General features: G+C 35.8%; 2 protein-coding genes across 2 annotated transcripts; one reads left to right on the top strand and one right to left on the bottom strand.

Moving 5' to 3' along the window:
* Positions 1–70,847: 70,847 nt before the first annotated feature.
* Positions 70,848–106,746, top strand: DNAJC24 (DnaJ heat shock protein family (Hsp40) member C24). The gene is made up of 4 exons (XM_082000682.1): positions 70,848–71,147; positions 95,465–95,603; positions 105,476–105,544; positions 106,511–106,746. Exons 1-4 carry the CDS (start codon positions 71,040–71,042, stop codon positions 106,633–106,635), a joined length of 441 nt encoding a protein of 146 aa, XP_081856808.1. The 5' UTR covers positions 70,848–71,039; the 3' UTR covers positions 106,636–106,746.
* A 1,083-nt stretch (positions 106,747–107,829) lies between these two features.
* On the bottom strand, positions 107,830–127,913 carry IMMP1L (inner mitochondrial membrane peptidase subunit 1; the record flags this gene model as incomplete). Its single annotated transcript, XM_081999983.1, has 5 exons — positions 107,830–107,895; positions 112,697–112,807; positions 125,886–126,012; positions 126,938–127,026; positions 127,809–127,913. 5 exons carry the CDS (start codon positions 127,911–127,913, stop codon positions 107,830–107,832), a joined length of 498 nt encoding a protein of 165 aa, XP_081856109.1.
* Between the last annotated feature and the right edge of the window lie 16,266 nt (positions 127,914–144,179).

The raw sequence follows: 144,179 nt of genomic DNA, 5'->3' as shown, positions 1-144,179 counted from the left end.
CATAAATAAGAAAATGTATTATACTTTGAACCTTGTACTCTCGTATTACACCCAAAAAAGCAATGGAATTTAATTAAAGAAAATATTGAGCCTTTTGCAGTACTATACTTCTGGATTATATAACTTCTATAGGTACAAACATATTATCTCATTTTGCTTTTCTCTGAAAATTAATTAAAATAGCCACTGTGTTATACTAGATTTCATAATCTTAAACCATTATACACTCCATTCTGTTGTATCTCAAAATGTTTCCATTTTTATTTACCTTTCTTCAGACTACACAAGGTAAACACCCTATTATTCTCATTTAGCAGGAAGAGACTAATGACTTGCCCAAGGTCAAAAAGGAAGTTCGTGACATAAGAAATCAACTAATTCCACTCAATTTTCCCAAATCATAAGCTGAAGGCCTTAACGTTAAATATATACTGGGACACTTTCATGTAAAATTCTGTAAATACTATCACCATTGTGACATCTTAATTTTTACTGACCCTTTGCTCCAGTCATCCTCTTTTTTTCCTCCCTATACCTTCTTCACCTTGCCTTGCATGTAGGATCCTTTCACAAGTCAACACTGTCCTTAGCAGCCAGCAAAAGGTGTTCAAGAACTGTCACGATCAGAAGTGCAAGAATTTATGTACTCTAGCCATTGCTCTTTCCTCCCCATTCACAGAAAAGTAACAGGCAAAGTGCTGTTTTCTGTAGGGCTTAGTTCTCCACCTTGCAACTGTCTGGCCTGCGAAGGGCTGGAGGATCTGCTGTATTCTAGCTGATTGGTGCACAAATAGGTTATTTTTACAGGTGCAATTTACAGACCAGCTATGTCTTAGTCTACAAAATTACACGGTAAAGGGTGTTATGTAGCCTCTTTCTTAAGATGTCAGGCAATAAAACCAGCAAGGAATGTCAGTACTTAGCTAAAAGAAGTTATATATTTTTAAAAGATATCAAAACTAAATGAAAATTTTTGACTGATAAATGAAGAACATATTTTGATAAGTTTTTTCAAAGGTTAATTATCTGTGCAGTTAAAAATGTGCTCTTATTTTCCATTTGACTTTAGCTGGCTTCATCATGCATTTTTATGCCTTTGCCTGCTACATTACAGTATATTCCACAGTGACATACTTTATCTTTGAAATTATTCAAGTGTTCATTTTTTTTAAATGGTGTACTAATTGAAACTCTCCTGGCATTTTTTGGGGAAAAAAAAAAGAAACTGAAGGCAGATCTAGAGAACAGAGCCTTAGAAACGCTTAATAAAAATAAGCAATGAACTTTGAAGACTTTCAACTCATCTACAAATCAAGCCTATTTAAAAAATGGAGATAGTTGACACCATAAAGTATATTTGAAACATCTAGAAATGCCGTAGCCAAAGATACTGCAGGGCTCTTACCTGAGAAGCAGTAGCTATAAGACACAGTCGCTATTGATAGAGCAAACATTCAGGTCCATGAGCCTCACATTAACTGAAAACTGGGAAATTCCTGCATCTGGGTCAGACAGCAAAATAGTGGAAGTATCAGCTGTAATCACAGTAATCAAAATAACAGTTTTTGTTTCAAGTCCAGCTTTACAATGCCTTGAGATTTTAGTATATTTTCTGGAGTCATTGTACAGGATCCTTTCAAAGGAAAAAGTTAGATCTACAATATAAATGGCTGGGATGCCTATGACGGGCCAGCTCTTGTCCAAGTCCCTTTGGTAAAAACATCTGACAAAGCAATTGGTTTCCTTTAACTGCAAGAGGCTGGAGTATGTTAGGATACCTTTATTACTAAAGTGCAAGGGTGCTCCTACCTGATCTTTGACCAATACTAATTCCTTCTTCAGCCTACTGTAGAGCGACCGTCCAAGAAGCACACCGAGGATATGCTCCAAAAATGAGAGATTGTGATCATTGCCGTTTCTTGAGTTGTTCACTCAGCATGGCAGGACCAAAAATATAAATGCTCTTTCACGTATTTCTTCTTTCTGATCTGGTATCTCCAACATTATATCTACATGACCCAGAGAAACAAGGTCTTACTGTAACTACCTGGTAAGGGTGTGCTGTAGCTAGGTCATTTACTGTCCACTGTGTGTGCAGCCTTCTGTGCTTTAAGTAGGGAAGACGAATAGATAAAGTGCAGGGAGTTCCAAAACCCATGTTGCAACGGTCCTTAGGGATCCACTGCCAGCTGGCATAGGTTAAAGCAACACTGAGGCCTGGGGCTACGTGGAAAATCAAAGAGCTATAACAATGTCCCTGACAGCCCCGAAGTGTAAACTAGATACACAGAAGAATCCAGGTCTTTGTGTACATGAGGGAGAAGATCAGTGTTTATTCGTCTCATTTTCTGAAAGATTTTAGCTGTCAGTACACTGAATAAGGTAAAAGCCATACCAAAAGTTGAAAATGGTATAATATTTTGATATTTGACCAAGATCTATGAGATGATCTGATGCTTGCAAAAAAAGAAGCTCGGATAGGCTCTCAAAACCTTGTTTCTCAGAAGATTTGTATGATGCAGAGAATCTAGTGGATTGAATGATTCCTAGCCAGGCACATATTAAGGATTTACTTTGCCTGGAGACAGAATGGAGTAGAACTTTTCGAACTTCACCACCATTTGTTATCCAGCATTTATTGCCTTCACAGAGCGCGCAAATGCACAGCACTTTACAATTAATACTACTTGGCCTTGAATTAACAAGATGAGGATCTGAACTTCCCACAGCATCCTATAAAAACAATGCATATGATTAGATCTGGAAACTTGCAGAAGATATTAAGTGTCTTCTCCCAGGCATTCAGAGAAGAAGCCAAATAAAGATTGTAAAGTTAAGCCAGGACAAGAAACATATAGACCAGCATTCACTGGGTATGATTATTCAGCTGATGGATCAGCTGTTACCATGCCATGTTCCTGAATAACAGAAGTGCTACTACCTTTCAATGCGTCTCCTTGTCAGATGTTTACTGCTTCAATAAAAAAAACCCTCATTCTCCCCATCTCTTCTACTCAGTAATGTTTATGGGACTGTCATCTATAAACATATTTGATTCCTCTATACTGTTCCATCATTCTATTGCTGTGGCAAGACTGAGCGCATGCGAGACGTGTCATGTTCAGATGTGCCCTTCGCCTTTTTTAGTTCTTGTTGGTTTATCATGAGTGATACAGAACATGAGTACCTGTATTCTTAGCCGTGGCAGAGGAGCTTTTAGCAGAGCTTTGAGGAATACACAAGGCACGTGCAATGTGTCTGCTCTTGAGGCAGCTAATTCTGCCGGTCTGCTCAGTTACATTAGTGCAATGTGATGGCAGTTCTTTACTTTTCCGTCTATAGACTGCTGCAGTGTCCTCATGACTACCAAACTACCAGACATGCTGTCTGCCTCCCATAGCTACCTCTGGTTACTCTGAGTTTTACAAGTAGCACCTAAGTACAACCAGAATTTAAAGTCCAGGGGCAAAATAGTTTGCATATTAAGAAACCAAATTAATACATTTAAATTATTTTCAGAACTGAGAAGAAAAAGACTAAAGCTTCTTTATAAAAACTGCTGTCAAAAGTAATTAGAATGTATTTAAGAATAAATGCATACATGAATAAAACATTATGATTATTATAAAAATCCACTGACATCCTTATTAATATCAAAATATAATCATTTGGAATTAAATTTAAGATTTACATTACTTTAGTTGCCCTAATGAATAACGTAATACCTACTAACAAGATTATTGGAATGACCATGTCATTGAAGGGTTAATGGCTCTAGTTATGGTAGAAATTTAAATATCATGGGGAGGCACCTCCTGACCCAGCCATCACTGAGAATTATGCAGATTCAAATGGGAGCCACACAGGCTTTGATTTCCCCCAAGGATTGATGAACAAGTACAAAATAATAGAAAGTGACAGGAAGCAGATGACTGAGGTCTAATTTAATGTCATTCTAAAAGACAATATACCTTAAATTGGCCTTAGGAAAATTATGGGTTACAAACAAGAGAACAGAAACATGCACTTTTTCATTTTAGTTCACTAATTTAAAAAGTAATCCTTTGAACAAATGAACAGTGAAACAATTGTCATTCGGCAATGAAAAATTGCCAAACTTAAGTAGGCGTACTTTGTTTGCATAATTTGCAATTTATTGGAAAAGGCTGTAATCTTGAGCGGGAAACCCTATTAAACAAAATAATGAAATGATCTGAAGGATTTTATGCAAATATTAATTTGAGACTGTTATGAAGATAAAGAATTAATAGTTCTTGAATAGTATGACAAAACACAGTAAGGATATGCTCAGGAAAAGTTTGCCATTTTAGTAAAGGAATAGCTACACATGCAGTTATCTAGAAATAAAAGAATCTATGCTGAAAAGTTTTTTCTAAGAATAAAGCTAAAACATTTTACTATTTTTAATTAGTAAGGATCAGAAATGGCCTTCTATATGCCAAAGTTAAGCATAAGTCCTACTTTAATCCAAATCTCCCATATTTCAGTAGATGCTGTATGTAAAATGCACTTACATCATTTCACATTACAGAAGTTATAAATATCACTATTAGGATAATTTCAAACAATTCCATTTTATAGCATAAATATTTGAGACATATTTGGATAGAAACATCACTTGATATTTTTTTACTTCAGCTATTTACCCTGCATAATTTTTTTCAGTTCTTTATCAATGAATAGAGGTATCCCAAATCAGTTACTTTCAATAAACAATCATTCAAAATAGATTTATATGCCATCAAATTAAAAATCTACCAGTCAGATACAAGGCTTTAGAAAGGCTTACTGTAATACATTACAGTATTGTCAGAAAAGAGATGAAGATTTTCTCTTAAAATTAGAGGCATCTTAATTCATTTTTTAAAAGGGGCAAAGAGCTGCTTTTAAAGCAGGTACAAATACCCAATCTCAGAAAGAAGGATGACAGACTTCCTGTTATGATTAACACAGGAGAAAGAAAAGTGCATTGCGCAAGTACTCCATCTGCAACTCAATCACATGGTAGAGCTGGAGGCATCTCAACAGTACTAACAGAACCGCCTCAGGAATCCACAGAGCAGCCAGATGCCAGCCCTGAAAAAATGTAATATTGCATGATATCTGCATCCTGCGACTGGCATTCAAAGGGAAGCCATAAGACTGGTCCAATGTTTAGGGTTGAACAGAAGCCTGATATTTGCGTATATTTTCATTATGTGTAGTGTGATTTTTCCTTTAAGGATAAATTAAACAATGTTGATAAAAAGTGTGTACCCCCAAAAGTTCTCTGAGAAAGAGTTATATATAACACTATCCAGGCATAAAATATATATTGCAAAATTCAACTATATTAACAGTAAACAAAATGTGGCAAATAAACGAGTGACCATACCAAAGAATTTGCATTTTTTACATTGTTTGTGAAAAGAAGAAGTTTTAAGCAAATTTCTCCCTTCAGAAGTATACTGCATATATTTTACAAATAAACCACAGCAATAATACATTTCTGTAAGATCAACAGAAGTAATTCTTTCCTAAAAATCTATGTCTTATAAAGTGGTGAATATGCTTTTTAAAAATTAATTGAGGCTGGAATCATCTTTATTTACACCTTTCCTTAAAAGATGGCAGGTTTCCTACAAACAAAAAGTTACGTAATTTAGAAACTATGTAAGTGCTATTGCCATCAGAAAATAGTCCTTTGATTGTTATATTTCCTGACATCAGGTTGTTTTCCTGCACGTAATGTCCATTGTTCAGTGACATTTGCAGCAATCTTCAAAATGAACTTTTAGTTTATATGACATAAGAAACGAATTTTATTTAAAGAAAACACAGAGAAAGAGGGGGAAGGGAGAGAAAATACGATACTAAATATAGTGACATATGTTGGGCAAATGGTCTAACAAATCTGAAAGAGTTAAAACTTCAACATACAGCTTTTACAGACCTCAGTCACTGAAGGTTTTCAGGGCATCTAATTTATTGTACGTTGTCCAAGCCCTTACCTGATGAAGTGTTGACTACAACCCAGGAAAACCACTCTGCCCAAGGGACTGGTGGTAACCAAGCAACAGAATACCTGATGGAGACTTTGTGATATGACACAATTTCTCACAAAGGAGTCCCCTAAGAGAAGGGAGTTGGAAGCTTTTTTAAATGGCATCTTCCTAACCAGTGCATTAGGCCTGACAGTCTCCCTTGCCAGTTGTGGTAGAACTTCATAGTTGGAGTCTGTTTCCATTCATAGCCAAGACCCAGAAGAATCTCTTCTTGATTTGAAAGTTTCCTGTCTTTAACCGTGTGCCCAGTTCTGCATACCAGATTTGTCAGGAAAATAGTACTTATTTGCATTACAAACATTTTTATGCCTAACATCTATTTTAGATAAGACTACAACTGCAAAATTAACTTCAATGATCACAGAGTCCATAGAAAGAGCACCTGTACTGTAATTTTGAAGAAAGAACCTATCTGTTTTAAGGTTTGGTGCAAAGTGATATCAACACTACAACTACTGCTTTCTGTGTTTTAAATAAAGCTGCAAGGATTGTCTATCGGTCCAAGATGAAAAAAGATGTGGGCACTAGTTTCATTTCCTTGTTTTGCTCACAAAAGCAGAGAAGGTTTCACATACTCAATATAAGTCTTGTCAGATGTATACAGGAATTTCTCTGCTATGCAATTTTCTGTTTCTCAGAGAACAGTATTCGTAAACACCCATGTTCAATGCTAGTAAGATATACAACATACCTTCACTTGGGCGAATGAATGAATTATAAGCTAAGACATTACAATCCAGAATCAATTCAGTTGGTATGACCAAGATACACAATCAGAAGACTATCCAAATTAATCAAGGCTTTTTACATTGTTAAAAACTGTCTGTCTGTTTGTAGACAAAACAGCACCCTATGAAGAAGGAAAACTGTTTAGGTGCTCAGTGCTAAAAAAGGGACAAATATTGGGAGAGCAGATATTTGCAACTACCAACACCATGAGTACAGAAGCAATCTATGAAAATAACTTTGCCCTCTAAACAAGCAGTTAACTAGATATACCTTTCCAATTTTTCAGTCTTCTGCTGAGCACGACTACTTGCATCCTTAATTTCCTATCAGTTGGAATTTCAACAAAACAGATTATCATTTCCTTAATTATAACTTGAGTACCATATGTACAACACATACATATGTTCATATTGTACATATTAACTTTGTCAAGTTAAACTGAACAAAAACATGCCACAAAGTAAAACAAACCTATTCTAAAAAGTAAAGAGATAAAATTTTTTTGTAAGTAAATTCAGGAGAAAACATAGATTTGACAAAGCTGACAAGGAATCAAACACAAAGAATGAAGGACAACTAAACGTACTTTTATTTTGAGCTTTTGAAGGATCTAGACATGAAAGCCTGACTATATTATCACACAGACTCTTCCAAATATTTCCATAGTCATTGAGGGATATTTGTTAATATATTTATGATATTTAATAAATATAACCCATTGATAATATTTATTATATTAATAAATAGCTTATGCAGAATTTCAAAAGAGAGTCCCCTCATCTTCAGTCTTCCACAACTCATTCATTCAAAAAATTAATATACTCTAATATCAGCTCACATTTTACCAGCTAACATGACTACTAAGAATTGGAAAATAAGTAAAGAGGTTTTTATTTTTTTCCTATTTTGTTTTAATGGACAGAGAAATAGATAACATTGTAGAAGACATTCACTGGAAAGAATAAATACTTATTGAAAGAACTACTGAAGCCTTATGTGACTAGAAAAATGGGTGTGATCTGTAAAAATCTCGAAACGGTTGATACTAGTGGAACAAGCCTAGCAACAAAAACCTGATGTAGTAACACAGTATGTGGAACCCTATATTACAGAAGTAGCAAACACAGTGGAAAATTATGACTGGAATACAAGTATTGAAAGGCATGAGTTTTTTAGGAAATACAGAAGAATAAATGTAGTAAGGTAGCACTGTACATTAATGATAAAACATAACATGGTCTGACCTCAAGTAAAACTCCAGATACTTAATACATTGAGGACAATAAAATAATCTTCATTTCAGAATTTTGAATCAACTGCCATGTGTACTCAAATATCCAATAATATTTTCAACAGATTTTTTATGGCAGGGAGACCATCTGATGAATAGAGAATAGTGAACATAAATTATGTTTAAAAAGGGAGAAAAAAATCCATGAAACTAGAAAGCACTCTAACAAGCCAGGTAATAGTTTGAAATAATGTGCACCTTTTTTTTATATTCTAGTAAGAACCAAGACAGATGCAGATAAGGAATACTGTCGTGGTTAGAGCGATGAATAGCATCTCACACAAGAAGCAGCAAGAAGGATTTCGTTTAGTCTAGCAAAAAAAAAGCCTGAAAAGAGATAGGAGTGCTGTTTAAAAATACATGGAGAAGAGGTAAAGAGCAAAGAGGGTGCAGAGTTTTTTTCAGATAAATTCTCTTAAAACACAAAGAAATGGATATTAAAGAGACACGAAAACTTTCAGAATGGAACTTAGAAGAAAGCATCTAATCATCGGAGCAGTGAAGCTCTCAGACAGCCTTATTGTAGCAAAACTGAGAGTAAACCCCAATTATTTTTTTTTAGGTGGAATTTGATCTAATAAGTGTTGCATGATATGGCTCCTGGTTGAACCAACAAGACTGACTCTGACATTATGGTCCTCTTCAGTTCTGCTTGTATAAAGCCTCAATTCAATCCGGACTTTTAATAAGGACCTCTGGCAGATCCTAGGTTTTATTTCCTTGCAGTTATTTGGAAGACTTAAAGTCACATTTCTCAATTATCAAAAAAGATTTCTGTCAATTATCTCAGCTAGCAGCAACACTGACAGCCTGTTTCCTTGTTTTACAGACTTTGTAACTGTATTTTCTGGATCTTGGGAAGTATGTGATTAACCATAAAGCACTTGGGTTGTCTACACAAAACTCATTTCCAGAAATGTCCATGCTGTATTCAATCTTGGTGGGGCAAAACCAAGTTAATGCAGACTTTAACATGTTTATTGTGAATTATACAAACTCCTAAAGTTTTTTAGTGATATAAGTTTGTCTCCTTTCACAGAATTTGAAAAATTAGTCCTTAGACCAAGTTCTATATCTTTTAAAGAGTGAATCAGGTCTTCAAGAATATTTTCCTTCCATATGTCATTAAAAACTGGGAGAAGCAGCTCATGAAATACCTTTTTTTTTTTTCCTAATTGATCACTTTAACGTATTATAACTTAACCTTTAAACATTAAATCACTATTCAAGTAATAAAAATATGTAAATATTAAATAAATATTAATCCAAAGAGCAAGAATTAAATGTCATACTTTCCGGTGTTATACATATAAACATAATTTAGCAAACTAGTGATGTATATGCTTAACCAGAATGACTAATTACACTACTAAATTTAAAGCATTTAGTCTTACCGGTAGAATTCCATTGACAACATTTAAAAAAATTCTTCTGTAATTCACAATTGACTGTCATCTTGTCAGTAACTTATTTGTCTTTTGATAAGCACATTTTGGCAAATTTTCCAAAAAATCTGCTGCTGTCAAGCAGCTGGTCAGTACAAGGCTTACTTGACTTTCTAACTAAACTGAGAAGGAGTTGGAAACAGTGGGAAAAGAATGAGAAGAAACATTATCTTTTTCTGCTCCAGCTTTAGTAGATAGAATTAATGTACTATTTTTGTATTTGCCAGCATATTGACTTATACTGATGATTCTGTAAGTAGGTAAAGTTAATTCTTATATATCTGAACAACTGTTCCCATATAGTAATATATAGATTACAGTATATTTTCACCTGTGATTTTCCATATTAGAACAAAGAACACAATGCTAAACACAGTTCCATTTATAATCCAAACTACAGATTAAACCAGACTTCAAAAATGAACTAACTTCAACCAATCTCTAAAATTTAATTTCCATCTAAGCGTTCCGACTGCACTTCTTAGATGAGTAATCACATGCATTAAAGCAGAGGTCAAGTATGTGTTTTCATTGATCTAGTGTAGCTGAATGCATAAAGAATTTACATCCTAAACATAGTTGTCTGAGTTGTACATTAATTAAATGTTGAAACAGTCAATGTGAATGTCCATTGTTGTTAGCTTCCCCTGTATTTTTTCCCCCATTCCCCACCCCGAGGAAGTATCCATTCAATTTATATATTGAAACTAAAATTTTTACACAATATAAAAGGTTATACACTTTGAGGACATTTTTTCCTTCTTCACTGCTTCTACATAGTCTTCTCCCTTCTGACACCAGAGATGTTCAGGATCAGTAGTGATAATGGACTGTAAGTAAGCTTTAATGCAAAAATGTGGAGTCACATAAATTTTAGGACATAGATGCCCTGGTCAACTATTGTTAACAGCTCAGTCTGGGAAGCAGGGTAAAACATGGCATGCTTTTGATCTTACTCAATACATCCATATCACTTCTTCCAGAACACCTATATTTTGGGCTATCTGGACAAACAAGGACTGCCAGAATTCTGGTAACTGACAAAATTCACCTTTCCTTCTGGCAGGCAACACCAGGACTCTGCTAAAAATGACCCTGTGGAGATGTGACATAGTCATAACAGAGAAACGGTACACAGTCAACGATTCTGCCCTAGGAGGATGTGTATATTTTGGTCTCTCCCAATAGGCACAGCAAGCTGAAGTTTTTTCACTTCTCCTCTGAAGTGCTTTGATGATCACATCAGGCTGTGCTAAGAAAAAAGCTTGCTTCTGCACCAGTGAATAGTTGCCAACTTTGACCAAGAGTCAGTCTTGCAATCAATATATAGAATTACAGATATATGATACTCATACACTCTGCTAGTTAGCCCAATGGAACCTCACTTTGAACGGTTGCTGTCTTTAAGACTCTGGGACATAAACTGGGAAGAAATCCCACTTCCTTAGAAATTATGTGAAATAACCTTTTGTATACAAGACACTAGAGTGCGACAACTTGATAGATGGCACAGAACTCAGATGACTCAGCTATATGAAACAGAGCTGTGATGGCTCAAGGTAAAATTTCACAATGAGGAATATCAGAAAGCCGTTTCTTTGCTACAATGGTAGAAAAAGATTAAAATAATAGTGAATAAACACTTTAGCTCATGGTACAGTCTGCAACACATTCTTGTCTCACATAGTTGCCTTCCTGTTTTCTGAACTGTAAGATGTCTTCAGAAGTCCAATAAGGTAGAACTTACTTTGATTGCTGAAAGAAGAACATATGAAAAAAACAGGACTGACAACCTGTTAGCTGCCACGCAGTAAAGTGAAGCTTACAGAAACAGTCGGATAATGAACCTCTCGAGCTATTGAAATAGATAGGAATACTGAAATTTTAAGAGGGCAGTGTGTCTGTGCAGAAGATAATCCACAGAGAAGGTCAAGCTGGAAAAGAAATGCAGGTTGGTGACTACACCTGAATGGTACCAGGATAGAGACGTTTATCACTAATTCTGGACAAAAGGCTGCAGCTCATAAATCAGATCTGAACACAGGGCTGCAGCACTCTGAGTTGGGACAACAGAACTCTCTAATGTTCTGGTTGCTCTTAAGAAAACACTTGGTTAAGTCAGCACAGTCTGGCAGTGTGGCACTTAAATATATCCAGATGTACAAAGTTAAATAAGGTGTTGCTCTGTTTCTTAGTGTAAGGGTTATGACAAAAATTGTTCAGCAAGACAAAGGGAAAGATGGATTTAGCATCATTTGCTACAGAAGAAAGTTTAGAAATAATTTATTTTAATGTCCTTGAAACTTGCAAGTCACTGTAAATTGAGAAGACAGTTTTGATTTACATCCCTGGTTTATTAAAAAAACCTCTGAATTAGTTTAATTTTTAAATGGTAATATTATTTTGTTAACACTGAATTTAAGTAACTCATCAAGATTTAAAATGATAAATGCAGCAGATTATTAAAAAAGAAAAAGAATGGAAACAAGTTTAAAAATATCTGCAAAAATGGGAAAATTTCAAAGTATAAAATAGTAGGCTTTTCAACTTTAGTAAAATTACAATATAAGGTACAGGAAACTACATTTGTGTGACATACAATAAACTGGTCTTTTTGGATCTTTTAGTCATTACAGGAATAAATTAAAATTAATTTATGGAACTAAAACCATAACATGAAACAAGCATCTTTGAGAAATGCACAACTTCATAATGTTTCATCTTTACAGACTTAAGGTACTCATGTTAAAACTTAAACAGGTAAAGTTTATGCAATGTGTTTGAAGAACCACGCTGAATATTTCAGGACTCAATTTTTAGGATAATTGAAAAGACAATCCAGAGTGGTATATGTAAATCAAATGAAAAAGAGAGAAATAAAGCAAATAAAATCTTCAGTTTTGTCTTTTGGGTCTTTTTTCTTATACTCAGCTTTTAAGCCAGTAAATAATTACCTTTGAGAGGTTCTAACAATTAAAGAAACACATTGAAAGAAAGTGAAGAATACTAATCAATCGTAAAGACAGTTTTTCTTCTCCCACCTCAAACCTTTTCGTCACCCACAAACAATGTGTTTTCTATACTGTTCAGATTCTTTTAAAAAACATTCATATTCTTGTCCATTCACACAAAACTCTCTTGGTGAGCATTGTTTTGGGAGGAGTGGGTGGTAGGCAGGGGGCACAGGATGTTGAGAGAACAGATAGGATGTCAGGTGAAGATGGAATGCTGTGCCCTCTCTAACCAGCTGAAGACTCTGCATGATTGTTTTCTTACAAATAATACCTGTGGGTGTTGAAACAGTTCAGGGAATCTATCAAACATACCCTTTCACTTTCCTGTTGTAACTCTATAAAATTTATTCTCATTTCAAAAGAATCTCAGCAATAATACCTGTAGGTGGTTGAGTAATTTAGAGAAAATCTGTCAAACCTACTTCCACTGACTTTCGCAATAGAATTCTGTAATTACTTTCAAAGTTGTAAAACGCAATGATTTATTTTCAGTATATTCAGAAAGTTCTAAACTGAGCTTTTTTTTTATTTTAATGACTTTTCATAAGCTTAGTGGAAGAACTAACTCAAAGAGTAGATCTAATAATTGTGCAACATTTCATTTAACTCACAATAAGGAAAAAATGTCAGTGCTGCATTTAGGTAACATAGGACACTGCTGCAAGTATAGTCCCATCTTTATGCAGGGAGGTCGTCCACATTCAGCTGTCTCCTTACATAACTCTAAAACGATACATCTGAAACTAAACTTGATTCATTCTTAAAACTACATGGGTTTACAGAATATTTATGAACTGAAGACCTCTTATAACTATTATAACTGAAGACCTCTTTCTCCTGCGCAACAGATATATTTAATATTTCTTAATTCAGCATAATAAAACAAAATTGAAAACTCAGAAATTTACTGTAAGCCTAGTTATACTAAAGAATCTCTTAGTGCCCCTAGATGCAGGCACACATTCAAATTACTTTGTTTAACAACCTACCCTTTGTCAACTGAACTAAATGAGTAGACATTTATTCACTTTTAGGCCATGGCAAATGCAATGCAATTTGACTTTTCACAATCCCTAAAGAATGAAAGGTAGTCCAAGATGAACTGAAATAATCTCAGTGTGCATAAAGACCGATAAAATATAGGAATTTAATCATTTGTCTAACAAATCCTTAGAACCAGCATCCAGCTGATCAAGATTATTTTATATGCCATCAAAGTCCAAGACAGTATACCTCAAGACTTTTCAGTCTATGAATTCTAAATGCTCAATAAAGTCAAATTCACAGTTCTGAGCAGAGGTGCATTTCCTTCAAATACGTACAGGCATCATTTTGTGGTAATCCAATTACAAGACTGGCAATAAAACTGAAAGTAACAAATTCCTTTTCCCTTTCCCTCCGTGTCATCACCAAAGAACCCATGTCCCATTTGGATTCACCTGATTGTGCAGGAGGCACCTCAGCACATCACATCTTCAAAAGGTGAACTGGTTTGTGGTGAGTGAGACTTAATCAAATATGAGTGGCAAATGCATTGGACAAAGATGTTGGACCCTGCTATAATTAAAACTTCATTAGTCCCAACTGGTTGCTTAATTTCTAATTTGCAAAAGAATATCATCCCCCACCTGTGGTCTACATTTTTACTAATCTTTTAGTGTGAATCGTGTCTCTAGTAAACAGTCATGTTGAAACAGGGAGAAGAAAAAAATAACGGGAGTTCAAAGTGAAAAACAATCCGGAAATGACATTTTTAAAGTATTCGTTTAATTCCTTCCCTCAGTTTCAGACAGATTTCCATCATTTACTCTCACCCATATATTCCCTGCAGAAGAAATTCACAATTAAATTATGGTGAAAAAGTACAGGACAGTATTAGCAAACTACCTCATCGGAGCAAGAGTGCCTCATCAGAAACATGAAACATGAGTACCATAGCCAGCCTCGTTACAATAATCACTGATACACAAAAGAGAAACTGTTTATAAATCACACCCAAAGCTGAAGGAAAACCAGAAGCAATATCATTCTTGCTGCTTATAAAAAGGAAAAGATTTAATCAGTCATCCTCTTAATAAACATGCTATATCCTATGCACCTAGTCATATTAGCCTTTTCTACACAAAGAAGCTTTTAATTACCCAGTTCTCAATAATCGCAACCACTTGTTCTTTTTAACTACGTAAAACACTGCTAGATTGCTGAACTCGACAAGCCCATCCTTCATGCTTGCTAGACAGAACTGTTGGTCCCACATCTTGTGAAAATACATTTCAGAAGAATTGAGGATTCCCAATAATTTCCCTGGGAAGCAAAACTCTCTGTAGATCTAAATTAAGTTTTATTTATTTGAAATGCAATATGGCATATAGCGGAAACTCTTTATATGTTGTATCAATCAGGTGCCATCCATTTTAAAAGGAGAAAAAAACTATTTAACATATCAAAATCATTTTCTTACAAGATAAATAGCTCAGAGACAATTCCCCTGCAATGTATGTTTACGAAAAATCAGCAGGAGCCATTTATGGTCTCATAATACATAAATCAACTGAAAGAACACTTGGTCAGAATCTGAAACATCACAACATTAACTCACTGTGATTACAAAGCTTCCATTATCCCCCTTACAGGTGTCAAATCATTGCAATGTTATAATTTTTGTTAGTAGCTGGTAACAACTAAATTTATTTAGATGAGAATTGTTTCTTAGATGCATTTAAATGCTGGTTTAGGGAGAAAAAAAACCATGGTTTTACACATTACCAAATGAAAAAGCAGAAAAATACTAAAAATCGTCTTACTTTTCCTGATGTAAACAATTTTGTGACAAGGCAAATGAACTATTCCATATAGACAGACATACATGCCGCTAATTGATGGAAATAAACAGGGCTTTGAAAGATCAATGTTTATTTTTTCACTGCAGCTTTTGCTTTCTGAATAATTACCTATGCACAAACTCTAGATGGCAACATTGCACTTACTGTATTACTAAAACAAAATGTCACACTAAGTCCCTACATATCCTCTTTATCAACATTTTATGTGCCACAGATCTATAGCCTCTTATTATAAGTGTAATGAAGCAGAAGTTATTGAAGCATTTTATTGATTGCTCAGATCACAAGTTTACTGTCATACTGAATTGGCACCTTACTTGCTGAAGCAAACTGCTGACACCTTTTTAAAAAAGTGACAACTACATCTATTTCATGACCAGAAATCCATTTTCATCTCTATCAAGACAAGAATGCAATTTTCACTTCATTTAACTGATGTTAGGCCTGCTCAAGGCACGACACTTAGAAAAAGACACAAGTTTAAGGTTCTTAAAATACTTCTGGTAACTAGAATGCAGCTCAGTTGTGGGAAAAATTTCAACCATCACACAAATCTATAAACAATACAACATTCGAAGAATCACTTATCCGAGCTATCAAAAGGGCACCTTTCTCTTTCAATTTCAAAATTACTGAAACACTATTTTTATATTCTTTTAATAAGAAGTTATGCTGAAATATTATAGTTTTCATATGGAATCTTGCTCTGCACAAAGTTCACTTTAACATGGGATTATTTCTTGAGTGGTCCCTACACAGGTCAAACAGACAAAAAAATCTATTTTTCTGTGACCTATAAAGAAGGAAATAAAGATACTTAACACTTTTTCAAGAGCGTGAGTCAATGTCATGTAAAATTAGAAAAGCAGAAGCTGTAAGGCAGAGGAAACAAATATTTAAGTCTAAAAAAAGGGGGGTTACTGAACAGAGGCTGTGATAAGTTATTTTAAGAATACACTTTCAAAAAACATAAAAACACAAATACAAGATTGGGTTGAACTGCAAATTAAGTTAAGCATTTTGGTGATTTTCTTGCTTTTCTTTAAATAATGTCTAATAATTATTATGCCAACTTTACCACAATATAATCTAATTTTCTGACAACAGCATTATAAACAGGCTAAGTATTCTTTGGTACAATTTTCTGATAACTGTATGAACTAGGACTGATATAAAAATGATAGGAAAATCATATGGATCAAAAAATACTTGATAACAGTTTATCATTTTGTTCGTTTATGCCAGCCAAAACCCCTGCAAAATGATGTTATGCCTAACAACTAGTTTATCTTTTATTTGTAAGGGGAAAAAAAGCCCCAAAGAGGCATTAGAAATATTACTAAACAATGTAATTACTGAAATCTGTGAAAACCAATTGAATAGTAGTGACAGATATGTTTCTTATAAAGTACGAAAAAGAAAAGTTATGGAGAAAAGCTTTCGTTTGCGTATCGCAGATGTATTCAACCTGCAGTACTTGAGTCAGCAGTTTCAAGAGAACAACAACACAAAGAAATAGAAGAAATATAGTCTGGTTTTCTTCTTTGTTCTGGTTTTTGCAATACTTCAATTTTTAAAAATTCAGTAATATTTTTATGGATTTGCATAGCAAAATGAGGAAAACCTTATGAATTACAATGTTTATGGATGCAGCTTAGAATAACAACAGCACAGCAAAGCTCTTGGATATACAGTTTTGAAATAGTACATTTAAGCTAGTGTTGCCATAGCCAAAATGGCGAATAGTAGAATCAGTCAATAATATTATTCTCTCTTGTTTTCTTGCGGGTCTTTTGCATACTAGCTCCATTACTTTAATGTAATGTAATTTGCTGTGTTTCAAATGATTAATTAGTATTACTGTAAGTTCTGCTAGATCAAGCTAATGAACATTCAGCACAATTCCCTGTCACTTCTCATCCCAGCTCAGTCCCCTCATCCCTGTGTATAACACACTTCAAGTAAAAATAAAAGCGCACAGAATAGAACCTTAGGACTGGCTATGTTTGTTAACTATCACATTAAAATTTTGCTAAACTCTTGTAAGTAACACATGCTCAAAACCATTGAAATACACTTAAAGGAACTTGTGATTCTCAAATATTTATACATATACACTTTCCATAATAAATCCTTACTGTGGCAATAATGAGATAATTCTTCTATTTACCTGTTCATGTACAATTTATATTACTTAGTAATATACAGATCAGCAGCTTGAATAAAGTGTAATTCTAAATGAAGAAAATGTTTAAAAATCATTAATATCATTTTAAAACGTATTTGAGTCTTCTCTTTTGGCCTCCGTTTAGCTGTGCTAGGCTTGTGAATGACAGCTTCCCTGCTTGAGGCATACAGAAAGCACAGCCTTCCTCATTCACTGTCAGTACTATGGCCTTTTCACACGTTCCCTCCACAGCAGTGTTTGTCCCCAAACACTGGAACCCAGCACAATGGCATTCCTACTTCAACACCCCCACCAACAGCACCACTACATATGAAGAATGCTAATGAGATGGACATCCCCCATCTCTGAAAGTGTTAACTATATTCCATACTATCAGATATAATGTTATTTCTATTGTTATGTATTACATCTCATTTAAAAGCAATTTCATTTTGGCAATGCTTTTTTTCCAAAACTTTTTTTAATAGAAACTATAGTAGCTTGACAAAAAGATATTTTAAAATGTCTTGCATGCATTCACCCAACTGCTACACGATGTATATGATAAACTGATTTTAATCTTCAGATATACTTGGGAATCTCAGAAATTCCAACAGACACCAAACCAGCATGTTTAAAATAGCAAGGCAAAAGTTTAACATCTTAAATATCCATAGCAGTATAATTCTAACAGTACTGTTGTTCAAATTTTACTTTTTTGTTAGAAAAGTGTATTTTATAGTCACAGAATTCATGGCATTAAAATGTCAATATAAGCTTTGTCAAGATTTTAGTGAAGCTTATAGCTCATTACATAGATATGCAATTGCAGTTAGAAAGAGTTTAAAGGAAAAAAAAAATGTTTTTGAAGCATAGTGTTTATATGTATATATTTTCTTCCTTTCTCCTTTATTTAAAGAAAAGCACAAACCATTTCCCAAAGGTCAAGTACTCTCTCAGTTTTACCTGTTTTACTTCACCTATATTAAACTGAAGGAATACTATTTGAAGAATACGGATTATCCTCTTTAAAAGGATACAAAGACTAGAGCAAAGAGATAGTAGGTCCTCACCATTTTCTTTCACTGGGGCAAGAAGCAACAGAGTGATTATAAAGACGACACTGTGCAACCAGTGCACAGTGTGGACCAGAAATTATGCATTGTTTTGATTCAATACATGCATTTTAAACTGAAGTCCAGATGCATTTTAATAGAAGAACATATATTAGCATATTATTATTTGTATACGCTATTTGATTTCAATGGACAAACTATAGTGTCTTAGCAGAGTAATACTGAATCAAAGAATTCCCCCCCCTTTTTTTTACTTCCATTCCCTTTTTATTTAAGCAAAAAGACAAAGTAAATACACATAATTGAAATGCCAAAAATAGCACTGAGATAAATAGAAATCAAGAAAATATATGTAATGTTGTCAAGTAATGGCTAGATGTTATATCGGTATAAATACTGTAAGCAGTCATCATAGAATTATGTTCTCAGGCCTTAACACAACAGGACAAAGTGACAGTATTTTGATTTCATGTCTTGGTTCTTATTAACGTACATCCTAATCTTGTATCTGTATCATATCACAATGTGCTCTTTACAAAACAAACTCGGTTTAGTTATTTAGAAAAAAAGGTCAACATAAGAAAAATATAGTAAGATTATAGTAAAGAAGTATTGTTATACCTACAGTATAGAATAACCTACAGTTATAACAATTTCATCTATGATCAGTACTAACAAAACTTCAGTTAGCAAACGGTTGGAAAAATTAACAGAGACACACTTTAAGCTGAATTGTATGTCGTATCTTATCTTTGAGGTAATACAATTCAAAATAACACAAGCTTTCGGCACATTAACTGCACAAAACATTTAACATCCTTGTGCTGTAAAATTTGCATTTAAGCACTTAAACCAGTTTGAAATGTTTATTAAAATATTTTAATTGTACTTTTTTGTAGACAATTAACTGTCATAGCTGTACTGACATTTATCTTTGTAATCTGGACTCTTAAAAGTTGAAAATGTCCAACATGGTTATAATGAACATATGTCTGTATGCAAGCCTTTCATTATAAAGAACCATTTGTCTTCAGACGAGATTTCAAATCTACTAAAATTATTATATTTTTCTTGTCATTTACAATTTCCAGCTGAACACTGCTGGATAATCACCAGAGGAATGATTAACATAAGTTAATTTACTGAAATGTCTTTATATGTTCTTTACAGAGAAGAGCAAAAAGTAGTCAATAAATGACTTGCAGATGAATTTTTATTTAGAAACTCCATTATCTGTTTTGTTCTGCTAATTACCATTACACTTGCTAAATACTTGTTGTTTTTTTTTTTTTAAAGAGTAAATACTATATGCTAAAGCACTGGACAGTAATAGGTTTCATTTCTGTAGCTTTTGTGACAGCCAGCATTGTCTTAAAATTGAAGAATTACCAGCAAAAAGTGTAAAGATATTTCTCACTTTTTAATATATCACTATACTGAAACATTTTGAAACAAGCTTCTCTTTTTTCCTTTTGTGCTTCTCTCTCACACATGCTCTCTCGTTTTTGTTTTTGTTTTTGTTTGATTTCTTCTTGCTGACCACTATTAGCTCTAGACAGGAATAGCCTCTTCCAAAGTCAATTCTCATTTCTCTTTATGGATCTGACAGCAGGAGGTGCTGTATAAACAGTGTGACTGACACTTTGTTTGCACCTCTCCTCCCCCTTCCCACATAGGCTTATCTATCTGATGCAGTCATTCTTAACTCTGGGGCCTGAGGTCATTTTTGAGTTTGACGTTCCTAGCTAGTTGTTTAATTTCCATATAATACTTTTGCTAGAAAATCTATATGTCTACTGTTTTTATAAAGTACTCACCTAATCCTTAAAAATGTGTATATTCTTACACATATAAATGAACTTAAGTAACTATGCTGAACAAGATTGGTGTTTTTCTACTTACATTTCCTAAAATAAAACACCTGATTAAATCATCTTATTGCTCCCAAACTATCAAACAATATATACAGTATCAGTTTTCTACTATTTTTTCAAATTAAAATGCATGTCTGGCATATTTATGTAATGGCACATGTATAGTAATTAAAATATTGACATTTTAAAACATTATACATTTATTTAATTTTTCATAATGCAACATCAGTTATCATTAGAAGTGTTTATTTATTCAAAAATATTTCACCTAAATAAATATTTAAATTGGTTTTATGGGAAGATCTATGAGACCATTAAAAACTGCATGTGCAGAACAAGCAATGAAAAATGATTGCTTTAGAGAATTTCCACATAAGGAACTACAGCTAGGCACAGTACGCAGCAAGAAAAGATGAGACATATGATAGCCCATACCAAAAGAGAGACACAATTAACTCCTTCATTGTTGGTTTTGCAATTATAGGAAAAGCATTTCATTTTCCTAACAGGCACTGCAGCTTATGCAATATATGTCATGCTGCTTTATGACACAGTGCCAATCATTGGTTTTATACAATTAGTACATTTGAAAATGAAAACAAAAAAGCAGACTATTAAAGAGTGGGACAACTCACCTGTTTGCAACAGTTTGCAGACTTTAGTCATTGGTGCAGGGCCAATAGAACTCCTTGGATATAAATCTTTGCTCCTTAGAGGCTGAAACCTTCTCTCTTAAAGACCCAAACAGGTCCACACAAAGGTGTGATGGAATTTTGCAGGCATCTGTCAAGCAGAGGAACTATGCAAAGAAAAGAAGAAAAAGGAAAAAAAAGAAAATGCATTCTTTTGACCCAACTGAAATATACAGCCTCTAACGCAGCCTCAGCATCAGAACTAACTCTTAATATCTATTATTTATATCTGACCTGGGTTAAGTCTTGGAAAAGCAACTCCTGCATTTCTAGTGGCCACCATGAAGGACGTATTTATATTGAGACACCCCCCATGAAAGACTCATAAGCTTCGTGAGCACACCTGAATAGTTCTGAAGTGTGCCTAACTAGCTGCACAGAGTGTCATGGTGTGCACTGATTGCCTTATCTTCTCATTTATCACAGATGAGTTGGAACCAACCTTGCTGAAATCTGCTTGCATTGTCCTGATAAAATTGCAAGATCTTGTTTCTGTATACAGTTTCCTCTTGAGCTTAGACATTACAAATCGTAACATTCATAAAATATAATCAACACTCTCATAAGCCATTTTATGATAAAGTTCTCATTGCCACTACTCAAAAAACAACTTCTAACAAATAAAAATGCTCAATGTAGCTGTTTAATAATGAGGAAAGGACAAATGAAAAGATAGATAAAATTGATTCATGGCAATGGTCTCAACAAGATCTTTTTCTTGCTGTTCTTAGATTTCAAATCACTGTAAAGGTTGAACACATTCTCTCGAAGAGACCTAATGTCAATATGTGTGACAAATAAGGAATTATTATTTTGGCTTCAGGCATTACTGAGATGCACGTACTTTGCAGATATTTTTGTGTAATGCATACATGGGCCTTTCTTATATGACAAAATAAAATAGTAGTCAGTAGCATTTCAGGCTTTTACCTGATATTGCGGAAGGGAAGGGAACAGAAGGGAAGGGAAAGGAAAAGAGAAAAAACAAAAACCCATCAAAATCTCTTTTTACTAGTAATATACAAGAAAATACAAAAAATAATTAACTGTATAAAGCACATTTGTGAACAATGCATATAAAAACATATACATCATTTTCCCATCTAGTCAATCTATGGTCATAAAGATTCATAATTGCCATATAGATATAAATGGTGGATCTCCTAGGTACATAAATAGTAACAAAGAACTACAGGCCTTGTCAGAGAAAATACCAGTAGGTGAATTACACTTTACATATTTTATTGAGAATAGGAGACAAACATTCCATTCAGACATCATAAATATTTAGCCTCAATAGCTGTTCACTCAGCTGTGAGAAGAGTCTGAACTAAGTTAAGAAACTTTCATAAGTCAGTTCTTTTATAACTGGAGAGTTTTGGAGACATACAGAAGGAACATATCATACAATTAAATCCACCTTCAAAGATAAAGAAACAGACTTTGCCTCTGTATTGTCAGTGTAATTTATGAATTATTTAAGCACGTGGTTAAGCAAAACCATGTGCTTAACTTTGTGAAAGGCATTACTTTTAAAAAAATCATGTTAAAATCCGAATCTTCTGATTGAAAATTTCATTATATTATTTTACCATTTAGTCAGTAATTTTATTCATTCTTACATAAACGATACTGAGAGCTTCCATATAACATGTTTGCTTCTCCAGCAGATATCCTTGCACCTACTTCCATCCTGCATACTTAGCATGAAATGCCTTTTCTGAATAGTAGGCAAAGCCATTAAAATTTAGTTACTTAAATCCCATTGAAGTTCCAACATTGCTGTGACATTCACAAGACTGTATAATCTCAGTTCAGCAAAACACACAAATAGAAGTATAAATAAAAGCACTACAAAAGGTTCTGTTTAGATGTAAAAGACTATCTACATGACTAACAAAACCCATTTAAGTAATCTCTTGAATGAAAGCCTGTCACATGATTCTTCCAAAGTAATTTAGAATTGTCTGTGAGTCTCACATGTACTTTCTCTTTGTGGCAGAACTGGAAAATGGTCTGTAGAAGCTTGTATCAACGACAAACGGGAATAGAGAGGAACAACATAAGAAGACATATGGGTAGATACATACACGGGTTCAATGCTCTGCAGGGACCTAAGAAAAGAAAACAAGCTCAAACCCTGTCTATACTTAAATTAATGATAAAAATCCCATTTATCTAAAGGGAGACCAGACTTCACAAAAGAAGGCTGACAGGGATTGACTGAACAAGGTTAATATGCATATTAACCTACTCTTACTGATGATCCTAAAAAGTAATATTGCAAAACTTTTTCAAAATATACTATCAAAGTAAAGATTCCGAACCAGAATATGTACTATATAGCATTAAAAATTTGCTTTTCAAAACCCGTTTGTCAGGATATGGCCATGCAAATGAACATGAGCAAAAATGATTTCAAGATGACAATCAGTGAATGAATATTTTTCCAGACTATTCTGATAAGGCACTTACTCCTTAACATCGGAATCAGTCATAAAATTAAGAAGATTAGATGAGGTAATGAATGAGGTCGGATCATGAACACTGGCAGGAGTGAATTTACTTCAGGTCTAAGTGAGCAATATCAGAATGAAATCCATATTTCATGTTTTATTTCGTGTTTTTAACTTAGTTACCATTAGAAAATAATCATGAACAGAAATGAAGATAAACACAAGCAGTGCTGCTTTTGTGAGTGTGCAAGCAGATTGAAATGCAGCTGCGAGAAAATGTGTGTATACTGGAATTGGATGCTACATTTGAACACTAATTATAATACTATTAATTATATTACTACAAATAATTTTAACAGCAGTATAATGAGGCCATGCTGATTCACCTTCTCTGAAGGTAGTGACCTTCAGGCCCAGAGAGAGGGCAGCTCCAGAACCTGCTGGGATAGCTTGGAAGTAAAAAGATCCAAAGTATCACCTCTTTCAGACATGACTAACACCCAAATTAGCCTGTCACACTGAGTATCAGAACCAAATAAATTTCTATAAGCAATAATCATTTCCATAAACATCGGGTGATTCTATCCATAACGGTATTTGCTTCATTCCAGACTTAACCTGTTTGTTTCCAGATTTATAGTCTAAAAGAGCTTGTATTCTTTGTTTTTTTTCCCCTTTTTCTTGACCTCATTTTTAGAATTCCAGAAATCAATGGTATTTAAGTTATCAAGCATTCAGTGAACTATGAAACCATGTGTCCCTAGAAAGGGAAAGGAATAAAGGTAGAACAGCGAGACAATCATTACAGTAGATTATACCTTTACTGAAATATTCCATAAGTTTATAATTCTTAGTATGTGGTTGGCGATTCCAGAAGATATCCTCAGCACTCTAGATAAAAAATTCATTGTTGCTCAAAAATTATTCCTAGTTTAGGAATGTTTATGTTGTTTTCATTTGGAACTGACGTAGGTATGCAAGAATAATAATTTTCAATGAACAGCTAGCTACTTCCAGACTGCTGGCTATTTTGCTGACTTACTTAAAACAAAGAAGGTATTAGTCTGAACTAATACCCTTTTGAAAACTAAAGGAGTATCAAGAATGAGTACATAAAATATTTCCCAACTCCGCTAGAGTGCTTTGGTATTATGGCTTTATACAGACCACAGCCTATAAAGCAAGGTGGAAAGAATCTACAGGCAAAATTTCCTAAAGATTTGCAAGTCTGTTGTCAAGTGTTGCATGCAAGATTATAGCTGATCAAACGTTACAAACATGGAATTGTGAAGCAGGACTCTGAAGGTCAACAACAGTGTGTTAACCACAGCACAAGAAGGCAAAGGCTAACTCTTAGAAAGAAAGTGCATGAGCTAACTAGTAAGGTTTAGGAACAACTCATCATGATGTATGGCTCTCAGGAGGTTAGAGATTTTATAGTGAGGTACTCATGGAATTCCTGAGAGGGAGTGATGACAAATGACTCCTTGATCAGAAAGTGAAATAAATTTTAAAGGAAGGAAACTTCCCATCAAGTGAAGCTGTGCAAAGGAAGGTAGTCAGAAGTTATCAAAAATATTTTAAATTATAGACAAAATCCCTTTTCTTTACAATTTTTAGGCAGAGTTTAAAATACTACATTAGAACCCATCTGCTTTTTTTTTTTTTAATTGAATAAATATTGCCATTGCAGCAGTCTTAGCTGTTAGATTTTCAGCCATGGATAAAAGGAGGATCCAAGGATCCAAGGATCTTTGCTCCTCAGCTAAGATGAACAATGTAAATATACCTATATTGCTTTTATTCTCTCCCTCATTGATTTTTTTACATTATGTCACATGAGAAACATTGAATTTCCTTGAAGAAAATAATTGTTTTACAGTGTAATTTTACACTCCTCTGAAGAACAGAGATGAGAAATTTTCCCTAAAACAAAACCTAGAGATTTTAAATTGATGGAGATAACGGCATGAGGCCACTAGAGCAAACAGGAGAGAAAAATCTGCTTTTTTCTTTGTCTTGTCTTTAAACTTGCTGAAAATTATAAGACTGCAGTGTTGATCAAATGGAGTGACAGAAAGTGTGAAATCCAAAGCCCCAAAAAGTAAGCAGGGTGTTTGTAAAAGAATGGGAAAATCACCCTCTGGCAATTTGCAATCATCACAAGTGGACTGCAAAAAAATAAAAACAAATCCCTCAAAATTCAGTGTGTTAACTTTCTTCTTACTTAAACTCATTACATTATTGGAGCATAAACATTATTATGCCAAGTTCTTTTCTACATCAATTTCTCTTAATAACCTACAGAACAGTAAAAGTATTTTTTTTAATAAACAACAGCATCAGAATAACAGGAAAGAAATAACTAACATTTTTACTGCTATGGGAAAAAAGTATCTTTCACTATGATCAAAATACTAGAAGTTCTTTTTACACTTCCTCAGGACAAGGCTTTTCCTGAGGGTACTTTCAATATGTACTGTACGCTGTATATGTACAGAGAGAGTATGAGATTGTGCTAGCATACACTGTACTTCACTGTTTCTTATTTTTAGCAAACACCACGCAACTCTTCATCCGGGACAACTGGCATGTACTATCTAAAATTATGGTTTATATAGGGATGGAGAACATGTATTTCCTATGTTGTTTAAATTACGCCAGTGTGTTTTTACTCAAACAAAAAACTAATCTAACAGCTGCTGTGTACTTTTGTTTACATGCTATATGTCAAATCGTATTGTCCCCAAGGTACTTATGAGAGATGTTTTAGCAGTCATTTTCTTAAATACTGATGCCTATCTGAATTTGGACTTTTCCACCATTGAACAGAATGACAAGCACACGATTGCTGTACTTAAAGCAATCTTTCACAGCTGCTTTGCTTTTTCAGTGATCCCATTAAATTGACGGCATATGCCTGTGGGGTCTACAATGTTACAATACTGCTGAACAAGATGTTGATTGTACAATACAAATTTGTACAATACAACTTGGCTTTATTGTGGGAACCACTTCCAGGTCATCCTTCCATTTATTTTTAACCTGAGCAAAATTTAATTTAAAAACTTATCTATCTCTGTGACCTTTACTGAACACCTGGTTATATTAATTGTTTAGAAGTGCAAACTCTAACACTCGGTGGTTAGTAGGCATGAAAACCTATAAAGTCTCCTCAGTTCCTAAAATGAGCATGAGTCATGTCTTTTCTTGAACTGAACGAAGTAGCTGTGCATTAAATATGCTGGCACATCTTCTGCTTGAGCAAGTGGACCGAAATGGTGTGAATTGTTAATGCCTTGCTGCTTTGGTTCACGGCTTGTGATTGATCATTTGTAACTATATCTACTCCTTGTTCCATGAAATCAAGTATGGAGTAATGGGTTCATCAGATTTTTAGGTTAAATTGAGAGTGAAGAGGTACTGTGTGTGGAAATAAGAGTTGCCATGTTCGGGGCTGGCCTTGTAACAGCATGGAATCTAAAGGCGATATTCAAAACCACTTCACTCATCATACGCTTACTGATTCTGAATAGGGTCCATTTGCAGGGGACATTTGGTAGTTTTCCAATACACTTTATGCCTCTTTCTCCACTTCTACCACCCTGCACATCTTTTTTTTTTTTCTTTTTAAGCCAGAATAGTTTATAACAGGTCAGCATAGAAAATTAATAGATTTAAATAACTTGCTATGTAAAAGTAAAAATAGCTTCAGGCTGAAATGACTATCCCCCTACTAATTAATGATACTACCTAAATATTATGTCACTTGCATGACTTAGGCTATAAAGAACTCAGCAAACTTCTACTCATTATTCAGAATTATAATCTCATATTTTGTAGAAAATTAGTTATCCAGGCAGAAGGAAAGAGTTACAACCACCTTAATTTTACTCCTCAGTCCACTCATGTGCGGAAATGACACATATTTCCAGACACTACGCCATGGCTTGTGACTTTGCAAACAGCAGTGTGTGGGACCACAGCAAATACAAGCCAACAGCAACCAGAAGTGACAACTTGTGATGGCCTGCAGGAGAGTAATCATATTATAGTATCTCCACAGAACAAGAAAGGTAATGTATGTCAGCATCAAACCTGCTGCCATGCTCACAATGTTCTGTTTGTGCAACGGAAGCCTCACTATATTTACTGTGCTATCTCATCTCCTCTGGTTAAGTTTCACCAATTCAGAATAAAATAAACCAACTTGTTTCCATTGTTTTACAACAATTTACAGGAGCTATTTAATTACATGTGAATGTTTAACTTGGAATGAAGGAGTCACTCTAGTCATATGAAACTTATAACCAGGTTTTCCATCTGCTCTTGTGCTGAAGTTCTGAGACAAAACTAAAAGCTGGACAAATTTAAGACCAAAAGAGAAATACAGAGTAATAATTGACTACTGTTGCTCCTCATTGAATAGTAAAGAATGAAACGGAAGGGAATTAATGGAAGGGAAGTGAAAGGAGTGTACTGCATGTATACATCTGTTTATGTGTGTGATGATTATAGCCATATTAAGACAAAAAGAGAGATAAGAGCAGCTTAGTTCAATTTAATCCAATCTATATTATTAGAATATAATATTTCTAATCTTTATTCTTTGTTTAATATATATGCTGATGAATGTGAGTATAGTGCCAGTCTACAGCAATCTAGTCGATGCACAAGTTGTGTCATTAAGAGTTTTGGGAGACTTCAATCCATCCAACATTGGAGGAATGCAGGAAGCAATTGTGGATGAAGCAGCTGCTTTTTTCAGAACTCATTTTGAAAGTTCCTATCTTTTTCCCTCTTTTCTCTTCCTGTCTTTATGTTAGCACTAGAGAAACCTGCTGAGGTCAAGTTTCTACATTTAAGTATTTAATCGGGCTCTTTTTTAACTAGTCAGACTCATGATAGATTTGTTGGCTTTTAATTGTTGTTGGGAAGATTTCCCACACTTATGCAAGGAGCTGTGCCCCCATTTGGAGGAGGTTTATCAAGCCTATAGAAGCCTTTTTTAAAACCTAGTAATTTTTCCTGGGTATTTCCTTTTTTAAATTGTGACTAACTTGCAGATGCTCATCTCTATTTTCAAAATATTCAGTGCTGAAGCAGTTACAGAAACCTGTCCAGATGAAATTGCAGCAACCAGCCAATGAGAGGCCAAGAAAACTCCCTCGGCCACAGTATGCTTAGAATTCTTCAAAACAGCTGGTTCTGATGCATCACTGCAGTCCACCTGGTAAGTTCACAGGATCACAGGATGGTTGAGGTTGGAAAGGACCTCCAGAGTTTGTCTAGCTCAGCTCTCTGCTCAGAGGGTCAAGCCAGAGGTTTCTACAGCGGCATTTTGAATGTCTCCAAGCATGAGACTCCGTAAGACCTCTGGGCAAACTGTTCAGTGTTTGACCACACTCACAGTAAATTTTTTTGTCTTATGTTTGGGTGGAATCTCCTGCACTTCAGTTTGTGCCAACTGCTTCTTATCCATTCATTGAATACGACTGAGAAGAATCATGATCCATCTCCTTTACTCCCCCAACCCCAGCCTATACTGGTGGATTGGATTATACCTCGCCAGCTGCAGGATTTAGCATTTCCCTTGAACTTTATGGGATTCCTGTCTGTCTATTTATACATTCTTTCTCCAGCAGTTCTCCTAATGTGCAATAGTTCTTTAAGACTTATAAGAACAAGGAAAGGAACAACACATATTGCTTAATTCAATAAGCATCTAATTTATGTAGAAGGTAGAGAAAGGTCCTGGAAAAAATGAGGGTTAACCTTCATAACTATGACCTCATAGATACTAATTTCATTCAGGCAAAAGGCTCACTCCTAATTCACTACAGTTTAAAAAAATACTGCCTATGAAGGGATATATTCGTACTTCATAGCAAGCAGCTCCAGATATTAATCTAAAAAAATATTACTTAAAACCCAAAGGCACTGTTCTCCATTCAGCCAGATATACTACTGACAGAGAGAAGAAGGAGGGAAAATTGATCTCATGTCATTTTTTTGCACTCTAATTTACTAAGTCAAGTAAAGACAATTTATAATGGAACTTAATGCTGTCTCAGTGCTATGTTGGTTACAACCCATGGTGTCAGCAGCTACACATTTGCCAGACCAATTCAAATATCTTTTTTATTTTCCCTGCTCATATTGTGATTTCTACACTAAACAGAATAAGGTATGTATAAGGGGCTACATTCTGTATGTCCAAAAAATTCAATAGATTCAGTTGTGCTTTCCAATTAAGTTTTAGAACTTCACACAGGTGAGTGGAACTGAGGACTGAGCATTTAGTTTTGTTTAAGTACCAAATTTTCATGTAAAATGTATAATCCTTCTATTATTATATATACTATATAGACTACTACATTGTACATACAACATATTAGTAGGCATTTACAATAATAATAATATGTCTAGAATAATATATAGTTTATACTATATTCTATTACATTACATGACATATATTATTATTACAAATTTGGCTGAATAGACCAATTAATTAGCCACACCTGTTGATGTCAATCCTTACTGGTCTGACAAATCAGTGAATATATTCCCTTAAGAACAGGCAATAGAGGTATAAAAGGAGAAAAACACTACAGAGTGCACAGTACCTGATAGTAGTCATTGAGCCAATTTTTATAACTCTACGGGAAAAGTAACGATACACATTCCACAGAGATATGCTGCTAAATTCAGAATTATGATCCTAGCTAGGTTAAGAATAAAACACTTCTTCACCTATGGGATCAATGCCAGTTTACTTTTCCTGGATCTGTCAAACAGGATGTGTCTGCTAAATTCCACGTCTGAGGATAGAAATGCTAGGCTGAACCTGAAGTTAAATGTTAGGATGAGGTGCGGGTTTATTCTTAGACAGGTCATGTAACAGGCATCAAAGATACTTTTGTTGCAGTACAGGATTTCACAATGAAGGCAGGGTTGGGTGTTTCATTGTGACTGAGTTACATTTAAATGCTGGTTTTGAAGGAAATATTTTAGTAGTAACTTATGCTTATATACAAACGCTGCAAATATGGTTACATAGTCTGTGATTAAAGAAAACGAGGCACACAAAGGTTTAATCCATATCTTATTACCCAATGTGTCACTGATGTCATTGGCACCGTAAATTGAAAGTGCCACCAAAGAGATAAATACTTCCGTCACATGGAGTAGGAAGGCTCTGAATATATCAGTGGGTTCTTTTTTCAACAGTACTGACAGGGTATATATCCAGTTTCTCCTCAGGCAGTTTTGGTAAATATTTAGCTGAGGCTATCATGCACTTCCTATTACAACTATTTTCATGAGCATCATCTATATTTTTTTAATAATCAAGAATATGTTTTTTTAATATCTTTGATCTGAAAGTAGCTGTAAGCTTTGAAATAACAAGAAAATGCTCATAATGAAGAGAGCCTCCTATCTTCCTAAAATGTGGCCAGGGAATGCTATCTGGCTTGTGAGGAGAGTCAAAAAACCCTGAAAACTCTACTCCTTGCTGGGATGAAATCTGATTTGCTTCTCTGAGACTAGACGAGAAGCAAGCAGACTACTTACACAAACATCTGTTGAGGTGCACAACCCAAAGAATTTAAGACTCCTTTTAATGATTTACAACTGCTATGTCTTCCTCAGATACTTCTCGACCATAGGAGGATTATTTCTAGATACAGGCACCTCTTGAACTGATTTATTTAAAACCTTGTACTAATAATCTTTGATCTGAATAACAGAGAGATACATACAGGAATAAGGAAAAAACTGTCATATGAATATACACTTAGATGCCTAATTAAAGTCATAGTACAAAGACATAGCTCTTTGTTAGAAAACAGCCCTAAAGGAAAGCTCAGAGAAATAATTCTTAACCTTCTTAAAAACAGAGCTGGAACGATGTCTTATTTATAGACCATATACAAGGTAGAAGAGATAAACTGTGTGTGTGTTATCCCATTGAAACTGTAAGAAAAAGCTCTCAGACTAAAGAATTACCTACAGAAAAGGCAAGACAGGCAGTCACTGAAAAAAGGATGAAAAATTATGTAAATACTAAACTGCTAGAATTACATAAAACAACAGATTTTTTCACGAGCGTATTTACTATTTGCCATTCTTAGTTCAATTTAAGGGCACCAACCTACACAAAGGATTAAAAAAAGAAGTCCAGATTTCCTTTTCAGTTCTAAGCCCTCGATGTAGTAAACAGAAAGCCTGTCCTACAAATGCTACTTACCACCTAAGATACTGCCAATTTTTCCTCCACATACGTTGTATTAGTAGCTCACTGGAGAAGTAAGACTCATCCTCGGTGTGCAAGCATCTGAAAACTTTAAAAAAAGGTGTTACTGCAAATAATTAAGACCTAACTCTTTAGCAAATATACTAAGAAAACAAAAAAAGCCCAGCCATAGTATAAGTATGCTCTAAATAGCTACAAATTAACTATTTACCACTTAGAGAACAAATGCCTTTGCAATGTAGCCTATACCCCACATAAAATGCAGAATGTACAGCTGTCGATCCTTTGATTTCCAGTTATAACTATACACATGGGCAAGTACAGCATTCTACATATGCAAATTTATTACAAGTGCAAGAAATAAAATATTCCAAGTTATCCTTGGGAAAAAAAGTAATTGCAGTTAGAACACAACGTTATGTGTTTTCACCAACTGAAATAAAATTAAATGAAAAAGAAAAATGTAGATGCCTGTGAAAAATGCATCTATTTCTATCAGATGCTGTACACATACATGTAACAGGATGCTCTACTTCATCAACGACCTTACAGACAAAGTAATATAGAGAATGAAAACTTATTAATTCTGATTAGTTTAGCCACACAAAAAGATGAATATGCTGTGTAAATTTTTTAATGTGTATTCATAGACCATATATGGTCACGGTAGAAAAACAATATAATGCAGCAATGTCTTAAAAGTTACTCAGGGACTTCAGCAAAAGACTCTTTAGCAGTGGAAGGTGTACAGTCTACTAGCACGCACCTGAGTTACACTGGGTGCTGCAGAAGAGATAGAGGGGCTTGATTTTTCCCTACTACACTTTTATCCTAACTGCATATTTTGACTAGAGCACATGCTTTGAATAAAAAGATATGCTACCCTTTAGAAATGTCACAATTGCTTAATTTAACCTCTGATTCCCATTAGACATACAAATACATATTTTTGTATTAGTTTAAATGTTTCATTCGAAATAACTTTTTATTCCGCTAGCAAAGAGAGAAACTCTCCTTTAGAAACATTTAGAACAACACACCCAAACATAATAAAGTTTTAGTTTGTTGTATACCCATCACAACATGCGATATCACAGGCCATTTCTTGTGCCCACAAATTCTAAATTATGCTTATTGTCCATGTCCACATTGTTCTGATTTTTCCTAGTCATGCATTACAGTTATTGTTTTAGAGAGAATCCTCCCACTGTTAGGATATAATGCTGAACCAGGTTTTCTCATTGAATAACATAAAGTCATATACTGAAGTCAATTTTAAACATGTATTTCTTGATAGCATCCTTTTAAATACTATTTCCTTGCTACACATACTTCAAAGTAATTGATTATTGAATATTTAGCTTACCTTTCTCCAGTTAAAACAGAAATCATAATACTTGAGAATACATATAATAGCTGGTTTTATATTGTGCAATACTATTCAGTGAATGCAAATTTTATGAAAGAAGTGAATCATCACTATAGGAGTTGTGTGATTAAAGCAGCAACTGTCAGCGAAATGATGCTACTGAAATTACCTGTCATTCTCTGGAAGAAAGTCTAAGATAGATAGCACACAAGTTACTTTTTGATGACAGAAATGGCAATACTTTGACCAGGAGAAATTCATTGTTCATGGAACTGTTGAAAAGAAAAGGCAGAAGAAAATACTAATGACATTATTCACCCATCATGCCTATTTCAGGTGAGTCAGGTGAACATCCTAAGCTGCCTTTTTCAAGGTGATTATACAGAAAAAAGAGCCAAAGTATGAAGAAAAATTTTATCAGTCTTGTAAATTTTAAGAGGAAAGTGTCCCATTTTAAACATTCCACATTCAGCTACAATAGCACATGTTCAAGTGTGAAAAACACATCTCCTACCTCAACAGAATCCACATTCCACAACTGACACTGCACGCAAAGCTTAGGAGAGATGCTGCCTCTCCAAAGGAATACAATTTAAAATAAGACAAAGAGAATATACCATCAATAAAGTTTTGCGTTTCCTTGGGTTGGGGTTTTTTTTTTCCTTTTTTTCCTTTTTTTCACTTTCAACTGTAATTACAATAGCTTTGATGCTGTTCTAACACACACAAACATGGAACTCTTTTGAAGGTGTTGCATACCATTTAGGATTGCTAAAATACAACATATTTCCTTCCCCCTTGCCCACTTTTGCACACATTTGCCATATTTGGGTCCAAATGCCATGTATCTGACCCAGTTCTAACCTAACTCAGAACACTTTTTCTGGCAAGGAAGAAGATGGGAAAACATGCAAATATATTACAACTTGTTACAATGCAGTCAAGGTCCTCCTATAGCTATACATTCTGATTCTTTACAACTAAAGGTTCCTTAGCTTTCCAGGCAAGTTGCCTAACTGCAAATACCCATCTCAAATAGATTTGGGAGAACCAGATTCAAGTCTAATCAGAACCAAACTCAGGTCTCCCCTATCAAATTCTAGTCTCATATCTCTGTCTAAAAATATTTCGAAAGATCTTATCTTCGTAAGAGTGCTTTAGATTTTCTAAAGGTCGGCAGGACAGAAAAACTGTTTCATACTAGTTCAAATACAAAACAAACAGAAAAAAAAAATCACTATTTATCTTGTCTCTTCCTTCAAATTTCTAAACATATTTATCATTCTTTCCAATCTTAATTGTATAAGAATAGGCATTTTCAGCATGAAAAAAATACTTTCCTTCAATGAATTATGAATCCTATTTGATATACATCAGTATATTGATTGCTGTATAGTAGATGTGCAGTTCTTCCATCAGAAGCCTGTACTGTGACTAAATGGAGATGGGAGGAAGACTGTGAAGATTGTACAGTCTGGTAAATCTGCCTTTCTGAGAATTGAAACAGAGACAGCAATTGTTCAGTGTGTCCTTTTTTCTCATCCATTCAGTGATATGGATCTAGCATAACTGAAGTGAGAATGTTATCACTTTTGTCAGGGTTTCAGGACAAAAAGAATCAAACATCCTTTGGTTGTGCTTCAGACCTTCCTGCCAAGATACCACCAGTATTTGGTGAATTCACGTCACTCTTTTTCATAGCTGGTCTGCTTTTTCATTAATAGGCAAACGTCTGAAAAGAAAGTGTTACTGACTACAGAGAAACAAACACACTTTTCACGCAGTAGCAATAATCTGTTGAGCATTTTGCTTATTATCCATACAAAAAAAACCACATTTCAATTGTTTTTTTTAAATCATGCTAAGTGAATGGCTAAGGGAAGGAACAACGTCCCATTCAAATAACAAATATTTGTATTCATTGAAAAGAAAAATGCTCTGCTTCTGATATAGTCCTTGTGATTTGACTACACCATGACTGGGGTTGTCCCACATAAGGGCAGTATGCTAGGAAATTATCAACATACGCATCGTGTGTACCATATGCTGCCTTTATTCTTCACTTTTCATTAGACATCCGCTCAAAGACAGGATATCAGACTAGAGGAAAGTTCAGTCTGACACAGTACTGCAATTTTTATGGTAATTTGTTTTTGTTTTCAATTATAATATGTTTCCTTTTTAAAATATTAGACTGGATGAAATACCATTTTAAGGATTTTAAAATATTCTTATACTTACTGTTGCATTAATACCTGAGACACTGATTTTCAATCTATTTTAAATGTGTTGACCTTTATACATTCATATTTCAGTAGAGGATCAGACACTTGCATAGAATTCAAACATGAATTGCATATAAACATGTAACTTTTCCTTTAGTCGTAGTTCTCTTTCCCCTGCACCAAGCAGGACATACATGCTAGAATTTTCCCAACAGTTTTTCAGATTCATTTGTTCCTTTCCACTCCCATGCAACCTTTTTCCTTGTGCTGGCAAAAGTATTTATGTGGGCGTGCCCTGAATCAGATTCCAGAAACTATTCCAGATTAAAATTGGCTATTTAAACTGGTTTATTTTGGGTGCATGTCATCTTCCCTGTGTGGTTCTCTGAATGATGGAACAAAACCCTTGTGCTGTCAAGGGAGCTGCAGAAGTCCTACAATGACAGGGCACAAGTGGTGGATGCTTCTTTTAACAACAGTGCTGGAACTTACTGACTTGAAATGTACTCAAAACCGTGGCCTCAGTCACTTTTGGATACCCCTTACAAGCAGTCCACACATCTATAAGGCCCCATGGATATCAGTTTAATAATTAATGTTCTAGGTCAAGAGACCCCTGTCGAAAAAAAAACAAAGATTGATTAATACTGTATCAAACTACTGATTTGGTGTGATGTTCAAAAATTATTGCTGAACTTTTTTGCTCTGCTGTACAGACAAGTTTGATCTATGTGTTTTGATTATCTTCATCACATTGCAAGTATCCTGAATGTTCTAGTTAGACAACAGGTTCTAAGAACATTTATTGCAGAAGTGTTGTTATTCATATTTGCATTAAATTTCTTGATATATATTAGCACCAATGCTGACAGTAATAAAACTCTTTTATATTACAAAATATGGGATACCTATCACAGGCAACATTAGAAAACTGACAGACATATGACCTTTCATTAACTGAGCCAGATACAGTTCTCCTGGGTATTATTTTAATGTATGAAACTTATAATTGTCCTGCAAACTTAAAAAACACTAGATTACACAATTCAGAGAGGGCTGAATGTTAATATTCCAGGCATTAAAAATTCCTTACATGTAGTGGAAATGTTTGCAAAGTATTTTGCAATAGTAATATTGCACAAAATAATAATAGAAATGAGGTGATATAAAGTATATATGCCATACTTGCCATTTGGGACAAATACCTATACTCTTCTAGAATTACCTGAAAACAAAGGCAGCATATCAATTCTTCTAAAACCTACTGAATTGCCAAGAAAGTATTAAAATGCCTTAAATAGGAAAAAAGCTTCTTGTATATACTGTAGCTATAAAATATGTTGTTGTATGGTTACAATGTTGTACCTTCTAAGAAAAATATTCTAACTATTGAATATTTATAATTAAATATCTAACGGAATCAAAATTGACCTTATTTTCAAACATATAACCCATGTCTCAGATACTCTTAGAAATAATGTTCCTTGGTAATTAATCCTCAGATAATGTACTCAGCATACACAAAACAAAGAGAAGAAATAGGCATAATCAGAAGCAAGTTAGCTACTAGGCAAAGACAAGCAGATTAAAGAGCAGGGGAGACTTCAGGAAAGAGGGAGCACAGAAGTAAAATTCCCCTTATCTAACCTGGCCGTACATATAACCCCAGTTTTGCTGAATTCCAAGACTGTAATTTAAGGTATTTTGGGGGTTTTTTTTAAGAATAATCTATACTTACCTGAAAGCAGTAAAACCATGGTAACAATGAAGGTACTTTGGAGATGCTTTCATTCTAACATGCTAATAAGCAAAGGTTATCTTTTCAATTTGATTTGGTGATGCAACAGTCTTATAGTTATCCTGCCCTGTGCAGTTGTTAAAACACTAAAATTCTGTCAGAGGTGTCCTCAATAATTTTCTACGTGCAGTTGGAAATGACAGGCTTGGTTTTCTTATGCTGTCCATTCACTGTCCAAGACACTTTCTTCATTAATAGCAGATGGTCTGAAAGAAAAATGAGGAAAAAAGTAAAGTAAATATTTGGCTTCAAAATTAAAAATGGACACATCATGCTCCCCTTTCCCTCTTACCTTAAAAATACACACTGGCCAGTCTCCACTTAGATACTGGTATTTTCTGAAATACTACCACCAGCTTCCTACTAACCGTGACATAAGCTGTAGCAAGCTGTCTGCAGTGATAGCCTGCATAAATCATCATTCCTGAAGGGAACAGATGTTCAGGGTATGAAAGAGTAATACCACAATTTAGTCATAATTAAAATTCACCTTAGCGTGCCTCTATCAGTGAGCAGAGAGGAACATTTCACTTCTCACCTACAAAAATGAAATGCCTCTCATTTCTTCTGCTTCACAAAAATTAAGCCTGAACCTTTTGTACATTGTTTGAGTTCCACATCTGACACTGCATCATATAAATGACATTTTCACTTCACTTCAACTGTTGGTTTTTTTCTTTTTCCAAACACTAGAAAATGACCTCTAAATGGTGTGCTGCCTCTGCACAAAATGCCAATACAATTAAATCTTCAAAGAGGAATGTTGTACATTGCATACAGAAATATAGTCGGTAGCTATCTAGCTACAGGTCAAAACTGTACCAATAAACATACTTATTGTAGTGATAACAATTCAGCCTGAGATGGATATATGTAAAAACTTAGGGGTTGAAGGCCTTTAAAAATTATTTAGTAATCTAAGATCACTAAAATCAGCGGGATTTAGAGGATTAACTCAGTTAAAAATTTGAACCTTAGCCTTGTAACTGTCATTAATGTTAATGGCAAGCGTCTATACCCATAATTTCAAAAATGTAAGCCTCATACTGCTATTATTACAGCTGGATTATGTTAGATGCATGACAGTTCTTCTGAAAAATTGGTTTCAATTCACAAATTGTTTATATCATAAGGCTACTTTATTATGAAATATAATGCAAGTGTTAATAATGTTAATAAGTATGTCTCTAAACCCACTAAGGTGTACATGACTGAGCTTTTTATAGCAGTATAAAGTTCTACAACAAAAGATAATTTATCTTCTCATCAACATTGATATTGCCAATCAATTTGAAAAAAACCTTTTAGGAAACTATAGTTTAGTTTCCCCACTAAATATCTTTAGTGACTGTCTACCTGTGAAACTTCACATTGGTTTCTGAAGTCCACGGATTAGATCCTCTGTGAATGTAAATTAGCTAAGCTTATTGAATTCAGTACAGCTACAGTAATTTACCAGGACTGAGAATGTGACTTTATAAATCTATTAATCTAGTAGGGGTCATTTTGTAACCAAAGTTACTTCTCAACAAGTAAGGGAATTTCATATTTACATTTGAAAAATTGTGGCTTGTTTTATTCCACAAGGATGCATCTATACTAGCGTTCTAGTTCAAAGACTGCAATTTTTAAACTATAGCTTCCACTTAATGTACTTTGATTCATATCACAGAGCGGTTTCACAGCATGCAAACTGATATCATTTGGATAAAACTAAACCAATGGATGCACTCCAGAGGTGTACCTAAAGCCTTTCCATAAATCCACTGCACAGACTAGAGCTCGCCCAGAGTAAGATCTCTTAAAGTGCATATAAGGGGGGACATTAAGTTTCTTTGTACTAAATGTTTCATTCCACAGATCTGTTTCTCTGGTGATGTACAACTTGTTAAGACAGATATATCTTCATTTTCCTGCTCCCTTCTCCAGAGCTCTTTCCATTACTTGTAGAATTTATGAATTTTGCCTTATCTTTACTTTTGAAACAGCACAAATGTGTACTTGCAGTTGTCAGGAAGGTATTCGGTGGTTGCTGTGAAAACCAATTGGCATGTGCACTTGGGATGAACTTGTTAGAAATCTGCTGCTAAAACTCTAAACATTCTTATTGCCACTGATCTGGTTCCAGCATCAAAGGGCTTTGCTAACACCAGCTGTACTGAGTAGACTCTTAGGCTCAAAATAGCCTTTTACATAGCGTATTTAAAACTAGAATGCCAGGCAGGATACAGATAGGCAAACAGCATCAGTTCTTACCTGCCACAGCTAAAAGTAACAGTGTTAGACTGAGAAATGCAGGGAGACTTCACTGCACACAGTGCATTAACAATTCTGTGTGTTTCACAGTCCTCATTACTAAACAATTGAGAAATGTTTATTGTTATTGATTTATTATTCATTTAGAAAGTATGAAAGTGTTATCAAATCTATTTTAGAAATGGGACCCCTGAAAAGTTGCACAGAATCTCACAGAAGAGCTTGAAATAATCTCCTCTGTAAAAGGACATGTTCAAATATCAACCACTTATCCATACAGAACAGTTACTTTCTACTTCATGAACAACAACAGATTATTAAGACATTTTTCTAATGGACATTATTTTTTATGCTAATGACCCCCATTTGCATGAAAAGATTATTTTGGGTGACTGCATAAGATACCCTGTCCACTCAGCATATAGGATGGCTTGACTATCCCTTGGTCCCTCCATCAATACAGGCTCCAAATCGTCTGAGACTGTAGTAATGAGGAAGATGCACCTCAGATTTCATATGAACAGCATACCTTGAATCGCACCTTCACATGACTCACCCATGAATTCCAATTCTGGTCTTGTAATAAAGAGGTGGTTGCAAAATCAGTTTAACTACTGGTTGAAAAACATCTCTGCTAACATTGGAAAACAGATCTTAAGATCTCAAATAAGCAACACCAGTGAGTAAAAATATGGACTGAGTGTCATCTGGAAATCTTGGAAAATTGTATGTTTTCAGAGAAATTGCAGAAGGTGGTTCAGCCTTGGAAGAAGGGTCTCTGACATGCATTGACAAATCTAGTCTAAGTCTGTGCCATGATTTAGTTTGGTAAGGTATTCATTTATATAGTTATTGCACATATTATGTGCTATTTCCCATACAAGCAAGTATTAAAAGTTGGCTGGGTAATAGCAGAAGGATGTTTTTCAGTTTAGGTACACTACACTAGGTCAGTGTAGTTTGGTTTCCTCCTGAGCAGAGCAGTACTTGGAACAGAAGTGCCTGCTGATTTAGTTTATAATGAAAGATGACATAAGGTGAAATTTAGAGATCGCTTGGCATTGAATGATAAGAGCAAATAGATGCCTAAAGGCGAATTTAGGAAGATTATAGCTGCCTAAGCCAAAGAATGTGATAAAGAAAAATTTTGCCCATCCTTTAAGGTTACATCCACCCTACCCCTTAAGGCTGGCTGGAGAACTGCTCTGAAAGTGAAGCTTGTCTGTGTTCTATAGTATAAGCTTGCAAGGAGGCTTCAAGCACAATAGGAATAAACCCTCTAGGAATCTGCATGGCCAAAAATGCTAAGCATGCCCATTTGTTCCCAGCCTTGACTGAACAAGTTGTCAGTGAGGTTGTTACGTGCATGAAGGGCAGGCGCTATATAGTAATGAATATACTTCTGTCAATTCAGAGCAGTGTAGACATAAAATCAGGCACTTGAGTGTTTTTGTGTTCCCTTATTTTCCACAATAAACTGAAATCGTCTGTACATTGAGGCTGCTGTGCATCCTTAAGTGACCATGATCCTACCCAATTTGGAAGTTTGACAGCTGCCAATCTTTTGGGGCTCACAAACCAGGAATCCTCAAAGAAAAATTCCCTTGTTGAGGGGATACTTTAGATACACTAAGCGCAGAGACAAACAGTGGTAGCACCGAGTTTATCACAAAGTTAAATGCTCATGCCTGTTTTAATTAAAAAATTACTTGAAGAATGGTGGTAAAATCTCATTTATAGAAGTGGCCATGTGTTTATATTTCCTGGGTACAGGGAGGTCAGATTCTGTAATCTTAGTCTGACAAGACTCAGTCCCATACTTCACAATTCCCAGGAGAGTGCTCACAAGCTCCAGTATGCAGGCTGGACTGAGATCGCTCTCTTCTTGCTATTGGACTGTGAAGCAATAATGCAAAATTCCTGGGGGAAGAAAGAAAGAATAGCCATGGGAATTTGACTTTACCAGCCATTGATAATAAAAGTACTTATTTGGAACTAGGGTAAGGATTTTATAATCCCAGTCTTACATGATGTCTAAACAAGATGTTTAAGCAGAGGCATCAGATAAGATTTCAGCTTCATTCCTTTCTTCAGGATTTCTTAGCATCTGTTGCAAATGCTGCTTCTCTTGAACCTACCCTACACTTCACATTGATGCTGTAACTGAAAATGTTGTTACACACAACAGAAGTGATTTGATGGGAGACTGGAAGGAAATTTCTAACCCTGCTAAAAATATTTTGAGGTCTTTACATGCCTAGGATATGTGACAGAAATTTTTTATGCCAGAATTTACCAAGATTTTCAAAAATTAAATTATGTGCTTGCAATGTTAGCTGTTGAAATTATTTACACAAGATCAGCAATACTAGTTAATAATTTTGTACAGAAAGTGGAGATTAACTCAGCAAATTGACATTACACTGAGAACTGTAGATAAGCAGAATGTATTACCTAAATGGAAGTAATCCCTCCAAAACACACAGTAACACTGCTACTGCTAGTTAAAGTGGCTGTAAATCTTTAATCATCTCAAGATAGCAGAATTACAGTTCAAATTCATATGCCAAGAAATACCTTCCTCCAGCAAAAGAATTCTTAATGATATGATGACATAGAGGTTCACTATTAAGAATGAAGAATGTCACTTGCAGAATAACAAATATACACTCACAGAGCGCTTAAATTTTCACTTGACATTCCCTATCTAAGTACTGACTATACTGTTCATGACCTGAGCCCAGGTTTGTATGTTACACACATTTCCTGTTACATTGAACTTATTTCAAAATTGTTTTCTTTTTCCCCCAACACCTACCCCCTTCATTCACAATTGCTTTATATTGTAATTGTTGAAACAAGATTTACAGAGTTGTAAGAAACTTTCTTCAAATGATAATAAAAAGGAATAAACTTATATGTTTAAAGGGACCAGCATATGGTATTATACATATATTGATATTGTATGCTATATAATATATTACGCAAATCAAATGTATTCAGACACATCCTTCTTTAAGTTCTTTCCCTTTCCTCACCTTGATAGAAATAAATACCAACCAATGCCTCAAACAACCTTCATTACCTCATGAATCCAAAACTTATCGTCTGAAAAAAAAATTTTAATCTATTAGAAACAGAGCATAATTTTCTCAGTTCCCACTTCTTAAGAATCTGAAAATTGAGTGATTGTTTTACAGGGTACAGAACAGTAACAGAGGTGTGAATCTGAAACAAATCTATATATTAATACAATTAAGTGTTAATATAATAAATATGAAAATCCCTGATATATATTTATGAAATAGGAAGAAACACCCAAGTTTCCTAAAATTTAAACACTTGATTCATAACAACACATAATGTTGCATTCAATTATGTCCTCTGTTCAAATTACAGATGCCTCTGTATTTGGGAAACGTATTATGCCCAGGTCACATTCCTGTGTTTAACTAAGTTTACAGTCACTCCCTTTTCTTTAAATACTTGAGAGTTTTTTGTTTCTGCATGTTCTGAAGTGTCATCATTTATTGCCACAGGCAGAATGGCTATATTTAACTAATAATGACAGCAGTTGTCATTAGATTTTAAACTCACTAACACTAGTCTGACATATTATTTGAAGTATGTCTTAATTCTAAATTTGATTAAAATTACAAACATCCCATCTTCTCTGCCAATCAACATATTTCATCATCTTGCCCTGAACTTTCCTATGAACTCTTCAGGAAAACAGGTCATGGCATTAGTGTCCCTTTCAACTAAAGAAGGCCACCAGGTTGTGAAAAGACTTTTATATGCTTTTCACAAAACACAAATAAAAACTTAGGTGCATCAACAAGTGATGAATGTTTTTCACTATGTTTTCTGTGATAGGAATCTGAAATCCAGAATTTACTTTACAAAAATAGCACTATATTTCCTTTTAAATGTAAACTTTTTTCCTTTTAAAATGTAACTTTTTAAAGTTACATTTTACTTCAGGAAATAATTGAAAATAGGTAAATTATTAGCAACTAAAACTGCTAATGTTAGTCTAACAAAACAGGGAATCAATACTAAAACTTAAGCAAAAATTCCTATGATTGTAGTTGAGCAGTTCAGAAGCAATGAAAAATGTTTCAAGAAATCAAAATTTTGGTACAGTTTAAAAGAAATAATTAACATTTGTTCATGTAATTTCATACTAATTCTTCCCTTACTTACACTCTAGTAAATCTGAAATTATCTGGGGAATTAAAGAGGTGTAAATGCCAAACAGAATAAGTAAGCCCTGAAGAGACTGCAGCAACAATGCAGTATGATAAAAACATATAGAGATTGGGTGACAGGTTAAGACTCTGGCTCTGCACCTCAGCACAAAATTAAATTGATAGGTTGATAGTTTACAAAGCAAACAATTTTCTTCCATTTGGCAGAGAGAAGAGAAAGAATGCCTCTTAGTCACCAGTGCTCTATATTTATCTTTCCCATTCCTCTCAAATTTTTCTCTTGAACTTAGATTCACTGGATCTAGGATGACAACGGTTGGAAGACTGTCTGTCTCGTTCAGGATTGGGATGAATTTCTCCATTCTGCACAGCTGTCAATCAATTTTGGTTGCAGGGTTTTTTTTTATATCGGGGTCAGATACTTAATTCTAAATTATTTTAAATATCCTTACTGCAGTGTACAGGCTAGTGGATATACAGGTCTCAATGTTTTGCATTTATTGAAGAATTTTTCATTTTAACACACCTGTTTGGTACAAATAAAGGAACTAAGACAAAGGTTCTATAGGCCAAGATCCTTACCTGTTGTTATGTGAAAGGTATGGACAAAACTTTCTTACAACACCTGGTTCTTTGTACACATAAGGATGTCTCAAAATTTACCCTGGATTTTTCTTCCAAGATATTGTTGGAGACAAGTTAGTACAAGTTCAACTACCGATTAAACACAGCTGTACTTTTCATATTTAATTTACATTGTTTTGGCTGTATCTTGTTGTTTCCATGTTCTTTTATTCAAATACAATTTTAAGCTGTATTTGGAAAGTATTTTTCCAGTCTAGAAAATAGCATTATTCTTCTTTTTCATTACAGAATTGCTGACTTCTTTACCATGATTATGTTCCCACTGCTGTAGATATCATAAAAATATACAGAAAGATACTGTTTCATAACCAGGCATTTTATAGCCTAAGGACCTAATGAAGTCTATGGAGGAAGCTGCATCTCCCTCTTTAAATTCAAGTGGATTCTGGGCAAGGTATCAGAGTCTGTGTGTCCCCAAAACACAGTACTAATACCTAACTAAAGTATCATCTTACTCTTTGCTGCCCTGAACAAAAATACAATATGAAACATAGCTGTTCAAGAGAAACTGTAATAAAAGGGTAATAAACAAAGCATTATATATATATGGAATTTAGTGGATACTATAATTTCGTAAAATCAGGTCTCCTTAACACTGGAGGCTATGTATAAAGGGTTTAGTCATCTCTGTTTTGTATGTTTAGCAGCATATTATAACAGGTGTTTACTCATTATCTAAACAATTCAATTTGTATAATTAATCTTATGCCTTAGTAGATTTTTAATTATAGCTTTTTAATTGTTAAAAAAAAAACCCCAAAAAACTATTCTTGAAAAAATATTCCCTCTGGTGATTTTTCTACCCTGAATAATTTACCTTACGTAGTTTTATTTTTTAAATATATAAGTATATATATATAATTTTTTTTTTTATGTAAGAGAGTGTGTGTGTGTGTGTGTGTGTGTGTAAACATATTACCACATTTGGCTATAGGTTTACAACTTCTGATTACGTTGTCATCTCTCACTCCATAAAGCCTATTGGTTGCTCCCAGAAATCAAGCTTCTGGTCAATCCATCATGGTGGAAAATGTCTTTACAAACCAGTAATGTCATCAAGCTAAAGTATACCACAAAGGTTTCTCATATTCCTTTAACAAACTACCAAAGTTAATAGACAGAATAGTGAAGCCTAACACCAGGAAAGAAAATTAAAGCCTGACAATATGCATTTGCCATGGTTATTGGGCCATCAATAAGACTCCATATATGTTGTCTGGGAAAAAATATTTATCAAAATCTGCTGTGAAAGCTCTTGAGAGAACACTACATGTACCTTTGCTTCTGGTGCCAAAGGAAGTAGTAGAATTTGCTAAGTAGGAAATCTAAAAGAGGAAAAGACACAGTATATTAAAGCTGGGATCTTACCATTAGATTCCTGTATAAAAACCTGAAGACTTCAATGCCATTGAGTGGCTAGAAGGGAAGCTTCAATATTGTGAAGGGTTCCAGAATAGCTTAGAAATGGGCATACTTCAGATTTTGAAAAGGTACCCACAACAGGAAAAGGCTGTAAGAATCTGTAATAATAATTTTAAATTTTCCATAATGCAATAATAAAATTCATTTTCTGTCAGAAACGCTTAAAACAAAATATAATCTAGGTTTTACTGGCATCCCTCTCGAAGACCGGGTTTTTGTCATTCTAACTTTCAGGATATGATAAAGCTATTTTCTAAGTATTCAATACTATTCTGATATATGATGATTTGAGAGGAAACTTCTACAATTTACAACAAATCTGTGATATATATCTTGAGATCTTCAACCTCATAAGCTCATAATATATGATGAGATACTATTTCTGCATATTTTTATGAATAGTTTTTCCAGCATATTCCTTTTTCAGATCAAAATTACAGTATAAAGGCATTTAAATAATAAAATATTATACAGTAATTACAGGAAAATTTGTAATAAAATGGATTAACTTCAAGTTCATAGAGGAGATGCATTTTTTCAAAAAATAAAATGTGACAACTTTAATTCTTATGTGTTGATCAAATAAAGCCCTATATTATTTAGAACGCAGCTTAGAATTGAAACATTTCCAAATCAGTCAATAATTAGAATGGTGAGAATCCATCATTTCACTGATAGTTACTCCTTGTAGAAAAGATGTCCTATTTTAAATGTATTCACACACATTCTTGTCAATTTGAACCTGTTTTGGTAAAACTACTTCATTTTGTGCATCACATGATATCTAAATGTTACTAAACAAAAAAATATTTCTCTCTTCATTTAAATACAGACCTGAAATGCAGCATCAAGAACACTTAACATGGATTACTTTCTCTAGTGGCCTCCTTGTCACAGTGCATTAATAAAAAACACAAAATCTTATTATTTTTAGTTTTACTTTTAGCACACAGTATTGGAAATGTATACCTCCTACAAATATAACTCTAAATGAAAGAGTACAGACATTTTGGCTACGGACTAAAAAGTGAACATTTATGTACTAATTGTTTCCATATCAAGTGTTCTTTTGCTATAGTGAGCCAGAGAATGAGAGCTGGAGGTAGGTCATAAACAACACTCTGCACCCAGGTAATAAGAAGTGTTAATCAGATGAAGCGCCTATGTGATCAGCAAAGTGGAATATGCTCCACGCAAGGAATCCTTGTTCAGTATGACTTACAAAAAATATGAGAGCATGGCCTATCAACAACATTTTGGCCAAAATCCAGTCTTTAGGAAGTGATTCAGTTTAAGGTCAGCACAGCTAAATCAGGTGTCTACTTGTAAATTATCTGTATGTGAGCCAGACATCCCCATTACAGTCACTGGAAGCTCTAGCAAGTAGAGTCGTATAGCTCTATAAATACTTAGGTTCACTACGCTGAAGGCTCCTGCAGAAATCACTGATGTTACTCTCCGTAGTACAGTGAATTAGACCTGAGCATAATTGGTTGTGAATTGCAGTCTAAATCCATAATTGACTGATCAGCCAAAACTTCTTTGTCCCCAACTTAGTAACTCTGAAGCGAGATCAAGGTCAAGGTCAAACACAGAAAACTGAAAAATTACTGAAGAGAAGATGAAGTTTAGAACAAGCCGTGCTTTCCACAACAGCATGACTGATAAAATGCAAGAACTTTTTAGGAAGGAGTGATAGCTAATTGATTATTTTATTGGGCAAGGTTGCTAATGTCACTGGAATTAAATTCAATACAAAGAAATTAGTATCAGTTTAAGACATTGGTAACTAATGAAGAAAAAACAAAGCAGTACACTGGAGACATCTGAAACTCAGTCGCAAAGAGGTGTGGGGATACAATAAAAGCTGACAGGAGAAACACGAGGTATTAAAAAGAATAAATCAGAACATCCACTATATGTCAAAATTCAGCAACTGCTAAATATATATAAGTGTATGCAAACAAACACTGAAGTACATGGTCTCCCATATATTTCCAACGAACAATTAATTAAATATGACAGCTGACCATCACCATATGTGAATTACATGGAAGAACAACATACTACAGAGTATTAACTCTTTGGCAAAGTTCTGCAACACCCTAGTTCCACAATAGCCTCCCAAAAATATGTTTCAAATGCTTGAGACTTGATACTTTTTTGTTTGCTAAGCTTCTGTTGGAATGGCACCTTATAACAGATGTCACATGTATTTATTATGAATATTGAATTAAATTAAAAGAAACAACGGCTCTTAATTTTTATCCCAGATCATGCAATTTGACAACTTATGTTTGAATTCTTGTTCATTTAGTCCAAATCTCAAATTGAATTTTAACATGTCAGAAAGATAAGAAGATCAACAAATCCAAATAAACCAAGACATCAACATCACTGGGAATTATATTTTACCTAGGTATTTATACCACTTGCAGCAATGAAAGTATATGGAAGATGATACAATTCTGACAGGCTTTGTGATTTATCTGGTACTTGAAATACAGATTTCCACAAAGGTGCTGATCTTGCAAATATGTATGTGTAACTACACATTTAAAAAGTCTCTCTGATTTCCATGGGATCATTTGTACATATATGAAGGGTTGGTGTTTTACAATCTACCACTGATCTTCCTTCCATTCCCATGCAAAAAGGATTTGCTACTGACATTTGACCTTGTTATATATGCGTTAAGGACTCAAATGCAGCAATCAGTATGTTTATACTGACAAGTCATACTACTCTATGCTATCTTCCCAGGCTTGGGCTAAAGAAAGAAAATATAAAATATGTACTGTTTATCTCTATGTCTTTATATGTCTCTAAAATGTATCTTCAATATATTGTAGCTTTTTTAAAATGTATACATTGTTCATTCTTACTACGTATAAGCAAATAATACAAGTAAAAAAGTGCTATGGAATATTATACGGATAATTTATGAGTGGTTTTAACATCAGTTCTGATTTTTGAGCACATGGAATTCTACACTATTAACTGTCTTTTTCCAGTTCTATTAAACTTGTAAACAGGGGTGTAAAAAGGCCTATTTGCTGGTATTGGTGGCTTTTCTACTTACAGCAGTGACTTTTTCCTGTTATACTTACCCTTTTAATGGACACACAATATGTTACTCTGTGCCCAAGCTCACCTACTCTTTCTTTTCTCAAAAGACAAGGCACATCTGCCACCTGCTCTAGTCTGTGTCCCAGCAACAACTGTCGAGCAGCAAAAAGATTGATTATCAGTCAAAAACCATTCAACAACACCAGATTTTGGTAGGTTAAGCTTGCTGATCCAGCAAGAGATGGTGTGAAATTTTCAGTAATGTGTGCCAACATTTTGGTGCTAAAAGAACAGCAGTGCATGTCACAATGAAACACAGCCAAAGATATGCAGACAAAGCACAGAAGTTTTTGTTTGAACTTGGCTTGCAAAAGAAAAATGAAAGAAAGAAAAAAAAGACTCGCTTAATGAATTTGAAAATCTATCATAACACTCAAGTCATATATATGGAGAAATTATAAGAGTACCAGTGAAGACTTTGTAACAAATTATAGCAGTACCCATATAAAAATACTGCAATAATAGGATCATTTCAATGATTCATACAGTACCAATAGCAGTTTTATCACACACTTTTGCAAGAATAAATACTAAGGTGTGCCTTTTACTGAGTATATAGACCATTCATTATAGCCATTCCACTGAATGGATCACCTGATTTGTACTCAGAATAATTTTTATGTTATAAACAACAGCTTATCATATATAAAATTGATTATGTAAGACATAGGTTTACTAACATAAGTTTCATTCATTAATACCTCCATGAATATGTAAATACCCCTTTAATTATAGGACATATCATAAAGGCTCTATTAATTAATACTGGATTTTTATGGGTATAGAGAGAACTATGTAGCAGGCAAATAGCCAGTAATGAGCACTATATAGATGTCTTCTTGACTATGTATTTGTACTAAGTAATATCAATCTGTAAAAGAATTAGCGAAAGGTCATTTGAATATTTTGAAATTCAGAATTAAATATTTAACACTAAAGTATGTCTCCTAATATTTTCCAAGATAACAAATGCTATTTAAAACCTATGTAGAAGAATAAAACCCAAAGTTTGTTTCTAAAGAAAGCACATAAGAAAAACAAATGCCCAAAAGTGCAAGGAAATATATACATAAAATACATACAACATATATATAAAACACGCACACTAGTTGAATGATTTTTTTTTGTTTTTCTTCTTTGCTATCCCTAACTTTTTAAAAAATATACCACATCTTACTACTACGAGATTATACAACTTGTAATGGTTCACATACTATTAAACAACTTATCTTATTTGCATTTCTAATTGGAATTGTACACTGGAATTGTAGATTCCTACCTATACATACACAATCCTAATAATAATTCTGCTTTTTATTATACATTAGCATATATCAACCAAAAGTTCCTTATTCAACCAGAAATGCTGGTTGAATTAATAGCTTAATAAAATACCCAATTGTTATCTTGAATTCAATACTGAACACTACTTAAGCTAATGTTATAAAATATTACCACAGATTTGCTGCAGGAATCTCACACTGCACTCCATGATCTTAAAATACGACAGAGAGAAACATTTACATTTACAGTTAAACTATAAAGGATTCAGAAATAGTTTTCCCACCTCATAAAAAATAAAACATAATTAGCACATTGGTAAAGGAATGAGGAGGAAAGAAATAAAATTTTAGTAACAGTCTTACCAAGTAATGTAAAATTAATAAAGCATAGTGAAGTAGGTATTCCCTGTTGCTGTATTAAACTTTCAAAAAATTTTAAACAATTACATTAATGAATCCCATCTTACATTCTAGGTTATTTTTGCTAATGGAATAAGCCTAATTAATTACGTCTGTTGGATGTCACTGAAACTAAACAGTAAATTCAATAATCTCTTTACATTTTCACCATTTAACCTCCTGCAGGCTCCCTAATGTCTATTCAGATCTATATTAAATTAAGTACCAATGCTAATGAAGGGCAATAAACGTGGCTGTCAGTAGATTTTTCTTTCATTAAGCACATTATCCTCTTACTGAGCTGTAAATGAGTAAACATTAGTTTTGTTAAACCATGCAAAAAGACAGGACGAAAATAATTTTTAATTGCACCCCTTAAGCCATTTGCTAGGGGTTCTCAGTTTTGGTTTTGTTTTTTTTTACCTTTTTTTAAGGGATATGAAAAGGTCTCTCCAGTTGAAATATAAACGTCGGCATCATGGGGTATGTCTTTAGGTTCTAGTGCTTCAGTGCCGTCTGCCAAGAACACTCATCGTGCAGCCATGTTCAGATTCAGCTTTTCAGAGCAATCCTCCAGCAGCTAATTGAATGCAAGAGGTAAGGAATACTGATTACAAACATATTTATTTTATGATCAATATTTAGTCAGAAAAAGTAAAATTGGAAATAAAAAATCCACTCAACTAATTTACCAGTCATTGTAACTGCACTGCAAGTTACTTAGTATTTTAATGATTATTACTAGAAATCACAGGATAACAAGATGAGAAAAAACACATAACCTGAATAAGAATGGTTTAAAAGTACTGTGCTCTTGCCTTTTAATGTCAAATAATATTGTACATTATGCTGTAACTTATGTCACCTAGTGTTCATAAGAATTAACAAGTCACATTTTAGGAATTGTGTACAAAGGAAGTAAAGTTTCATGTAAGCTTATTTTAAAGGAAAAAAGAATTTATGTTAGGGTTTGAAGCAAAGACTACAAATAAACTTCATGCACACAAGAAAACTTCTATTAGAGGTTATTGACTTAATTAAGGACACAGAAACCTTAGCAAAGATCCTTCTTGTGTCATTCTTGTAAGCTATGACTTCGATTACATTTGGCTGCTCTTTAATAACTTTGGGTACTTCAAAAGCCCTCTTGACATGCCAGAGTTTTGAAACAGAGAGCACAGTTATTTGGTTGAAAAAAATCCAGTTTAGGATATTAAAGAAATAATCCAAGATACTTGTCTTTCTATTTTTTTACTTGGTTTTTTAGAACTTTTATAATAATTGTGTGAAAAGACAATCTGAGTCTACAGTCATTAAAATTCTTCACAGTATAAGAATTTAGTTTGCTGCACCTAAGTTATAAATATAGAAAATACAGAGAAATTGGACTGTTATAAGCAAAATAAGACCTAAATCTATCCCCAGTTGAGATTATTCAGAATTTCTAGAAGAATTGGAAAGCAGCTGCTGAATTACACTATGAAGTCCTTTTATGCACTATCTTAAGAATTTCATAAGAAAATAAATCACCTAATTTAAAAAGTATTTTTCAAAATCAGCACAAATAAATATAGAAAAATAATTTGTTGATTCTGAGAAAACTTGTAATTAAAGAGTGCTTTCAGTGCATACTATGTAGTTTAAAAGTAAGAACTGATGACTGTCTTTTCTCAGGCAAAATTTCAATCAAATTGACAGCAATTATGCCTGTACAGTGACTGCAGAGTGGAGCTTATTGTTAATTGTTTCTGTTTCCCAGATAGCAAAAAAATGCAGCTGCCAGAATAAAATTAAATAAACTAATACACAATTTAAAAAAATTACAATACTATTTTAAAACGCTTATACCACAGACAACTTCTGAATAATACCACAGTAAGACTATTTTTGGGAAAAAAAAAAAAAAAAAAAGGGTGCGAGGAGAGCAGATTTATAATAAAATGTCATACTTCAGCAAGAACATTTGTGACATATGGTCTCCGTCCTAGTCTGGAACAAGAGGTTCCCATGCAGAACTCAAAACTGCTTTGAGGCCTAAGATTTTAACTTCTCTCCCATGAAAAGCCTTGGAAACTTTTCCATTCATCTCAATTAGCACTGAATTGGTTTTTCACTTAAACCATAATGGCATATAGGTAATCTCACATATTTTACAGTTTCCACATTTCTTGAATGACAAAATGACCACATAAGAATCCTAGGGTTTTGTATTCTTTTTAGCATTTCTAACATAAGTGACACTATTAAATCAGCATAGCTATTTCAGCATTGAGTACTAAACTATATAAATAAGAAAGCCAGAATGTGCCCCCCTTAAAAAGTAACTATATATTTTCTTTTTGGTTTTAGGGTTTAAGACTTTCATACACTATGGGACAAGTATACTAAAATATACGACTTATACAAAATTAGTACTTACAAATACTTCAATGGTTTTGGAAAAAGCACTTTCAAAAGACATTTACAGAAATTAAATTTAAAAGCCATTTGTATTCTATTTGAGGTCACATCTGCACACAAATTAGGGGATACCATGATAACTATAATCCAGGTTTGTCTCAGTTTACAACAATTTACCTACTCAAAATAGAAGACACTAACAACAAAAAGCTTTTGATAAGGAGATCTTAATTAAATGCACTAAAATACACTTTTGTTCACCAGGTCTTCACTTTAATCACATTCATGCCTTCACTTTAATCACCTTTACGGTGCATTGCAAAATCCAGTTGTTCTCTTGGATTTTCCAGACAGACAGAATCAATTCATTTTAGATTAATTGTGGAGAATCACATTCTTCTTTACAGAGGGTAAACTTGATGGACATTACCTAGCTATTGTTAAGTCTATTAAAAATTTGTACAGCAAACTGGGATGCCTGGTTTATCGTCATTTTATTAGTCTTTCAGAAATGTTTGATGAAATCAATATTGTTTTAAAAAGGATATACTCTGAGAAATTTTTAGGTCAAGAAATCTTAGAAAAATTAGCAAGGCTCATTTTAGAATATCAACTGAATCATCATTACAAGGTAACTGAACTACAGCAGTCATGATTAAAAGCAGCAGAGAAGAGCTTTGATTACCTTAGTTGACCTGTGCGAACACTTTCAGCTCTGTTTCTCTTGGATGGTGATATAAGACAGAAATTGTCTGTACTGCTTGATTTGTAGCTGTCTATATGTCTGATACTCCATCACAGCTCTGAACTGATTTTATTTGATGCGTAGAACAATCTTGAAGTCTTGACCTTCTTGATACCATTGCTGATTGCAGGCGAACAGTACGGGCAAATAGAAGTTGTCTAGAGCTTTGCTTCCCTTAAATATTTTTAACAGCTATTAGCTATTTTTGCATAGGGAGGGAGGCATTTTCTGAAACAGAAATATGATATATATACAGTTAAAATTTTATCTTTCTGCTATGGTTTTTCAACTACTTTAAATTAGTAACGATTGTAAGGAAATAGAAGGGCCTACCACAACTTAATTGAAGTTGGAAAACACTTTATGAAACTGTGTTAATAGCTTCATCCTGATTCTTATTTCTGCAAACTATAAAATTATTTCCAATTTCAGATCAATTATCTTTGCACAAGTGAGGATCAGAATGGGAATTGTATAAAGTGCTGTAGGACAGAATTGTGGTGAAGTATAGTAAGTATTTAACCTATACTATATTGCAATAGCACTGAATCTGTGCTAGCCTTCCTTCACATGAAATGAATATTAAATTATCTCATAAAGCTAAAAAGAAAAGGTTTTATTTGCATAAAAACATTTAAAATAATGACAAAAGCCTTCAACTTTCAAGGCTACTATTAATGGCACAAAATTACTTTATACCATAGTCCACAAGTCCAGATGGAATATGAAGATCATGCAATCTAATTTCATCCAGTCTTTGGAAGATCCAGATCAGCACTAGTATAACTGTGCCAACAGCAGTATCAAAGAACAAGAAGAAGCAAGAAAGGAATCGGATGAGATCAAGTCCTCATTCTTCTTTCACATTTAAATAATTCTTAAGTGTCAGAATATTCCCATTTTAAATTACAAAAATGATGTCACAATAAATGTGAACTTCAAAATCTGTCCACATGGATTGCAGTATGTTTACCTAGAAAATCCTTAAACTAATATACTATCACAGGAATACTAATTATTGGAGTGCAATGAAAGAAAATTCTTTTTAGTATTATGAGTCTGAACACATTGTCTGAACACATGCTGTATTTTGAATTCTGACTAGTGACAGCAAGAGGACATTATTTTTTGTAAATACTTTTTTTCTTAAAAGACCGTTTTGTTACTCACTTCAAGAGCAGAAAATAACTACAAAACCAGAAACAAATTTCTTTAGACAATAAAAATCTATTAATTGCCAGTATTCATCCTGTAGATAACTTCCTTCTTTAGCAGATAAAATCCTTTCTTACTACTCATGAACTACTTTGATGGAATACTAACAAGTACTGTTAGCGTTAACTAGAAATTATCTTGTCTACATGACAACTAAACAGTTCTGTAAGTGGTCTGGTGTAGCAAAGGGCTACTACTTTTCAACAATATATACTAGCTACAAAACCTCCTGTCACTAAATTACACTATACAAGTAAAATACCTACGGGACTACCACTATTATGGTTCCCTAGTCCTTGTCCAGCTTTTCTTAAAATTTCCCACCATCTATCCCAACTATTTATACGTACAGTATATGTAAACCTTAGGGCAATTGTGCATACACTCCAATTCCTTAACTGAGGTGGTTTCAAACAGAAAATGCAAGCATGCAATTACTAAGAGTAATCTTACTCTTGCACTGTTGAGCTGTTTTACACTTTGAGAAAACTCAGATTTAGATGTAACTCTGGTGCCCATCCTTCTGGAGATTAAATGTCATAAAATGAAAGTCCTAATATGTGGAAACCTCATCAAAAAAACAATGTGAAATGGCATTCACTAGTAAGGAAATACAGCTTGATACTCCATATTAAAGCAAAATTTCTTCTTAGTCAATGGTAAATTTTGCTAGCTGCTAACACCAAGATGTTATGATCTTATTTTTAAGGCACAAGTAAAGATGCCCAGATAGAGATACAGAGAGAAAAGATTTTGAAACCAGAAATTTAAATGTGAAAAAAACCACAAAAAAAACTAAAAACCTAAGGAGCTCTAACAACTTCTTGCCCATTTAAAAGCAATTAAACTGCTGTTTATTCATGGACAAAGCACTGAATTCTTTTTGTAACTATTTCAAGAGGAACTTTTACTTTCAGTTAGCTCTACATGTTGAAATTGTTTAGCTACCTCAGATCAAAATTTTTATTCTATTGCTCCAGTGCAATTTTCTAATTATTCATTATTACCTAACTAAAGCACATTTCTCCATATTTCTTCTTTCAGTAGAAAACAACAGTATATTGAAGTAAATAGTCCATACAGTTTTCTAAGACATAAATCTGCACATGGCTAATATTTTTTTCCATAAGTGAAAAATATAGTTACTTTAACAGACGTTGGTTCAGTAACAGCTATGCAGGTCAAAGTTATCACACAGTTTTGGATGTGAATTCAACAGCAGGATAATGACAGTTGCCAAGGATTTGTACTTGCTGTCGCTTACTACTAGTGTTGCCTGTCAAATTGTCTCTTTTTCTTATACAGAAGCCATGAAATTTTTTATGGATAGCAATTACTTACAATATACGATGAAGTACATCAGATGTAACAACCACCCTTTAGGCCTTCATTATTTGGTCGTCTCTTTGTTACACCTAGTCATCCATTTTCACCGAAATTATTTATTTATACTGCACATTTGAGAAGCATGTATTCTTTGGTTTATTTTTTCAGTACTTGTTCAAAAGATATAGTGATTTATTTTAATATTCTCCTATTTAAGTTTACATATTTAAATTTACCTTATTTTTTTTACTTGCACTTTGTGTTGGATTTCTCAAGAAAAGCATTATCTGCACAGTGAAGGTATTTTAGTTATCTACCAAAGGTATTAAAGATTAAAATAATGGCAATATCAGATCTTAACCACAATGGAGGGGTTAAGCAAATCTTATATGTATTCATTATTTGTTTGCATTGTTAAAGTATTTTTCTCCAGCCATCATATATGTTTCATATTTGTTTGCACTTATTATTGTTGCACCACCTGCATGTATGCTCCAGATAACCATATTAATATATGTTTATATTGATAGCAGAGGACATGATGTTTCATGTATTATGGTCCTGAAACATTTTCAGGTACAGGACCACATTAATATCATCATAAAATTTGTGATAATTCTAAATTTAATTTTATTATACAGGAAACTAACAGTATACATCACTTACATGACAAAAAACAAACTGCCTTCATAATATTTCACCCAACAGAGGGCAGATTTACACACATAATCTGTATCACTTTGGGAAGGACCTTCTTCAACAAATAATGCTGTAAACCTCACACCTTCCAATTACACTAAACTGTCCTCAACTCATGCAGCAGTTGGAAAAAGTGATGATCGTTTTCCTCTTATTAGGAAAGCCAACTCTTCCCCTTTTCTCCTAATACTCTTTCTAATTACAGTCTATCACAAAATTACAATCTATTCTGAGTACACCCTGAGTAATAACATAACAAGTACAGGCTGTGTGTGAAACTCATGTCCCACTAAAATAGTTGGGAATTTTGCCAAAGGCTTGAATGAAAATTTTATCCTGGATCTCTGAGTCGATGAATAGAAAGAAACTGCTTCTCCTTTCTCTGTCACTTCCCCACTGAAACCCTGGCATTCCACAGGCCTCTGGCCATGAAAGATTTTTCTCCAGTACCCCAAAAAGAAGAAAATAAACTACACTGCTCAGTTAGGCAACTGGTGCCTAACACAGAAGAAAATGTTTAAAAAATCCTTTTTGAATATCACAATAATCTGACAACATTTACTATCTCATCTTACTTAGCCAAGAAACTAGGCAGCACCCAACAGCCTCTTCTGTCTCACCCCAAATGCCAGAGAAATGGGATTTTCTTTCAGTGCCTGGAACAGACAAAGCCTACTCAATGCCTGAGGAACAAAGCTGAGACACTTTGGAAAAGAAATCAGCATGAAAAATGGGAACATACATTTCCTTGACCAAGATAAGCACTCACAAAGAAATTGATAATTGAGTCATCATAGCACAGTTTTACTAGTTAGGTAGGTAACAAGGTAAATAAAGAGCTGTAAAAGTTTGAAACTCAGGTGTCACTTATACTTGCAGAGTTAAATTGGCTACCATCTGCTCCCATGCCTTTCTGTGAAGCAGAGAAAAGAGGGTAGCAGTACCTTGGGATCTTAAATGGCTGTAAGGGCCCTGATTGCATACCCCTCCTGGGGATTTGGCTGCTGGGCTCAAGGCCAGCTTAGAGATAGCACAGCTGAGGGCTGCCCCTCCTTCCCTCTGGTGATGGTGGGGAGCTGCCAGACAGCTCTGCAGGGCGGCCTCAGCCAAGGCTGGCCTCCTTCTGGGGGAGCTGCCTTTAAGCTGAAACTCTAGTGCTCGGCCTTGCCTGAGGTGCAGCCCCACCCGCGTGGCAGCCATGCCTGTACCCATGCCCAGCCATGGGCCCTGCTGCTCTGCACTCAGGCCCTGGTCCACGGGCTGACTTCCCGGCACGGCCTGGTGGTCACCGGCTGTGTCCGACCCTGACACCAGGCCTGGTCCTGACCCCGGCTTACTGACTCGTGTTCCTGGCTCGACCTCGGCCCTGCCTCGTCACTTCGGGCTTGCCTGATGACCCGGGCTCTGGCTGTCCCCGGCTGCCATCCCGGTTGGGCCCTGCCTGGCAAAGCCCCTGCCCGGCAAAGCCCCTGCCCGGCAAAGCCCCTGCCCGGCAAAGCCCCTGCCCTGCAGCCTGGCTGCCAGGCCCAGCCCCCAGCTCCCCGACCCGCAGGGAAGCAGCCGACCCTCGCTGCACGCTGGCAAGGGCTTTCAGGACACGATGGGATCTCTTCCCTTCAATAAGTACATGCAGTATCTTGTCATTTCTAATCATTCTTATACTTTCTTTGGTACAAAAATATCATCAACCCTCCTGACTGAAATCAATTATTAACGCCGTGACTCGGCGTTCCAGTTTGCCATCTGACTGAAGAGGAAGAACTGTTACCTAAAGAGCCAAAGAAACATGAGAAGAAAAAGAAAATTATTTTACAGATTCCAGGACCACTAAGTCAGCTGCAGATGGATCCAGAATGTAGGATTCACAAACGCTGAAAGGACTAAAATTCTGAATAAAGACAAAAGTTGAAAATGAACCTGTCTGTAGGGTTTTGAGGTATTTTTCCCCTTACTTGAGTGAAACTGAGAGTATGTTATACAGAGAAAGCACAAAAATATTTTAAAGTTTTACTTCTCTTCATCTTTAGTCTGAGACTGATGCTAACAAAATATTTAATCAATCATATTTTTACAACTTACCACACAGCAGCAAATTAATCTTTGACAAATGACATGAGTGAAAAGTTACTATGGCTTTACTCACACATTTTTTGCTAATGTAGGTTGTGCATCCATGTGGCATGAAGACATTTGCAAAGTTAAGAGCTCATCGTATTTTTGAGATGATGAACATGCCATATGGCATTTTTCATGAGCACTTATTAGACTTCTGTTGCTTGCCATTTCCTGTTTAGAAGTACAGAAGATTGTAACTAAAATGAAAGCATAAGCTTTTTGTTAATAGTTAAGATTGATGATTAACCAGTGATTAGAAAATTGAACCAATCTTATATCGTAATTTTCTCTACAGCTTGTGAGAACATGGTGGGTTTTAGACGAGAGTTTCATTTGGATATATTGTGTGTATACTTTGCATATTGCTTCTTTCTGGAGTCGCAAGATTTGGAATTAAAGGGAAATTTGGAGGCTATAAATAGAGCAAATACATTCTCTGTGGACTTAGATTAATCTGATCATCTGTATATATAATAAAATCAGAAACACCTGAAATAAAGTCATACAGATTTTCAATAAAACCACCTCTGCTCTCTTGTCTTCTCTCCGTGCTGCCCTCTATCTCCTCTACCCCTACTAGAATGGAACAACTACTGTGTTTCAGAAGTTGTTCCTATTAAGATATCACCAAGAACTGAGGAGCTTTGTAATTATTTTATTCCTTTTAACAGGAAGTGTTCTTTTTTTCAGTTTAGGGAAAACAAGTATGTGATAGACCTTGAGACAAAATGACCTGAATCCAGGTCAGAATTTACATAAGCCTAAAATAGATCACTGGCTTTTGGACATATATAGTCTAATATTTTATCTATCGTTGATTGACCACACTGGTGGTCAGTTGAGAAACCCTTAAATTAGAGTTTCTTATGCATGAGAGCTGCCATCTGATGTGGAAGTTACCTGTGAGAAGGAATCTTTCCTTTTCAGTGCTATGCAAAAGCTATGCTGACAAAAAACTTACAAAGTTCTTAAAGTGAGTGCTTGCTTTAATACTGTATAAAGACCAACATTTGAATGTATGTTTTATTTTAATGAAAAGAAACAATGTACAATTTACACAGTCAGCTGTACTATTTTTCAGAGACAAGTTTGTGTTGATACCTGTAACAGCTTAGCAATCACAGTTACCAGCAAAGCTAACAGTACCAGTAAACGCTAATGCGAATCTGAAGGCGGCCTTTACAGTTTAAAAGCCAATTCCTGCAAATACTTAAAACAGTTGTTTAATACAAAGCACGTCAATGTGCACATCAATTACATCAGTGCAAACAGAAGTATATATGCTTCTTTGCAGGATTGAAGCCCTGTCGTGCATTTCTTAAACAAATGGTTATGTTTGAAGTATATATTATCATTTTCACAGTCTACAAAATGCAGACATACCACTATGTCCTACAAATCACCATGACAAAATTTAAACATTCCATTCATTGAAAACGGCAACAAAACCTTGTAATCGTACAAACTGATCCATTTGACTAGTTATGCAAAATAGGTTGCTGTTTCATCACCCTCCCATATTTCTTGAATTACTCTTTCTTCTAGATCTTTTGTTAAATAGATTTACTAATTTTTTTAGTGATAGGATTTTTTTTAACGATATCTCTGTACAGGGTCTAGCACAATAGGCCCTGAACTTGCCTGTAGTATCAATGGACAACAACCTCCTCTTCCCCCAAATCAACATTAAGGTAACAATAAGGTAATAATGTAGAACCAAGTAATTCTGTGAGCCAAAAAAAAGCCAATTATATTGCTGAAACATAATTTTAATGCTAAACTAGATGAATCTTGATATCGGTTACAAAAATCAGAAAGATATGGAAATTTTATTCAGTAACATTTATTTCTATTTGACTGGATTGATCTTCTATGACTGAGTACTATTCCTCTTTTACATATCTTAACCTTTAAACATTCATTGGTGATATGCATTATCTCCAAACAGCTTTATTCACCATGTGCTTACTTTTATAAATTTTACTCAGTCTAGCGCAATGCAATTTGATGATAATGTAATATGATGTAATGGCTAGGTGACATCAAAATGGGCAGACTTTTTCTCCTCTTAGGTCTCTTCCCCTTGTCCTGGACAAGTTCTCCATCAGCCTTCTCTGTGCTGGCACTGATGCATGACAAATCTGTTCAGCAGAGCTAAATCAGCAGAAAATTATAATTTTTTTGGTGGAATTAGATTTTTCCTCATTTATTTCCATGAATCATTTCACTGCATGGTCACATGAATGGCAGTGCTGATGCAAGGGCAGCAGGAGTACATGACTGAAGCAGGTGAAAAAGGAATGGCAGAAGAATTTTACCACTTCCAGTGGTGACTAGTCACTAGATCAGCATAGCTGTACCTTCAAACTACACCTTTCAGTTCAAACAGAAAAGACAGCTTAAGCTAAGACGGAAATATATATATAATACAGGAATATATGATGAAATGGTATTTGAAGTACAGAAACTATAGTCTTTCCTGTAATGCTAAAAGGCATTTTACAACTTGTCAGCATGCTTGGAAAGTACTTTAGTCTTTAAAGGATCCACATAATGGAAAAATGTTAATCAAAAGTATGATAAATTGTTATCTCTAAAGAAAATAAGCAAAAAGCCAATTAGCCCGGTGCTCCTCTTCAACAAACATGTGAAAACATATCCAATTATCTTGAAAAAAGCCAATTAAAATAAAATGAATACTCTAAATACCAGAACTAAATACTTCATTTTATAATTAACTTTCTCAAGAAGCTGGTTTTAACATAAACTGTGAAACACTGTCGATCTGTCATGTTTGTAAGCTTTATAGACACCACAGTTCTTGCTCTGTTGCCTTTGTGTATATTGCAGTTTGCATTAGCAAGTAACCAATGTGACATTAAACATGCCTGTTTCTGATACGACTTTTCAAACATCTGAATATTTGGTTTAAGTATATCAGAATAAAGATCAAGGTATATCAACAAAAGGCATCTTATTCAGTCTTTTCACTACAGGAATTCAAAAAAGAAGAAAGATGACATAACATGTGGCTTTATACACCTGGTTAGCAGCAAGTGACTATGCAGAATGTGAACATATGTACAAGAGGGACAGGAAGAAAAGAGGTCCTTTTGTCTGAAAAATCCACATGCAATCCAGGCATAACTGCAATTTTAATACTGAGAGAGTGGATGGGTATTAAAACTGTTCTGTGTTCTATGACAGACATGAAAAAAGGAAAGCCATAAAATGGCACTCTTTTGGAGTTGCAGAGGGATATTGAGAACAATGTGTATCACAGAGAGGTATTCCTTTCTTAGAATCTCACGGAGCATGATGCAATTTTTATTAATTAATCCTACTGAGCCTACATGACCGAGCTGAGATTGAAATGACAACGTACAAAAGCATTTACGATATAATGTACTAGCATATAACTAGGAAGAAAAATTTGATTTTTATGTATGTATAATTTAAATTTGAATAAAGTTGGACCTTGACTAAGTACAGCATAAATAATATTCATTAAAATGACCATGAGGCCTCAGCAGTAACAGCATGGTGGTATTAGCCTAGTCATGCTACCTTTTCCATTTGCAGGCAATCAGCATGGGAATGAGGCCTTTTATAGCATGACAATGTCTCATAGGAAATCCCATTATGATGAAAATGGGGATTAGAATGTACCATACTGACAAAATGTAACCAAGTAATGTTAGTTTATTGAAGAACGAGACCCTTAATTTCAAACAATAAGTGTGCTAGTAACCACCTATTGTTGGCCCAGGGAATAATTTTATAGATATACATGAAAAATTCACTTCTCAGGATTTAACACCTGAAGAATTTCTCTGCACAAGTAGTGCTGTTTCTTGCAACCTTTTTATTCCACCACTGGCCACTATCAGAAGATGAAGTATGTGCTTAACCCTGTTTGGCTGCTCTTAAGTTCTTGTGCTCATAGACCAAACCAAATTAAGACAGTAGCTTGTTGTGAGGTTTGCCACCATGAGAAAACACTCTACTCCCTATTGTTTCCTATTAGCACAGCAATTTTGGAAGCTAAAATATCATGTTAGTAATGTGATTTTTCAAATGCAGTTTGCTTAATTTATCAAGTTTGCAAAGTCAAGCACTGAAAATCCAGATAAAAGTATAAATTTGCACATGCAGGTTTTATTTGACTTTAAGTACATGGATTCTGATAGACTTAGTGACATAATCATTTTGTTTTTATGATTCCTCCAACTCACTCACTTCACTGAGCCATAAATGTGCAGGGAAATGCAGGAAGAGTGAGAATTGTCTGCTGCCCCAGATAAATTTGGTATCATTCTTGTTTCTGTCTTAAAATTCTAAACTGATACTGAATATTTTGGTCATATCAACCAAAATTTCCCAGGAAAAACAAAGTAGCCACATTTTCTAAATACCTGATTTGGAGCATCTGTGATCTGGTTTTGTAGGTTTTCAACTAACTGTAAATGAAGTCTGCTCTGAACGTAGGACATACATTATAAAGATAAGTACTGTTAAGTTAATAGGAGTTTTGTATTCCAAAACAGAACACCAAAATTCGCTGTTACTTTGACCCTGCAATCTTTGTGCCTCCTTTCTCCCTGTCTGAAAAGGAACTGATGCTATCCTTTGAACTTTCAAGACCAATGATATAAGAGTGTCATGAAGACTTATTAATTAAAGTGTGGAACCAAGTAAGATTCTGTAACGTCTGCTTATTATGGATGTTTATTATTGATGACTGCATCTTCAGAACAAAATTTGAATGAAGGTCCATGCTTTAAACAAAGAAGTCATATGAACACTCCTCATTTTTAGTAGAGGCTGGGGTCCCCTGAGAATAAGAGCACAATGAAAATAAGTGATACATTACAACACATATATACCAAGTGGGTGAAAAAAGATGAGAACACCTGGTTCTTGCTTCACCCAAGTGCATGGCTTTCAATATTGTTTTAATGCTCAAACATTAAGTAAATACTTATGGAAAAAAGTTGGACATGCATAGATATAACTCCAGTATAAATGTGGCAGGCTACAAAAGACAGATAAATTTGTTCACAGGGCACAAGAGTAAATGACATGTGGATCAGGGTTAGCAAAGTGAGGAAAGGTATGAGTATCTTTGTCGTTCCCTCAGTTAATCTATGCCTGGTTTAGGCTGATTTAGGCTGATTGACACTGCATTTTCAAGACAAAAACTAAATAATGAAATCTTTCAAATTATCATATTTGACTGAATTTTCATCCATTGATTTTACTCCACCTGCAGCACACTAGACAAGGTAATAATTTATGATAATTATATGAAAGTAGACAATTAATATTCATCACCTCTCATTTCTCATCACGTTAGATGATCAGTAATGCAGAGTAAAAATGCTGTCAGATTTCTAATTGCTTTGTAATGGGCCTGAAATAGGGAAATCGTTAAAGACAAACAATCTGTCACTTGTCTGTTACCTTAACTATCTATCACTTAAAAAAGCCCTCATTAAATACATTGCTAATGAACGACAAAAGACTGTACTCAGTGTGCCCAGATGTACCTTTTTAAACAATATTGTAAATTGCTTAAATAATTCCCAAGACGTTTTCAATCATTTATGTGGAAATTTAATGGAAAACATATATTTTCAGTGCATGTTACATCTCGTTTGTTCACATCATTATGACATTTAGTCTATCATATTCACATCTCCTGGGAGACAAAACTTTATTTTTCTTTTTACTATTGACAAATTTGACCCAATTAAAACAAATTCTGGAAGAACTTAACATTCGAATCTCTGACACCCTTCTCTTAAAAAAAAATTTAAAAAAAAATCCATTAGTTTTAAAAAATCCTACCTCTTTCAAAGTTTTTTAATATCTAGATTAAAAAAGTCCAACATTGTTCAAAGTTGAACAATAATTTTATCTTTCACAGCCAAAACACTTGTTCCCAAGAGACAGAATTCAGAATTTTCACTTACACGTATCTTTTACTGTCTACTGTCTGCTGTCTACTACAGCTCTGACAGAAAACTTAATTTGAAAAAAAAATTCTCACTCATACTGACTTAAATATTCAGAATGAAAACAGTAACCAGAGGAAGTATCAGTGAGACCCCCACAGTGAAATATTTTATTATTAATTGCCACATTAATTAATTAATTGTTTGTATTAATTGCAACATTAAAATGTTGGAAAAATGAAAAAGAACAACTACAAAATCATATAAGACAAAACATCTATCTGTGCATGACTTAAATGTGCTCAGTTTCTTAAACTTATCAAAAACAAGTAAATATTCAGTGCTTGTTTATGTCGGTTTATATCAGATGCTAAGACACTACAGCTTAAGCGAAAATGTGTAAGAAGAACTGATGTCTGGAAATAGAAGCCAGGCAAATTCAAGTTTAGAATTAGGGACAATTTTTAGGAGTAGGATGATTAGCTGTTGAAGTAGCCGTCTCACAAGTGAGGAATTTTCCATCTCTTAATATTGATAGTGAGACAGAACTTACTGGGCTCAGAACAGTCCTGCAATACATAAAAATTCAGACTAAGTGATCTAGTGCTTTCTTCAGATTTTATTCCCATGAATCCTATTTCTTCTCAGTTACAAGAAAAACAAGAGAACAGAGAAGACTATGCTTTCAGAAAAACATTGATTAAATAAACAAGTGAGCTAACAGACTAATTCGGTGTAGTGCTTTGTATCAAGAACAGCACTACAGTGTATGCTGAAGTTTAACAAACATGTGTTGTCCAGATAGGGTCATATTTGTCCAGATAGGAATTATACTAAATAGCTTTGCCTTTCCAATTATAAAAAAACTTTTGTTGCCAAGAACTGTAATTTCTCAAATATTGTGAATATTTTAGATGCTAAGTAATCTTAGAAAGACTTCCTTTTTGATTTTTATATAACCTGTGTATCACTCTTTTGTACACATATATAGCAATATAAAACCAATACAAAACAAAAAGCTAAAAAAAGCTTTACTACTCTGAACAACACTTTGAAAAATACAAGTTGTCTTCAGAAGTAAAAAAATGTAGTTAAAAGTCAAAACATCTGGATGTTTCAGCAGTTTCTTAAAATAATAAAATAACAAGGGGCTGGTCCATCATTTGTACTCATCTTTCATTGTATTAATATTTGACAGAATAGTCCAGTTAATTCCTTAAATAAGTCTTTCCCTATACTTCTATAGCAACACAGCACCATACTATGTGACAGTATTAAATAAAGCATCTATTAAAATGTTAAATATTTTCACAAATAATGTTTAAAAACACCAACCTATAAATAAATTATCTTACATTAAACAAGAGAACAAAACTTTTTAACATATTTTGGTGTCCAGCTCCAGTGAAATTAATAGCACCTGTACATACTTAAACAATGATTTGTTTAAGATACTTAAGCAACTATTGAAGCCCAATTTCTTACAGACTTGGGTCCTATTACCTCCCATTCTGGGACAACAGTCCAGATCTTCTCCATTACTTCCTTGTCTGTCTCCACACATCCTAGACTTTCATGGTAGGTTCCCTACATGTGCCATCAGAAGAGGAAAAAGCAGTAAATCCAATGGCTAGTTTGAACTATATGCTGATTTACCATCCAGTAGCTGTAGAAAGCAAAAGGTAGTGTTTGAGTTCAGTCTGTTTTGTCCTGCTCTCTCTCCCCTACATACCCATTTGATTTTAACAAATCTTGAATTAACTTAGTTTTGATACCCGTAGGATAAAACATTATCAAATTGGCTTGAGATTGATCAACAACTTCAAGTCATTAAGACCAGACAGAGTGCAATGAGTTAAGAATAACCCGAATGTAACATTGTAATTTCTGAAACTGGATAGATTAAAATTAAATGAGAAACTATGACGCAAAGATTATAATACCAGATAAAGCCAGATAATCCTGCAGTGATTTAATTTCATAGTTTATGTATTTTGCAGCCCATGAGCACCAAACTGTTACATTAAACAGCCTATTTTCTTTTACTTTGGCAGGATTGCTGAACATGCACAGAAAAGAATGAGTGCTTCACGCCCAAAATTGTTCCACTGACTTCAGAGATAATTTCTTATCATTTATAGTTAATTTTATATTGAATAACTAATTACAGATAATTATACTATTGGATACAAATGCTCAAAATCTCTCAAATAATTCTGGGTTTAAACTACATTATGAGCTGGCTTCAGGCACCAATCCTGTAATGAGTTAAAATGGAAAAACTCTATATGCAACATTTAAGAATTTTGTGCGTAAAGGATTCTATATGCAACATTTAAGAATTTTGTGCGTAAAGGATAAAAATGGATATTGTAAATTTATCCACTCTGTAAGAGGATATTAACCATATGTGGTAAAATCATAGGTGTAGTAACCAGTCTCTAAGACATCACCACGTCTTTTACAATTTTCCTTTTAATTTTCTCCCCTTCACAACAGCAGCACTTGTTCACATATCAGCCCCAATAAATGGCTGAGGGGAATGCATCAAGTACTGTAGGCCACTCCAAGTTATATGTGGGCTGATTACAAGACAAAATGAAGACAGTAACTCATGCAACCATACTGAAACCTTTGCCTGAGAGGCAAATTCTAATTTCAAAAGGGACTATGTAAATTAGCTCATACTTGATACATCTTATCTATAATTCAATGACTTAAGTGAAATATATAATCACAGAATCACAGAATCACTAGGTTGGAAAGGACCTTCAAGATCATCAAGTCCAACCATTAATCCAGCACCACCACTCTGACTCACACTGGTGCTGCAGAAGTTAACACTGCATTGACAGAGGGAGCTGGATCGTTCCAGGGCTCATACATGTGCTGCTCAAGTGCAAAGACAAGTCTCTTTCCCTTTTGACAACTATGGACACTCATGTTACAAATTTGACCTCACCTACAGTAGTGTAGAAAAGGGGAAAATACTAACCTACTCACTATTTTGTAAAGACGTTGATAACCAGGATAGGCAAAAATCACACTGATGCACAGGTCTTGAGTAGTTTTGTAGATTTTATGTTTTTCTTACCTACTCAGAAAGTCTCTTGCTTCTCTACTGCCCGTGCTAAAGTTTAAATACATTCTCCGTGTTTATTGTTCAGCCCTGATTGTCCCACAACCCTTCCTGCACTGGTGGTTAATGAGAACAATATGCCAGGAACAACACTCACGGCTCTTCCCACCGATATCTGTACAGCCTGGCTGCTGCTCTACTTAAACAGTTCAAAGGTTATGAAAAATGACAAAAAGTTTCTTTAATTCTAACATCTCGCATAAAAATATTGTCAAAGAAAATATACTACACATTTAAAGGTATACTGTGAACTGAGTTTGTGAACTGGACTAATGTTTAAGGAATTTTCTAAGTAGGATTGACTGACATTACATAAGCTGAAGTCTACAGCACCAACCTAAGCTTTTTTTTTTTTTTTTGTATGAGGAAATGTCTTTACATCATTAAAAGTCTGCTTCCTGAGCTTAATTTTTTTCAGTAAGAGGATGTTCTTCCTTCCCCTTTAGGACAAGTACTTTCTAGAAAGAAACTATGATCTTTCTCAGCTCACAGGGTCGGGACACCTTGTACAGGAGGCGACAAGGAGGCAGGATAGTCACTTATATGCCCGCGGTTTTTTCCCCAGACACACGCTGCCCCGAGGAGCTGGGCAGAGGGAACCCGACAGCGTGTGTCGGCCATACGCCGAGCCGATCCCCGGGATGCCGGCGGGCCCGTCTCCCGCTCCCTCAGTGCTCGGCGGGCCCGCATTTCCCCGGTGCCGGAGCTAATCTTTGCCTCCGGGGCGCGGGAGGCCTGCAACAAGGAAAGGCAAAATGCACCCGATGCGCCTCGGGTCTTCCTGCACCTGGAGGTGGAGTCCCTGAGGGGAGAGGAGGTGTCGGGTGGCCCGGACTCCCGCGCAGCGAGCGAGGGAGGGCGGGAGGGCAATAGGGACTGCGGTAGCTTCTCGCACCTGGAATCGGAATCTCTGAGGGGAAAAACGGGGGTGAAAAGACGTTCCCGCTCGCCCCGGGCCGGGAACGAGCGCTGGAGGGCGGCCGGGGCCGATACTTACAGAGCCCGGAGGCCGCCTCGCAGCTCCGGAGCACCGCCGGTCGCCATGGAGACGGCGTCGGGCCTCGGCCACGGCCCCGCTTCCTCCCGGTGCCAACGCCATTACTGCCCGGGTAGAAACAGAGAAGGAGGCCCCGTGAGCCACATGCACCGCTGCCCCCCGCCACGCTAAAGACTCAAAGCGCCACGCGAAGGGACTGTTTCCCGCCGGACAAGTTACCCGGCGCACCGGCCGCTACAGTCGACGGGCCGGCGGTGTGGGGCAGGTGGGTGCTCGCTCGCTGTCGCCTGCAGGGTCTTCTGATAGGAGGGGGGCGGCGGTCTCGTGCCGCTGTCCGTTGGCGCTAACGGCCACGGCCGATCCTCGCGCCCAAGCCCCCGTGCTGAGGCGGCGGCGGCGGGGGGCCTCCGGCAGGGCCTGGCGCGCTGCGCGGGGCCCGCGACCGGGCTCCGACGGCCTCCCTGGCCCCCCTCCGCGGGTCCTGCCGGCCTCTTCCCGCTGTCCGGGTCCGTGCGTCCCGCCGGCCGCCGCGTCGGTCGGCGCGGAGCCGTTGCTGTGGGGTGGGTCCGCAGTGGCGCAGAGACCGCTTCGTCCTGGGCGGTGGGCTGGGGCGGGAAAACGTGGCCCCGGCGGCCCTGGTGTTTTCGCCTGTTTTTAAAAACCCTTGTGGGTTCCCTCGGGAGAAAGGGGTTTTGGTGGAGAAAGGTGTGGAGTCGGAGGGGTGGGCGGGCGTGGTGCTTCTCCAAAGGAAGAGGGGGGGCTATTGTGCAGTCTAGTGTGCCCTCTCTCCGCTTGTAGCTCAGTTAGAAGAACATGCTTTTCTTCCCCCGTGAAAAAGGGTTCATTCTGAAGTATGACGGTAGTCACCAGAAACCGTTTTTAGTGATAAAATGGAAAAAAAATCCTTTTTGTTTTTTTCGACAATAGAAAAAGACTGACAAAGCTTGCGAAACTCTTCCCTACTGGGAGACAGTGTAATTTCCTGTCAGAAAGTTCAGTATAAATCTGCTACTACAAGCTTGGAGTTTAAGTATACTAAAGAATTTGCTTGAAGCTCAAGCATTACTGTGCTATTATTGGCATTTAATTCTCCTGTTTATTTTTTCATTCTGGGTGATTAGCTTGATGATAGATGGCCAAAAATAGAAAGCACCCAACTAGTTAGATTTTTCTTGGGGACCTGTGCTAATATAAGCTTTTTAAAATTTTTTTTTGTTTTATATGCTCTTCTAGTTTAGTATTAAAAAAGTTAAGCCTTCTTACCCAGCAGGATGAAGGAGGGTCCATACTGTGAATATCATGGTGCAAAACCTGAGCTGTATCTTTTTGTTCACCTTGCATGCATCTCATTCCAGAATTGACAAACTGACACACTTTTATGTGCTAAGTGCAGTATTGCTTCAAAATAAAAAGTGCTTATTTTAAGAAGTGTATATATATAAAAAAAATCTATAACACAGGTAGATTCAAAATAGTTCAGACAGTTAAAACAAAATGCTTTTAAAGGAGTATGGACAGCTTCTGAAACATGATATACTAAGGAACTGGGACAGGAAATATAGCATAACTTAAATCACGTATGACAATCTATGGCGTGGAATGGCTGTGTGAATTAAGCTGGGTTTTTTACGCTATAGATCTTGTGTAGGGGTATAGATGTGCAATGTGTTTCATGATTCTTTAGCTTGTCACATTTCCTCATTTTTTGCTTTTTCTAACTGTTTGTCTTTCAAATTGTAATTATGTTCATTTAATTTTCTGACACAGTGCTAAGAAAGTAATTTCAAAGCCAGCCAGACTATGGCCTTTGAAAGGATAACACAAAAGGACTGGTACAAAATCCTGGGTGCAAAGCCATCGGACAGTCCAGCAGAACTAAAACAGAAGTACCAAAAACTTGCTTTATTAGTAAGTATGTTTTTGTTATTCAAGATGTACAAAAATAAATTTTATAAGCCAATAAGATAAAAAATGCAGGTTTTGTTTTTCCTTTTTTTTATAGATACAATTAATCACAGTGTGTTTATGATATCAGTTCACCGAGGATGGTTTAAGTTTGAAATAAATATCTGGAGTTTATGAGTTACCATTATGTTTCACAAAGAGGGGTTGTGTTGTTCTGATTCCAAAACACTGATATGTCTCCTAGCTTTACTAAACATTCATGAATGTTTAGGGTTTTTTTAATTTATGAGTCAAATACTTGTTCATCAGGTGCTGGATAATCAGGCATACAAGTGAAAGAAGGTCATTGTTTGTAGCATGTAATCATGAAATGTGGTAATTGATACTTGTGGTATTTACTATCATGCCTGTAGTTACAGTGTGCTGAATGCAACCCTTGAATATATCAAGACCAGATGCAAATAGCAAAAAGAAGTTCTTCCTGATAATCTGCCGTAATGGAATAGAAAATGTATAGGAGGAAAATATATTAATACCAATTTTATTTGAAAGTTTCTGGTGCCTTTTTGTGGAGTCATGTTTTTGGTCATGCATTAAGACTTTATGTTTCGTGAATTCTCTTAATTTTTCCTGTACTCCTGGTATACCTGTATAATCTCAGAGCTTTACCAGATTACTTTGTATAATTCTTGCTTCTGTTTTACTCCTTCCCCTGAATTCAGGCTTTTTGATCAAAAGATGCTTTGGCCTGGTTTTCTGAGGAAAATGGGTGTATTTTTTTGACATTGTTGACCATTTTCAACCAAATTTGATAGACAAATAGACGTTCCAAGGTAACTGAATTCCTGTTTCTTGAAAACTGGCAACCTGGTAGAGAAGAAGGAAGAAGGTGAGCAGAACTCAGTTTTTATATGTTCCTTTAGGTAGCTGCAAGCTAGACTGTCAGTATTGGCAGGGCATTAGGGAGCACATGCACAGCTAATCTTGCTTGGTTTGAGGTGTCAGAATGAGCGTGATAAGAAGTTGGGATTTTTAAGTGAGGTGAAGAGATTAACAAAACTCCCCTTGACTGGCAGAGGTGAAATAAATTCATGGGTTGGTTGGTTGTTTATTTCTAGTCCCAGTGAAAACTGTTTTAAAGGTCATTTCACCCATATGAAATGTGTTCCAAATTTACAGATTTTGATACTCTTCAGTTGGATTTGCTAAGCAATCCTGCTGTACATCTACTCCTTCTCTGTGCTTCTTACTACCTTTCTTTGGAACTGATCTGTGTACTTAGAGTCTTAAGTTTCAACACTTTACAAGAAGTTTGCATGCAAATATAGGAAATAAACCCTTTGGTCCTCACTATTAAACATTAGAGAATCAATGTAGGAGAGTGCTTCGGAAACCAAGCTTCTTAGTTGCACTCTTAACAGAAATAGTTTTTTTTTTCTTGGACCTGCTAATGTTTTTGTTTTACTAAATTACTAATAAAATGTGAACAAAATATTAATAATTATCTATTTCTTCTTAAAGAAAACAATAGGGGGCCACAGTGTAAAATACCTCTTCTGTTCAGATAGGGGGCTAATTTAAACTGAATACTGAATGGAATTAATGTGCTTCTTTCATTATGAATCTATATGTAATAATGGTATTAGAATCATATGTAAAGTATTGTTCAGAGCTGTTTGCCACAGAACTGAAACTACGTAGTGCCTTTTCTGTACGATTTTTTTTTAATGAAACTGACCCATTGTGTTTTAGCACTGTGCTTTCACGTAATTATTTTGAAGTGTATAAAGTGAGAATTGTTGGCATTTACCACTGTCTGTTTACATCTGTAACTGTAGTTTTAGAAGATGAAAATACTATTTTAATGTATAAGCTTTTCTTTAGAACCTGTGTGTTTCTAAACTAAATGGTTAGTGCTCTTCATTTGATAAGTCAGCGAAAAATGTTAGAGAAAATGAAGATATGTTTGTTTTTTTCTTTTACTGTTCAGATCAGAATTCTTTTGCTATCTCTGATGGATCTCTCTGAAAACCCCCGCTGATGTTTATCTGTAGGTGTTTTCTCCAAGGCAGATCTGCTGCTTGTCTGTTGTTGTTACCATATGTCCTATCTCTATTCATCTTTTTCTTTTAGCTGAACTGTTACAGACTCTACTTGTTTTTCCCCTTACTAATACAGCATCTAGCAGAGTCAGTCTATAGTCTGTAAAAACATGGTGGTAATAAAACAACAATTATTTTTATGCACCTTAAAAACTAATTGGCTATAGGAGCGACTGGAGACTACAGTACATTCCTTCACTAAAAGTTGTTCATATAGCACATACTGGAAGTTATTGCCGCAGATGTTGAGTCCAAGGTGTTACATGGTTGTAGGAGTAGTTAGGCGTTCATGAAAGAAAAGTCTACCATGGCATGTTAACACAAAAAAATACTCTCTCTGATTCAGAAATCCATGAGCTATGGACTTCTGAATATTGGTGGAATATACAAGGGCGTTGTGGTTGCATGCTTGTCCTATCCTGATACTATTCCCTAGGCATCCACTGTTCATTGTTAGTAAAAAGCATAGCACTGGATGGACCTCTCATCTGTTGTGCCCTATTCGTATGAAGAAACTCCCTTGCTCCCCAAGTAAAGCTTGTACTTAGAGCTCTTGGCAGCTTCACGCCTCTCACTGACAAAGTGCTCATTTGGGTTTTCTAAAGCTATTGTTGGAGATGGTGGTGGCAGAAGTAGTAGTACTACACGCAGGTGTTTTTATGTGCCGTGGCAGCAGTCAATTATCGGAATAACTCCAGTGTGGCAGCTGGAATAGCAGATGAGTGCAGCCGTGTATTGCCTGTTAAAAGATTTCATGACAAATTACATGGTCAGTACAGAAACTTTTCTGGCTAACGTGTAGCAGCAGAAGTTAACCTCCTGAAGAACTGTACTGTGCTGATGATCTTAAAATCCAAAAGTTTATAAAGCAACTCGCATCCTGGATACCAATTGCAGTTAATATGACATTCATTCTGTGGTCATGAATATTCTGATCACAGAAGCTCATTAGCATCAAACATAATAGACAGTGAATTTTATTTTTAAACATAGTTCTGCTGTTAAAATAAAAATGGCAAATGTCTGAGCCCAAGCCTTCTCCAAATGATCCCCAATGCTTCATGTTGAGCATTTGCTTTTTGCCATCTGCTATTTTCTGTATTTGTCCACACACGTATGCTTAGCATCTTGGTTGAACAGGCAGATGTAAATTTCCAAAGCTAAAGAGTTGGAGATCTTGCCATATGTCATCCAAAAGACATTTGTAGTTAAATTTGTATTTGTAGTTGACATATTTGTAGTTAAATCTCAGGACTGTCCTTAATAATACAAAGTGGTATGTAATTAAAAATGCTTGAATTGGAGGTTTGTAAGAACTATTTCATAAGAGTGAGTTCACTTAAAACTGATTTTTAAAATATAACTTGTTTTTGTGAATTCTAACGAATTGATGATGGAAGAGGTTAATAAGTCATCATAACAAATAAAACTGTACATATGCATCCTACTAGAGTGAATAAATTTACTTACCATTTTGCCATATTTTGCTTTGCTGTACTTATTTTTTGCCATTTGGACAGGTCACAACCTATATTGCAGTGAATTATTTTACTACAGACAATGTCAATTCTGTGTTTAAGAATACTATTAATTTGATACAGAAAACAGCACAAGTTTGGCCTAAAAGTAGTGATATTTTTTAAATTGGTATTTCTTTACTTCTTGTCTTCTAAATATTTAAGTAAAAGTTCATATTTATAAAACTTCCTTGCAACTTAATGAAACTTCTTTTTTTTAATTTTGTGTACTCATGTGGCTGTGATACCTGGGTCATCTTAATGCTTTATTATTGTAACAGTCAATAGAAGCTGATGTCGACAGACTTTTGAGCACGTGTGTGACACTGGCAATTCTATAAATTGCTTATTTCTTAGTTTTAAAACAAAATCAAACTTCTGTGTATGCTGGTTTATACTCCAGTGTCTAGCACAGAGCTTCAGCCAGTAGTTCAGGGAGGGCAGAGAAGGGGATTAGAAATGTGTATTTTGTAACCGGCATAGCTCAGTGCAAAGATTCCTAGATTGCCTGTTTTAAGTTCATGCTAAAGGGCTTTCTGAAGCACAGAAGACTTGCAGTTTCCATCACTCTGAAAAGCATCACAACAGATTTTAAGAATTAATACGTTGTCTAAGTAGTAGCAGCGTGGTCTTTAATCTTCTGTCTTTGGAAGGTGCTGATGGTTTTGAGATATTTGGGATATATACAGCTTTTTTATCCACAATTACATACACAGTTGTTTCAACAAGATTTCTTAAATGGATAAACAGGTTTTATGCTGTATACTTAAGTTTTTCAAGGGATCCATACAGCTTTTAGGAAGGACAGTGCTTATGTTCCATTTCTGAATGGGGATAAAATTAAAGTAACAAAAATAGGATCTTGCGGGAAAAAGTTTACACCATCTTGTTATTGGCACGATTTTTACATCTCCTTTTGGTCTAGCACTTCGTGGTCAAAGAATGAGTTGCCAGATTGTATTCAGATTTTCATGTTCTGCTCTATATCTGAAAACTGTTTTTTACAGGGAATAAAGTTATCAAACACATAAGCTTTGTCTAGCTGAAAATCGGGTGTCTGTTCCTGTTGATGCTGATATTATGGGATACCTTTCAACCGGAAAAAAATTATTGTTGCAGGAAAATTATATGCTGCTGTTACAGTGTGTGCCGTAATCTTAAAGAAAATCCATGTAATTTGAGCAAGGAGTATGCAGGAAGCTCTTATTTTTAATATGGTAAGGAAATGAAATGTACCATTTAACACATAGTGTTAGAAAGATTATCTTTTTATCAGAAGGGGTGGTGTGTGTATATAAATACAAAGGTGATCACTTAATCTGTTTGAAAGAGTAGAAAATCTGAAAACAGAGCATCAGGCATAGGTGAGAATGACTCTTAGCAACAATAAAAAAGGACATTAATAGAATTTTAATTTAATGAAGCAAAATAACTTCAAGAAGAGATTGTTCCATTGAGCCTGCATAGAAGAAAGAAATCTGTCTTTCTGGAGAGAAAAAAAAAATCTGTTGTAACTTATCAGATTTATGTACACATCTAAATTTTGCAATCACAAGAAATGCAGAGTGTATTTCTATAAAAGATGTGCTTCCATGATTGTTGTCTTAAAGTTTGTTCCAAAATAAATTCGATGTTATTCTTGAAATCACCTGCCTACTGAGGAACTTCTTTTCATGCTGAGTTTAAGCTGAGAATTTGAATCTTTAAAGTGAAAATACCTTGAGCTTTGTATCAGAAGTTTCATACTAAGGCTTTTCATAATTAGAATTGTCGTGTGTGTATTCTTTTTTTTTTAATAACCTTTGCAGGTTTTTTATTTTTTGTTTGAAGAGCAGCATACTTGTTAGAGATACTTAACAGATCATCTTGCTTGGTTAACTCTAGTTTCGGCTAATTCTAGTTTCAGCTAACTTGTAGAAAATGAGTTTTGTAATTTGACAGTATAATCAGAACAATTTCAGGGAAACCTGGTTGTAGCTTGACCAAAGTTAATATAATTGCAACGGAGAGAAAGATCAGCCACTAAGTTTAATACAAAGGACTATTGTTTTGATGTTCTGGGTAGTTTTATTTTGAGCTGTTCTTTACACCTGATTTACTACTTATGACCTTAATAAAATACAAGGGGGCATATCTTCAAGTTGGGACTTGAGAAATTGGTTATTAGCTTATGTAGTATATAATGAACCTCAGTGTTACAGAAGTCACTAGCTCAAACAGCTTGATTAGCCAGACCATGATCATGCTGATGTTCCTTCTGCTGTTTAAGCTATGAGAGCTTTTGCTCAATTCATCTACGTCTTTTTTTGTGTGTGTGTGCTTTTTTGTTTGTGTGTTGTGGTTTTTTTTTTTTTTCTTAGACCAGAAGAGGTCTTGTCATATTGAGTAGTAAGTCTGAAGAACAGGCACTTACCCTGCAATGATCATATTGCAGTAACGGGAACTTTTCTCAATCTGAATGGTATCGCAAATTTGTTGCACGTGTCAAGATGGCACTTAAAAGCCAGATGCCCTGGAGATGCGTGATGCTGCCACGTGCAGTGATACCGACTGCCGCAGGTGAGGCGAAGCTCCCGCGCGCTCAGTCGGAATTGTGCGAAGATGTAATGCTGGCGGCAGTTGGGCCTTGGGCCCTACATGCGCTCCTTAGGGTAACCGGCCAATGGGAGTGTATATTCTACATAATTAGGCAGCTGGCTAATCAAATGAAATGCAGTGATTAGCCAGCTGGTGCTCTGATTGGTCAGCAACCAGCTGGAAGGCGTACGCCGGACACAGCCTATGCAAGAACAGGCTGGGGAAGGTAGCCTGACTTGGGGAAGGGAGCTGGGGGGGCAGAGAGGTCATGGGTGTTGGTGAGGAGGAAAAGGCTGTAGTAAGGTATCGAAGCAGGACATAAGACAATATTGCTGTGTAGTCTGCAGAACTCCTTTATTAGAGGTGTGTGTCTGCCATATCTCAGTTTATGTGGAGCGATGTCTCACTTTTTATTACTTTATAATGTGTAATTTTTTTATATTGTTTTTTGAAAATGTAGGTGAGTTTTAATGGTGTGAACATCCCTACAGCAGAAAGTTATTTTTAACTGTTATGTAGAATATTAGAAAAGCTGTAGCATCACAAAATAAGCTGGCAGATAAGTAATATATTACTTATCCTGGTAGTTCAGCCAGTTATGGAAGTAATGTTAGTTTGGAAAATTATTTCTAAAGGTAATGTTTACTTACTGGGTGATTGTCCATAGTTTGTTATGATAAATAGCTTCTGATACTTCATCCTCTGTAGTTTTAAGGTACACACACAGAACAGAATGGGCATCAGGCAACTGAAACGAGAGATTCAGCTAATGTGTGCTTGGCCTTTAATGTTGTTTATGCTCTGCAAAGGAATCCGGAATCTGATGCCTCTCTTGAACGTTTTGTGCACTGATTATATAAGTTATTAATTGTAACAATATATTAAGAACAGAATCTACGCTGTCTTTGGTAGACTTTTTGTGAAAGGTCTTCCTTCCTTATAAATATTCACTGTGCCCTGAGGAAGTATAAAATTAAAAGTTCTGATTCAAAATAAAATCTTATTACATTCCATAAAGATGTTTCTTAATATTTGTAAGTGTTCTTTCAGCACCTTTGAAGACACATTCGAGTAGTTTATATTGCATGGTGTGCTTTTTATCTCATTTCTGAAGTGAGACATCTGAAATAAAAATCATGTAGCAAAAGCTATGAATTAAAGCACAAAGAAGGAAGCTCAAAAGACTGGCATAATGTTTTCATATACATAAATGTTCTGATTATTCTGATGTTTGAGCAGCCACAGTCAAGAGTACCTTGAGTTGAGTTGTTCAACAGTTTCAAATCAGACTTTTTATTTGTCTACTGTTGACATTTTAAGCATGGAGTCAATCATTTAAAGAAGCTATAATCCCAGAACATGAGTTTGAAGGATAATAAATATTAAGGGTAGAATCAATCACCTTGTAATAATTGTTTATATAAGGATCTCTTATTGCTATTAAATGAAACTGACCACATTTGTGCTGAATCAGAATAGTTATTAGATTTTTAAAATATCGTCATATGATGTAGTACCTTGAAAAGTTTAGTGTTTTGGGGACTTGTGTTTTGTGGCGTTTTTTAGATTTAAATAAATTATCTGTGTAATTTTGCCTTATGTTTAGAAATTTCCATAATAGTTATATTACGTATTTTAAAGTAACACATTCCTTTTTTCCTTCATCTTTAAACACTTTAGAGTCAGCAGATCACCCATGTGAATGATATTAAGAACTGTCCCACCCTCCATGTTTTATCTTTTCCTTGCCTCGGTTGATCATGAATGCTTTCTCATCTCACACTGAGCCCAGTCAGGAGACATAAGCTCGTTTGAACTGATTTAATGCAGAATTTAATTCTACACCTGAAGGACTGTCTTGTAGGACACTTTGTAGATAGCTTGGATTATTATAGTAAGAAAATTCACGTTTTTTGTTGTAGTCTGCCAGTTATTTGGATAAGCTATCTGTCATTTAATTTTCAGTGTGTCAAAGGTAATACTTTAAGGCTGAAAAGTCAATAGTCAGATATTTTTAAAACTTGACCCTTCGTTGTTATTCCCAATAGATTAACAATGTAAAAATTCAGAGTTTGTGTTGCTTGGATTTATGACCTAAGAATGTCCATGGTCAAAGAAGGTAAAGATGAACCAGTTTTCTTAGGAGCATCTTAGATAAACAATTTTCTTTTCTTGACATAAAAGTTAAATAGTAACTAATTAAGTGCTTGAGGAGAGGCTGAACAAGTATTCCTCATTTAAGAGGTACTTACCTTCTGCCAGAGCATGTTAGCAATCCAGTATTAGTTGATACTGCTACAGAAGAGCAATACAAAGTACAGGCTTGGTAGGATTCTCTCAATGTAACTATGGCTTCTGTAAACTTTGCTATTGCAACTCAGGTAATGAAAAGTACTGGAAACCTTGGATTGCTGGGTGATGACTTCATCTGTATCTCTTGACTACCCCTTCCTACAATGGGAAAGTTCTGTAAAGGTTAAGACAGTCTATATAGAATGCTTTTTAAATATCATTGGCAAAAAGATGAATAATAAATTTTGTTAAGTGAGCATAGTATACTATTGTCACATGATTTCCTTGAGTCATCTGGGAAGTATGGTGTTTAAATAGTTATGAGGGTACACTGTCAAAATTGTTTCCTTACTGCAAATGGAGAGATGTGCCAACCTCAAATTAGAAGTTAAATTAACACCAAACTAGTGATCAATCCAGATATAAATACATCCTTTAAGCCATCAGTGTGAGTAAATCCAATCCAGACTAGATGCAAAGTTTATATGGTTTTGTGGATTATGTTTGGAATTGTTTTGTCACTATGGGTATGAACTTTTGAAATAATGGAATGCTCATGTGGTTTTTTGGTTTTGTGGGTTTTTTTAAATACTGGTGTGATGTCCATGAAGTGAAGTGTTTATGCAATAGTCATAGCATATTTCATGGCCTCTGATTTTAAGTTTTGAGACTTCTCAAGATGCTTTAGACTTACTTGGCATTGCCACAGATATGAAAATATTGTCTATACAACAGGCTGTGGTGCTTCTGTTTTTGTTAGGATATGATGTGATATGTTTATTAATGTATCTCTCAAGTTAAGCTGCCTCTTAAAAGGTAGGTGATTTCTTCACGGGTTTTGTACCTGAGTCTTTTTTAAACTGAGTGCTAAATACTCTTTGTATTTAGCATTTTATGTCCATTTTAGAAGTTATAATTTGGCTGGCGCCTAACCTGTTATCCTAAGATCATGAGTGGCTTCAAATGCTGTAGAGATTCTATATTGCTCCTAGAGATAGGGAAAGCTGAAAGAAATATTTTCAAGAAAACATAAAAACAAAACCACCTGCAACTTTTGAAGTGTTATGCAAGTGTTACAGTTAGGTCACGAACAAATAATTTGTTACAACACAAAAACCCCCATGTTTTGTGCTCAGCAGTCCTTAGGAAGTTGTGAGGTATCAAGGTAGTTGACTTTCTTAGCCTACAGAAAGGTATTCATCTTGCAAGTCACGGTGCAAGCTGAGGACTACTGCTGCCTGTCCCTGCCCTTCTGCCAGATGTTACACAGCCAGGAAAGAGCATCCTGTGGGTTCTCCTTTGTGTATGTGTCAGCTGGAAAAGTTCATGCCCATTTTTTCAGAAGTTTAAGCAACCCTGGGTTTTTTTTAATAATACAATAGAGGATTCTGAGTTTTGCTTTCACATGAAAGTAGCATTTGCCTAAACTTGTGTCCTAACCATTTCTGTAACTGGCATTATTTTATGACTAGGGCCACGTTAACCTTTGCCTAAACAATAGAACATCACTTAATGTGATGTTTAACAGTGTAAATTGTGAGCACAGGGACCAGAAATTTAAAAGGAGCTTTTAAAATTCCTTTTTGTATTTTTATTTTTACCTTTATACTCCTGTAAATTTTAAAATGCTTCATTTCTTTCCTTCTTTCCTTTGCTAGTTTTTGGTGGGTTTTTTATTGCTTTATCTTCTTCTGTGTAGCGTAGTTTCCAAAAGGCTTTTTAAAGTAGCTTTTGAGGCTCTTGGGTGGCTCTTCATAGGAAAATAAGGAGCCATGGAAGCAGAAGAAAATGAAAGAGAAGCTATTTGTAAAGATGTACTTTCTGGTAACCATAGGTTCTGTTTCCTCTCCTCATTTTCATACCTTCAATAGATAAATTAATCTTTGCTTCTATTTATACAACACAATTGATTTGCTTTTTTATTGCTAAAAACTGAAACTTTTGCATTTTATTTCAGCATTAAGTTTGTTCAAGAGCTGAAAAGGATAAGAAGTCTGAACACTTAATATGAAAGTTATATGAGGTAATTACTTGTTTTGTTGGGTTCTTCTCAGTCTAATGGAGTTAGATCTTTCCAGAGACTGGGGAATAGGGGGTGAAAGGACTAAGAGTTTGTTACTTAGGTTTCTATTAGATGGACTAGTTATTGCTGCTGCAGAAATGCAGTCCGTTTCCCTTGCCAATGCAATAGGTTATCTTTCTCATCTTGAGAAAATTTTCAAACAAGAATCTGCAATTGCTTCTTTTTGCAGGGTGAGCTGGAGTGCTTTAAAGTAGCAGATTCATGGAGTGTTACCTTGAACAAAGCAGAGACCTACTGTCAGTAGTTAAGACCAGTAAGAGAGTGTAGGGTCAAAATAATGGTATCATGATACTACAGCACTGTGATAACAGCAATTACATTAGGAAAGGATTCTGGTCATACATAATATAATCTTTAGACTTTAATAATTTACTGCAGAAAATAAAGTATTTTTAATTAGAATTTACTTCTTGGTGTAAGACCAGATCTGCAATGACAGGACTTTTACAAGTAGCATCAAATTGAAAGTGGCTGTTTCCATGGAAGTTGAATTTACTTCGATAAAAGTATAGTCATATTTACAGTGGCAATCCTGCTGCTACTGCAGTTAAATACATAAAACAAGTATGCAAAAGATGGGGATTTTGGCAGAAGACACTAAGTACAGAGAAGGAAAAGCGGATCTCTCTTCAGATTTTTCAGGTGGCTCTCAGCTCAGATTCATGCCCAACTTGACCAAAGATTAAGATTTTCCAGTGAATAATAGAACCATTCCAAACTCTGGTCAGAAATTAAGGTGTGATTTAAATGTGAAAGAGGATGTTGTGGTGAAATTCTTGGCTTAATCAGAGAGAAGGTTGAGGAAGTTTAAAGTATGTTTAAGCAAGATGCAAATCAGTGAGCTTATGACAGTGTAATTTATTCTGTGGGTTTTTTTAATTGCACTTTAGATGTCTCTAGTAATTTTCAGGAATTTTCAGGGCTGGATTGGTAGTATCATTCTCTGTTTTTACTGTGCAGCTATTAGTGAATGCTAGTAATGTGGTCTGCATAACTGTTGCATATTGCTGTGTACATTTAATCCCAACTTATTTTTTATTTTGTCTGTTTTTAAAAGAAAGCAAGTTGGGTTGGCTGTGAGTGTTTTCTTTTAAAATTATTAATTGGGTGATGAATACCTAAAATGTTACAGAAAAATTCCTTTTTCCTCCTTTGTGCTGTCTTGAGGATGCTTTGCTGCAAATACCTTGAGTCACAGAAAATATTTCGTCATAGTAACAGGTATAGCAGCAATAATATTGTCTGAAATATTTCTATTCTGATGGTTCTTCTGTATCTCAAGTAAAGCTGGAGGTCTGCTGTGCTGGATGTTGTATATAGCAGTGGTTATTCTCGCCTGAAGGTATGGAAAAGATTAATAATGTGTGCAAGCAGTTGAATATTGTGTGGGAAACTCAGACTGATACTTGCATAACAATTTCTGATTGTGACAGAATGTAAGGGGGGAAAAAGGAAGAAGAATGGACAGTTTTCACCACCTAATTGATCACTGAGCAATGTTAGAAAAACGTCATAGAATGGATCAGGTATAAGAGAATAGAAGGAAGATGAAACTGTCTTTTTTTACTTTTCCTCAAATGAGGAACATTTCCTATGAATAAGAATCATCCTGCGGATGGACAGTGGCAGCTGGAATCAGTGTCAAAGCAGATAACAAGATCACGTAGCAGAAGGCTAAAATTGTTAAAAAGCTTAAAGATTGTTTGTGTTCGGGGAAAAAAGGAAGAAGAGATGGATTGAAGTAATGAATCAAGAAGATAAATTCCTTGCTCTTTTGTCCAGCTGTCTTTGGATAGACATCCTTTGGGGGAGTTTAAATCTCTATAAGAAAAGATCGAATGTCACAAGGAACTCTACACTTTCTGTTTCTCCTCTTTGCAAGTGGAAAAAGCAGGCTACTTCCATGTTCCCTGCTAACTTCTGCCAACTGAGTGAACATGTTGAAAAGATTGATTGTGGGCTAGGAAAGCAAGTTTAAGACCTGGAATCACTCTTTTCATGGAAGTGAACAAGTTTCATGTTTCAGAGAGAGTGCTTTGTTGCAAAAATAGCTGGAATAAGAAAAGCACCTTCAAAGTAATTTTGGTTTGTGCTGCTTTAACATAAGAGCTTACCTCTTCCCCCCTCAGCTCCCCCCCTTCCCAAATACTTGCCATGTGAAGCTTTTCAGTACTGAATTGTGCTAGTTACTTAACAGGGGATAGCTTACAAAAATGTAAACAAGTGTGTAATCTGATCTAGTGAACGTAGTCACTTTTTTATGTGGGTATCCTCATGAAATACATGTATTGCGTTCCTGATATTTTTGCAGATGAAATACAAGTCCCATATTTAGCCCACTGAACATACGTCTTGCCTGTTACAGGCTTTGTGTACAAGAAGGGATATGATCACATCAGTTCACTTTAGAAAGCCTGTAGGGGAGGAAAATGTGAAGCAGATATTTTAAAACAATGAACTTTTTTATTGGCTTTGGTCTCCGTTTTTGATCATGCTAATGTAGTGCAGAGAAACAATGAAATGTTTTTGATGTAACCTTGTAGTAGGCATTAGGTGGCAGTAGTGTGTTGTATTTGGCAGCTGCTTTGTCGTATGTTTTTCTCTTCTGCGATTTTTAGTGCAGTGTAATAAATGGAGAAAACATGTATTTAATTTCTTATAGTTTTTATAAAATGCTGATTTATGATTGTTCTGACTGTATGGGCAGCTGTTGTTTGGACTGCTGTACGCACAGGTGGGATTAGCATACCATAGTTTCTGCACGATATTCATTACTTATTTTCTGATGCACACTATCTAACAGTGATAGTATTAACTGCAAATATTCTGATGAGAAATATGCTGTTAATGGCAAAGTGAATTTAGTTTTGCAGCCTTCACTTTTTCACAAGCTGTTTCTAAATTTAATATAGCCTGTTAGATGAAGTATGTTTTTGTTCTTGGGCTTACTCTTTTTTTTTTTTTGTGGATAAAAAAACAAATTTGGGCTCAAGAGGATGTTGGTAGGAACATAATTAACTTTTCAGCATAGCGGTAGTGTTGTCACTCCAGATCTTAGACAAGTGTGATTACCTTGTGACCCTTCTGGATGTTTCTTTTCCCCTTCATCCTTGTTTCTCACAGGTAAAGGATCTCAAGGAGTTTGGAAGTGTATTAATTGGTCAGGATGATCAATTAATGGAAGAAGAGCAAGAAAGTGTTGAAAGTGTTGACAGAACATGCTTTCTAATTAGTACCTGATGAACCATGTAGGCCACCAAGCCCAGAGCGTAACGTTGCTGCAGGGTGGCTCCTATACAAGACCTTTATATGCAAAATAAGCCTGTAGAAAAGCTAAGGATACTTCAGCATAGTTCCAGTGAAGGAAATCTTCATTGCTGAAAAATTTCACTCTCTGCTGTAAACTTTGGGGAAAGCTTGGGGATACTTTGATACATGCTCCTTCTATTCTATCTCCTTCTAATTCTACTGAAGTATTAAGTATCAAGTCTGTGTTTTGTACGAGTCTTGCTCATAAAAATCATGTAGCCCTTTGTTTGTTTAGGTCTTTAATGTAGGAGGTGATCTACAAATTATGGAAATAGATTAAATAGGGGTTTTTAAATAAAACTATGTAGTTTTTCTTTCTGCTTTTTGGAGTAGTAAGAAAGAAATACTAGGGCAGTAAGATTTCCTGATGGCTCATGTGATAAAATGGCAAGCAAAATCATTGTAAGTTAAGAGCTGGTAGCATGACAATGCTTTTGAGGTTCCACCTCAAAAAAATGGTTTTCTACTACATATTAGTTTGTAATAGCTTTTCATTTGAAAATTAAGTAATTTGGAATTGAAAAGCCCTTTGAGTCTAGCAAGGTGGTACTGCCAGAATTATTTGGTTACTGGTAATGAGTTTTTTTCCATTCATTTGTATAAATATATTGGTAATTAATTCATACTGTTCATTCAGAAAGTCTCCTTCCTCCCATGATAGGAGAAAAGTTTAATGTTTACATGTTTAAAACAAACATTTTTCCAAACGAATTACTTTTCCTCTACAGTTTAAGCTTCTTTGTTTTACCGAAATAAACCACTTCCTGTTTTAGAATACTTTTATTGAATACATCACTTAAATTTTTAAAGAACACTTAAGTGTTTTTTTCATCCTGCCCTAATTTACTGAGTTCAGTTGGTGAAGTCGGAAAGTGGTTTCTTTCTGTGACCTTTCAGTGAGTGCCACAGGGTGGGGGCCAAGTGCATGTTTGTCACCTTTTTTTTTGACCAGCACAGGTGGCTAAAACCTGTGCTTCTTTTAAATTTGGTTATCTAAAAATTAAAATTCCAGTTTAATAAACGATTTTGTAATTCATTCTCTGTTCTGATTTAAATCCATCACAGAATGGATTCTGCAAGCAAAATAAGAATTCAGCCCTAAAGCATAACAGCTAGTCTGTGTAGATTCGAATCTGTATATCATGCCCATAACCAGAGTAAATGATCATTTAGAGTCATTGTGCTCGATTGCTCAAGTATAGCTGTCGTATACATGGTGTAGGTAATACCAAATACGTGTGTTAATTCTATTACATGCTGATAGGGATTTGTGGCTTAAAGTATTCAGTGTGACAATGTATGTAAAATTAGCAAAAGTGTTAACTTTAAATGTAATTTTATATAGCTCCTGGAGTGTTGTAATTGCATTATATGGTTCCTTTTTTGTGTTGTGTCCAGCAGGGAGACTGTTCAGCTTTATATTTTGTTACTCTATCAACTGATCTGGAGCTTTCAACACATGCCACATAATTTGATTTAAAATATTGCTACAAGCCTTATAATGACATAGTATAGAACTGGAAATGTGCTGTTTTTCTGGAGTGTGAGTTGGTGAGGGGAACCCACTCTCCTATACGGTCTTAAGCTTAACTATAGTATTTCAGATACACAAGTTTAATATCTTGGATAGTGCTAAACGTAAATTTATTGAGCCCTAAGACCAAGAGGAGCAGAATGCCTAGTTTTGTGATAATGATAATGAGGTCTGAGGCCTTGACCATCCATACTTTAAACTGCCTGAGGATAGAGACTGCAGGAAGGGTACCCTTTGTCAAAAACTTGAAGTCAATATGAACTTTGCAATGCAGGCAAGGTTTTTCCACTAGCTATCACATTAGTCTCTTAGGTTCGCAGTCTGAGGTAAGAGACTTTCAGACAGGCACTTCTGGATCAAAGCAACAAAACTCTTCCATTTCCAAATGTAATTTTAGAAAGAGGAGGGATGCTGCACTGGGCTTAATTGTCCAAACGTGATTCCAAAGCTATGGGAATATGAAGACCAGACACTGGCTTTTTGCAGAGAGAGAGGAAAATTGAGTACAAACACAGAGAATGTCAGCCTACCTATTATTTTGATCCTTGAAGTGATTTAGAAAAGTTGTTGATTTCCTAGATATTTATAGACGTGGCTTAAACATTGTGGTCAGGTAGCCAGATTAAGGAATCCTGTTTTAAGAATTGTAATTTCTTTCTAATAAAAACGTGTCCACGTGGTTTGCAGATAACTAGAGAAATAGATGCAATTATATGACCCAATCCAGCCCTTGTTTAGAAGTTAATTTCTACAGATTTCTGTGAACATTTGGTGCGATCTGCACAGATTTGGTTGTTGGTTTAAATCTAGCCAAGGCTGATGGTGTCTTAATTGCTACCACAGAGCAACCATTTGGCCTGTGCAAGATGAATGTTGTCAAGGTACCTTCTGCAAGGCGGACATTCATCCACTGGGAATGTATCAAGAAAGTTTTCGTTAATTGGTCCCTTTGTTGGCATTTGTGGCAGAGCAGCCAAAAACTGAGTATGAACAGACACTCTGTGTCAGAGGGTGAGATTTATTGGCAAGTCCCAGTAAAAACTGGTATTTACTACTTATATTGTAAGCAGGGGCGAAGGACTTTCCTCCTAAGAACAGCCTGGCATTAAATTTACTCAGATTCTTTTTTTTCTTTTTTCTTTTTTTTTTAAAGGCAGGGAAATGTAACAAGAATTCAGACTACAACTGGAAATTAAATAGGAAATAGCTGGTTAATGTTTTTCTTCTCTATGTTGACTGTCTTGCAGCTTCCTTTTAATATGATGTGAAGTGTTATGATGAGCTCTGTAGTCTACACACAAATTTGCATGGACCTATGAATACTGTCAGATGAGAACACTGACAGTTTTTGTCCTGACCTAGTTAGCTTAACCTGTAGATAATAACAATTACAGCTGATAATGTGTAAATGTTGCGTAAAGCATGCAAAATGTTTTGAAACATAGTTTCCAATTTTGGTATTTTTATGTTCAGGGTAACTCCTGAATTTTGTTGTTGTTTTGTTAAAAGGATGCACTTTGTTCTATTGCAAGGGGCATACTGGTAGTGATTTGTGTGTTTTGTCATAGTGCAACATGTGTCTTTGTTGCTAAACTTTGTATAGACCAAGACTGTTTGTGTTAGGCTTTCTGTTCTGCTTGCTTATACCCATTTTGTCTTTAAAAGAATTTTAACTTATTTTATATTATAATGTGGAATAAATAAAATAACAGTTTAGACTTAATAACCAAACGATCATATATTGACTCTGAGAGAGAATTCTGTTTCTGACATTTGAACATACTGCCTCTTCAACATCGAGCTTTTGATATGAGAATAAATAGGTGGAACCTCCTAAATACTGATAATGTGATTTTTAAAAGTGCTTGGTATTAGTCTGCGCAATTCCAGTAAGGAGTCAGTCTCATTCTGTTGGGAGTCCTAGCCATGAGGCCGGCCATGTTATTTGAAAAGAATGGCTTGGGTTTCTCTCTCCTTCCAGCTGCTTCCAATGTTTCCCTCTCTCATTCTTTTTCTCTTCTGAAACCATAGTATCCAACTCTTGTGTCCACTTGCTGTCATTCGTCTAAGTCTTCTATCAGTGGAAATGGCTGTCATTGATGTGTACTGCTGTTATCTCATACTACCCAATGCTTATCCATGGTGACTTTCACTTTTGCAATGTTAATCCAACTGACCCTTTGCATCCCAGTTCTGTGACTTTTACATCTCCTGTTTGCGATTTTAATTCAATTCTGTCATCCATCAAAAATGGTAGCTTCACCAGATAGAGAGCGGTGCTCTATTTGTAAAGTTTGGGTTGAATTTCTCTTCCTTGATCATTACTGAGTGCCTTTCACTATTGCTTATCTTTTAATATAAATACAGATCTTTTTTACAAATTCCAGGAGGTGTTGTAGTATAGGTCATGAACACTGTGGCTTCCTGTTACTTGTATAGTGACAAAAAACCCCAGATAATTCATACTTGGCTGGAAATCTTATTTCCAGTTGCATTACAGGAAACAAGTACTGTCAGACTATAAAACTACCATAGCTACTACTATATGCCTAATCTGGAGAAAAGGAGGATGCTAAGAGATATTAAGTTAATTTTAGACATTGATGTTCTATTATTGACTCTTATTTACAGCTTAGATTTAGACATTAGATGTAGTTCGTACAAAAGCATGAGTACTTGAATGCATGTAAGTAATCCTCTGTTAAAATCTTACTACTTGATTTACTCAGGAACTTAGGGCACATCTCTAGCCTTAAGTATATCCCATATTCAGACATAGGCACACATCCCCTATTGAAAAAAAGCAGGAATCCAAGACTTGTATAAAATTGTCAGTTTAATTTAGCAAGGTGATTCCATGAGACTATAGATAATTTCAAAGTTAATCTTTAATAAACATGATAGTTTAGAAATTTTCTGTGCTGTAACTGTTGATAGTACTGACTGCTTAGTGGTTACTTTATGACTCATGAGAGTAAGTCCAGAATAGTCTTAACTTTTTAATTTTTCAGCTTTAGTGGTTTCATCATTGTCTGTCTTTACTTTTGAAATTTAGAATCTTAATAATGGTTTCTCTTACACATTTTAGATTTTCTTTTTTGGTATAATAAAAATTTTAAAATCTGAAAATATTTTCCTTAAATTGTTGTCTTGGCAGAGAAGGTCAAGATTTAATGTATCCACATCTGGTTCATCCTTTTTATATTACTATTTATTTGCTGCTGAAGATTTCTCCAAATGTTTGACAGCTTTGCATGAAATATTGGAAAGTAGGAAAGACAAAGTCATAGAAAGTGGCGAGTACTCCTTATTTCGACCCTGGAAAAAAATTAAAGCTGATCTACTTCATTTGCTTCAGAAAAAATAGAAAGTTTACATTTTAAATAGGCTTACTTAAAACATGTGTCATTTTATGGGGGGGAAGTTCTTTACAGTTATCTGTTAAATAGATAGCAGTAAATTAAAGCACTTAGATAAAAATTTGGAAGTAGTAGTAGTTTTGGTAGAAAATCAAGCCTTCTGTTTTGATGTATGGAATTGGGGATGTGGTGCATCTTTGGCTTTTCAAGTGAATACCCCTTATACGCAAGGCAAAATAACCATGGTAATATATTAAGTAATAAATGAGAAGGAGTAGTACTTTTTAACCTTTTCTAAGTAATCAGCCCTTTCAATTTGTCATGTGGAAAAGTAGTTACAAGTAAAAGTTTGACTAGATTAAGCGTTTAGTTGTTGTGTATTTCACAGTCTAGCAAGAGATTACAAATTCAGTGTAAATCCTATGCCTGCATGCTTCACTCCTCCCCTCCCAATAAGTTGTATTAAGTTGATTCTCACTGGGTGCTGTAAATTTATTTTGAAAAATAAATTCATGAGCACCAATAAGACATGTACTTTAAATTGACTTAACTGGAGGTTTTCTGCTTGCTAATTTGATTAAAATCAATCAAGCTTATTACATTTATTGCATAAAGTTAAGCAACTTGTACAAGTGTTAGGGGGATAGGGACCTTGGTGTGTTATCTCTGTGTCGCTTGATTTGCTCAACCAGCTATCGTAGTTTCTCATCTTGTGGTATAAGAGTCCTTAAGGTCTGTTGGTATGGTTATTGAGATATAAGATCATTACAGTTACTGACCAAATGATCATTTTTAACTTCCAGGGATTAAAGTTCAGGGACTAATTTTGCAATATTTGAAGTGCAGAAAGGGACCGAACTTCACGGAGTATAAAGTAGGCAGAAATAAAGAATGTAGAAGTCGAATGTTCTGTACTGTGTTCCTAATTCTTACATAAACCGTGTGGGTGAAAACCATATCTATGGTATGCTGTACAAATGAAAATACCAGAGTCTCCTAAGAGGAGGAGAGAGGTCACAAGGTTTAATTTTGGGGATTGTTTTACTCAACTTGTTAGTTGAACTCATTAATGATGATTGTAATGTAAAAGAAAAAGTTTGCAACTATTGTTCTGAGGATGTCGGCTAATGATGTAAAGCAATGCTCGTATCAGCTGCAAGAATCAGTAAGAAAGTAGTAGACAAGTAAGTAGTTTGAGCCCTATCACTATATGATGGATCTCAAGTAATTTGCGGAGGGTCTACACTTTTAATTATTTGGTGAAAGCAACAACATTAACACCTTTTTTTCTGAGACAGAAAAAGATTGCTCACTTGTTATTCTCTAGTTGGTAGTCGGTATCAAAGATTAACATAATGAAATACAATTAATTTACCTAAACTAAGATGTTCCAAGAAAAAATTCTAAATTTTTGGATACTTACATAAATACAAACTGAACCAGTATCTGTGTTTTGGGGTATGTTTGCCAGGTGATATGCTATTCCCTATATACACAAACTGTTGAGAAGTACGGTCTGATGTATATTAAAAATAAGACAGTTCAATACAGTTGTTTTAGAAAGGTAAAATAAAGATACTGTAATGGAAAAGGGCATGAGGTTAAGTTTGTATTAGCCTGCTTTTCTGTTTCCCTGCAGCACTAAAAATTTCACAAAGTCTCCAACATCTAACATTTACAGTGTGTTTTTCATTTGAGCTTTGGACTTCAAGGTTCATGCTTTTTCAAATTTTGCTTAGTGATTGTAAAAACTAAAACAAACAAAAATCCTATAGAAAAATTTTAAAATTAACCCTTAAACTGAGAGCCAGAGTCCTCAAGAAATACTATGACAATGTGACATATAAGATAAACATCAGGGGAGCGAGTAGTATGGCATGTATGGGAACTAATAGATTTCCATTATCAATCAGTTTATTTTTTAACATGCACAGTAACTAGAAAGCATCATGTGCTGTAAAGTGATATAAATTCCAGACAGTCTTTAGTAATGGAAAGAAGTTAGCAAATTGCTTCTAGTAGAAGTATAAAAAAGGAAAAGTAGATTGGGCATGCATCTCTAACCTTCTTCCTTTTCCCCTCCCGCTGTTAGACTCGGGGAAATATCCTTTATTGGTTTTAAAAAGTCCTATTAAGTAGTAACATGTTAGTAAATATTACTGTGCTCAAAAATCGAGATGAGTGCTCAGCAAAAAGCTATTTTTATGGAACTATTACTTCTTTAAAATTTTTAACATATGCAGCCAGAAAGATTTAAATATATCTGAAGCGCAGTAATGCACCTGAAAATAGTGCTGAGGTGGCAGGTATGAATGACATGAAGATAATTTGCACAGATTTTGAGAAGTGATATTGCAGGAGGCATTCAGGGTTCTAACATTTGGAGTAAGAACTTGCAACTGGATGCACAGAGGGAGAGATGAACAATAGTTCAGTTTGAATAGAAGGAGATAGGTCGAGTAGAAGACAGGCTTGTCTGTTTTCATTACGGAGCTTGTACACGGTTGCAGCTGAGATTAACCCAGAAATAAGGCTGAATGGGAAAAGAGGAGGAGATCAGAAAAGTACATCATATTTCACCTCCCTCAAAACGAAGCCAAACCCCTGGCTCTGTTGAGGCAGCTCCTCTGAAGGGTGTGCTGGAGAGGGAGGAGAAGCAGAAGCAAGAATGGGGAAGATACCAAAGAAGAGTATGGTTGATTAACGTCTGCAGTATTGATGGAGAACATCAGTGTACTCTCTCTTAACTTCAGCTATTAGTAGGATGGTTGAAACTTTGCTAAGGTGTCCTCTGCGGTTGGCGTCTGAGCTGGCTGAACAGGGCCTAAACCACTGGAAGAGAGGGCACCTCGTTTGTCGTCTCAGAGATGAGTGAAGGGTAGGAGCAGTTCAATCAAGAGAGGATTCTTGCTACAAGCAAGCAGTCTCGTATTTTGATCAGTGAGCTGAGAGTAGGAAACGGGAGTCAATGAGAACAGGTACAGAACGAATTCAGGTGAAACGGGATGACTGGAAAAAAAGAGGATTAGAGTAAAAGAGCAGAGGTTTGAGGATTTTTCTCAGTGTAGATGCAGACTTTTAAAGGCATCAGGTGGTAATAGAGGAACAGGCCTGACAGAGGAAGGAGCAAACAGTTTCCAAAAGCATGGAGACAAAAATAGATACTTTATTTTTTCTAATTAGTTGATCCCCTGCAATGTAGTTATTAGTTACATGAAATTGTAGCCTTTTAGATATAAAAACTGCATATGCTACAAATACTAAAATTTCCAAATCTATAGGAAAGAAGTTAAAAGCTAAATGATAAATCTGAAGAATAATGAATCTTTGGCATTATCTAAGAAATGAACAGAATAACCTTTTCTGCACTGATTATTATTTTCCCGAAATACTTTTATGAAACTTGCAGCTTACTGTTTTTCACTAACTACTTCCAGTATAGTCGAAACTTATTTTTCAGTCAGGCAAAGTTTTAGTGTAGTAAAGGAAAAGTGTCATCAATTCTGTGGGTGTGTTTTCTCAACATCCTTGGCAGGAGGGAAGCCAGTAGTCTTAGTGCTGTTTTGGGCAACTAGTCAGTGATGTTTTCGTGTATCTGTAAGAAGCTGGTCTGAGAAGGTGTCGTCTTGTGGCCAATCCAAACATATAACAATATGAGTAACAGTTTTGTGGCAGTGCTATTCAAATCTAGTTAAGTTTCTGTGGTACTCTCTGGTACAATATTCCTTGGATAGGCCTTTACATCCTTTGGGGTGTAAGCTTCTAGGAGAATGCTTACAGTGTCACCCAAATGGAGTGAAAGACACGGCCGTCATATAACTCTTTGCAACATGATGCATGCTGACAACACTGAATTTAGTGCCTACCAGATAAAGGCATAATTACTCATTTTCTAATTAGCTATTTAGAATCCAATGACGAAGTGCAGTGACCAAACACTTTTCATTTGTCTGCCCCTGCCCCTTAGAATTTTGTCACCTTCAGCCGAGGAGACAAAACAGGGATCTCTAAGAGATAAACCTTTAGGGATCACAGCTGTGCTTCAGCTATATTTTCAGCAAGTTACAAGCTAGTCCTCACTCTTGAATGCAGCGATGACTTCAACTGTGCTTACTCGGATGGTGGAACAAAAATACACATTTACGTAGAGACTTCATACTTGAGGTTACAGGTACATTCATTTGTATATGGAAAAACACCTGTGAAAAAAAACTTTAAGTCAAAGATTAACATTTTACTCTTATGTACATTCTCTTCTTATTGTACAGGGGATTTAGCTGGGTAACATCCATCAGTGCAAACAAGACACAGACTCCAGTAGAAGTGGTCCTTTTATTTTTATAATTTTATAAAGCACACATGATAGTAGTATTATTTTCTTTCCTTTCTAAAATTAATTATAAACTAAAACAAAGGGATTTGGTTCATCAGAAGTCTGCTTAAACACTTGCAGAACAGGTGTTCTAAGTCTTAAAAACTGCTGTACCTTTTAGTGCCTCAACTGATGTTAGTATAAAGGGCAGAAGTTGAAGCTCCAGAAGAAGGGATATCTTGACTTGTAACACAGTTAACAGCTGATAGGTCTGATTACATTGCAACTTTCTCATCTTAAATGCTGTTTCCTGTGAGTCTATCACTTATACTGAGCAATTTAAAATATAAAAAAGAGATTATTGGAGATGAATTAGAGCTACAGGAAGATGGAGCTTTCAAAGTTCCTTTTCAATAGACATTTGAATCAAAAAAGAAGCCAGAATGCTCCGTTCAGAACCTGTAGTACGAATGGTAAAGAAAACATTTTAATTTTAATTCTTATAGCGTATTTAATGTGGGATTTATTGCAGCCATGTCCTTGAATAACCATTTCTTAACTAAAATGACACAATTTTGTAGCCAGTGATCCATGACTTTAAATATTGGAAGGGCTATTGATTCACTGAACTGGAAGAAATTAAAGATGTTGAGGCATATTTTCAAAAGTAGAATTACATGTATTATAAATTATATTTGACTACGTATGTTCTATTTACCATTTAAATTTTTTAAAAAGCGAGGTACATGTAATACAGCATTCACTTTATCTGCAGTAGCCTTGACTAAACATTGTTGGTGGTGTTTAAATCAACTATGTGTAACATTACGTGAGCTGCTAGCAACTACAGCACCTCCTCTTGTACCAGTGTCATGGTCCTCTGCATGTACCTATTTCTGTTTGTGGTAGTCATTCTCTGTAGGTAAATTGTCCATAAGACCAATGATTCCATCAGCAAATTATCCAGAAAATGCCATCAGTGCGCATGGTGACATTTGTGCCACTGGTGGTTTTGTTGCCATTTCAGTGGTCTAATTAAATTGGCAGTTTTTTCTTGTGCCCAGCATTGTTGTCTCCCTTCCTTTGGCACCTTAGCTCAGACCTTCTCCTTTTCTCTGTCCTTTTAACTGAATATCAAATGCATTATTGATTGCTCCTCTTCCACTCTCCTCACTTCCACTCCCCTCAACATTTTTTATCTGCGTGTGTTTTTTTTTTTTTTTTTTGATTGGCAGTATCATCCAGACAAACAGAAGGCAGATGTGCCAGCAGGAGAAGTGGAGGAGCGCGTGCAGAGGTTCATCGAAATAGATCAAGCGTGGAAAATTCTAGGGAACGAAGAGACAAAAAAAGAGTATGACCTGCAGCAGCGTGGTAGGTTCCTGCCAAGGAGCGCTGTAGTGGCAGCAGCTCTTTAAATAAGCAAGGTCTGGGAGTGGTAGTTAGATGGTATTTTAAAATGCTGTTTATTGCTGAACCAAATCTTTCTTTCACTCTTGTCCTACTTTTCAGCTGTGGATCCATTATTTATAGCTTTTGCTACACATACATTAGCTAGTGAAAACACTGAATTACTTCCAACAAAACATTAGCTGTCGTTATTCCTAATAATTTGAATGAATATGAAATTTATACTAATTACAGACTAGCCCTTTTTATTTTATTAAGGCAGCTTCATTACACATTCTTAATTTTAAGTCTTACACTACATTTTGTTGCAGTATCTTAGATACAGGTATTAATCCATGTATACCTAGTGTTCAATGTGTATGGGTTTATAAGCACTTCAGAATCATTAAGACACATTCATTTTGGTTGTGTGTGTTATGGTAGCTTTCATACTTTATCTGTAGTCTAAACTAGGCTTTTTAAAGCAGGTTTTTAAATAATAATCCAATATAACACATTAACTAGGCAGCTCTAGCATGCATTTCTTTTTATACCTCTCAGAAAATAGCTTCTTAAAACAGTGACAGGCTGTTGTGAGAAAGAAAGGGGGGAAATGTAGGTCAGGTCTGTCACACATGGGCTACCATTACATGAAGTGATAGGCTGTCTTTCTGCTCTGGCCTCAGGATAGGAGTCCCTCAGCCTTCCATTAGAACCTTCAATAAATGTATATCCACCCTACATGTTAATGGGGGGAGTCAATAATAGTGTATTGCCTGTGGGGAAAACACTCAGTCGCACTCTGCAGTAACACACTCTGGTCCAGCATTGACGTGTAGCCACCACCACTTTTGAATGTGTCTGATAAAAGCCCACTGTCTCTGCAGCTTGTTATTGAATTCTCTTCCATTGTACATTGGCACACCATCAGACCTTTCTCTCTTGTGCTGATTTTTAACTCCCCTGCCGCTGCGGATACCAGAACTTTGAGAGACAAAGGCGTAGTCATTCTGGCAGATATGCATCACTGCAGGATAAAAAGAGTGATATATAATTGTATATACCCAGTATGAATTCTCTAGTTAAATAATCTTGTATTTCAGACTTTGTGTGGGTTTTGGAAAAGAGAGTGGAGGGGTGAAAACAGAATTGTTGAACAGATATTTTAAAGGAATGGAAAAAGCTGATCCTGTGCTAATTTGTTATGTAAACGGTATTAAGATCAAACTTAAAGAAATTTTCATCTCAAACTTCTTTTTAAATGCCTGAATGTGATGCCAGAGCAGGAATTTCTGCTACCTAGTGCTCTCATCCTGTTGTACTCTTAGCATTGTAGTATTGGCTGTGTCTTCTGTTTTCACAAATTGTACATGCACAGGGAAAAACAAATATTAGAGATTAAGTTGGAAGTCTTTTGTGTATCTAGTGAGTTTTACCTAAAGCTTAAGCATAGACCATGAAGGTCCATTTTGCTTGGGTCAGGTTAATCCACTGAAGTTGAGAGTTACATCAAGATTTAATAAGGTACTTCGTTTTCCCAGGGAATTTAAGGACATTGCTATGAATTAGTTTTGACAAAATTTATTCTACAGTATTTTAAAGGTTATCTGTATTTCTTGAGATTCTTTTGCAACCTGATGAGTTCTTCTAAAAGGCATCTCAAGGTTCTGCAAAAAAAAGACTTAGTAAATGAAGACAAATTGCATGTTTATTTACAACGGTATTTGGTAATGGTATGATAATGGCTAGATGTATTTTAATATAGAAGGTGCCATTCACAGAGGACCCAGTGTTTCAAACTGAGCCACACGTAACATATCTGTGCAGTGTTGCTGCATTCTTTGCAGCATGTTCCCTGCCAGCAAAACGATGGTGAAATAAATTCTAGTTCTTTGAATGCCTGTCAAGTTGCTTCCAAAGTCATGATTCTAGACAAATTCGTAGACGCTGCTGTAAAAGCTCACAGAAACAGAGGACTTGAGACAGCTAATACAGCAAGTTAGTACGACTGTAAAGCCAAGGAAGCAGAATCTGAAGGATGCCAGTGTGCACGTGTGTGTGGCTGCCAGCCAGCAGGAAGTCCTTGCACTGTAGTCTGTTCCCCATTTCACAGATCATTTATTTGTGTGTATCTTCTTGTGTTAACTAAATCTGAATTACTTGGCTCAGAAATTCAGTGGCCAGAGAAGTTCTAAGCAGCTGAAATTCTGTGGGGCTTTATGGTTTTAATAGTCTTTTCATTGAATTGTTGAGAATAACAGGTAAATGTGCTTTCAGATCTTAATACTGCTTTTCTCTGAAGGTATCACAATGATCTCCTAATTTTTTATGCCTTCAGGCCATAGTATTAAAGTGGAAAGGACAAACCTCTAACTGTTTAAGAGGTTTGGCTCAAATACTTATCCAAGCCTCTCTGGCCTGGAAATCTTAAAAGAATTGCCTTTATGTATGTTTTGCAAAAAATTTTCCAATTCATTGTTTTATCCTTTCTTTGACATGAGGATACCCTTTTATAATGAGGAATCTCTTGTTTCCAATCCCGGTGAAAGATTTGGGGGATGGGAAAAAAGCTGCATAACAATTTACCTATTAAGAATGGACTTTTTTTTTCCTGAGCAAATTTTCTTAGAGATTTTTTTCATTCTTTGTTCCAGTCTAAATGGTATCCCACTTAGAAAAGATGAATATACAGTTAAAATCAAGTTTGACAGTAATAATTACCAAACATTCTTCAGTGAGTTTAGCTTGGAAAAAAACTGTTTTACAGTTTTCATGTTAGAAGTCATCTGAACCCTGAAAGTTCATGCTTTTGTGTCACAGTTAGAAAGAATAAAAAACTTTTACAGAATCAGAGAGTCATGTAGGTTGGAAGGGACCTTCACAGGTGATCTAGATCAATCTCCTAGTCGAGGCAAGTCCACACAGGTCAGTTGCTCAGACCTCCTTTAGCCTAGTTTATAATATCCCCAAGGATGGAGATTCCAGAGCTGCTCTGGGCAGTCTGCTCCAATGTTTGAACACCCTCATAGTAGAAAAAACAAAAAACCCAACCAAAATATGTTTTCCTTCTATTGAGTCGGATGTAAGGACTCTTTTTGCAACGTGTGCCTTTCACTTATCCTTCCACTGTGCACCTCTGGGAAGTCTTCTCAACACCCTCCCATTAGGTAGCTGTAGACAATGAGATGCCTGTGTTCTTCTGGCCTCTCCTTGTATGACATGTGTCCCAACCCCTGCCCATGCTGGCAGTCCCCTGGGACCTTGCTGCTATAGGTCAGTGCTTCATACTGGGGGGACCAAAACTGGATACAGGACTTCAGAAGCAATCTCATTAAGTGCTGAGTGGAGAGGAGTAAAATCACTTCCTTGACCTGCTGGCTACACTTTTGCTAATACAGCCCAGTATGGGGTTGGCCTTTGCTGCGAGAGTGCGCTGCCCACTCATGTTGAACCTGTTGGCCACCAGGACCGTCAGGTCCTTTTCTGGAAAACTGCTTTCCAGCCAGTTGTCTCCCAGCCTGTACTGGTGCCTTAGGTTATTCCATCCCAAAAGCTTTGTCGAACCCTTTGATGTCCCTGTCAGCCCATCTCTATATCCTGTCAAGGTCCCTTTGAATAGTAGCCCTGCAATTTTTGTGGGTTTTTGTTGACTTAAATACAAAGGAACTGTGTATCTAAACAATCACAATTAAGAAAATTAACTTTACTAATTCATTTTACATTTTAATTATTAATGATTGAATGATTAACAGAAAGGTCACAATTAAAATTAAACAAGTAAACTAGTGACTTTGATTAATTTCTGACACTAAATATAGCAAATAATTCAAAGCTAGTAATGGGACTGACACGAAAACCACTTGCTTTGTATATGTTTTTGGGGCAGAGGGTGGAGAAATTTAAGAATCTAGGGTTTTTTCCATGTATGGCTCCAGTGAGGTTCTGTCCAGGACAATATGTTTTTACATGACAATATGTCGATAATGCCCAAGTGTTTGAAGAGTGAGGGGTGTAATCACCAGTAACAGACTTCACATCTTGCCACATATCTCATTTTGATTTTCAATTGGAATTACAGTTTTTAGAAAAATATTGCAGATGCAATTTTTGTACGTGAATATATATATTCAGCATCGGTTTCCTTTTGTTCTTGCTTTATTTCTTAGACATAAGGAATTACAATTCCTAACTGGAATTGCCAGTGTTCCAGCTTGTGCCGTTTGTCTCTGAGACAAGAGTCTGATTCCATCCTCTCTATACCTTCCCTTTAGGCAGTAAGGCACAGCAAAAATCTTTGGTTAGCCTAAAATAGCTCATTTTAAAATACCTGGTTGCTAATTCAGCTTTCACTGGCAATACCAATCTCTTTACAACCTGAAAAATCTTTGAGGATGTGTCCTCACTCTCAGTTAAGCTTCTGCTGCAGGTTTAGAAAGGGAGTCGTACACAGGTGTGGTCATAAATTAGGAACATGAAAAACCAAGCTAAATAGAAAGTAGCTCCTCCTCTTCCTGCTCCTTCCCCATTCCTCTCATAGTACAGTAAACGGGAAAGACTGTTTTGGAGACGGACTGCTGTCGGAGTGGGACAGCGATCACTTTCCCATTAATCCAGTGTTCCCTCCTGCTCCAGCAACAAAGTGATGATTCTGTATTGGACATCAAGATACCTTACCTAATTTGGTAAATAGGATGCCAGAAGAATAACCTTACAAATCCACTGCAAGAATAAGCACGAGGAGCAAGACAAAAGCCTACAAAAATGCTTTTAATAGCTAGCAGAAATGGCAATTGAACACCCTGACTACCTTATAATAAGGAAAAAAAAAAAGCAGCATATTTTAGTTGTTCCTTGTTAAGAAAATTCCTGCTTAAAAAAATACTTTTAGACCAAAGTAAAGGTTTTAACATGGCCGTTACTTTAGGTTTTTCAGTGTGCCAGCATATACTCTTTAAGTGACAGAAGCGTATACTCCTTCTCTAGCCATGGATTTTACGGCTGTAGACCCTCAACTAGTGCTGGAACTCAAGCCTTTACTGTAGCTCTTTGGAGTTAATTCTAACCTGCATTGGCTACAAGTGAAGCAGTATTTTTTTTGTATTTTTTTAACAAACACCTTGTTGTTATGAAAATTCTTAACACATGACTTATCATGTCAAACTAAAGTAAGCATGGTTATTTTAAATTAATGCAAGAGACTCAAATTTAAGTAATTGTTTAAAAATTCAACAGCCTATTAGAAAAAATTAACTTCTGAAAATATCCAAGTTTTGAGTCTGTGATGATTTTGATACTTAGTAGATACAATGAACAGTAGTTGATTGACTATATATCTTGAACTTTTTTTAATTACATGTTTGGTTTTTAAAAAAAAAAAAACAATCCTAAGAATATATGACTGATAAAGAGCTAGAAAAATCTTTTAAGTATTATGACTATTTTTACTATTGCCATAAACTGTTAAAAACGTTACATTTCCATTTACTGCTTGCAACCCTTTCCCTAAAACTCAGGTTTAAATAGCCCAAGAAATATTTATTGTATCCTCAAGTGAAACTTAAATACCTTTCCTCTTTTACAATTTCTGAATGACCCAGCAAGGGCTCTAGTAAAGCTTTCCTGAACCAAGCTGCTAATAGTTATTTAATGTGGTTCTGTAGCCTGAAAGAATCTCAGTAGATTTTTTCCTTTTAATCTCTTTGAATTGCAGGCTCATAAACCTCTCTGATGAGCCTGCCAGTGTTTTCTTAGATCCTACAGTTGAGACAATGGAGCTGCAGAATCCTTTCACCTCTTGTTGTCAGACAAATCCAATAGATGGCAAAGCCAGGCAGGCTGTACTTGTGAATTAAAATTTGCTTTTCAAGTAATGGTAGATGATCAGGTCTTCACAGCTTTCCCTACGTGTTCACAGGGAGCGCGTTTCAGAAAGTACAACTTGGTACACAGAGTGCTACAGCTTCAGCAGACGTCACACAGAAGTAAGCCTACCACCTAACTCGGTACTGGTAATAGTACCAGTCTTCTCTGGTAAGGGAATGAAAATCAGACACCAGTTTGCTTCAAAGAACCACTAATGAGGGAGTCATGGCTGTAGTAATAATGATGTAGATGAAATAAGGAAGAGCACAAGAAATATTAGTCACTAACACACACTGTGAAAACCATTTAGTTCTGCTTGTAAGCTCCCCAAACTCATACTGGCCTGCGCCTCTGTTTTTAAATAAGTAGCTAAATCTGTTTCTGCTGTCTTAAGGCATATTAGGTGGGGTAGTCTATTTAACAGGAGAACTAGAAACTCAATTTCTAGCTTTATTCAACTCCAGAAAATGTTCCTCCTGCTTGAACCAGATAAGCAAATAAGTACAGCATACAAAATGACTGACGCGCAGTTACTGGATTATGTGCTAAGCTTGGAGACTTACTCAAGTCAAGAGTACTAGTTGAAAATTTACATCTTTTAAGATAACCAGTAAGACTCTTTCAGACTTGAGCATCAGACGATCTCGGTTCAGGCTGGGAAGTGCATGAGTGATTAATTTTGCCTGTTGATTTTTTTTTTTTTCTTTTTAAAATAACACTTGCAGGAATTAATTAGAAAAGCTTGGTTGAAATTCTGTTTCCTAGGCTTCATATTGTACTATGTTTGGAAGAGAAGAGAAGGTAGACTTTTCCTCAGTTGCCACCTTCATTACCTTGTGAGTAACTTTACTTCAGGAAGTATGGTGACCTTGTGAATTTGCATCTCATCAGTTCTCTTCAGGGTGGCACATGGTCCATCTGCCCTTTTTGTATTTTCTACCAGCAAGACATGACCCAGGCCTCCATCTCCAATCCTATAAAACTTGTTCTGAGTGAAATCCTGCTTCATGAATTCCAAATAAGGCAGCCTGGTTTCTTTCGAACTCATTTTTTTGCTACCTATAAATGAAGCTTAGGAAAAACTGTTCTTGCAACCTAAGAGACCACTTTCCTTTGTGAATTTTTCTTCCCAGTATTAAAAAAAAACCTCAACAGGTAAAATAGGGAGCACTTGCCTTTTTCACACTGTTCCACCACAGTGGAGAGAAGAACCTGAAGGTATGTAGGCAGGTGGACAGACCTCATTTTGATCTCACCTTGCTTTTTTGAGGAAGGAAAAAGGAGGAATCTTTACTTCACACAAGGCCTCCTGGAGGAGAGTCCTCTGACTGCTTTTGTAGGGGTTTTCAGGACATTCACTGTTCCTGTTCTCATGTTTTGTAACTAGAAGGATGTACCAGACTACCTTCAAGTAATGTTGGAGTTGCTTGGCAGGAGTAAAGACCATCTGACCTTTTATTTTGGACATTTCATGCAGTTAACTAATGTTCTGATCGGGTGTGAAGAAAAATGTTTTTACTTTGTGTAACTAAAACATTACCCATAGCTCTTGTTTCTGTGATTGAGGCTATGCACAGCAATGAGAATGACTGATTGAGAGGTATATCTTACAGTTTTCTTTCATCATTACACTCCTGCCCATTTTTTCCCTTTCTTTTGACAGCAGTAAAGTATTAGGTGTGAGTGGGTTAATTTTCTTTTAATTCTGACCTTTTCATGTTCAGCAAAGGTAACATCAAAGAGCCTGTATTGATTTTGCATTATTTCCAATGTCTGATTTGTTTTAATCTCTGTCATTAAAACTAATTTAGATGAGGCTCATTGCCAAGAATATATAATGTACATTTCAGTTAAAATTAGAACAGTCATTTAATTGCAAAATAAAGACTAGGACTTAAGATTTGGTGGTGTTTTTTTTTTTTTAAAAGGGCCTTAAATTTCCTATGTAAAAACCCAAAACGTAGGTATTAACTCTTCTCCCCACCCCACCCCCCAGCCCCCACTCATACACAGGATAATTAAAATGCAAGGAGTTCATTTCCCTACTGGTACATTTATACTTCTGCCTATGATACTATACTCTTAAAACTGATACAACCATGAAAGGAAAACAATTTAAAAACAAAAAACCAAACAAAACAAAGCCACAGGTTGGTTAGATTTTGATGTTAATTTAGGTAATTACCTATAGAGACAGCTGAGATTAGCTATTGCTAGGATTATACTTTCAGAGTAGCCTTAAACTTCTTTGCAGCAGTACTTTGTTGTAAATTCGGAAACTTACTTGTGAATAGCTTGCTTTACAGAGTTAATCTGTGAAATCAACTCATAGAATATTGATGTCTGTCTGTTCTGAGTCACTACTTCACTGTTTAAAATCTGAAACCAACTTTTGCAGAGTAAGGTGGTTGCAATGAGATGATGATCTTTGGTGATAAAGAAGGAAATACTCCATTATCTGATGAGATAAAGGTTGGAGATGTGCAGTTTTTCTGTGGTATTACTGGAGGAGGTAGCTGCAAAGTCCCTTATTTCTACTTTTCAGTCCAGAGCAAAGAGCAGTCACGTAGAAGGAGCTGAGAACCATCTAGAATATCCTACAATCTAGCGATTAGGTTGGGCAATCTCTTGGGAATTAAAATAATCTGGGCCTCTGACTTTTTCAGCAAGTGCTAAATGAGTAGTTTTGGAATAAGAAATTCCTTCACTACCAAAAAGCTGTAGACAACACTACATGGTCTAGAAAGTTTGATGTTATTAAACTATAAAACTTGCTTAAAAACTCACTGATCAAAGAGAAGGAACCCCTACTTTCTCAGTAACACCACCATTTAAACCTTAAGTAAGTACTGAGCTCCTGAGTCTTGCCAAATCTGAGGCTTTTCTGTCTATGTCAGGCATTTCTGGTTCTCTAAAATACAGTGTGTGGGGAGCTGGAGCTTCCAGGTGTCAGGCAGCAGCTGGGAGGTTTTGTGTAGTAAGCTGTAAGGGGTTTATGGCCTTTTTTTGTATTACCTTTTATGGTTTCACTTGTCCCTTTGTTGACAAAATCTTACATTGTCAAGTTAAAGAACTTGGTGTGAACTTTGTGTATCAAATATGAGCATGCTGATAAATTGCAAAAAGTAATTTGTATTGGTATTGCACAGTTTGCATTTGATAATTGTACACTTGTCACTTCATGCTGTCCTCAACGTTGGAAGAATCTAAGGGATAAAATGGCAACAGGTCTCACAAGTGCAGGCCAGAACTGACCTTCTTTCTGTGCTGAGAGACTCTTTATCATAAAAGAACACTTGGAGTGGTCTTCTCCTAAAACTGTTTTTAATTTTTATTTTGTTAGGAGTATTTTTTTGTGGGAATCTTGGTGGTGTTCTCACATGCAACCCTAATGATTACTTGGTGCTTACTGAGGGGTTTTTGTTTGGCTTCTCCTTTCTAAAGGAAAATGGGTTGCCTAAGAGACTGTGGAGTCTCCATCTGTGGAGAGATTTAAAATCTGACTGGGTCCTGGGCAACCTCCTCTGGCTGACTGTGCTTGTGCAGGAGGGTTGGACTAGGTGATCTTGAGAGGTCCCTTCTGACTTCAACCATTCTGTGATTTTGTGAAAAGTACAGGTAAGCAGATATTCACAATTAAGCTTGTGGTTACAGCCAGGCTTTTAAAGGGTATTTCTAGCAAAGCAACAGTTTGCCGCTAATTTTACATAATTGTTTGGGATATGCAAAAGTACTGGTTTCAGTAGTGTCTTGATCTCACTAATATGTCTTCACCATTTTCTTCTCCTGGATACAGTAGGACATTTTCCAGCTTATGCACAGATAGGGAAACTAAAATTTTAGAGAACTGCATTTTTAACTGCTAACATGGGCTAGACAGGACTGTCCAGTAGGGACTAGGCTGACTGCTAGGTATATAAAACTATTAATTTATCAGGAAGAAATAAGGACGTGTATGTTATCAGGGTTGACCATTTGTCATGTTTTCTTTATAGAAGATAACCTGACAAAAGAATGGCCACTACATACACAAATTTATCTTGAGGAGATGTCCTGGAATGAAGGTATGAGTGCCTTACTACTTGTTCCCAGTGCCTTTCATTGTCTGCATCTTACAGCAATATGTTGTCTTATTGCAAGTTCTACTTTTTTTTTTATTTTTCCTCAGATTTAGCTGTCCTGTTCTCTGTAGCTACCTGACTTGGAACTTAACTTAGTGATACTTATTTTGTGTTCCTTTTTCATCTCTCTCCCCTTCCCTCCCCACTTGGGCATGGAGAGCTTGCAGTACTTTTCACCTGGCTTTCTCCATGTGCTGTAACTGACTATTTAGATTTCCACATTCTCCCCAAGTCTCTCATGCATCTTGTTCTTTCTGTGATGGTAGAATGCAAGTGTTTTCATACAGATTTTCTTCATCTGAAAGTATGTCACTTCTCTCCTTTATATTACTCTAGCTTTTATCATTTATTTGCTTTTTGGATGAGTGGATGATTTTTTTACTGTGTTTTTGGGTTTGTTTTTTTAAGCTAGGGGAGTAGAGTCCTGTCTGCTCTACATCCTTCTGTTTTATGTTTGTTTCCTAGGTTAGCTGTCTGTTTTGGAACCATCCTTAATCTGTCATATGTACAACTAATGTGTCTTAGTTTGTTCTTAATTGGTCTCTAAAGATCTTGGTATGTTGTCAGAATTAAGTTCTCATTCAGAAATACTCAGTGACATAGTCCTTTTAACATCTGTTTCCTGGATGTGCACCTTTTTTATCTGCTCTTTTATAGAGACTACACTGACCCTGGCTGTTTGGCATAAAATGCCTCATAGTCACTGAAACACATTTTAACAGTATCGTTATTTTTTGAGCAACAAATAGTACGGGTAGCTACATGGTAGCACAGGTACTGATACAGCAGTGGGAGGTCACACACAAATTATGTTTTGTTATTAAGAGCAGCTTTGTGAAGACAATCCAAAATAAATTCTTGATTCTTCTCAAGCACTAAAGGCTTTTCTGTTTTCTTTTTTTTTGGCAGATGAACAATGTTATACCCTCTCATGCCGATGTGGTGGGAATTACACTGTCTTCAAGAGTGAAACCAAAGATGTGTCTTTGGTCTGTTGTGACACATGTTCACTTGTTGTTGAGATTCTTCAATGATTGTTTCAACCAAGCGCATTGAGTTATAAACTTTAAAAAAAACTACACAAATGGGGGACAGCATCTGCTAAGAAATGTATGTTAAATAAGAGGGGCACTACAAGAACAAGTTCAGTCAGACTTAAAAAAGGAAACGTGCCCATTTGCTAACATAGCTCTGCAGACATGAGGTTTTTTTTTCCCTTCCACAGCTAAAGAGCTAGTTATTAAAAACTGCTGGAACAGAACACTAAGTTCTGTACAACTGGAATGTATCTCATGATCTAAATGACATTTCTTTCCCAGCAAACAGCACAGTAGTTTCTTTCAATCTCAGTCTATATCAACTATACCTTGGGCCCTACCTCTCAGGTTAAATCCTTTTAACAGCTCAGATGACAGAATTTAATCAGGAGGCATACAGGTGAGAATGCTTTGAAGATAATGAAGACTAAGGTGTATTAATGGGCAACAGGAACATTTTCTATTTCTACGCTAAATTTTTAACTTCATTAAATCCTCAAAAGGACTTGAGCCTTGAAAAGAGGTAGCAGAGATTCTCAGATGTAACAGGCTGGTTGTTTCAGTACCAAGTGGCAGGTACAGTGCCCATGCACTGGGCTGTAACAGTGCATCTACACTCATGTTTCAGCTGGGAGCAGGAGCGCACTTTTGAATAGACTGTCTCCATCTGAACACAAATGCAGTCTTCATTCCTTAGATGAAAACTAACCAAGAAGCTGTGCTCTGGGCCCTGCTGGGCATATAGTCCACTGGGCCAAACTAGAGCCAGTTTAAGGAAAACCCTGCAAAACACATAAGTGACTAGCAGATCTGGGACCCCACTATTACTGTTTTTAGTTCCAATCCTTCCATCCCACACTACTTGCTAATGTAGGCATAGCCAATGTGTGGCAACATAATAGTGCGTTGTGCCTTTTTCATCCCTTGTTAACAGTCAATGCTAACCTTGGCAAGTAGTAAAAACCAAAACTTTCCCATAAATCCAGGCACTTACTGTGAAGAGCCAGAGGAAACAGAGTAAGAGGCCTATCATTTTAGTTGATGACAGCAGTGTATAGTTCCCACTTTCAAGTTTGATGTAATCTCAATGACGTGTTTGTCAAGTAATACTTTTATTTATTCTAAACAAAAATAGTTCCACTGATTTTAGTAGAAAATACTATGAATGCTGGCAATAGTCACTTAAATTTTTCAATCAAGAAATCTATGGCCATTGGGGCTTGCACGTAGAAATCCAAAGTCATTCAGAGGCCATATCTGTAAAATAAAATACAGTTGCAAGAGATTTTAATCACTCAAAGTTCAGTATTTTCATTTGTTAGTGTTGTAATTGTTCCAAACTGCATAATTTTTTAGCTCATTGGTTGACAGGGTATATGAACTTTTCTCACCTCTTTCTTTTACTAGGAGTAATAAATACTATACAGCAGGAGGAATCATCATTCTGTAGTGGCTAGAAGCAACATTGATTTATAGACAGCATGCTTGGCTATAGAGAGTCTCACAAATTACTTTTTTTTTTTCAGCCTTGGAAATAAATACATTCCTAGAAAATATCTTTCAAATTCAAAGTTTTCTAGCTTGTAAACCTCTTAACGTATATATTTTTTGATCCATCTAAGAAAGAATACTGTGAAAGTAGTTCTGTGAGGTGTACATTTGTATTTTCAAGATGGGCATTTGAACTGCAAACAAACACCAAACCTCAGGAAAAAAATCCACAGGCATTTATAGGTAAGCTTATACCGTGCCAATAGGTATAAAGGGGCTCTCAGGCAAGGGCTTCTCTGAGAAGGGGACTACTGTGTGGAAAAAGGAGCATAAATCATGACCAAGTACAAGCACAAGTGTCATAGAGTGATGCTCACCCTGTACAAACAACTTTCTCTCCAGAAGTTAACCATATAGCTGTTCATATTACTGAATGCTCACAGGATTACTTTCCTCTGAATGTTCACTAATTATATGTAGGCTGGTCTTGGATGCAAAAAAAAGTAATATGGAATGAAGGACATTCTTTTACACTTTGTCCTTTGTGTCCCTTGACTGCCTGCGTCTCTTTGCAATGTGTTCTTTCAAAGATGGCACAAGGGGATCAGCAGGAAGAAGGGGAAGAGATGATGCTGAAGAATGAATGCCTTCTGTGGCTCTAATCCCATAAAAATCTCAGCCACTGCTCAAGATGAAGAGACCTAGACAGAAAACGATGATGCACTACCTTGTTCCCAAAAGCATCTGTCGGTATGACATTTGTTTTGTTCATTTTTCCTTAGAATTTGATCTTAAGGAAGGTATGCAGTCACCTTCCAGGAACAGCAGCTTACTCTTTAAATGAGTTCATGGAACATCCACAGCACAGAAGGAGACTTTGCTGCTTTCTGTGTGGAATGAAAAAGTAATTTTCTCCATTTGAAAGAACAAGCACAGTGCCAAGGTTCAATATTTCAAACCGTGTGATTCATCCCCAGCACTAAAGATGATGACAGAAGAAGCAGAGGCAGTTAAGGATGGGAGACTGAGTAGCAAGATTTAGCATCACCTTAATACTAGCCTGGGACCATGGTCTTGCTAGAAGCTCCCTAGACTTGCCTCTGTCAGGCCCCTTGCAGCACTGTGCTATGTTGCCATCAGTCAGATTGCGCCTGGGCCCTTGGGAAGACAGAAGGATGAGTCATTCCCAGGACCTCAAGTTCTGTGGAACTGAAGAAAGCTCAAAGCTCTCTTGTGCAAGTATCTTAAAAAATACGTGGTCTTTTTTGGTATGTGCAGTTAGGGAGGAACATGAGGAACATCTGTTGATATGCAGAAATACACAGAGGCAGCATCTTGTCTCTGTATGCATATTAGCCAGTGAGCTCTTTTAAGTTCCACACAAATATACAGAGATATGAAGCAACAACAGAAGGGTATTTGTGATCTTGGTTAGACACAAAGCTATGGAATTCAAGGCCCTCCAGAGGGCCTATGCTGGCTGCAGGCTGGGTGTCACATCTTTCTTTGTGGCCTCAAAGGCAAATGGGAGTAAACGGGAATAGGAATATCCCATATTGCAAATCTAAGCTGATCTGAGGAAAAGCCCAGAGAAGGAAGTTTCTTAGGCTATTCACTATGTCACAAATCTAATTTCAGGCAACTTAAATCACACCTATTGCAACTTGACTTTCTTTCAGTGAAAATAACCGCATTTGTTTTAAATACCATTTTGACCATTTAGTTTCAAATTCATCACAGTAATCTTAGTGGTAGAGTTAGAATGAAGATCATGTTTTACCTAGTCCGCATGCAGGAGAGAGCGTCAGAAACAATACTCATGGTTGGAAAAGAGATGGAACAAGCCTTCTATGTGAAACAAAGACATGCCACTGTGTGTAGTAATTCCCAAGTCTTTTAAAGTTATGACAGAAGTTGACTGTGACTTTGACTTGTTCGTTCAAACTGGCTAGTCCAATTAGCAGCTATTTCCCCTTGCCCTCTTTGGTTCGGCCTACATAGATTTGCTCTGATGGATGGGGCGTAAATGGGGCTAAGCAGCCCTTTTGAAGATACACTACAGGTCTATTTTTGACATGGAGCCTAAGTCCAGGGAGTGCACAGGTTATCCTACCTAGGACAGGATGATGCATGAGTTCTGTCAAGTGGGACTCCCTAGGCTTTTACTGAATTTGCAGCTACTTTGATTTCAGTGACCTTTTTACAGAATGAAATTATCTCTCAGAGTGGCAGTTGATTTGTTGGCAGTGAAGAAAATGGGGAAAATATAATCAAGTATCATATTTCTGTATGGGTTAAAAAACACGTGCACCAGCATTGACTGAGAATCTCAGGTCTAAACTTCACAGATCAGCTACAGAGATGTTTTGTCAAGAATAGATTGCCTAAGCAGACTTCATACAAGCTCTCTTTCTCCTTTTGAAATCCATTATTTCCAAATTAGATTTGTTTGGGGTTTTTTTTTTTCATCCATTACTAAAAATGTAACTTAGCATTCAAAGGCTCTGTTACATCTGCTTCTCCAAAATTCACTGTAAGATAAAGCCGCATAAGCTTTCCTTCTCAGGGCAGTAAAAGATTTTTCATGAAAAGAGACTACATTAAAAATAGACGACTACATTAAAAAGCCTATATAGGTTTCTTGGCCAGTGGTCTACTAATTAGCTACTAGCATGTAGACTAGCTGTATTCTGTTGCCTTTCACTGTAATGTTCAACAGCAAGACCACTGCATTCTAATATGAATTACTATAAACAATACAAACTATAAACACTCATTGGAAGATAAACTCATTTTCGCTTTTGATAGGCACCACATACTTAAATCTCATTAAAATGTTAATAAGCACTACCCTATGCACCATCGTAAAACAATGCTATAAAATTTGGTTAAATAATTATTTTGATTAAGCGTCAAGTGATTGCATACTATCTTTTTAAACAGACAGGATTCTGGAGTCCTAAAGTACTTCTTCAATATATAATTTCTCTGTGTAAGTTCCACTCATTTTACAGAGTTTACTGCTTGTTGAATTTAGGGTTCAGTCCTGTTAGTCACTTCATTAAAGTCTCTCAGACATCTTCCTTCTTGGGGTACAAGCTGGACGCAAGCTTACTGCTGTAGAGGGATGCTGTGAATAATTATGGCTGTCCACATACACAAGTTCTTAACATGATTTGCTAACAGTCTCCTTAAAGTAGTAAACAGCAGTTTTTCTACACTAGTACAGCAGTTGGAGAATTTTTTTTTCCTCAGTTGGATTTTTAATACCACATTCTCATTAAGAGGGCTGTCAGCATATTAGCATCATTTGTATTATAGCAGTTAATAATCCAAGCTAAAACTTGGGTCATAAAAATAGCCCTATTTAGAACTGGCATTTTGTCCTCTGGTGTACCTGGTAAGGCAGACACCACAGAGAAGGAGCAGAGAGCACTTCACAATAAACACTAGGGAAGAACTCAAAGCAAATGCTATCCAGAAAGAACAGAGGTCAGGCTAAACTAGGTGGTGGGGCTGAAGGGGACATGTTATTTGAGGCTCAGTAAGCAATTAGTGATTATGGTCAATAGCTGCAAGGTTTTTTGAAAAGTACTAAGATGCATTCATAAAAACTGTGAATTAAATATATAAAACTTTGTTAGATTGGAAAGATCTAATCTTCCCTGTGCATGTAATACAGCTGTGCTAAATTATTTTGCGGGTGTGTTGCAATGTATGGAGAACAGTTCTCAAAACCGTTTTTTATTGTTTGGAATGGCATCGTTTTAAATCTAGCTTTCTAGCAGCTGGTGCGTAAGCCTATAATATGTACTCCCTTGTTTCTTAAACTTTTTATGGAGAGGCAATTGTCTTCGTTTCTTCTTTTTGGTAAATGAGTAAATTAGTAATGCAGATAATGTCAAAAAGTAATTCAGCGTGAAATAAAGCTGTAGAATTGTTGAAACAGAAGGAGAAGGAACAAACATGGTTTATACAATAGTAATTCAAAGCTTTTTCTTTTTTTTAAATAAAAAAGTGGCAGACAATTACGGTGGCACAGATTTGACTTTACTGTTAAGGCTTTTTCACAGACTTAGTTTAAGCAGCAGCAAGGCCAGTCTACATGTCTAAAGTATGTATGCAAGTAAGATAACCTTTTCCTCCATCTTTGCTTTTTGAACTATGGAACTGTGCTTCTCAAATTACAACAGTGAAATATGGAGCTGCTCTTTTCTACCATTTTGCAGAGGCAAGAATCAAATTAAGCATGGAATGTATATCCATGCCGGGGTGTGGGTTGGTGTATGTTTGTGGTTTCTATCAGGTTTGGATTTGGTTGCAAAATAATTCCTTCAGTTTTCAGAGGCAGTGGCTGCCCAAAGAGTGGTGCTCAAAAAACAAGTCCTCCCTCAAAAAAATCCCCTGCCAGTGTTCAATTATCTTTTTACAGCAAGAGGCAGCATGTTCAAGCTTTCCTTTACATTTGTTTTGGCCAGACAGTTAAGGAGGCAAGTTTTAATACCTAATACCCAGTCATTAAAAATGTATTAATGCAACTATTTTTAGATACTGTAAATATATATACCTTAAAACAAATGCGTCCTCTTATCAGTCCATAAGGAACAGGTCCATAGCACCTGGAATCTGTAGAATTCCTGAGATTATCACCTTCTAACCAAACATGTCCTTTAGGCACCTACGATAAAGCAAGATTGAAATGTAAAAAGAAAATAGAACGGTATTAAGCATAGCTTGCCTTACAATATATTTTCTGATTTCTGTGTTCCATATTTCATGACTGTATAATGAACTAATTTTTTATTGAATCTAGTAAGACTCAGTGCCAGATTTGGGGGGATGAGGAGGAGTGCTCCGAAGTATCTGTTCTATCATGTGCTCAAAAAACAATGGTTTGCAACAAAAAATCCAAAATGAAGATGTAAGAGGTTAGACCAATGTGACAGGGTCATTAATTTAATAGACTTCAAAAGAGGTCATTAGGATGTTGACTGAAAATCTGCCCTCCTGTCGCAGTAACAGCATGAACAGGGCAGCCACACACTCATCAACATCCTGGGGCCAGCACCAAGGCTAGACCTGTTAGTAGATTCATGATGAACTAACTGGTAATTGATTGTGACATCAATTACGAATAATCTCATCATTTTATCGGAGTAGGCTTGTCAAAGTTCTAATTAAGATCACAGTTCATTCTATGTGCAGGCAGAATCCACAACACATTATATTGCAATAATGATGATCACAAAACAGCAAATCCCTTTTTATAATTTGAAAATTAATGATGGTGACCTTATACTATATGACAAAGACCTTTCATTGCCTATATATATTATGCATTAACTATATTACATACCATAGATTCACAGCATTCCTGACTCGACGACAAAATAAGGAATAGCAACATAGCTGTATTATCAGACTTATAGTAGTAACTTTTTCATCTATGAAAGCTGTATTATACTCTCATTATACCGTAAGTATACTTTTTATATATATACACACTTTATACTATAATAAGCATACTTTATACACTTACACTATAAGAGTATAAAGCTTTCATATATGAAAAAGTTACTGCTATAAGTCTTAAACTAAGATTTCCACTTGGAATATACAACACTATTTCAATATGCTTTTTTAAAAACATTTCAGATATAAATGACCTCTTACAAGTTACCACATAAAATACTTTAACAAAGTCTTTTTTATGAAATAAAATTATTTTTCTAATCTGCTTTTGTTTCTAAAATTCTAAACCAGGCTGAAAAGTTAAAAGTAGCAACACACTCTCAATCTATATTTAATGTGGACTTTAAGTTAACATACATTTTTCCAAAACCAAATATGCTCTTGAAACATTACTATGCCCATGATTCAGAAGGGAAATTTAAAAAAACAAATTTAAAAAAAAACCCTACTTCAAATGAAACTCAGAGTTTGAGCAGTATAAACTTGATGTTTTAGAAATAAACCACATGGACTCATAAATGCAGTAGTCTACATACACAGAATTCAAGGATAACAGACTAGATAAAATAAAATAACACTCTAGCAGTAAAGTCTGGATGTAAACCATTAAGAATAAAACCAGGTCTCCCGGGTAAACATTTGAGGAGAATGCAGTTGAAGTGTAACTGTTGGCACTGATAGGCATCTGGCCAGGTAACGCTTAGTGGGAACCTTGTCTTTAAATAAGTGTTTTAGGCTCTTGCTTAGTCGTGCTCCTGCCTGCCTGTTACCAGGCTAGGCTCCGAGCGCAGCACGCTGCCCGAGAGCCCCTTCGTTGAGCTGTGAAAATGTATAAGCTATGGATTGAGAACCAATAGTTTGTCTCTGACAGTGCTAAAAAGAGAAAGCGTCATGGAAAGCACATGTGAGCCTGCCCCATCTTCTCCCAGCTGCCCCCAGCATTTCTCCGGTATCCAGGATGGGTGCATTAGGCACGCAAGAGGGCATCCATCCCTGCTTGTCATTTTAGATTCTATATGTGGAGCTGTAGACCAGGAATACATCTAAACCCTTTTGAAACCTACTGATACTGTCTCCTTTCAGTCTCCTGTGCAAAGGAGTGCTGCCTTGTTTGTTTTAAACTGATCTGCTAGTTCTATTGAGGTCCTTTACTTCTTGTTCTCCCAGTCCTTCAATACAGGAATTCCATATTCAGCTTGTCTGCCACCTTTGTTATTTTGTAGGATTATCAGATTGCTAGCATGTGCATGGAGGAGCTTTCTCTGGGAAGGCCAGTCGGTTTCAGCTAGATGGCTTTGGCCCTCCTGCTACCCAAGCAGCTTTTCAAATGAAATAACCAACATAAGTCATTTTAAAACAATTAATGTAAAAAATGAAAAAATTCTACCAAGAGTCAAATGACCTATGTAGAATATACAGCTCATCACATGTGGACAGATGTTTTTGATAGGTCTCCATTTGAGAATGTACTGATGTTCCCATTTTCCTCAAAAATTCTGTGGTATACAGGTTATTTAGAACATCCTGCAGCAATTGTCAGGTTAGTTGGATATTCACTTATCCACTGTGTCCCCACCTAAAGCATTCACTGTGTCCATATCTTAGACATGAGCTTGTTTTTCAGGTGCATATCACAATGCAAAGCAGCATTCTGACCTTTCTGGTGCAAACTCTCCTGTCCAGCATCTACCAGAACTACAAACCATACACCAAACTACTCTCATTTTGAAAGACTATCTCCCCAGATATACAAAAAGAAGCAGCATTAATTACTAGGAAAGGAAGATTTTTTTTTTTTTTTAATTAAATAAAAAAAACAAATCCATGGTAACATTTCACATTTCTGAAAAAGTGTCATTTCTTGCAATGTGCTACTGTTTTCACACACACAGGACACTACCAGCTCTCCTTCTACCTTACCGGCTCCCACACTTTCTCACTTTCCCCAATTTGTAGGCAGAACATGAAGCTCATCTGTTACTATGTGAAATAAGGACCCACTCATAACACATGTATATCCAAACGCTTCTAGACCTTCCCATCTTTCTTCCATGCTCAAAAAGTAAAAAAAAAAAAGTGCTTTTCCTACCTGTGGCATATCACTTACTACTTCTAATACTACTAATAATTACTTGTCTAGGCAAGATGTTCATAGTTTGCATTCCAGATAGAACATTTGCAATAAAGTATATTCCTATATCCTGAAATTCATCACTTATGGTAACATTCATAGTTCTTCATGGAAGGTATGACAGGAGATACATTTAGGTACATCTAAATTTGTCACTAAGAGTACTGTCACAATGTATGATTCATCTAGAGATAATACAGCATAATACCTTTGTATGGTGCCTGTCCATCATCTAGGCACTTCACTACAACCTAGAATTAAGACAAGCAATAAAAATCACATGAATTACATGAAAACATAAAACCAAATACCAGTGACAGGCCATAATCATTTATTTATAATTAAAAAAAAAATTGTTTACACCCCTTTGAAATAAAGGCTAAAGCCAGAATCTTTCATAGGTTTATGCACCAAGCGATTTCTAGAGTGGATCACTGATTTTAGTGGGATTACTCACACTGAATAAAGTTAACTGAGTATCAACCTTTGCAGAATCAGTACCCAATCTGAAACACCCCAAAGCTATACAAGTACAGTAGCTGGGAGCAAGATACATTTTTAACCAAAGGGAAAAAAAAAAGTATTAAAAACTTGTAGTAAGAATCTATTAATTACACACCAATAGGTTACTACTGCCAAAAACCTCAATGGGAGTCTCTCAATGGGAGACTCACTTGCTAGACAATTCACAATGTTGCATTTTGGTTATCTATAGGCCATGGACCTCTTAGACAAAATTAATTGTATCTAAGAAGTAGAAGTGAAATCAGTTACCATTACTACACACAGCAAGATTGTGAATCCAATAATGGTTTTTTTTTTGAAAAAAATATTGACAGGAGTACCAAAAGCATTTACTTTAGCTGGGCAGCATTTCAATTCTCCCTTACACATAGGCCAGAACTAAGATGTGAAAGTCTCACAAGCCCAACAACTGAATTTTCACATCACTAACTTGTGGGTCATATGCAAAACCAGCAATTCCACAGCAGCACAGGTTCATGCGGGAACACGCGCCTCTGATCATCTGCAGACTACTCGCATTGCCTCAGCAACCCTTATGCTGATTTTGTGCAGATTATCTCGGGGTTTATTTCCAAGGAACAGCAGTTCTCAGGCAGAACCGGTTATCTGAGGTGCAGCTCATATGCATGAGAATACAGGACGCTGATCAGACACATGACTCTTCCCCCTTCTGCCTTCCAAGGCTCTGAGGGCTCTAGTACAGGAGCAGATAGAGCAGAAGAGCAAGATTATCATTTCGTACAGCTGAGCTTGTACCAGTATCTTATTCTGCCTCAGCTCAGATAAATGAGTATCTTTCACTGCAACAAACTGGCTAAATTTGTAGGGCTGTTGTCATTTACTGAGTGGTATAGTTACAGTGGCAAAACTGAAGTACAGGCCAGGTACTGGCAAGATTATTTTACATAAATGGGCAAGGGCAGGGTGATCAACAAAGAATCACATTCTTTGGATCTTTTTACATGATGCCAAACTTCGAGTAATCTCACTAACTTCAAACCCAAGAGATGAGATGCCTGCACTCTTAGTATGCGTTCACTGGCATACTAGAAAACGAACATACTGCAGCGAGATTAACAGGTTAAGTTATCTGCCTCAAAAATACGCCCAAACCCTACTAAATGAAAATAGGCTTTTGTGGTTTGGGTTGTTTTGTTTTGGTGGGGGGGTTTTTTGGTTTGTGATTGAGGGTACTAAAGATGGAGAAATAGGGATTTTTAATAAGTAACCAGAGAATTATAAACATGAATCTCTTGCAGTCTCCCCTTTTGGAATTGCAAGCAGTCTGTGTCAAAGAACATCAGCATGTACAATCATCTGGGAGTAGATGAAGTTTGAACTTTCATAAGGTCACAGGTATTCACATCACCTCCAGCAATATCAAAGTTTCAAACTTAAGAACTAAATCATTCCCATCTTTTCTTTTCAGTTCAGAGGCTTCCTTCTTGAGCTATGATAAGAACTAATCTCAGTGCTGGACAAAAGAATAAAGTCTGCAAGTTCTCATCTATCCCTACTAAGGTCTATTTAAGTGCCTCCTACTTTGGTACAAGCAACAAATGTAATTGCTTCATGGCCTGCGGGTGTTCATTTAACAAAAGCAGCTTTTGTGAATAAACCACAGGTGTTACCTTTCTTGATTAAAGTGAAATATGATGAAAGAATCTACAATATCAAATGACAAATTTACTAAATACTGATTAAATTGCCTTATTTAAGTAAATTGCATCCAGTTAGGATAAAATACACACCATAGAAATGCAGGAGGGTTTTTTATCACTCTATACTTCGAGTCTCACAAAACTGTTCCTTAATCCTTTATTTATTAATTCAGAACCAAGAGTGAATAATGCCTAGCAGATACTCTTTTTTAATGATCCAGTTGCTCTAGGCACCATTTCTGTAGGCTTATCATAAACACTGTTCATATTAAGGCTGCCATCTATATAAAACCCAACAACATTAATTAGCTCGATATTTTTGAAGTCAGCATAAGCATTTACATTTCCTTCTTTTGTGCTGAAAAAAGCTACAAAATGGTAGCGACCACACTGGAACTTCAACGCTATAAGCAGATCTTAAATCATCATCTCTTAAGTATCACTAAAAGGCTGAATTACCTGAAATTTAGTACTTCTTAAAAGAATGTAACGGAATGAATTTACCCTAAATTCATAGGTACTTCCAGACAGTTTAGCATTTTCCTGTTACTTATTGAGCAGTTTAAGCCGCTTATGAATAAGACATAATGTACTTGGCCCAGTTTGTTTAAATACATATATGAAAAAGAATACCTTATGACCTTCGTCCAGATTATTATGAGAAAATGAAACACTAACAGGTTTTCATACAGAAATTAAATTCACTGGGATGAAATATTTATATTTTGAATTCATTCTCTATAGTAAGTCATTGGTTGTTTTAATAGAAAATTTATGAAAAGGTAAGATGACTTGTCTATCTTTAAGTTTTGAAATTAACTATTAACCAATATTAAAATCACATCACCTTCAATGGTAGCAATGTTAAGTCATATACCACAAGGAAACAGATCTATTAACTTAGATTTGAATTTGTAAGGCATTTTTCTTTGTCATGCGAGCATACCAGGTGAGTGGTGGTGTTTAATAAAAACTCAGGGAAGCTGTACAGTAATCTGTCAAATATTCACTGGTTATTTGAATGTTTGTTTGGTTTTTATCCATTGTTGCTCCTTTTAATCTTTGTGTAATGCACAAATAGCTACTTGCTGTTCCTGAGCTTGCTTACTTGGAACTTAAAACCATTTGATCACCACACTCGCTGCTTTATGGGAAAGGTCACAGAATTCTCATGTCAGAAATATCTATGCCAGTCAAATGACGACAAGATACACCTTCTCTCAGTATACCTTTTTGGCTATTGCAATAGTTTCCAACTGTGTTAAATAATAATTCAAACACATGCATGCATTGTTTACTTTACTTCTATAAATATTCTCATTTAATATTCAGATCCAGAGCATATTGTTCAATATGCTGATCTGAATCAGCCTGAAAACCTATACATCCAATTTTTAAAATCTCTTGCTGCAACCGTAAATTTAAATTACTAGCCATCATTCCTTTTCTAAAAATATTATCAGAGTTAAAATTAATTTTACATTAACTTAAAATTAATAAAAACTATGAGCAAATATTACTGTCATGAAGAATAATGCCCAGATTATTATTTTTAATCCACTACAGTTTTGAAATTTTCATATTTTACAAATGTTCATAGGCCAAAACTTTCAAAAATTAATCTCCTAGCTACATTTAGGAACTCCTGGAAAAAAAAAAAACTCTGACTATTTTGTGATACATCAGTCCAGACTATTACTAACTTTCTTGATTTATAGAAGATCGATATTTTGGAAGAAAATATTGATTAGAAGTCCAACAAAGATTACTTAGCAGTTTGCAGAGACTTTTCTCACAGCAATCATTAAGAAGGATTTGATTCTTTTCTTCTCCAGAAAACAGATGATGTAACAGGGTCACCTAAAGTATAGGTTTGAAAACAAAAAAACGACAGGTTCAAATCCCAACTGGAACTTACTGGTTAAACACAAAAACCCATTACCATCACTGGTATGGTCTGGACAAAGGCATACCTGTACAGAGGTCTAGCTAATAAGCCTGGTGGCAACAACAGCCAGTAAATACTCCAAGCAGGGTTAAGGCATCTGAAAAGTATCATCTGCCAGCTCCTTCAGGAGTGACCTGAATCTCTGCTAACCAGTCTAAGGCCTCAACTCTGCATGATCTCATCATTTAAGACAGTCAGAAGTCCTTAGCTAGTGTATATAGAGGAGGAAAAAATGCAATAGGTCCTTCCTTCAGACGTGAAGCTGATGTAGACAGACTAACACTTGTGCTCAAAATCTTCAGTGGGTCCTTCAGTAGTTAGTTTCATCATCTTGAGCGGCTTCCTAGGAGTTACTACTGAACTTGGAGCAGGGGAATAATGGCATCGTAAAATTGTAAAAAAAGGTTCAAACTGATCTGACCGGTACAGCCAAGACTGTGTTTCACAGTGGAAAAGCATCTAGTGCTATAAATTCAGAAATGAGTGATCTTGAAACCACTTTTCCTCAAATCAATGAGGAGATTTCTTTATGGTTTTCCTTCAGGAATGACTTGGCTGAACCAAAGAAGCAGGGCAACGTGTCAGAGCCTGGGCAGTGCTCTCCCCCACCCCGGTGTAGCTGGCCCACACACAAGACCAGCTGATACCACGCAGCTGTCTCATCTTGGTTCAGACCAAGCTGTTTGAAAAAGAGATATAAGAGACCTCAGTGGGAGCTCATTCAGGAGCTGCGTTTCAGCTGAGCCTCTTGCTGCCAGCCTCTACCTGAGCTACAGTGCAGGCGTGCCCATGTCTGGCCACCCACCTCCCTGGCCCCACAGACATGAGGATAAGCTATGGTGGACGGTACCAGTGCTGTTGTGACAAGTCATGCCACTTGCATGTTCTTGAAATATCAAAAACAAAACTGCAAAGGTAAAAAGACCAATCCACTTGAGCTGAAGAAACCCTGGAAATATTAGGAATTAGATTAATAAAATTCTTTTTGCTTCTTTTCCCTTGAATAATTTAGTTTTGACAAATCAGAATTTTTATTTAAAATTACTTCTTAGAAGATTCAAGATTAGCTCTTAAGAGTTCATTAGTCATGAACTCTCTGTGCTGGGATATAGAGGGATCTGCAAACTCAACAAATATGCCAAATCAATTCTCTTTCCCCACCAGACATTTAGCATAGCTGCTGCTTAAAATTATGGCATAACTTTCCCTCAAGGCTCTAGAACACTAGAGCTAAGGAGAAGAAAGAGTAGGATATTTCCTTTCTCCTGACCGGCAACTATAAAAACTGATTACTGAAATACTAAACCGTAAGTGTAAACTAGCTACTGTAAGATATTAAGGACAAAGGAAAAAGAACTAGTGTTTTGAGAACTTTAGCTGGTATTTAGGAATTTTAAAGAGACTATCCAGTGGTATTGAGCACTCTGAAATATCAAACCACTCTTCAGTGCCTTACATTGTGCATCCAAAATCTGTAGTACTGTCTAGTGATTAAGACACTGTGCTGTTTACATTAACATTACCTTATTCTTAGTACCCACATAATGTTCTTACTGCATTTGACAAGGACTGTTTAAGAGTTAATAGCGCTGTGTAAGACCACTTCTCTGATGTGCAAACACAGTAAGATGCATTATCTTCGGAACTGTGTTAGCTCTAGGGTTAACCACAGGATGAAGAGATGCCATCTCCGCAATGAACCTCATTTTAGCACAAGGTAAACACACTTCCCCCACATCAGCTAGTCTCACAGCATTAGTGGTGTGTCGTGATTGATTACCAGCAGAGTGTTGCTGAGATATGGATTTGTATCTCAGCTTTTTATCACTATGACTTGCAAAAGGCAGTTCCTTATTTACAGACTCTAGCTGTATTAAGTGACATTATTAGGTACTATTTTGTTTAAGTGACACAAAGGCTTAGCATATTGGTGGTTTATGACATACAAGCTGTTTTAATCTGATGATTTACCCCTCACTTTTTCAATCTGTAAATAGGAGCTGCAGCACAAGAACATATGGTACTAAAGAAATTAAAGCTAAAGTAAATGGCATTAAAACAAATTCAAATATAACAATAGGATACTCAATCTGAATTATAAACCGGATCGGTATTAAGACATTTAAAATAGGAAATAAAAACCTAAATATAAAAATTGACCTTTCAGGTGTTTTTTTTAAAGACCACTTCAGGGGTTTACTGTGATTGAGTAATTTCCTTATTAACCCTCATTATTTAGATCTTACAGTTAAATGAATAAATCAGTAAACACCTATTTTAATAATTGAAACTAGGCCTGAATATCACATTACTAAATATTAGTTGTTTACCTCTAACTTTTGGGTTCATACCACATTGCTTCTGACACAGTAAAAATATGTTATGCATGATGCCTAATGCTCATATTCCATACCAAAAATCAATAAAAAGGCAATGAAAAACTACATTTTCCTAACTTTGTAACACTGTAGCAGCTTGCTCAAAGGAATTTCATTCTCCTTTTCGTGTAAATAGGAAGATTCTCCTCATTATTATTCTGTAGATAAACTCCAACCTCTAGCATATGAAGCATCAGGTACCATAAAGGGTCCAAAGTAAAGACATTCCTAATATACTTAAATTATAACTTAAGCATGTGGTTAAATTATACCAATCGATTTGATACATGGGATTAGCTCCATCAGCTTGTAATCCAACAATGACTCCAGCAAAGACAGTTTTTTGCTACAGGCCTACACTTAGTGCACTCTGACAAAAATAATTTTTCTCATATGATGTATTGCTTCAGCTAAGTACAGCAGCAAAAGTATTTTTATACCACTGTGAAGACTTTCACATACTGCCACTGCTATACTGCATTTCTACTCAACTGAAATACCTCTTTTCAAAACAACTTACTCAATTTACATATGGGGGGGGTAATTTTTCATTATAGCTTGGAAGGTTGGTTGGGGTTTTTTTTCCTTTAATCTACAGGTATCTACTTGGTTGCCTGCAGCAATAAATTATCTCATCTGTGTAATTTTACAGACAGCAAATTGTAAACAGTTTTCTGTTTTTCTTTTCAAGTAAGTTTTCCATTCTCCTATCTCTACATATATAAACCATCCTGAGAAGTATATTCACGAATGAAACAGGATTGGAAGCAGGATCTGATTTTAGCTCTCTTAGACTTCAGAATAAGAATCATGTATGATAGTGCTTCTAAGCACAAAAATCCCTAACTTAAAATCTGTAAAATATGCCAACATGGACACAGTCAATGCAGACTAAGCACAATTCCTACTAACACGACTATAAGGATTCTCCTTTTGGGGTGTCAAGAGAAGCAGCTGCTTAGAGGTGGTTTCACTCTTGGCTGTGTTAAGTATGTTGTACTGCCATTATTCTGACATCTCCAGTAACTGGCGAACTCGTACCACCTACCCAAACACCAGCAAAGAATGGAACAGAGGTCTCAACTACCTAATCTGGTAATATTTCTGCATTTACTGTACTGCAGTAAGTTTACAAACATAAGAGCAACTATTCACTGTCAGTCCCCAAAACAGGAGACAAGTTCACCAAGGAAAGCTGAGCAGTTCACTGTAATAAAAACAAACAACCCTCTGACCTTACCCACTTAGAGTCACTGCATTCAAGTATCACTCAGACTTCTCATTTTAAAAAAAGCAATTAGTAGCCTAATATAAACAACAAAACTGATGACAGTTTCTAGGCTTTGCTCACTTAAAGAGTGCCTGCAATTGTACCTTCCTCTGGCAGCTAGACGCCTTTGGGATCCTAGGCAAGGCCTTTCCTCAAAGAGTTTCAACAATTTCCCCCCCCCTCCAAAAACCCAACTCAGGTTAATTCTTCTCAAGGAATTATCAGTAAAGCAAATGGCCAGTTCTCTATATATCTGCTGCTGTTAGTTGCTTTGAAGAATTTTGTGGTGCATAGCATAGTGATTTACTAAAATAGGGAATTTGATTAGACTATTACCTAACGCAGACGCAGATCACTTTTTCCCTCCCCAACAAGAACAATTTACTTCATGACTAATCCAATGTAAATTATGAGTGTAAAGTGCAGATATCTATATTGAAAATACACTCTTCGGTAAGTGAAGTGTCTCCTGAACAGATGGAAGGATCTACCTCTTCAGCAACCGCCAGAGATAGGAGGAAACAAATGAAAGCATTTCCATTTAGATCCTTTCTCCCTCTAGATACAGGTTATGATGTGAGAAGAAAGCTTGTCTTGTCACTTTGCTCTATTTCCATGCATTAGCCTTTATGAAAAATATACATGGGAAAACAGGAAATGGACTCTGCATTCCTCATCCTCTCATTCTCCTTACATTTTATATGAAAATTGAAGACAAGAAATCTTACACCTAGGGCAGAAATTGTTCTGCTGGACAATCGATTACCTCGGGGTTTCCAGAAAGGCTGACATCCTGTTAAATATAAACCTTTCCTGAACTTCCTTTTCAAGACTCAGACAAGTAAGGAAGAAGATGCTCAGAGAAACTGTTTGCATCTTCTATCAGTGTACACAGAATTCAGGTTTCCATTTCGGGTCATACTGCTCTGGGAAATTCGTATTTCACCTAAAATTACTACTCCCATAGTGGAGAGAAAATTTCTTCAACTTGGTAAGAAAGGTGGGTTGGGTTTCTTTTGTTTGGTTTGCTTTTTTCCTTGGTTAAATGGTAACACAATTTGATTTGATTTCCTTCTTTCTGTCCTCAAGCAACAGAAGTGTAAACAGAAGCTCCAGTGGTACTGGCACTTGATGACAAGGGCAGATTAGAGGCAGGTGCCTGAAATGTTTTGCCTCAACACTGGAGTGGAAGAAACAACAAATTCAGCCCCTCAGAACAGTATGATTCATATCCTTGCTTTCTGGTTCTACGTCTTGACTAAATCCAGACACCAAATCTAGACACAATGTCAACAAGAATTTTGTCATTCATTTTAGTAGGGACTTTACATAGTAAAGTCAAGGATTTTAGTAAAGACGCTACTTCAGCTGCTTAATCCAAATGAAGCAACAGTACCTGGAGGCATGCTGGTGAAATTGGCTGTTGTTATGGTAGCTAAGCTCTTAAAAGATTTATCTATCACAGACTGTAGCTGGCTGGAAGGAGTGTTCCATAAAATTCTCCACCTTCACAGCACAGGACTTCAGCTACGGGCCAGATGGCAATTCTTCTTATTCTGATGAAATGGGTGTAAGACAGCAACAGAATTATCTCTTTCATGATTCAAAACACCCGTGCAAAATCTGATGTCTCCACAAGGTGCTGAACAGAGGTAATGGTCAAACATGCTTTTGGGGGAAAAAAACCACACACTACATTTTTTCTGTGATCATAATTTGTGATTATTTTTCTAATGATAGTTTAAAAAGAAGTTGCTGCAAATATTTTGTCACAAATCTTTCCAAACCTCTATTAAGTCTATCTGCGTAAGGACAAGTGAGCATTAAGAATATTTTTTTTCTTTATTTCATCTTGTTACCAGACTTTTTGGACAAATTAGGAAAACTGCTGCTTTTCCAACCATACTCAGAAAAATTAAAATATTGTTACATTGAAATATTAGAGATACACTGAAGTATAATTTTGAAAGCAAAATCCTAAAAGCTATTGCAGAGACAAAATTTTCACTTCTTAGTGTTTAAAATACAGAAACAGTTTTGCCTTAAGACCAAGCCCTTGAGTCTGCCATCTGTACTGCATTTTATGCAAAAAATTTTAGAGTGTTCTTCCACGGAAGAAGACCTACACAAAGGGCAAAGCAAAAGTATCACCTGTCTACACTTCCTACAGAGACAAAAGACACTGAGAAAGACAGCTTGCAATAAACAGATTTTACCAATTACAACATTTTACTCTACATATACAAGAAGAAAGGATAATTTATTAATGTCGTACTTCATGATTTATGATGATACTCAAATATTGCAAATTCTTTATAGACTACCAGGCCTACATAAGTAATCATTAATTTACAAAGAAACTAATACTTACATAGCTGTGACTCTTAAGGAAATCTGAAGGGTTGCTTGTGCAGACCTTATCCCCTTCCAAGCCAATTACTCTTTTACAGATATTTGATTTGGGGTCATTTGGGCTTTTCACAATTACAATATCTCCTCTGAGAGGAAAAAACAAACAAAAACAGAAGAACTCTAAGTACAAACTATTTGGCTGAATACATGTGCATCAATGTGTATACTCCAAAAACATTCACATACATTAAAGAAACTTCTGGTCAAAATTCTTGTCTACAAGTTTGGTTTCTTCAGTTTTACTCAGTGCTCAGGGTGTAATTTTACAGACAGTTGAAGTACATTTGGCAAGATTCTTTGTTATTTAGACCATTCATAAAACATTTAAGACTACATTTTAATTGACAATGCTCTGATGAAATTAATACTATTTAACTTGATCCCGTTGCTACATATATATGGAACAGAACATACTCTGTGTTCCTAAACATTGTTGTGCAAATGTTGTTCTTCCAGTGAAGCTTCAAACATCTAATCTGAGTTTGTAAGGCCTTATATTACTTTTGCTTCCTGATTGAGTATACAGATTAGATTGTACAGTGGAACAGTCCACAACAAAACGGGCAAGGGCCTTGAGCCTACTCTGCTCTACAGCACAGTAATAAAATGACATTTGTTCAATGGTACTTGTACCATTTGGTCACCTTTCCTAACAACCTGAGCACAGCAATACCTACAGCTTGGTTTTCAAGTAAGACAAAACTGCTCAGAGGACAAGTTACATTCACACAACAGAACTGTTTTAGGAAAAATAAAAGTGGGAATTTTCCCACTTTTTGGGACAAAGCTGTACAAGTAACAGACTATATCCTAAATGAATTCTGACAAGTTGTTCAATAGACCATACGTGCTGATTACTTTAACTTCCATCAGACACAATGAGAGGAGATTTATGAAAAACTAAAATTTAGAAGCAGAAGAATATATGAAAAATAAAGGGCAGAGAGAAAGTGGTTATTGACAAGCTCTGGCAAACGGTATGTAAAATCTAGTCTCAACAAAGGAGCATACTTTCGAATGCAATAAAAGTGGCGGCTAAGGTTCTCCGAAAAGACAATATCAGAATTTTGAATGGTTGGTTCCATTGAAGGTCCAGAACACTGCAAATTAAAAATAAATGAGAAAATATTACTATTTCCAAACACTTTTATTTAAAACACATTATATTCAAATTATTTGCTAATAAATTAGAAAAGGTATAATGTAAACGACTGAAAAAGTGCAATCCTCCAAGGAACATCTGATACAACTAAAAGGTGAGGACAGCTTCCAGAGTGCCTCCAATTGTTACAGCTACTTATTTGCTCAGGGTTGGCCCAGACCTGCACGAGGTGCTACGAGCCCCTCCGGAGTCATTTCAGCACCTCATCCGCAGGAAATTATTTGGAGCAGCACTCGGCGCTCTGCCACCCTACCCCTTTCTTCAGCCTCTGTAAAAGAGAATCACCACAGAAGCTGCAAGGGCAGCTCACAGCCAAAATCCACCACGTCCAGCAGCAGTACCTGCTAGGTTTAGAAGCTGGGGAGGAAGCATAAAACAGCCAGGAATCTGTCCTGAGTTGGAAACAAAGAGTATTTTCTATGGCATTATTAGTGACTGCAGTCCTTCTAGAAGAACGTACTCTCTGCAAAATGCTTAATCGTAGTTTCCCATTTGCTTCAGTGATACCTCAAGCAATAACTTAGCAAAAATTAAAAGTGCCCAAAGTAGAAATAACTTTCATAAAGGCTGAGCCTGTGTTGAAAAAGCAGGCATTTACTAAACACACTTTGAAAAAGCTTTAAAAAAAAGAAGGAACCTGAAATATTGGCATTATCACATATAACAATTTCAGTATTATAGTTCTACGTTCTTTTAAGTGTCGTGAAAATGAAAAGTTACCACAACAATTCCTCCAAGGTACTCAAAGGCACAATGCGCTATGCATCCATATTGCACAGTATACCCAAGAAATCGAAAGGTTTTTCCTAGGGCATTGCGAAGCATGGTAGTGTTACGTCCTTCAGCTGGTTCTAGTCTATAGTAAAACAGAAGAGTATCATTCATTTGATAACAAACAACGTTTACAAAACTATCTTTTGTGTTTAACAACTGATGGACACTATTTTTTAAAAAACAGTGAGTAAAACCAACAAGTTATCAGATATATCTGAGGCGATGAATGTAGTACTACGCAGACCCTTCCACGTGTACAATCAATCGATCCCTCTCACCAGCTTATTACTGAGATTCAGTTGAGTAGTAGCTGAAATAAAAAAGCCACCTGTGCCAAATGAACAAAATTGATAGGAAAGAACAGTGTCAGTACTCCCCACTGACTCAGCTGGGCTGCTTCTGCCAGAGAATGCAGACAGGCTTACCTGCCACATGTCTAAATACCTGCAATAACTATGAGAACATCCTCCCCTCCACTCAGCATGGCTGAATGGAATCTGGAAAGCTGTAATCGTGCCTTTAAATGCAGGCTTTAACTTCCTGACTGGACCACGTATTGTAACTCAGATGCAGTTATTTATTAAATAACACTTGATAAAGTTTTCTAATCAGATGAAGGCAGTGCAACTTAAATCACCGTTTTTCTTCAAGCACTAGTATTTAAAACGGAACACTCAACAGCAAAACAGAGAAGCATCAAACCATCTGAAGTGATCTGAAGATACTTCATAACTGAAATTACATTCCCAGAAAACTGCAGTTAATCAAGGAGTCAACCAAAAAAGCAACCTGACAATCAAATGAAAAAAAGGCTTGAAGAACTAGACGAAATTAAGGATAATAGAGTCCTGAATAGCTTGCCTAAGACTCTACTAGAAAAAGAATACAGTTCTTGAGAGGAATTCTAGAGGTTTTGCAGAGCTTTCCTTTGACTAGACTTCCATTACCAAAAGACTTGCATGTAAAAATAAGGCGTTAGGTCTTTCTCTTCTCAGCTACACTACAGTGGCGTAAGTTCTGCAGCACATAAGACTAAATATCTTCTGATCCCCACGCCCAGATATTTAAGTCAAACTGATGATTAGTTACAATTCCTGCAATGCTAATCTAACTGTTTCCTTACCCCCATTTTTAACATATTTTTGTGTATTTTTTTCTAAGGAAGTGGAAAACACACATACTGAAGTAACTGAAGCAAGTTCTACATTCTGCCAGAAACCCATCCCGCCTTTAAACTCAGCGTTAGCTTTATCATGAACTAAAACCACAGCAAGATTTCCCTCATTTACTAAGATGGATCAATATAGCTTGCTAAACAAACGCAGTAAGTTAAAAAAAAAAATGAAGAGCTGTGCATACAGTAAGCCCTACTTAATAAAGAAATTTTGACTAGATAAGGAAAAAAATTTTCACAGTGAAGGTGGTGAACCACTGGCACAGGTTGCCCAGAGAGGTGGTAGATGCCCCATCCCTGGAAACATTCCAGGTCAGGTTGGACAGGGCTCTGAGCAACCTCATCTAGTCAAAGATGTCCCTGCTCATGGCTGGGGGGTTGGACTAAATGACCTTTAAAGGTCACCTTTCAACCCAAAGTATTCTATGAAAGAAACCAAAACAAACCATTCTTGGGGGAAAATGTTCTCTACTAAACTCATTTCCTTGTTCCAAAAGAGATTTTTAACATAAAACATCTCCAGAATAAATCCCCTTAAACCAATCTGTGATTCATCATCCTTAATATTAGCTAATGAGTTTCACAATGATGAATCAAAATACAACAGAAGAGTCTTGAATTGTTTCATTAGTACATGCAGTGCCCACACACCCTGCAGAAACTGAAGCAGCTTTGCTGTAAGCTCAATGGTCTTTCAGCAGAATTTATTCCAGGGAGCCAGAGAAGTTGTTTGCTCTTCTCAACCCAATATCACATGAAAAGCAGGGACAAACTCCTTACTCTCAGGACAAGAAACACTGAGCCCAGAAATGTGTCACAGGTGATAAAAGGAAGATGGAGTGACATCAGATCAATCCGAGTTGCACAACTAGTGTGGACTGATGACCACAACTATCTTTTGAAAGAAGTACATCATCAGTACTTTTTAACAGCACCTGCTAGAAAGGCAGCTATCAGGCTATAACTCTTTTTTGTTATGAAATGACAAGCAACTGCTATACATATCTCTGGAACTGAATTTCAAACTGATTGCAACTGATTTCCTAGCAGACTCCGGATGACACACACTTCCCAATAGTTACACTGAACACACTTGGTTTCTCTCCGATGTCTGAGTAACTCTGAATTGGGAGGGAGAGATTTGTAAATTACTCAAGGAAACACAGGGTTCAGAGTTAGCTTTACCTACTGCTAGAGCTGTCACAGTATAAAACTAACCACAAGGATAGAACATGAGTGAAGAGGTCTCAAATTCTGTTCCCAGTTCTCTTAAAAGAAATTCTTTTAAGACCTGGATTTCACCAGTGCCAGTTTATAAATACGGCACAATGGATTTTTAAGTGCTCAGTCTTATCAGGTGTTCATGATAATGATGAAGAAATTCTTAGCTCTAGTATAAGGCTTTTTATTACTACTCCAGAAAGTTAATTTCAAATTAAATACATATATAGTACCTAGATTATACACAGTTTGAACCTAACAAGGTAACTTCAGAGGATTGGGGGGTTTGTTTTTAACATTAAGGTCCACCTTTAGCCATCTAATGTTCATTCCACAGAATAACTACAATCCTGAAAGTTTCCATGTAGTTTTAAGTAACAACTTTAGTAAATGAGTAAATGGCTGCAGTAAGAGTAAGCCCAGTCAAAAAATCCTCTAGTTTATTAAAAAAAACACAGAATACAATTGTTCTACCTTAAGCATCAGTAAAAGACAATTCTGTTTCCTCAGAAAACTATTTATCAGTACATTTTTAAAACAATGCCATATTGTTGATCACAAGAAGGTAAACAGCTGAATGTTCTTCCACATCACACGATTTTAATACAAAGTGCTGTCAGCAGGCAACTCCATCAGATACAGCATAAGACCATTAAGCACAATAAAACAAATGATTTAAGTCACAGGCCCCTTGAAAACTTAATGGATCTGTTGTATAAACATCCTTATCACAAAACTAACAGCATAAAACCTGTTGTAATTACTTCCAAGAACTACCTACTATCATATAGTAGGTAGCTGAAAATTTTATACTGCAATAGCCATTGTTTCTATACCAAACATAGACATTGATTAAAAAAGGTTATACATCCATATTTATCACATAGAAAACAATTTGGTTCTTTTACAAGAATTGTATAGTTTATCCTCTGCAGCAAACAAAATGCAAAATGTAATTACTATTATATTGTTCCCTTTTCCTTACATAGCCTATGCCTTCATCATTTGATTTTTTTGTTTGTTTATAAAATTAATCACAGCTAGCAGGATGGAAATCACTTTGAGCCTCATGAATGACATCCAAGAGATGGGAAAGGATTAGTTCTCAGTTGCTGCCAGTTATAGCGCCAGGTGGCTTTTTCTGCAGTGAAGGTGTTACCGATAATCCCATTACATTGGTACTAAATCTTGCAGACATCAAAATTATCACCAAGGTTCCTTTTCATCCCATCCTTTCCAAATGACTGGAAGTCGCTTCACCTGAAAGAAGTCAAATCCACATGCAGCTGCTGTTTTAGCAGCCAGCAGACTCCCTGAGAATGCCAATCGTGATCCAATTTCGCTGTGCTGGTGGCCCCCTATTCCCTGTCCAATAATACATCTGTTAAAAAATCCTACAGCTACAAATCAAGTTTAATCCTACCAGGGACCTCATGTTGGTCTTGTCTTCCAAAAAGGCAGCAGGTTTTGCCGTCTATCTCTGCTAGTGTCTGGGGAATACTCTTTAAATCCCAGCCCTACTTAGAAGAATAAGCTAAGGATCACAAAACATGACCTTAAAAACCCTGATATGACTATATTCTGACCCAGAGGCATTCATTCTAGGTGAAGATTAGAACTTTGCATAATAAGATTACACAGCAAGTGAATGATATCAAGGGACTATCCATATGCAGCCGCCTGGTTTTCTATAGACAGCCTGTGCTCTGCAATATGCAGTGCAGACGAAACAGAGCTTGGTCTTTCTAGCCGAAATAAAATAGATTCACATAAATTAGTTGGCCATTTCCAGATTCCTAAATCCCCTATTACATCTTTTATTGACAGCTCCTGTGAGGATAGCACAAATGGTATTCTCTTTGTATTCTTTGCTTCTGTAACAGTCATGCTCCCAGGGAAAGGTACATAGGTTGTCTAGAAATTAACATCTTGTTTGCTGTAATCTTGGATTACAATTAACTGTGTACATAATAAAATTAGGAAATCAATGAGCAGATTTATAATTTCCAGATAACCAATGGCATTGTGTAAGACAGTTGTAACATATGGTGCCAAAATTTTAAATAGAGGAAAATCAAAGTCACAGCCAATGAAAGTGTGGCTAAACAAACTACTGGACTCGCTATTAAATAGATTTTTCACCATGACAAAAAAATTTCCAGTCACATTTGCTTTATAGAATGCTTCCTAAATTCTGAATTTTCACTGAATATTTAGGGATAGTTTATCAGTTTTTCCTTAGCTAACAAAAACTGCTCTCCCAACATTCTCTGCTTCTAACCAGACATCTTTCTTCACACATCTCTTTCCCAAAGAGTTACTCTGAGATTATTACTTTTAAAAAATAAAATTAAAGAAAGAAAACTGCACACTGACTAGGCTACTTAAGTATTTATGTTTGAGCTGTTATTTACATTAAACAATTTTTTTAAAACTTCTGCATGAAATTAATGTTACATGTGCTAGAATAGTGAAGGGCGTATATGATGTTTTTGGGAAAGATTCTTCCCATATCAGATACACAAAAGTTTTAAATATTCTAATTATAATCTGATGATTCCAAACATCTGAAGCAAAACAAGGAACAATTTTCAAAAGGTCTTTCCATGCAGAGGGTCAGGCAGAACTTGACTTGTATTTCTAGCTGTTGGTTTTCTCTCGAAGAGACACTGGATTCAGTCTGGCGTATCTGAAAAAGCTTAGTGGTATTCTGGAAGAGAAGATTTTTTTTTTCCCCCCACATTATCGCTACTAGGCACTGATAGTTTGTGTCCAACGAGTACTCCTTCACCTCCTGATTTCAAGCTGACAAAGAGCTCAATCCTGTAAACATAAATTCACATCATGCAATCCTCTGGTGTTAAACAACTAGAGACTACGTACATAAGAATGAGCAATTTTTCAAAACAGATTCCAAGTTGTGCTCACTGGTTCTATTTACCTTTGGGAAGCAGCTCCTACCAATCCCACAACCCTGTATAAAACATTGTATTAATGGTCAAGGTGCATTCCAGGGCTTCTGTCTTCCTCTGCAGCTCTATACTCATCAGCGAAGTCCAAATAGCTGAGCAAAAGCACGATTGTACATGGCACATTTGAGCCTCTGAGGGATGCTGAAATAGTCACTTAAGTTTCCTGTAACAATGTCAACGTCAGGACAAGCGCCAAAGGTCTGAGAGACAGCACAGTCACTTTCCTGGTGACAGAAAAATACACCATGTCTATGTGACAAGGGCCAAATAACTATATTCTGAGCTGTACGCATTTATCTTGAATTTCAAAAAAATTCACTGAGACATAGACATGTAAACATTTAAAATTAACATTTACAAGTCCAATTTTTACATTAGGCACTTAAAATCTATGACCCCACAGAAACTGAAGTTGTCTATGGCTCACACGTCCCCTGCACTTCCCAGTGCTGACACACCTTCTGGAAGTATGCAGGCATTTTTGAAATGCTACTCAAAGCAGTGAAGAGAAGAGAGGTAAATAATTCCCCTATGCACTAAGTAAAAAGGCAGCTTACTTAAAATTGCCATTACAAAGAGGATAGTTAGCTGGTAAAAAATACAAAATCAACAAAAATACCACAAACAAAACCCCAAAAACCCTCCACATGGAACAGCAACCTACTTACATACATCATCAGCAGGACTGTTTAGCAAGAAATAAAAGTCTCTTAATCTTATCCCCAGTGCTAGTATCAGATTACAATGCCATCATTGAAGAGTACTTCATAGCGTTTATGAACACAGAAATCACACAGTATGAGATATTAACACAAATAGTAAATTAAAGCTACCATTAAACATTTTAAAAAAATACAAAAGCAAAAAACAAGATCAGTTTTAGTACTGTCGGAAAACAACAGTAACAAAGAATCTTTGTCTGTTCTTCATCAATACTCCCCAGTTACAAGCATCATCTTCTAATGAAATATCTTATGCATACTCTGCATTAAAAGTGTGTTAAAACCAGGAGAAAGGAAATGCAGAGTCAGACAAAAGTGAGCTCAGTATTTACATTTTCAGGCTACCTGAACAGAGGAAAACTGCAAATCAAGTGCTCATTACTGGTATTACTCTACAAAAATTTTGACGGCCTTCCCAAATTGTTTTTTACATATGAAGTTCTAAATACACACACGTACATGGATTCAGCTGCTTATTTTTTCATAGCACAAATTGTATTTCATGTGAGTTTAAGCAGTAAAAATAAACTATAATCAGTACTTTTTCTCATTGCTCAATAGATTTTTTTATTTCTGAGCTGTTTTATGTACAAAACACAAGTTCTGTAAGTTCTTCTCCACTTACAGATAGAAGTATTAAAAAAAGTTCCAAACATCAATAGATGAGTGCAACGATATTCAGTCTAAGTTAATCCCCAGACATCCAAATCCATGAATAAAAATTCATCAGTTTTAAATACACTGAGCCTATTAAGCAAGAACAAAAGCATATGCACAAAAGAGCTTTTAATATATTTCAAAGCCCACAAGAGCCATGGTCTCATTAAAATTATAAATTACACAAACATGGAATAAAGATTCAAACTGCAGTGCAGCTAAGCAGATTACAGAAAACCCCGCGTTCCATATGATAACACACCATGGCCCTCCCAGATGGGGGCTTGGAACAAAAAGGCCATCACTGCAGCTAGGGAAAACCTCCTTGTGATCTCTGGTTTCTGTTCAGCAGATGACAGCCAAATAATATGTTGATTATTCTGTTTGTGCTGCTAAGCTTGTAAAATGGAATAAAAGCGATATGATCTATTGTGAACTCAATGCTAATGTGTTGCTCCACTCATAAATAATACACTGAATTTATTCTGAAACTATCTTTTTATCTGAGTTCCAGTTTTTAAATGCATGAACTAAAATAAAAAGCCAGCATAAACTATTATTTAATTTGATGGTTTAACGTAAAAGATACAGCTGACACTAACAAGTGAGAAAACTGACTACTTAGTGAATCAAGTAAAGGTGCCTTTCTCAAATTTAGCAAGTTATTATATGCTGAGGTGCAGAGTACCTGCAATACCCAGAGCACACTCCAACCCCACAAACTGCATTATCACTGATACCAAACAGATTACCAGAAAGGGCCTATATGACTTATTTTACCACAGATAACCACCCCAAATCCAAACTTAGAAAAATAGTACAGAAACAATCATTGTGTAACTTCACTAATATCACGTCTCCCTAACCAAATTGCCTTATTAAAAGTTTAAACAATTTTTTTAAGAAGTGATCAGATTTTATTTCCTCTGAGTTTACTAACTCAGCTTGTTCCAAAAGCAGCTTGGCTTGCCCTTTCATAATACACTGCCTTTTAAAAAAAAAGAACAACCGTGACTTCTCATACAGCTCCTTTCACATGCTGAGAAGACTTTATGATCCTCCTACCATTTCATGTTTGAATTGTAGATCTTTTATGCCAGAAATGTTAAAAATTCTATTAAAAAAATCACTGCAGCTTCGCAATAGCATGAGAACATCAAGACAAGCACTGCTTCACACTTCTCAGACCAATGGAAGCACAGTTAATAAAGAGAAATGGTGGAAACATGCAGCTCCAAGAGTGTGCAACAGCTTTCTCAGAAACATAAAAATGTATTTAAAGGAAGCTCAATTACTTTTCTTCCTTTGCTAGGGACACAGACAGCTCTAATTCACAGAAATAATGAAAATATGGAAACTGAGTAGATATGAGAACAAAGTACACGTAAGTCTTAAAAGTAAAAATTCAGATAAGTTACTTCCTCCAGAATGAGTCCTCCACTGCAATGAAATAATACATTATCTATTATTTTCATACAAAATCAAGACAGGACCTTGAAACAGTTGGTGAGGCTCACATTTATACTAGCAACCATGACCTTAAATCTGTCCCATTGACAATACAATATTTTAAGAACTAAGATTATACTAATAATATTATTGCATAACCTTAGTTCCAGCAGTTATTCTACAGTTACCAGTTACAGTATTGTTATTTCTGACCTTGATAATATTTCAGTCTCCCTCAATCTGCTTCCATTTCTATGACCTTAAATATTATTTTTATTCCTCTTACATACATATATCTGACACAAAATGCAAAATAGTACCGAGGGGGAAATGGTAGCAGCCATACAACTCAAGCACCGTCTTACGATACATTTATATTTCTATAACCAAAATTTTTTCATATTCTTCATATAATAAAAAGGTCTCAACAATACAACAAACTTTTCCAGCTACCATCACAGTGCTAATATCTAAGCTAGCAAAAGCTAACTCAACACAGACTTCAATGCATTACTGAGTGGATAACTTGGCTTGAGTAGAGACTTACTACCTCAAACACTGAAGCAGAAGGGAGCTAGCTTGCTCAGGTAGCCCTACTCCTAGATACATGCTCCTGAAATGGGATTTCAGCAAATGCAGCAGTTTTGGCATGGAATTGGGAGGCTCAGTACAGGAGATAGAAGTTGAATCCATTGAGATAATAATGAAGTTTGCTAAAATACAGCTTGGCTACAAAAAAAAAGCCAGCTATTCAGTATTTACTGCCTTTTTTCATCACAATATTATGCCAAATTTGGAACAGTAAGTTTTCCTAAGTAGCCAGTAGCGGATCTGGCTTTTTATATTTAAAGTGCATTTTACTAGGTTGCTTTTACCTAACTTTGTAACTCACACTGAAAAATCTAAATTTTAATTCTTGCCTTAAGTCCAAAATGAGTATTTTCTTCGTCTACTTCTCAATGACCTAATCAGTTTACGATATATTTTTACAGATATTCAGTGACCCTTCGGCTCTAAAAGCACATGTAATAAGTTCTTGCAAGTTATGTCTTCTGAAAGCAAGACTTCTGTCTCTGTGCTCAGAAAACGTACAGTTACACAGCTCTACAGAATTATTTACAGCAGCACATCTTGATTAATCCCCCACTCTATGGATGGTCATGATGCTGCAAAACTAGGTGGAAGTCCATCAAATACATCTGAATGTTCCTATGACTCTGCATATCTTGACCTCAGTGAAACCTGGGGGTTGTACACTTCCGTGAAGCCACTGACCACCATCACTACTTAGCAAAGCCAGAACTAGCATCATCCTGAGCTGGGTCAGTAACCACATCACTATCCACAGTACTATATAAACTACTACATCTTGCTCCTTGTAGCACACCTATATGCATTTCAGTTCAACCACTGTTCTTCTGCATGTCTTTATCAGACTAAAGATTGAGTAGTTATTAAACCTAAGACAGAATGAACAATAAAGGGGGAAAAAATAGTTTGTTAGAGGATACTACACTATTTGAAGTTACTTCCACACAGGCAGTGGCTGAATAACCAAGCTACCATTAACCTGTCTGGAATATCTACAGAAGCCACAATGATCAGAATATATCATTGGCCAGTACACTGGAAAGCTGAGGTTACAAGTTTGTGGGACTCACCAAGAAGTTACATCCTTACATGTAAGCACATTGGCAAAGATTCCCATCTTTGCAATTGAGGTTTTGAGATTTCTTTTCAATTAACTGTCAGTACATCATTCCACCCCAGAGTAGGAACTTTCTGAACCTCACCTAGCATTCCTGTCATCATCAACAGATGCCAGAGCCAGCTGTTGTAAGCTAATCCAAAGAACATCAGCAATACAGATTCTGCACTTCAGCACAAGAGTCAGGAGTTACCTGTAAGCATAATAGTTAACAACAACAACTCCTTTATCTAAGAGGGGAGGTCAGACAGCTGGGTCTGTGCAACTAGGAGATTTATGACACTGAGGTTTTTTACTTTTACATTCAGAAACTACTGCAGAAGTACTTCTTGTTGAAACATTACTGCTTGGTTTTGGCTAACATTAGAAGAAAGGCAAAATTCTCCATTATGAAAGTTCCTTAAAAATATTTCAGCAAGCAGAGATGAGCTACAATTTTAAAAGAATTCTGAAGATGATCAGTTAAATCTTCTCTGGCCACAGGCAGGCCTCAAGTGCTTTGCCAAAGCATTTCACAGGTTTCAAGTCTCACAATATTAGAGATGATGGACAAAAAAGCTAAATCCAAAAAAGCACCTTCTATAAAATGCCACCATGTAGGTGAGGAGCAAACACTGCCTGTATTCCAGCACCTGCTGATTTGTAATAAAAATAACATGGTTATTGGAATTTGGAATAATGCCTTTGAAGACTAAAAGTCCTAACAACTTAGCAGAAAATATATTGCATTTTTTAAATCCAAAAATGTGCAATTCTTAACCTTTGTAATGCCAGAATATTAGGAAAAAAAGCTATAGCAACTATAAATGAATTTCAATAATACATATATTTTTAACGATATTCAGTGAATCTTAGGCTCTAAAAGCACATTTTAAAAGTTATTTTGTATTTTTGCGTAAACTGCACTAATACAAATTATATTTCAAAAAGTCACAGCTATTAACATTTCCTTTCCATAAATCATAGTTCCTGGCTTTAGAAAGGCCCATTTAATAAAATATGTGCAATCAGATACCACTAGAAGAAAAAAAAAACGAAGACTCAAAGTATCAAGGAATTTAAAATATGTTTTTTCCAGCTGAAACACAAAGTTTACTCTCCACCGCTTCAACTGACATGCTCAAGTAACAAACTTTTATTCTTTGAGGGCAGCCATTTGTATTCAATATGAAACAGATTCCTGCATGTTAAGCATCTGAAAAGGCTAGAATCAATCTGTCTTAATTTCTTGGTTTTAATCCTGAAGTAAGCTTTATATGGATGCAGAACCCAGTATGGAAGACATTTCAGAATATCAAAAGCCATAATACAAATAATACTCCTTTACTACTTGATGGTTCCCACCCCATTGCTTTTAGTGCTATCTTACAAGTATTTTTAAATTAGTATGATTTTTTAAAAAAAGATAACTTCTCTTTTTATGATAAACAGAAGGAAAATAATCTCTATGAAATATACCACTAAAGTATGACTCTTAAGACAGTGCATTCAACTTACAACTCATTTTCAATATTACTGTTCTGCAAGTTTCAGTAATACTATACAGTACATTTCTACAATCTGAAATTATAGAAACATTAATTTCTTTATGATTTATTAAACCATTGTCTTCAGCATATACCACTACCTCATGTCTCCTAATTTATTTACTTCTATTTTAAAAGAGTTATTTAAATTTGACACAGGTTTAAATTTTTTATTGCTGTTGTTCAGTATACCCACAGGGATGCATTTAAGTAATATCCAGAGGCTTTCTAAAGAAAATTATATGATGTTTTATCTATCATACAACTGGTATGTCTTAAACCCTCACACTAATCCTCACGTTTTCCATGGACTGACTGGATAAGTAATCTCTACGCTTTTTTCATACTAAAAAACCCCGCAAAAAACCCAGTCTTTCGGTGTCAGAACTTCCAAGATTAAACATTCTTTCCAGTTGTTGGCTCACAGCCTGAAGATCCTGCACTTTCAAATTTATCCCATTCTAGCTAGTTCAAAGATCAGGAAAATGAAGCCATCTTCTTTGCAGCCATAATCCACGACCCATGCTGTTAGATACTTAAGAACATCTCAAAAGCAAACTACCTTGTTTCAGCTCCCAGTGGGAGCTCAGCAGGGCACTGGATCACATGACTGCAAGCCCTACCTAGTCAGGTGACTCAACTGCTAATCTGATTTGGTGACTATAAAACTTTAATCAGTACAGTCTAATACCATCACATTCCAGAAGTGATGAGGGAAGCAGCTTGGCGATGTAACAGCAAACGCTAATAAGATTATGAATCAGAACTGCCACTAGGATGCAGTTTTCTAGTTCTCCATCCCATACGTAAACCCAACAGAAAAATTTTACTGAAAACTGATCAGGCAGACATACGGTTTTGAAACAAGATGCAAAACGTGTTTTATTCCAAAAGGGATAGCATTTTGCTCATTGCCACAAAAGGACAAGAGCATACACTGAATCTTAGAAGGCACAGTTAAAATGTAGAAAAAAAATATTAATTTGAAATCAAGGAGAATAAAATACATCAACAACATCATCTTGTTAAGAAACACTGCTCAGACAATACAGCCTCAGCTTGCATTAACCAAAGGTCCCAAGAGTTTACAGCTGCAACCCATGTAGGCTGCATGTGGCAAACAAAGACAAGAGGCAATGACAGCCACCACAGGTGTGTGTCTTCTTATCAAGCACAAAACATCTAAAGCACACTGAAGCAGCACTGCTATTTTGGGGACACTAGGATTTTCACCAAATCCATAGGCTACAGCTTTTGAAAAGAAATTACAAACATACTTGCAGATCAAATTCCAAGCATACCTTTTCCCAAATGTTTTGATTGCTCTCTCATGCACATATTGTATTCCCTCCATTTTTTCCTTAGGGAATTCTCACCCAAAATCCTCTTAATCCATCTTAGAATCTGCATGTAGTCAATCATGCAATCTAGGCAAGTAGTTGAATTGGATCAGCAAGTTTACAAGAAATGGAAAATATCTTGATTCATTCATACTGGAGTTAGGATTCAGTTAAAATTGACATAAACCTTTGATCAGGTCTACATCATAATATTCAAGCAGTAAGAAAAGTTGATTATTCTACAGTTTAAGACATCCTGATCTAGACAAAAAAGTTTAAACTTCTCCATTTTACAATGAGCTGAATACGACCAGTCAGTTGCCATAGCTCAGCTGACAAGAAATTACTTGCCAAGACATTTCCTGATCCTTGCAATCATCTCTGTCATCTTTAGTTTCTTTGCATTTCAATTCCATCCCTAGAGGAAGAACAGTAGGACTTATCTACCTACTAAAGTGTATTGGGGGGGGCGGTATATAGTAATATCTAGAATTACAATTCCTGTGGTCTTCTTTTCTGATCTGTCAGACAGACCCTAGCAGGATCTTTTACAATGGCTGGAAATTCAACCTTGGGAAAGTGGACATGTGAACATAAGCAAACCTTTAGTATCATTCAAAGAAAATTAAAAAAATCTATTATTATTCCAGAAAATGAAACACCGTTGACTTCATAAAGAACATTCCATAGAATTAGTTTCTTCTCTATTTCTCTGAAGTGAAATGCAGGTAAATCTGATGTTCTAAGTCATATTTTCATAAGCAGAGATTCACTTGTAATTTAAAAAAATAACTATTTAACACAATCAAGCTTTACATCTTTAAAAAATAGCTTATTCCTACATGCTTTCTAAATCGGTAGCACTTTAACAGTACCCATCATCTTAAAATGTGACAGAGGAAAAACGAATATCACAAACAGAACTACTGCAATCCTTTTTAAAGGTCAGTTCTTATACTGCAAAAACTATTTCTACTTCTCCGTATTTTTTGTACTATCTGAAACAGTCTCTCCTGTAGTAAGTTACAATGTAAGAGTTTCTCTGTATTTCAAAGGATATCAACTCAAAGTTTGTAATAAAAATATCACTTTATTTAAAAAACACATGACATTCTGAAATACCTGTGAGGTTCACAGTCAGCAAGAGGTGGAAGGTTCAGTTGCCCCCTCTCACTGTGTGTATATGTCCTTATTTCATCAACTCAGCAGTGTAACACAAAATTAAAATACTAAGAGTCAACAGATAGTTCCAAGTCAGAGTAGTGAGCTAAATCAGCTCAAGAAAGACTCTGACAAGCACCAGGGCAGAGAAGGAAAAGGAAATTGAACTTTTTAGCAATGGTGACCTATTCGATCAGCTCAGAAATCCAGTAAATTTGCACTTTTTGCAAGAAATTCTAAAAGTGGTAGGACCACAGTACAAATATTCCCAATTACAAAATACTTTCATTATGTGGGCTCCAAAATGAAAGAGAAAAAAAAGAAAGAATTATTTAGCCTCTGGTTTTAGTGGTCCTCTAGGAAAATGAGGTAAGAAAAAGGAAAAGAGTCTAAAAACTATGGAAAAAAGAAAAAAGTCTAAAAACTATGTGTCAGATAAGTAGTAATGAAAAAATGGAAGAACAAGAGAAAGGGCCCAGCCCTGGATGTATGTTTACACCTACTCTGTAAAGTTAATGCAACCCATATTAGTATATCTTATTTAAAAAAACAAGTAAGGAAATACTTTGTCTCACTGAAGTTAACAGAAGGAAGTGTACTGCTTAGAATGGAGAAAAAATATTCACTGAGACAAATGCATATAGTACATAATTTGATTCTTTTGCTGAAAGGTAAGTGGTGACTTACCAAAGATATCCTCTTTGGGTGACAAGCATTCTATAAAAGCTCTAATAGATATACTGCAATTTTTAATAGTGTTACACACATCTGCAAGCACTTACATCTGAAATATTTAGGTATCTGGACTCTAGAATGACAATACAGTAAGGAATGGAAGAGATGATGTGCTGTTTTAGAAGGGGAAAGCTCTAAGTTTCAGCCTCCTCACCTACTTATACAGAATTTACACCATAGGATCACACTGACATTAACAGATTCTTGAACTCTTTTTTAAATGAATTGTGAATTATGCTTTATGCCTTCATTTTGCTAAAGTCTTTCCTATTCCAGATATTCACAAATCATTAGTTAGATCCTACAGAAGTGACATTTAATAGGCATATTTCTTTCTTGCCATGTTTTTAAATGTGTCCTTTGATTTCTTCTTCTAAAAACAAATACTTCTTTCACTGAACAATAATTTACATTTGAAATTAAATATTTATTATTCAGTATTTCACAGAGGAGCAGCAAATACAAAACATTAAGACAACCTCTTGATACTGAAGATAAAGATGTTAAACTGTCCGCTCCTTAACATGTAAAGATGCTTGGGCAGCAGCAAAATGAATGCTATTTTACCAGCTAGGAAGACATAACACTGAAACTTCATGTTCCTGAGTTTGAATTTGATAGGAAGGAAAAACTTTGCAGTTCAGGATTGTTAACATACTGTCACTCTTTCATGCTGTTCATATTTGATACTAGGATTATTTTTTCCCCTTGTGTAAAAAAAAAAAGGCTCAACAACCACAGGTGTTCAAAAACATGGTTTATAGCAATAACAAAAATCATTCACTGAAATTAAAGATTGAGTGGGGAATTATAACATTAGAGCCTCATTAGTACATCCTGCTATATGCAAATGTCTTCAAGTAGCTTATGATGCATCTAAAACACCGATAGATTAAAAAGATATATAAACACTTGTGACAGTGACTCTTCTATATGCTCATTGTGATTTCTCTACAATTCACAGTACTATAACATGAAGTGTTGATTTACAAAGAACACATTTTAATGTCTTTGTATAAAAAAAAAGAACAGAAAAAGAAATACCAACTTCCAGTATCTCACCAGGTTTTACATACACTCAGTTTAGTTTTAGAAGTGGAGAACTCTCCACTGTTGGAGAGGGCTGTTTGCTGCCATGTTGGTTGTTTGCCATGCCCACAAGGCCACAGGCTACTACCCATAAGTTGCTAATAAAGAGTAAAGGACATGCTAATCTTCCAAAACACACAAGATAACTTTCCATGGTATTAGCAACTGATTCAACAACAAATGCTAATGAAGCACAGAAATTACATTTCTCACATAAGCAACTTTTTCTGCTATAGCTCTTGGCTTATGGTGCGACCCAGAGCCATCATATCGATGCAAGATCTTGCTTCCAAGTGAGAGATCACACATTCATTGCAGATCCGCAGCTATTTACAAAGAAGAGAGGGACTTCAAGCTTACTTAGAGAGTAGGTTACATATAGTTACTTAAATACCATTACAAAAAAAGAACGTTTCACACATACTTTTTCCTTCCTATTCACGCCCTGGCTCGCACACAAGAACAGCTTTTTTTTTTGAAGAGGGAGATGCCGACGGTCCGGCACAGAGACTGGCGAGATAACGCAGGGCGCACAGGCCAGGCGAGCTTCTCCCTTCATGACT

This window comes from Phaethon aethereus (genome assembly GCF_964289735.1).
Source record: "Phaethon aethereus genome assembly, chromosome: 5".
Taxonomy (NCBI): Eukaryota; Metazoa; Chordata; class Aves; order Phaethontiformes; family Phaethontidae; genus Phaethon; species Phaethon aethereus.
This window is presented reverse-complemented; position numbering and strand designations above follow the sequence as displayed.

Excerpts from the sequence above, each read along its gene's own strand:
- DNAJC24 (XM_082000682.1), top strand. The coding sequence starts at position 71,040 with ATGGCCTTTGAAAGGATAACACAAAAGGACTGGTACAAAATCCTGGGT. Across the intron at positions 71,148-95,464 it reads ACCAAAAACTTGCTTTATTA|TATCATCCAGACAAACAGAA; the intron begins GTAAGTATGTTT and ends TTTGATTGGCAG. Across the intron at positions 105,545-106,510 it reads GGAGATGTCCTGGAATGAAG|ATGAACAATGTTATACCCTC; the intron begins GTATGAGTGCCT and ends TTTTTTTGGCAG.